The 144,179-nt window shown below is 44.5% G+C and overlaps 1 protein-coding gene across 3 annotated transcripts; it reads left to right on the top strand.

Moving 5' to 3' along the window:
* The first annotated feature begins 37,978 nt into the window (after positions 1-37,978).
* On the top strand, positions 37,979-126,852 carry LOC139409365 (E3 ubiquitin-protein ligase LNX-like). 3 transcript variants are annotated; one of them, XM_071154404.1, is made up of 11 exons: positions 37,979-38,019; positions 49,484-50,041; positions 77,313-77,566; positions 78,910-79,065; positions 110,118-110,323; positions 110,663-111,082; positions 112,990-113,124; positions 120,269-120,446; positions 121,799-122,057; positions 125,444-125,602; positions 125,832-126,852. In XM_071154404.1, the coding sequence occupies exons 2-11, from the start codon at positions 49,575-49,577 to the stop codon at positions 125,965-125,967; spliced, it is 2,370 nt and encodes a 789-aa protein (XP_071010505.1). In that variant the 5' UTR covers positions 37,979-38,019; positions 49,484-49,574; the 3' UTR covers positions 125,968-126,852. The 3 variants fall into 3 exon arrangements, with proteins under 3 accessions (XP_071010505.1, XP_071010504.1, XP_071010506.1); XM_071154403.1 differs by lacking the exon at positions 37,979-38,019 and adding an exon at positions 38,107-38,246; XM_071154405.1 differs by lacking the exon at positions 37,979-38,019 and adding an exon at positions 44,886-44,914.
* Positions 126,853-144,179: the final 17,327 nt, after the last annotated feature.

The following is a 144,179-nucleotide window of genomic DNA, read 5'->3' as shown; positions in this document are numbered from 1 at the left end:
CCCTAGCCTGCTATGGCTATATCCCCACTGAGTGTAAACGGTTGATGCATCAGGCACCCCTGGGCCTGAGCCGAGTGGGCATCAGCTGAGCAAAAGCCACAGTCACTGTACCCATGATGCCTTTGTGCCTCCAGCCTGGAGGAAGGTGATTGGCTCTGGGCTTCATAAACCTCACACCTGGCTCTCTCTGGCTCTTTCAAGCTGTTGCTTAAGTGTTCACAGAGGCCTGACAGTAATTGTGTTCAGTCATTAGTTGTATACATATATCTGGTAGTGAAGACATGGTGTCCTCTCCTCAGGGTTATTTAAGTGGAAGCGTACAGAAACCAGTCCAGAATGATACAATGGAAGGAAGGATGATGAGAGAGAGAGATGGATGGAGAGGCAGAAAAAGAAACAGAGAGATGGAGTGAGTGAAAGAAAAATGAAGGGATGAATGAGAAGATGGAAGAGAGGAGAGATGGATTGGATGGATGGGGAGGAAGGGATTGGGAAGTAGTGAAATAACAAACACAGGGAATGTTTCACTATCTCTCTTTCTGTGTATTACGTAAAGATCACATTCATAATGATATTAAAGTAGCTGTCCAATGTTTCCAGATTTTTATGAACAATGACCTACAAATGAATTACAATAGGAGTGAAATAATATTCCTTCCAAAAAAATTGTAATTAAGAATGTTAAAAAAACAGGTTTTCTATTTTGGATTTTTGTGGGCATTCCCCAACAGCAGAATCGTGTGGGAGTATACCGGTCATTAAAAATAGACATGCGAGTAGACCGCTGATTGGCCAGCTCAGTCATTGAGGAAAGATAACATAATTCGCTATGAGGAAATTGTAAACATTTTTGAAATTGTATTTTTTAGACACAAGTTTGAAGTGGGGTTTCTAAAGTGTTTTATCTCCAATTTATTCTTTGGCCACAGATACGATTATAGGACAGGTCATCAACATTATTTGGGTATGGGAGATTTTCACTGGACAGTTACTTTAACACATTACCATGTTATTTATGGTACTACCGCCTGCAGGAGAGCTCCTTGTGCTTTAGCTTACAAGCTAAACTAAATGTCACCATGATTGCACTATGATGGATCACTGGTGGAGCACAGCCAAGAGGAGAGCAGTGAGGGGGAGGGGTAATGATACACAACATGACCAAAAGTATATGGACACCTGCTCATCGAACATCTCATTCCAAAATCATAGGCATTAATATGGAGTTGGCCCCCACTTTGCTGCTAGAACAGCCTCCACTCTTCTGTGAAGGGTTTCCACTAGATGTTGGAACACTGTTGGGGGGACTTACATTCAACCACAGGACCATTAGTGAGGTTGGGCACTAATATTGGCCGATTAGGCCTGCCTCGCAGTCGGTGTTCCAATTCATCCCAAAGTTGAGGGGTTGAGGTCAGGGTTCTGTGCAGGCAAGTCAAGTTCTTCAACACAATCCCGACAAACCATTTCTGTAAGGACTTCACTTTGTGCACTTGGGCATTGTCTTGCTGAAACAGGAAAGGGCCTTCTCTAAAATGGTGCCACAAAGTTGGAAGCAAAGAATCATCTAGAATGTCAATGTATGCTGTAGAGTTAAGATTTCCCTTCACTGGAACTAAGGGGTCCAGTTCGAGCCATGAAAAACAGCCCCAGAGCATTATTCCTCCTCCACCAAACTTAACAGTTGGCACTATGCATTGGGGCAGGTAGCGTTCTCTTGTTATCTGCCAAACCCAGATTCGTCTGTCGGACTGCCAGATGGTGGAGCGTGTTTCATCACTCCAGAGAACGCATTTCCACTGCTCCAGAGTCCAATGTCGGTGAGCTTCACACCACTCCAAATAACGCTTGGCATTGTGCATGGTGATCTTATAGTCGTGTGCGGCTGCTCGGCCATGGAAACCCATTTCATGAAGCTCCCAACGAAAAAGTTATTGTGCTGATGTTGCTTCCTGAGGCATTTTGGAACTCGGTAGTGAGTGTCGCAACCGAGGACAAACGGGCAGAAATTTTAGCAGGGCAGAAATTTGATGAACTGACTTGTTGGAAACGTGGCATCCTGTGACTGTGCTACGTTGAAAGTTACTGAGCAATTCAGTAAGGCCATTCTACTGCCAATGTTTGTCTATGGAGATTGCATGGTTGTGTGCTCGATTTTATGCACCTGTCAGCAACTAGTGTGGCTGAAATAGTCGAATCCACTAATTTGAAGGGGTGTTCACATACTTTTGTATATATAGTGAATCACAAGAGGTTGGTGGCACCTTAATTGAGGAGGATGGGCTCGTGGTATTAACTGGAGCGGAATTGGTGGAATGGTATCAAATACACCAAACATATGGTTTCCATCTGTTTGATGCCATTCCATTTGCTCCGTTTCAGCCATTATGAGCCGTCCTCCCCTTACCAGCCTTCACTGTAGTGTATGTGCATGTCATATACATTTTGTAGTATATGTGGGTACTGTATGAGCTTTGCTCAACTTTTACTACCTCTATGTTCAAAGTGCTGCTATTTGCACAAAATAAATTGTATCCCAAAAGTCTACCTGGATGTTCCTAGAGATCAGTTATAGTTGATAGTTTAAGAATACACAGTACGAGCAACTGAGGTCAAAGTTCTGCCAATCCTCAGTGTTCCTATCCACCCCTAAGTTCCTAGAAAGCACATCTAATTGGACCCAAGTGATACGGCCCTGATCTGGCCCGAAGTCTTGTTTGTTGTGGACTTGACCTCTATGTCTGGATAAAAAACAGTTGTGTCCCAAATGTTCCCATCTCATCCTGGTTGGGAAGGAAGTTTACAACCCGAGAACAATCCAAAGTTCTGAGTTGTTTTTGTGTGTGTGTGCGTGTGTGCGTGTGCCTCTGTCTGTCAGTATGTAGGACTGAGCTATGAAAAGCCTTGTCAAACAGAGAGAGAAGTCCCACCAACAGGGTAAGCTTGCTCATTTGCTTAGAAATGAAATACCATACATTTACAATGCTGTCTGCAGATGTGTGTAGTATTTGTGCAAATGTGTGTAGTATTTGTGTAGATGTGGGTATTGTATTGCTTGTGGCAAATGTTTGATGTATATCTCTCATACATGAAAACGATGTGTTCTGTATCAGTGGGTCCATGTGTGTTTTTGTGAGTGCACACATGTAAAGGATATGTCGGGGAGCTCCATTGCTTCCTGCCTTTATTTTTTTCAGATGAGAAGTTGTTACCATGGTAGGCATGTCTGTCTTTATGTTGCACATGCAATTTAGCATTAGAGTCACAATGTATGACTGTGCCGATGTCTCACTCTTGATTACTACTCACGCTCCACCACGCTGTGAAATACCTTTTTAATACCCATAATTCCACAAGATTGCAGTCGATTCAGGACTGGAAAGGCCAGTGGCCACTCCAGGGTTGCCATTTTCAAAGCTGTTAGCGAAGCAATTTCATCTCACTTCCGTCCAAAAACCTCCAATGAATTTAAGTAGAGTGGCAGATTGAGCAAAAAGAGAGAGACGCGGGCTCTTAGTAACCATGACAAAACATAAATAGCAAGACATTTAACTTCAATTAAATGTATGGACAACTGACAGACCTACGTCAGACCAAAGAGACTGATGGCAACTCAGTGCAACTTTGAACTGGCAGAAATCTATTCCCTCACCTAATCTCTCTTGCTCTATCGCTCTGTCTCATTAAACATTAAGAATAGTTCAACTGCTTGTATATAGAGGCAGATCATTGTTCAATTAGCTGGGTACCTTTGTTGTACTTTTTCTTATACACACAGCAGTGAACGTGCTGTAAGAATAGATCAAGTGCTGTTAGAATAGTACACATGCTGTTAGAACAGTGCACGTGCTGTTAGAATAGTTCATGTGCTGTTAGAATAGTACACATGCTGTTAGAGTAGTGCATGTGCTGTTAGAACAGTGCATGTGCTGCTAGAATAGTGCATATGCTGTTAGTGCACAGTGTAATGAAGACAGAATCAATTTGTTTATGGTTTTACTATACGTAGTTGAGTAAGAACTGTTCAAAGTCCATTCATGTTAAAATTAAGTGTGTGTTTGAAATGTTTCAATTTGACCTCGTTATACTGCACGTGTTGGTACATTCTACCCTTTATAATCTGTGAACAATGAAACAGTCCATTCTTCTAGACTAGTGTTGGCTTAGGGTCAAGGGCAATGCCATGATCACAGTGTTCACACTCTTCTGTCACTGCACCATTTGGCACCTTTCTGTATTATTTAGAAGGACAAGTTTATGTGTAAGCATTTCACTGTAAGGTCTACTACACCTGTTGTATTCGGCACATGTGACAAATAACGTTTGATTTGATTTGATGTGTGAGTTCAGCACAGGAGGCTGGTGGCACATTTATAGGGGAGGACGGGTGCGTGGTAATGGCTGGAGCGAAAAAGGTGGAATGGTATCCAATAAATCAAACACATGGTTTCTAATGTGTTTGATGCCATTCCATTTGCTCCGTTCCAGCCTTTATTATGAGCCGTCCTCCCCACAGCAGCCTCCACTGGAATTCAGCCTTCGCTTTTTATGTAACTTTGTGACTTTTTGTGTCTGAATGTCAAAATCAGTGATATATTCAAACTTGGAAGAAGACAAGCGAAGCGCTGTAAGCAAAGTCTCAATTTTAAGACTGATTTCAAAGGTAAGAATGTGTGCTAATTTGGAGTTTGAGTATATTTACCTTGATTTTAGGCAACCTAGTAGTGTGTCTGCATGTGTATGCTTGCGTAGTTTTTCCACAAATAATTGAATTTCAAATGTCCATTAGTGCAGCTGAGGTATTTTAGTGCAGCTGAGGTATTTTAGTGCAGCTGAGGTATTTTAGTGCAGGTGATGGTATGTTACAGTATGTGACTTGAGGAGGCGTCCTTCAGTCTAACATGTGAAAGACAGACGTGTGATGAATGCTCTGTCATGCCCCTCTTTTCCCCCTCCCATCTCCTCTCATTTCTGTCACTTTGAGCTGTGTCCCTCGGCTCGCTGGCCTTCCAGGCTGACGAATCACAATCAGAGCTGACCTGCATGGCTGCTATCCATCACGACTTCCTTTTGTTGAGGTGCACGATGGGGTTCATAAATGCCGCTGCCGCACGCACTCTCTGACACTCAAGGGTTTTGACGCGCAAATTAGTTCCCAGAATTCATTTCATTTGGATAGGGGACTATTAGAATAATGATGATAAACATTACTAATCCCTGTGCTCGTTGTGGCGGGTATTATCATCTTTGCCCTTATCCATTGATCAGTTGTCCAGGGATTTATGAAGCGCACGCGGCAAAGTGGGGAGTTTATTTGTGGATCCACAGGCAGGCACAACATGGCTCTTGTTTCTTAGTTTTTTCTTTTGTTAGATTACTTATTTTTATTCCTCTACAATGTATCTCACCCTGACCCCTATATCCCCAGAAGTCTCTTTCCCATTTCAATAGTTATTACTAGGAATGAATGGTAGTATCCTTGATTTGTTTTTATTGGCATTTCATCTTTGCTTCCTTTTTTCTGTTTTGCACTGTTGCATGCGTCTTAGTTTGTTTTATTGTATATATGGTGCATGTCTGCATTTCTGCCTAGGGTGTACCATATGTAACCTGATTTGACTTATTGCATGGCTTTATGTAAATATTGAATTGGGCTAGCGTATGATGAGTTGTCCTGTTTCACATGTTGTGTGCAGTGCTCACATGCCTAGCCACCCCATGGCCTTCTAGTGGTATGTGCTGCCAGCCAAACATTAACATTAGTAACCTTGACAGGAATCTGTAGTCTTTAGCTGCTTCACTAATTATCTTAGCTTTCTCTGAGGGAGGGAGGGAGGGAGGGAGTAAATTGTTTGGCTGCATTTCATCCCAGTTAATTTAGCCCTCAACCCATGGGATTGTGGGTCTTCATTAGGAATGAGGCTCCTCATTGATGTCTCTCAAACTCAGAGGCTCATTAGAGAGAAACACTAAATCTCAGCACCCGCAGCAGCTCCTCTGGCAAGCACCAAGCAAGCAGCATCCTGATGACTCCAGCACTGGCTGGGCTAGCCATGATGATGACTGTGTAATGATGTGGACTGGTCTGCTCGACTCAGAGTTTATGTCCACTGTTACTGTCGTTTATAGGCCTGTTAGTGTTTGCTGGAGTGGAACATATGAAATACACTCAAACACATGTACAGTGTGTATGTCTACCTATTTGCACATTAACAGCTGCAGACATACAGCTTGGGTTAGGGTGCAGTGGCATCTTGAAAGACAGCAAAAATGCAACCTTGATCAAGGGGAAATTTACCTCCTCGTTGGCCTATGAAATAAACAAGGATGATTCAAGACTGATACAAGATGTTTTCAGGTAGTCTCCCAGCTAAACCCAATTCTGCCTATCTGCAATAGCATGCTGTTTGCTGGGCTGTGCTTTATGATTGGTGGCTTAATGAGAGTAGCCTCAAAGCTCTGGGGGTTCAATGCTACAGTACGTTGGGGCTGTGCAATCTCAGTTTGGGATGTTGAATGTTACACAACTGTGTGTGTGTGTGTGTGTGTGTGTGTGTGCGCGCGCACGCGAGCATGCATGCTCACAGTTTGTGTCTATTTTAGTTATTGCTCTCAGTTTAAGCTTCAAAGTGGACCACTGGAGGATATATGAAATGATACCTTCATTGAATCAGCCAGACTGCATCATTACACCAACAGTAGAGGAACTTTTTTTTACCTCATGCATAAAACATGTAGGGACACTGGAGACTTGAACAGAGCTGTGTTTACAACAGGGGGATGAGATCAATAGTAAAGGAAACAGAGTCTGTTTGGCTGTGTGGTCAGCGAAACGCTATTCCCTGCTTGCTCTAACTGTCTCTTATACATGTAACAGCCAAAATAAAGGAAACACCAACATACAGTGCCTTGCGAAAGTATTCGGCCCCCTTGAACTTTGCGACCTTTTGCCACATTTCAGGCTTCAAACATAAAGATATAAAACTGTATTTTTTTGTGAAGAATCAACAACAAGTGGGACACAATCATGAAGTGGAACAACATTTATTGGATATTTCAAACTTTTTTAACAAATCAAAAACTGAAAAATTGGGCGTGCAAAATTATTCAGCCCCCTTAAGTTAATACTTTGTAGCGCCACCTTTTGCTGCGATTACAGCTGTAAGTCGCTTGGGGTATGTCTCTATCAGTTTTGCACATCGAGAGACTGAAAGGTTTTCCCATTCCTCCTTGCAAAACAGCTCGAGCTCAGTGAGGTTGGATGGAGAGCATTTGTGAACAGCAGTTTTCAGTTCTTTCCACAGATTCTCGATTGGATTCAGGTCTGGACTTTGACTTGGCCATTCTAACACCTGGATATGTTTATTTTTGAACCATTCCATTGTAGATTTTGCTTTATGTTTTGGATCATTGTCTTGTTGGAAGACAAATCTCCGTCCCAGTCTCAGGTCTTTTGCTGACTGCATCAGGTTTTCTTCCAGAATGGTCCTGTATTTGGCTCCATCCATCTTCCCATCAATTTTAACCATCTTCCCTGTCCCTGCTGAAGAAAAGCAGGCCCAAACCATGATGCTGCCACCACCATGTTTGACAGTGGGGATGGTGTGTTCAGGGTGATGAGCTGTGTTGCTTTTACGCCAAACATAACGTTTTGCATTGTTGCCAAAAAGTTCAATTTTGGTTTCATCTGACCAGAGCACCTTCTTCCACATGTTTGGTGTGTCTCCCAGGTGGCTTGTGGCAAACTTTAAACAACACTTTTTATGGATATCTTTAAGAAATGCCTTTCTTCTTGCCACTCTTCCATAAAGGCCAGATTTGTGCAATATACGACTGATTGTTGTCCTATGGACAGAGTCTCCCACCTCAGCTGTAGATCTCTGCAGTTCATCCAGAGTGATCATGGGCCTCTTGGCTGCATCTCTGATCAGTCTTCTCCTTGTATGAGCTGAAAGTTTAGAGGGACGGCCAGGTCTTGGTAGATTTGCAGTGGTCTGATACTCCTTCCATTTCAATATTATCGCTTGCACAGTGCTCCTTGGGATGTTTAAAGCTTGGGAAATCTTTTTGTATCCAAATCCAGCTTTAAACTTCTTCACAACAGTATCTCGGACCTGCCTGGTGTGTTCCTTGTTCTTCATGATGCTCTCTGCGCTTTTAACGGACCTCTGAGACTATCACAGTGCAGGTGCATTTATACGGAGACTTGATTACACACGGGTGGATTGTATTTATCATCATTAGTCATTTAGGTCAACATTGGATCATTCAGAGATCCTCACTGAACTTCTGGAGAGAGTTTGCTGCACTGAAAGTAAAGGGGCTGAATAATTTTGCACGCCCAATTTTTCAGTTTTTGATTTGTTAAAAAAGTTTGAAATATCCAATAAATGTCATTCCACTTCATGATTGTGTCCCACTGGTTGTTGATTCTTCACAAAAAAATACTGTTTTATATGTTTGTGTTGTATCTTTATGTTTGAAGCCTGAAATGTGGCAAAAGGTCGCAAAGTTCAAGGGGGCCGAATACTTTCGCAAGGCACTGTAAAGTGTCTTAATAGGGTGTTGGGCCACCACGAGCCAGAACAGCTTCAATGCACCTTGGCATAGATTCTACAAGTGGAGGGATGGAGGGATGCGACACCATTCTTCCACAAGAAATCCTATAATTTGGTGTTCTGTTTATGTTGGTGGAATACTCTCTCTGGTGTTCAATTGGGTTGAGATTTGGTGACTGTGACAGCCATGGTATATGGTTTACATTGTTTTCATGCTCAGGAACCATTCAGTGACCATTCGTACCCTGTGAATGGAGGCATTGTCATACTATGGGGGCATAGCTAAGGTAGCCAAAATTATGGCCTGCCCAGTATTTTTATACATGACCCTAAGCATGATGGGATGTTAATTGTTTAACTAACTCAGGAGCCACACCTGTGTGGAATCACCTGCTTACAATATACTTTGTAAACCTGATTTACTCAACTGTTTCCATTATTTTGGCAGTTACCTTTATAATCCCTGTATTCTTCATCAAAATAACTGTCTCAAGATTTTCCTTCTTGTGAGGTGTTCTGTGGAGGTGCTCATGCTTTAAAGAGATGCAGCATATGCCTAATGACCAGAGTTTATTCATTCTGGTAGTTAAAATTACAAAAGAAAATGAATTCAATTTGGTTTGTAAATAATTTCCTGCTCCAGCAGTTCCATGCCCATGTTTTATTGTATTGTGGTTGTTAGATAGCACTTCTTTTCCATCTTTCAATGCAATACACAGCCCCCACATGACAAAAGGAGACATGCACTTTCACGCACACACAGCTCCCTGGGTAATTGTTGACATGTTTAAAGGATGGGTATACCACTGGTTGTCTCTCCTTCCATCAACTTATTGATACTCTCGGAATTATGTTATGATTTCAGTTTAAAAATAGACCCTCACCACAATCAATGGACTTTTTCCATTAGCATCATATACAGTCCATGCAGTCCATCCATCTATCCAGCCATTCCCCAAAATGAGCTAGTAGAGGTGGGATTAGGACCAGGCCAAGGACCCAGTGTCATTGATTCACTCATGCTCTCCCTCACCCACCCCATGTCACAGATGTTCAAAGGAGAGGACCAAGGTGCAGCGTTGTGAGCGTACATTTTCTTTATTTTAATCAAAATGACGCCATACAAAACACTATAAAAACAAACCGTGAAGCTCTAAACAGAGTCAACCTCCCACAAACACAGATGGGGAAAAAAAGGGCATCTAAGTATGGTTCCCAATCAGAGACAACGATAGACAGCTGTCCCTGATTGAGAACCATACCCGGCCAAACACAAAGTAATAGAAAACATAGAACACAAAGCATAGAATGCCCACCCCAACCAAACCAAAATAGAAACATAAAAAGGATCTAAGGTCAGGGCATGGTCTCTCTTAGGGCTTGTTCCAAATTAGACAGAATAACAAACAGACAGCCATCTTAGACGGGTACTTACTAGCTGCATGTTAACCTCTTGTAGTTATGCCCCTTTTACACTTTCCTCAATTGTTTTGCAGTCATAATATTGCGATGTGAAATGTTGAAGTTTGGTTCCAATTTGTTATCGCTAAGTGCCAGAGTTCTACAGATAAAAGTCAGTTTGTTACAACAAGAAAATTATCCTGCAGCAAAAACAGGAAATGTGAATTATTATGTGGATTATAATTAATTACATTTTGTAGGGGTTGATACATTTTTCATAAGGGAAAATCAAGTCTGAAATGTTTAACTGGCAATTACAAGCTTCGGAAGCCTTTTTGAACCTGTGGCAAAGAACGGGTCGAGTGATAAATGGCAGATATGTGAGAGCAGAACTAATAAACGGGCTCTGCCCGATCACTAAAATGGCCACCTCTGTCAGAACTACAGATCACAAAATGGCCGACCGCCCAAAACTACAAGTCCCAGAAGCAAGGGGAACCCTCAGAAGGTGGAGCCGACCCACAGATAAAGGGTCAAGAAAAACCAGGAAGAGGGAGAGAGAGTGCTGGAAGGATCTATGAACAATAGAGAAAGAGACAATAGAGATTGGCTGGATTTACCGTGTCTGAGCTGGATTGTTTTGGACTTATCTGTTGGCGTTTGGACCTGGACTTACCGAGAACCCGATTCGTGTACCAAACCCTGCTATCCTTGACCTCGCCTACGGCCTGGGTGGACCAGGACGGAGAAACAAACACACAGGTACTGTCCTGTTCGAAAGAACTCTCATTCTTGGGTGATTTGGTGACAGTTTACTACTATTACTATTACTATTACTAATTTGTGACAAACGCTCCTAACCTTGAAGAGGTTTGCCACACGTGGTGGAGAATGCGGGGACGGACTAACCATACCACTGGTTAGGTAGAAGAAAAATGTTTAAAAAATTCAGTTAGCACTCCAAAGAGGAGTCAGGTTTTTTTTGTGGCTTTGTTTGGTTAGGACAGTTTCTCAGGAAAATTAGTATGGAGGGAGCCATACAGGCCCTGTTACAAGCGGTGGCCGCCCAACAAGAGGCAACTAGAGCTCAACAAATAGCTCATCAGGATGCAATGCGAATGTATCAGGACACGTTACAGGTCCAGCACTGCACCAACCAGCTGCTCAGAGAAGAGCAAGAGAGAAACACCCGGGAGTTAAGAGAAGGCCTAAAGGGACTAGCGGACCAAATTGGGGCTCAATTACCAGCTGCAAATACCCAGAGGCGGGCCAATCATTTTCTTCAAAAAATGACAGCACAGGATGATGTGGAAGCATATCTTACCACCTTCGAAAGGACGGCAGAGAGGGAGAAGTGGCCGAAAGAAGAATGGGCAGGGATTCTGGCACCATACCTGGCAGGGGACGCTCAAAAAGCATATTTCGACCTGAAGTTGAAAGATGCACAGGATTACGATAAACTAAAGGGAGAGATCTTGACTAGACTGGGAGTGACCGATACCGTGAGGGCACACCGCTTCCACCAGTGGTCCTACCGACCGGGACACCCCCCCACGAACACAGATGTTCGACTTGATTCACCTGGCACGGAAATGGTTGCAACCAGAGACCCGGTCATCCGCCGAGATCGTCGAGACCATCGTACTCAACCAGTTTCAGCGAGGTCTACCCCAAGAAGTGAGACGATGGGTTGGCCAGAACGAGGTACTTTCCGCCGACCATCTCGTGGGCCTGGTTGAACGGTATTGTACGGCAGGAACAGCTGAGCAGGCACAGGAGGAAAGATTCCCGTTCCCCAGGCCTGGGCGAACCAGCGGACAGGGTAAGGCTGTCCCAACATATAGAGGGGGAAGAGAGCAGCGTGGGGCCATGAGGAAAGAATCAGAATCAGGCCGAGACACTAAGGAAAAAAACGGAAACCGGGACTGGGTGTCGAGGGGGTCTCCCCCCTGAACCCCTATTATCTGTTACAATTGTAATCAACCGGGACATATTGCAGCCTACTGCCCTATTAAAGAAGAGCCAATGCAATGTAACCTCGGTGAAAATGAAGATGATATACGGCGGTCCTGTTGTAACCACTGTACTTGAAAAATCAAGAAACAAACATATGTGTAGGGTGAAGGTTGAAGGGAAAGAGGTTGAAGCACTGCTGGATTCTGGCAGTATGCTAACCCTGGTCGTTGCAAGCCTAGTGCCGAATCATAAACTGGATACAAGACAGGATATCAGTGTTACATGCATTCATGGGGATACCCGTCTGTACCCCACGGCCTTAGTGAGCATACAAACTGAGTATGGTCTGCTGGATTATGAGGTCGGCGTGGTCCCAAAGATGCCATATGATGTAATATTGGGTAGAGACTTTCCTAACTTTGCGAAGTTACGCCACAAGAATGGCGTATTTGAGAAGCCAACAACCCTGACCAAGCAGGAAGAAGCATGGGGCCTTCAACCAAAGCCAAGAAAAGAGGTCTCCCAGGGGACAACATCACAGGTGCTAGTAGGGGAGGGGGAGGATGAAGTGGCAAACCTCGCTGATAACGAACAGCCCAGTACTAGTGGGGCTGGGGTCGATCTGAATCCAGAGGACGACGATCTAGAACCAGCAGACCTGGCAGGGTCCTTGACTAATTTCGGGACGGCCCAAAACCAGGATCCAACCCTGCAGCAAGCCAGAGCAGATGTGCAGGTCGTAGATGGTACTCCCATAAATGTTGGGATGATGCCTAATAGTTTTCCCCACTTCATCATGAAAAAGGGTTTGGTGTACAGAGTCTCAAAAATAGGGGTTGATGTGGTGGAACAATTGTTGGTTCCCACTCGGTACCGGAGGACAGTACTGGATCTAGCTCATGGGCACATTCTGGGTGGACACCTTGGTATCGATAAAAGCAGAGACCGGATTGTAAGGAGGTTTTACTGGCCAGGAATTCAAGCTGAAGTGGCTCGGCATTGTGGAGAGTGCCCGGAGTGCCAGTTAACAGCTCCCCGACCAAATCAAATCAAATCAAATCAAATTTTATTTGTCACATACACATGGTTAGCAGATGTTAATGCGAGTGTAGCGAAATGCTTGTGCTTCTAGTTCCGACAATGCAGTAATAACCAACAAGTAATCTAACTAACAATTCCAAAACTACTGTCTTGTACACAGTGTGAGGGGATAAAGAATATGTACATAAGGATATATGAATGAGTGATGGTACAGAGCAGCATAGGCAGATACAGTAGATTGTATCGAGTACAGTATATACATATGAGATGAGTATGTAAACAAAGTGGCATAGTTAAAGTGGCTAGTGATACATGTATTACATAAGGATACAGTCGATGATATAGAGTACAGTATATACGTATGCCTATGAGATGAATAATGTAGGGTAAGTGACATTATGTAAGGTAGCATTGTTTAAAGTGGCTAGTGATATATTTACATAATTTCCCATCAATTCCCATTATTAAAGTGGCTGGAGTTGAGTCAGTGTCAGTGTGTTGGCAGCAGCCACTCAATGTTAGTGGTGGCTGTTTAACAGTCTGATAGCCTTGAGATAGAAGCTGTTTTTCAGCCTCTCGGTCCCAGCTTTGATGCACCTGTACTGACCTCGCCTTCTGGATGATAGCGGGGTGAACAGGCAGTGGCTCGGGTGGTTGATGTCCTTGATGATCTTTATGGCCTTCCTGTGACATCGGGTGGTGTAGGTGTCCTGGAGGGCAGGTAGTTTGCCCCCGGTGATGCGTTGTGCAGACCTCACTACCCTCTGGAGAGCCTTACGGTTGAGGGCGGAGCAGTTGCCGTACCAGGCGGTGATACAGCCCGCCAGGATGCTCTCGATTGTGTATCTGTAGAAGTTTGTGAGTGCTTTTGGTGACAAGCCGAATTTCTTCAGCCTCCTGAGGTTGAAGAGGCGCTGCTGCGCCTTCTTCACAATGCTGTCTGTGTGAGTGGACCAATTCAGTTTGTCTGTGATGTGTATGCCGAGGAACTTAAAACTTGCTACCCTCTCCACTACTGTTCCATCGATGTGGATAGGGGGGTGTTCCCTCTGCTGTTTCCTGAAGTCCACAATCATCTCCTTAGTTTTGTTGACGTTGAGTGTGAGGTTATTTTCCTGACACCACACTCCGAGGGCCCTCACCTCCTCCCTGTAGGCCGTCTCGTCGTTGTTGGTAATCAAGCCTACCACTGTTGTGTCGTCCGCAAACTTGATGATTGAGTTGGAGGCGTGCGTGGCCACGCAGTCGTGGGTGAACAGGGAGTACAGGAGAGGGCTCAGAACGCACCCTTGTGGGGCCCCAGTGTTGAGGATCAGCGGGGAGGAGATGTTGTTGCCTACCCTCACCACCTGGGGTCGGCCCGTCAGGAAGTCCAGTACCCAGTTGCACAGGGCGGGGTCGAGACCCAGGGTCTCGAGCTTGATGACGAGCTTGGAGGGTACTATGGTGTTGAATGCCGAGCTGTAGTCAATGAACAGCATTCTCACATAGGTATTCCTCTTGTCCAGATGGGTTAGGGCAGTGTGCAGTGTGGTTGAGATTGCATCGTCTGTGGACCTATTTGGGCGGTAAGCAAATTGGAGTGGGTCTAGGGTGTCAGGTAGGGTGGAGGTGATATGGTCCTTGACTAGTCTCTCAAAGCACTTCATGATGACGGAAGTGAGTGCTACGGGGCGGTAGTCGTTTAGCTCAGTTACCTTAGCTTTCTTGGGAACAGGAACAATGGTGGCCCTCTTGAAGCATGTGGGAACAGCAGACTGGTATAGGGATTGATTGAATATGTCCGTAAACACACCGGCCAGCTGGTCTGCGCATGCTCTGAGGGCGCGGCTGGGGATGCCGTCTGGGCCTGCAGCCTTGCGAGGGTTAACACGTTTAAATGTCTTACTCACCTCGGCTGCAGTGAAGGAGAGACCGCAAGTTTTCATTGCAGGCCGTGTCAGTGGCACTGTATTGTCCTCAAAGCGGGCAAAAAAGTTATTTAGTCTGCCTGGGAGCAGGACATCCTGGTCCGTGACTGGGCTGGATTTCTTCCTGTAGTCCGTGATTGACTGTAGACCCTGCCACATGCCTCTTGTGTCTGAGCCGTTGAATTGAGATTCTACTTTGTCTCTGTACTGACGCTTAGCTTGTTTGATAGCCTTGCGGAGGGAATAGCTGCACTGTTTGTATTCGGTCATGTTACCAGACACCTTGCCCTGATTAAAAGCAGTGGTTCGCGCTTTCAGTTTCACACGAATGCTGCCATCAATCCACGGTTTCTGGTTAGGGAATGTTTTAATCGTTGCTATGGGAACGACATCTTCAACGCACGTTCTAATGAACTCGCACACCGAATCAGCGTATTCGTCAATGTTGTTGTCTGACGCAATACGAAACATGTCCCAGTCCACGTGATGGAAGCAGTCTTGGAGTGTGGAGTCAGCTTGGTCGGACCAGCGTTGGACAGACCTCAGCGTGGGAGCCTCTTGTTTTAGTTTCTGTCTGTAGGCAGGGATCAACAAAATGGAGTCGTGGTCAGCTTTTCCGAAAGGGGGGCGGGGCAGGGCCTTATATGCGTCGTGGAAGTTAGAGTAACAATGATCCAAGGTCTTTCCACCCCTGGTTGCGCAATCGATATGCTGATAAAATTTGGGGAGTCTTGTTTTCAGATTAGCCTTGTTAAAATCCCCAGCTACAATGAATGCAGCCTCCGGATAAATGGTTTCCAGTTTGCAAAGAGTCAAATAAAGTTCATTCAGAGCCAACGATGTGTCTGCTTTGGGGGGGATATATACCGCTGTGATTATAATCGAAGAGAATTCTCTTGGTAGATAATGCGGTCTACATTTGATTGTGAGGAATTCTAAATCAGGTGAACAGAAGGATTTGAGTTCCTGTATATTTCTTTCATCACACCATGTCACGTTAGTCATAAGGCATACGCCCCCGCCCCTCTTTTTACCAGAAAGATGTTTTTTCCTGTCTGCGCGATGCGTGGAGAAACCTGTTGGCTGCACCGCTTCGGATAGCGTCTCTCCAGTAAGCCACGTTTCCGTGAAGCAAAGAACGTTACAGTCTCTGATGTCCCTCTGGAATGCTACCCTTGCTCGGATTTCATCAACCTTGTTGTCAAGAGACTGGACATTGGCAAGAAGAATGCTAGGGAGTGGTGCACGATGTGCCCGTCTCCGGAGTCTGACCAGAAGACCGCCTCGTTTCCCTCTTTTTCGGAGTCGTTTTTTTGGGTCGCTGCATGGGATCCCCTCCGTTGTCCTGTTTGTAAGGCAGAGCACAGGATCCGCGTCGCGAAAAGCGTATTCTTGGTCGTACTGATGGTGAGTTGACGCTGATCTTATATTCAGTAGTTCTTCTCGACTGTATGTGATGAAACCTAAGATGACCTGGGGTACTAATGTAAGAAATAACACGTAAAAAAACAAAAAACTGCATAGTTTCCTAGGAACGCGAAGCGAGGCGGCCATCTCTGTCGGCGCCGGAAGTAGACGGCTGTTAGAAGCCCGTTAGTGCCACTCCCCATAATCGAAACGCCATTTGAGAGGATAGCGATGGATTTAGTGGGCCCATTACCCAAATCCGCCAGAGGGTACCAATACATTCTGGTCATTCTAGATTATGCCACTCGCTACCCAGAAGCCATTCCCCTTCGGACGATGGCTTCCAAAAATATTGCAAAGGAAAGGAAATGGGAAACGTGGATGGGTTATCCCGCATGCACGCATATTTTGCTGCGGTAGCCCGACCTAGAGGGTCGGATCTAGGGGGAGAGATGTGTGGCAAAGAAGGGGGTCGAGTGATAAATGGCAGATATGTGAGAGCAGAACTAATAAACGGGCTCTGCCCGATCACTAAAATGGCCACCCCTGTCAGAACTACAGATCACAAAATGGCCGACCGCCAAAACTACAAGTCCCAGAAGCAAGGGGAACCCTCAGAAGGTGGAGCCGACCCACAGATAAAGGGTCAAGAAAAACCAGGAAGAGGGAGAGAGAGTACTGGAAGGATCTATGAACAATAGAGAAAGAGACAATAGAGATTGGCTGGATTTACCGTGTCTGAGCTGGATTGTTTTGGACTTATCTGTTGGCGTTTGGACCTGGACTTACCGAGAACCCGATTCGTGTACCAAACCCTGCTATCCTTGACCTCGCCTACGGCCTGGGTGGACCAGGACGGAGAAACAAACACACAGGTACTGTCCTGTTCGAAAGAACTCTCATTCTTGGGTGATTTGGTGACAGTTTACTACTTAATTTGTGACAAACGCTCCTAACCTTGAGGTTTGCCACAAACCTTAAATACAATACAAGCTTTACATTTCCTGCATTTTCCCAGACTTGTGTATATTGGTTGAAGTTTCTATTTTTCTTTGGCTTTACTTTGTATATCTCCCTCACTCTCTTTGTGTCTGGTCTCTGTTTTGGCAGACTGTTGAATTTAAAATGTGATGTTCAGTATCTGCCTCTCGCTGTGTGTGTGTGTGTGTGTGTGTGCCTTACAGTGGATCCAGGATGCTGGTAGATAGAGCGTAAAGACACTTACATTTTTTATAATTAACTTTTATTTAACTAGGCAAGTCAGTTAAGAAAAAATATTATTTACAATGATGGCCTAGGAACAGTGGGTTAACTGCCTTGTTCAGAACAACAGATTTATTACCTTTTCAGCTCAAATCAAATTTATTTATAAAGCCCTTCTTACATCAGCTGATATCTCAAAGTGCTGTACAGAAACCCAGCCTAAAACCCCAAACAGCAAGCAATGCAGGTGTAGAAGCACGGTGGCTAGGAAAAACTCCCTAGAAAGGCCAGAACCTAGGAAGAAACCTAGAGGAACCAGGCTGTGAGGGGTGACCAGTCCTCTTCTGGCTGTGCCGGGTGGAGATTATAACAGAACATGGCCAAGATGTTCAAATGTTCATGCTCTCCCTCACCCACCCCATGTCAGATTTGATATAACCATGATGACCAGCAGGGTCAAATAATAATAATCACAGTGGTTGTCGAGGGTGCAAAAGGTAAGCACCTCAGGAGTAAATGTCAGTTGGCTTTTCATAGCTGATCATTAGGAGTATCTCTACCTCTCCTGCTGTCTCTAGAGAGTTGAAAACAGCAGGTCTGGGACAGGTTGCACGTCCGGTGAACAGGTCAGGGTTCCATAGCCGCAGGCAGAACAGTTGAAACTGGAGCAGCAGCACAGCCAGATGGACTGAGGACAGCAAGGAGTCATCAGGCCAGGTAGTCCTGAGGCATGGTCCTAGGGCTCAGGTCCTCCGAGAGAGAGAAAGAGATAAATAAAGAATTAGAGAGCATACTTAAATACACAGGACAACAGATAAGACAGGAGAAATACTCAAGATATAACAAACTGACCCTAGCCCCCTGACACAAACTACTGCAGCATAAATACTGGAGGCTGAGACAGGAGGGGCCGAGAGACCCCTCAACTCAGGGATTTGATCTGGAAACCTTTCAGTTACTGGCCCAATGCTCTAACAACTAGGATACCTGCCACCACAATGCCTTGCTGTTTCCAACTGTAGAATACCTCTACTGTAGAGCCAAGCTCAGGCTAGGGAGAGACAACAACCAGAACATGACATCATCTCTCTGAATCGTCAGCCAGACACACTGTCTCATCTATCGTTTTACACAGAAAACTGGATTATATCAAATCTGAAAAACTAGGTTTATATGATATTCTGAATTTCCATGACCATGATTTACCATAAAGTGGGGGGTTACGTTTCAGTATTTATATTCCTGTGACCTTTGTTTACATGCGTATTTTTGCATCTGTTTGTAGGTCTATCATTGTTTGTGTGTGCTGTGTATGTTTATGTATGACTGGTCTGTTTATGTTAGTGTCTGGCCTAAACCCCTTCTCCCCCATTCTCCCCGCTTTTAGTGATGTTAACCTCCACATCTGCTCAATGTCAGAGAGAGGTGGATTGAGGGAGGGAGGGAGGGGGGGGGGGGCAGAGCTCCATGTGTCACTCTTGGCCTCATTGGTCTCATTTTACACACATCCATTAATCCCAGGCTCAATTCTCCCCATCATCCCACAATCTCTCTACCTGCTTCTCATACCCCCTTATTCCTCTTCCTCTCCTCCCTGACCAAAGGAAGTTTTAAAGGCTCTACTTTCTGCACATTCTTTCCCTTCTCCCTATTTCTCACTTGTTCATTCCTTTTCTTCTCTGACTCACACAAACAGTTTCATATTGCTTTACCACAGTATCTTTCTCCCCTTCATTCCCTTCCTTATCCTGCCTCCTCTCATCTTTCTAATACTGACACTATTTATCTGGCTTGGCCTTGTTTTTATCCGTCACATACACAAGTACAGTGAAATGCAGGATCCCTGCGGGAAGGTTGAGCTAAGGTAGGCTAATGCGATTGGCATGAGGTTGTAAGTAACAAGAACATTTCCCAGGACATAGACATATCTGATATTGGCAGAAAGCATACATTCTAGTTAATCTAACTGCACTGTCCAATTTACAGTAGCTATTACAGTGAAAGAACACCATGCTATTGTTTGAGGAGATTGCACAGTTTTGAACATGAAAAGTTATTAACTAGGGTATGTGGGACGGTAGAGTCCCACCTGGCCAACATCCGGTGAAAGTGCAGAGCGCGAAATTCAAAAATACTCAATTCAAATATTTAACATTCTTGAAAATATGTGTTATACATCAAAACAAAGCTTACCTTCTTGTTAATCCAGCCGCTGTGTCAAATTTAAAAAAGGCTTCACGGCGAAAGCAAACCATGCGATTATCTGAGGCTAGCACCCTGCATACAAAAGCATGAAAATCATATTTCAACCAGGCTGGTGCGACACAAAAGTCAGAAATAGTGATATAAAAAATGCCGTTGTAAGAAGTGGAACAAGGTGCAGCGGGGTGAGCAAACATTTTCCTTTTTATTTTGGAATGACCCCAACAAAACAAGAAACAAAATGAACAACTGTGAAGCTGACAGGGCTTTAGTGCCACAAACAAAGTTAACAACCCACACTGAAGGAAGGAAAAAGGGCTACCTAAGTATGATTCCCAATCAGAGACAACGATCAACAGCTGTCCCACTGAGAACCATACCTGGCCAAAACATAGAAATAAAGAAACATAGAAAACAAAACATAGAATGCCCACCCCACATCACACCCTGACCTAACCAAATAGAGAAATAAAACGGCTCTCTAAGGTCAGGGCGTGACATTACCTTTGATGATCTTCTTCTGTTGGCACTCCAAAAGGTCCCAGTTACATCACAAATAGTCCTTTTGTTCGATAATGTCCTTCTTTATATCCATAAAAACTCAGTTTAGCTGGCACGCTTTAGTCAATAATCCACTCAGTTTCCCTCCATCAAAATGGGAGCCACCTAGAAAAACTACATTCTTTCCAAAAACCAGCCTGAAACTCTTTCTAAAGACTGTTGACATCTAGTGGAAGCCCTAGGAACTGCAATCTGGGAGGACTTGGCATTATTAATAAAATACTAGCCATTGAAAATAGTGGTAAGCTGATTTTTTTTGGGGGGGGGGGGGGTTGTCCTCGGGGTTTCGCCTGCCATATCAGTTCTGTTATACTCACATACATTATTTTAACAGTTTTCTATCCAAATCTACCAATTATATGCATATCCTAGCTTCTGGGCCTGAATCACAGGTAGTTTACTTTGGGCACGCTTTTCATCTGGATGTCAAAATACTGCCCCCTACCCCAGAGAGGTTAAGACGTTTTAACTTGCAAGCCCTACCCAACAGTGCAGTATTCAATAGCAAAATAGTTGGCCTCCCAAGTGGTGCAGTGGTTTAAGGAACAGCATCCCAGTGCTAGCTGTGCCACTAGAGATTCTGGGTTTGAGTCCAAGCTCTGTTGCAGCCAGCCGCGACCGGGAGACCCATGGGGCGGTGCACAGTTGGCCCAGCGTCGTCTGGGTAAGGGGAGGGTTTGGCCAGCAGCGATGTCCTTGTCCCATCGCACACTAGTGACTTCTGTGGTGAGCCGGGTGCAGAGCATGCTGACACGATTGCCAGGTGTGTGGTTTTTCCTCCAACACATTGGTGTGGATGGCTTCCGGGTTAAGTGGGCATTGTGTCAAGAAGCAGTGTGGTTGGGTTGTGTTTCGGAGGACGCACGCCTCTCCCGAGTCCGTACGGGAGTTGCAGCGATGAGACAAGACTGTAACTACCAATTGGGGAGAAAAAGGGGTACATTTAAAAATAATAATAATAATAAATAAATATTTTGGGTAGGCAGGGATTAGGAGAAAGTGACTGGTAACAGGATAAATAATAATAATATTGTCACGCCCTGACCTTAGAGCTTTTTATTTCTCTATTTTGGTTTGGTCAGGGTGTGATTTGGGTGGGCATTCTATGTTTTTTTTTCTATGTTTTTGTATTTCTTTGTTTTGGCCGGGTATGTTTCTCAATCAGGGACAGCTGTCTATCGTTGTCTCTGATTGGGAACCATACTTAGGTAGCTTTTTCCCACATGGTTTTTGTGGGTAGTTGTTTTCTGTTTAGTGTTTTGCACCTGACAAGACTGTTTCGGTTTCGTTTATTCACTGTGTCATTTTTGTTTCAGTGTTCTGTTTAATAAAAAGTCATGAACACTTACCACGCTGCGCTTTGGTCCGATTCCTCCTCTTCAGAAGACGACACCCGTTACAAATATTAATGGTAAACCGTTTTTGGTATTTTGTTATTTTATTAGGATCCCCATTAGCTGTTGCGAAAGCAGCAGTTTCTCTTCCTGGGGTGCACACAGATCATGAAACATGACATAATACAGAACATTAATAGACAAGAACAGCTCAAGGACAATCAATGAACAGCATTGTAGTGGTGGTAATAAATCTAGTCAAAAATCATTTTAGCAGCAGCATAGGTGTGAGAGGGAGCAGTAGTTGTTAGCCATTTGATTTGAATTGAACAGTGTTATGGTCAGGGGATAGAAGCTGTTTCGGAGTCTGTTGATCTGAGCCTTGACGGATGGGAGCATGGAGAACAGTCTATGCTCCCATTTGGAAATTTTTCTGGCCTTTCTCAGACACCGCCTGGCATGTACGTACTGGATGGCTGGAAGCTCAGCCCCAGTGATGCGCTGGTCCGTTCCAGCGATGCGCTGGTCCGTTCCAGCGATGCGCTAGGCCGTTTCAGCAATGCGCTGGACCATTCCAGCGACGCGCTGGACCATTCCAGCGACGCGCTGGACCATTCCAGCGACGCGCTGGACCATTCCAGCGACGCGCTGGACCATTCCAGCGACGCGCTGGACCATTCCAGCGATGCGCTAGGCCGTTCCAGCGATGCGCTAGGCCGTTCCAGTGATGCGCTGGATCGTTCCAGCGATGCGATGCGCTGGACCGTTCCAGCGATGCGCTGGGCCGTTCCAGCGATGCGCTGGGCCGTTCCAGTAATGCGGATTCTTCCAAATATTTCCCACATGATCGGACAGTGTTGCTTTGTTGTTTTATTTTATCTCAACACCTGGTGCAGTAATGGTACGTTCTGTGCTTGTGCTAGAGATATTAACAGTACTGCTCACAATATGGACCCCCCAGCATGACAAATATACATTGTCCAATAGTCCTGGGGAATAACCAAGACATCATGCACTGGCCGGGTAAGGCTTCTGCTTGTCATCTATTTCAGAGCTCCATAGCATCCTCCACGTGATTATATGTATAAAGTAGTACTTTTATTTTTACTCGTCAATAGCCATTTTAATACGTCCCTCTTCTGACTAATCTCTGGTACATATGATGTCATATGCTATTCATTCTTTTACATGCCTGTTTTCTGGGTCAATGTGCTGTGATGCTGTAAAGCCCCACATAACTGTAAGGTCAGATGGATCAGGAGGATATGTAACCTCAAGCAGAGTGACACTGGCATTAGTGCGGAACAGTTGTTCTAGAACCAAACTGGAGCATAAAGATGTCACAGTTGATGGAAACGCAAATAATAATAACATGGAAGACAGTAGTATTATGTCATTATAGATGGTAGCACTGATGGAACTATCAGAGTAATGTCACAATGGAAGTTAACATAGAACAAGCAGGGCTATGTCACAATATAAGGTCACAAAGAACAAGCAGTGATCTCACAATGGAAGTCAACACAGAACAAGCAGTGATGTCATGTCACAATGGAAGTTAAAATAGAACCAGCAGAGTGATGTCACAATGGAAGGTAACTTAGAACAAGCAGTGATGGCACAATGGAAGGTAACTTAGAACAAGCAGTGATGGCACAATGGAAGAGAACAGAACAAGCAGAGTGATGTCACAATGAAAGGTAACATAGCAAAGCAGTGTCCCCAGTTGATAGAGTGTGGTGCTTGCAATGCCAGGGTCGTGGGTTCAAACAAACTACAATATCTCAATACAGATTAAGATAATAAACCATTCAGTTGGAGCTAGTGCAAAGTTTGACTGTATTCTAGCCTCCCACTTCTCCACCCACACTAACCAGAGGCAGACATGCCCTAGTCTCTATGTGAATATCATACTGGAAGAAAATACTTATAAACATGTCAAAATTCCTTCCCAGTAAATATTACCCAGCGTCCCTGAGGAACTTAGCTCATGGAGAGATCTAAGGCTTTTTGAACAGGCGGCTAAGCGTTCACAGGAGGGTAGAGAGAGGAGGAGAGACTCATGAATATTTATAGCTCTTAATTCATCCAACGCTCGACAGACCTCCCCAAAATGATGCTCTCAGAAACACTAAACAGGAACACAGATCCCAGCTCTTGCTCCCGGGAGAATCTCAACTCTATGTAGCATATGTGTGTGTGTGTGTGTGTGTGGATACAAGTCAGTAATCAACATCCATCCATGTCTGAGGACGTTGGGAGATGATGTTGCAAGTTCTAATCCAACGATAGAAAGTTGTTTTTTAGAATTTTGTTTTAAGCCTGATGTTTGTAACAAAGTTGAAATGTGATGTTTGAGAAACATGGATGAACGTCTAATTCTGACACGAGACAGAGAGCTAGTTGGTGAGTGTGCAACTTGTCCCATTGTGTACAGACACATGGTACACGTTTTCCAGAGGAGGCCGGTGGGAGGGGCTATAGGAGGACGGGCTCAATGTAATGGCTAGAATGAATTAAATTGAATGGTATCAAACACATCAACTATATGGATAACCACATATTTGACCACAGTCCATTTGTTCCATTCCAGCCATTACTCCTATAACTGTGTGTGTGTGTGTGTGTGTGTGTGAGAGAGAGAGAGAGTTGCATGGCATTGTGTGCAATTATGTCTAACAACAGGATGAGAGGATTCAGTCTATGATGAATGAATCCGTCTGTTCACATACCGTAAGTCCTGCTCATCTGAGCTGTTGCATCATAAAGACCAATTGAATCACTTCTCCCCCATGCAGTTAACCCTCCCTCCCAAAGGATCTGAGGAGAGCAACGACCCACCACCATACTGCTCACAGACAGGGGCTCCATTCAAACATCTACAGTACAAATTTACATACACCTTATAACATCCCTAACAGACAGGTGTGAAGTTCCATCATCATGATGCTGTGCTGTGACAGTAGAAAGGAGAGGGGAGGGTTTCAACTCCTCAGAGGAGTGGCTGAGATGATGCATGGAGATTGGAGAGCCCTTCCTCCCATCTGTACTGCATGAACCTGATGCAAATGTTATATAGTATTATTTCCTCTCCTGGCTGTCTGTATGATCTCTGTCTCTCTGTCTGTGTGCTCAGTTCTCTTGAGTGGCATAAAGTGCTGCTGTGAGGGACAGTGATTGTTTAAGGCTGGGATTTGGGGAGATAGATGTCAGTAGTTTGAGTAGAGACCTCCCCCTGAGACACACTGGATTCTGGGATGTCTGTCTGTTCGGCTCATACAGAACTGCAGTGGAATGATATAAGCAGAGACACGCACACACGTACGTGCTTGCGTGCGTGTGTGTGTGTGTGTGTGTGTGTGTGTCTGCTTATATCATTACAGATTAGTAATAATGTCATTACATTAAGATATAGGGGGAAACATACTGTAGCTATATTGAATACAATTTACGAGTTGTTTTAAAACCTGTATAAACCTTTCTCATGGTTGATGGATTTGTCAAAAATCGTGTGACATAAAATATTACTTTCTGTCCTTCCATTTTTGGCAGTGTAAGTTATTATATCATATATTAAGCATTAATCAGTTAAATTAGACATTGAACTTGAACCCTGTAAGAGCTGTCGGACAGTTTTTAGTAAATGCAGTGTAACTATTTAAAAGTCTGCGTCTCTTTATATTACAGGGTGAAAACAGTTTTCATGGGCACACGAATCCCCCAAAATGTATGCAATTTCAAAATCAAATGCTTCTAACCGAAAGAGTAGCCTTACCTTGACACTTAACCTAAGTCAATACGACCTTTAACCTGGTTCAACAAATGACATAACCTAGTGGACTTCACACTATGATCTGGTAATGAAATATCATGACAAGTACATTTAGGTTCCATGTTAAACCTGCAATTTTAAACAATTCAAGGGGCTTGAAGTAGCCTACTTGAACTTGAATTTGACGCTCAGAAATTCAAATACTGGTGGTTGGTGGTTATTGTAGCCAATTTATAAGTTCTCCTGCTTCCGTACAATTATCAGTGATTTAATTTTGATCCGATTTTGTGAGAGATGTGGCAACTTTAGTATGTTTGCTTCAATTGAAGGATGTTGTGCTACTCTGTTGCAGTAAAACCACATGCAGTTATGATGATTAGACAACATCTAATGCTGGCTTCAACTCTGATCCAAGTTCTTCACTCGCTCCCTCAACCTAAATCGAGGTCCGTCGGGGGCAATGTTTGTGAATTGGACCTCCACTTAAGATGGCAATCAAACCGCATCCGGTTGCGACTGGGATTCCCCGAGGGAAAGTGCGAGGACTGAGGGGGTCAAATGAATGTATTTGGACTGCAGCCCAGCTCTCGAAGTCTTCTTGACTTGCTGTGTAGTCACGCGGGTCATGTGTCAGCCAGGCTAGGGCAGGCAGGGGTCAACAGTGGAGCATGACAATGAGACTGTCCCATACACTCATATGGCTCTTTAGACACCCTGTATGCACACACACAGACACACACACGGTGAGTCACATACTGCCAATTTTTTTAGGCAAGGAACATACATAGGAATCTCTTGGATAACTGAGTGCAATAGAACTGTGAGGCCCACATCTATCATTGTGTTAATATGTTCCAGGAGAACACCACCAGTAATTGAACTGTATTAATTGTTGGGTGCTACCATTGGACTGGTTTGAGTTAGAATTAGATTTAGTGAGATGTCAATACATAGGGGTAGAGTTTTGGCGGAGGCGATTAAGTGTATTCATCTTCATTTGGTGGCTGGCGTGAGCAGGAGCAGTGTTATCTGGTGGAACAGAAATGCTCTGGTAACTGTGAGACCCAGACCACCGGGACACCACTTACTGGAGCTGGAGCTGGGGATGGGGCTGCAGCTGGGGATGGGGTTGGAGCTGGGGATGGGAATGGGGCTGGGGATGGGGCTGGAGCTGGGGATGGGGTTGGAGCTGGAGCTGGGGATGGGCTGGAGCTGGGGATGGGGCTGCAGCTGGGGATGGGGTTGGAGCTGGGGATGGGAATGGGGCTGGGGATGGGGCTGGAGCTGGGTATGGGGCTGGAGCTGGAGCTGGGGATGGGGTTGGAGCTGGGGATGGGGTTGGAGCTGGGGATGGGGTTGGAGCTGGGCATGGGAATGGGGCTGGAGCTGGGGATGGGGCTGCAGCTGGGGATGGGGCTGCAGCTGGGGATGGGGTTGGAGCTGGGGATGGGGTTGGAGCTGGGGATGGGCTGGGGATGGGGCTGGTGCTGGGGATGGTTTGGAGCTGGGCATGGGGTTGGAGCTGGGGATGGGAATGGGGCTGGAGCTGGGGATGGGGCTGGAGATGGGGTTGGAGCCAGAGCTGGGGATGGGGTTGGAGCTGGGGATGGAGTTGGAGCCAAAGCTGGGGATGGGGTTGCAGCTGGGGATGGGCTGGGGCTGGAGCTGGGGATGGGCTGGAGCTGGGGCTGGGGTTGGAGCTGGGGATGGGAATGGGGCTGGAGCTGGGGATGGGGTTGCAGCTGGGGATGGGGTTGCAGCTGGGGATGGGGCTGCATCTGGGGATGGGGCTGCAGATGGGGTTGGAGCTGGGGCTGGAGCTGGGGATGGGCTGGAGCTGGGGATGGTGTTGGAGCTGGGGATGGGGCTGGAGCTGGGGATGGGGCTGGAGCTGGGGCTGGGAATGGGGCTGGAGCTGGGAATGGAGCTGGGGATGGGCGGGAGCTGAGGGTGGGGTTGGAGCTGGGGCTGGGGATGGGTTGGAGCTGGGGTTGGGTTGGAGCAGGGGATGAGCTGGAGCTGGGGGTGGGGTTGGAGCTGGGGATGGGGTTGGAGCTGGAGCTGGGGGTGGGGTTGGAGCTGGGGATGGGGTTGGAGCTGGGGCTGGGAATGGGGCTGGAGCTGGGACACCTCACTGTTGAGGCACACTCAATAGCTCTTTCTTTCTCTCCATCATTCTGTCTCCCTCCCTTTTTTTCTCTCTGATCATGTCCCTCTCATTCGACACACACGGTATGTCTTGTGCTCATGTTTTTCTCTCGCTCTGTTTGTCACTGTGACAGATAATACTATCAATCCCATATGTTTTAAAAGGCTGCTTTTGAAGCTATTGTTTACTGCTCATGCAAACGTCTGTTGTCAGGTCTGTGTGTAGCTGCATGGGCCAGAATCAGGAGCAAAACAGACACTGTGATCAGACTGACAGGATAATGGAACAACCCTTTAACATCAGACACACCATTATTTTCCCATATTAATTTGTCAGAGCAGAGAAAATCTAAATAGACTGTCCTCCTTTATCAATACTGGGTTGTTTTTTGAGCACATGACGCAATCAACAAGAAAGAGGAAGGGGGCACTTATGCCACCACAACTCAGACAGTGATGCCTGCTTCCAGGTACCTCATCACCTCCTGACCCACACTGACACTCACTGTATTGATGTAATGTTTTTTTGGCACCCAGATGGTATTACTGAGGTAAAGTACTTGGGCACCTGGAGCTGATAAGAGCTAGCCAGGGGACGTTGGCACGCGGCCAGGCCAGGGCAGGGACAGACAGATGTAATAGATGTGCTCCTCTCTGACTCAGGGTATTTGTGTGCTTAAATATGTGAAACTGTTTGTTCTTTAGTGCCTGTCTGGGCCAGAGTGATGGAGAAAAAGCACACTCCATTACTCTTGTAAGAGGAGAGTAGGGGAAACAAGATGAGATGGGAGCACCAGTGCATTGCAAATGCCACCTTGCATCAGTGATGTAGAACATACAATGGTAAGTGCATTTTTGCAGCACTGAAAAACTGTGTTTGACCAAAACTCAAACAAAGCAAAAAAAAACTCCTTTCAACTTTGTGTACGGTAGAAGGAAATAAGGGTTGAGAGAGAAAGTGCATTTGAATCCAGGACAGAGGAAAAGAGAGGAGGGTAGTGGTGTGGAGTAAAACCAAATGGACAGGAATAAGAGAATACTGAGATCAGAGTTGTTTATCATTTCTGCATGTGAGAGAGAGAGAGAGAGAGAGAGAGAGAGAGAGAGAGAGAGAGAGAGAGAGAGAGAGAGAGAGAGAGAGAGAGAGAGAGAGAGAGAGAGAGAGAGAGAGAGAGAGAGAGAGAGAGAGAGAGAGAGAGAGAGAGAGAGAGAGAGAGAGAGAGAGAGAGAGAGAGAGAGAGAGAGAGAGAGAGAGAGAGAGAGAGAGAGAGAGAGAGAGAGAGAGAGAGAGAGAGAGAGAGAGAGAGAGAGAGAGAGATGCACTTCCATAAATAATTACCCAGGTGACAAAACAGAGGCCAGGTCTAGAAGCGTTGCCTTAGTTTACCTATGAAAGCATAAAACAGCTTAACATGCTTGTCTAAAAACAGCACATACCGTATGACACACGACACATTACTCAGTCAGTGTCATTACAAACAACAGCACATACCGTAACGCACGACACATTACTTAGTCAGTGTCATTACAAACAACAGCACATACCGTAACGCACGACACATTACTCAGTCAGTGTCATTACAAACAACAGCACATACCGTATGACACACGACACATTACTCAGTCAGTGTCATTACAAACAACAGCACATACCGTAACGCACGACACATTACTCAGTGTCATTACAAACAACAGCACATACCGTAACGCACGACACATTACTCAGTCAGTGTCATTGCAAACAACAGCACATACCGTAACACACGACACATTACTCAGTCAGTGTCATTACAAACAACAGCACATACCGTAACACGCGGGACATTACTCAGTCAGTGTCATTACAAACAACAGCACATACCGTATGACACACGACACATTATTCAGTCAGTGTCATTACAAACAACAGCACATACCGTAACGCGCGACACATTATTCAGTCAGTGTCATTACAAACAACAGCGCATACCGTAACGCGCGACACATTATTCAGTCAGTGTCATTGCAAAAAACAGCACATACCGTAACGCGCAACACATTATTCAGTCAGTGTCATTACAAACAACAGCACACATGATCACAAAAAATAACTATTGTACGTACTGTATTACCTACACACTTACCAATGCACACCAACTATACCGAAATACACGTCAAACTACATGCTAATAGCTGTGTAAAGGCATGGGGATGGGGGTTAACGTTTGAGATGGGCTGAGGGTTAGTACAGCCAATGTAACTGGTTTCTCTTACAGACATATCCCATGTTCAGCCTCCTCCCTGTCATATATCAGGTCTTCATGCTTCTCTAATTGAGACGCCCTCCTCACCCTCACAACCACCCCTCCCTCTCTCTCTCTTCAGTAAATAATCACATTAGTTCTGCAAGACAGAGGTCCGTGGTATCTCCGTGGTGAGAGAGCGGGACCTAGTTCTTCTTGGTGACTGCAGTCTTCCTCTTTAATATTCATGCTAAGGGGCACATTAGCATTGTTACCATTAAAAATTGATGACGTATGGAGAGGAGCGAGCCTTTCCTAGTCACTAGAGAGAAGGGCAACAGGGATAGAGAGGGATCTTGGAAGAAGGTGAGAGGGATTAAAATGCATAGAAAAATGTATATTCTGCACTTGTTTTATTTAGTGTTTATATTTATACCTGGTTTTCGTTATGCAACCTGAATGTAATTAAATGCAGAGGCCAAGAGAAAATGAGAAGGGCAGGGAGAAATGAGACTGGGACGAGGGAGAGAGGACAAAGTTCAATTGAAAGAGAGGGAGAAAGAGACTGTCCTAGAAAAACGAGAGAGCGAGAGAGAGAGAGAGAGAGAGAGAGGGACAGAAAGAGACAGACAGAGAGAGAAGAAAGTGAAAGAGAAAGTGTCCTAGAGAGAGGGAGATTGGTTTCACCTGCATCCCAGTGTTTTTATAGACTCCTACAGGGCAGCAGGAGACTCAGCAGAAATGAAACAGAGGAGAGTTTTCACTCTATTTAATCCATCTGTAGGACGTTTAGCTGCACTACTCCCAGAGTTACAGACAGTGTGAAAGAGCCAGGTTAGTCCCACAGTAGTATTTTTGCATAGCCCAATACTTCCCTGAATAACATTAATCTTCGCGCCCATTCTGAACCTTCCCTGGACAGTCTGCATGGACAAAGATAGTGATGCTCTGTAGTGACTACAGTGTAATTGCTTCTGAGCCACAGAGAGGGGGAATATGGAGTGGGTGAGAGATAGTGTGTTAGAGCTAGAGAACGACAGGGAGAGAGCAGAGGGGTGACTCCTGTCTGGGTCCCAGCAGGTGTGTTGATGGGGGTGACAGTCGGGTGTGGGGGGGGGGGGGGGGGACAGTAGTAACTTCATCACTATGAAGTCTCATTTCACACCAGCAGATAGAAGACACTGCAAGGGCTCCGCGGAGCATCTGCAGTGACAGTAGCCACAGCTACACCTGAGATGGGGCTGATTAAGGTGGAATACCATTTACTGTATCACCAAGCCACGTTACGACAAATACTGAACAGAATCTTGCATGTATTGCACATTCTTTGGGGCTGCAAATGTAGAATCAAGCCTGGTAGGGACCTAATACTACAATAGCCGTTGTATTTTACCAAACCTGTTAACACATAATCAGTAAGCATCCCTGGCCTTGTAGAGGAGAGCAGAGGAGAGGAGGGGAGGAGGGTCTGGATGGACCGAGTGATAGATGACAGCAATAAAGGTCACTCAGCGAAACAGAGCTGTTAGTTCATCAACCCTCACTCACTCACAAAGACCCTCGTCAGCCTGATTGGCTGCTGGGCGGGCTCAAAAACCCAGCCGGAGATAGCACTGTGACATATACCGCACTTCCAATCACAGACTGATGAGAGGGGGAGAGCGATAAAGAGAGGGAGACAGAGAGAGGGGGGGTAGAGGGGAAGAGAGAGGGGTAGTTGTTGGGAGGATGTGGGGGGAGAGAGAGAGAGGGAAAGAGAGGGGATGTGAGTGCGACCGAGTTGGGTCCCACTTCAAAAACAAACTTATAAAAGCTTTATATAGCATACATAAAGGCTTCATAAGCAATGCATGACTGCTTCAGAAATCATCTATAAGAGTATGTCATACTCTATAAATTGTGTATCAACATTAAACATACATAGTGAGTTAGTGAGTCTCAAATTTGGCAATTACACCTTACAGTGAGAATTGTTATGTCAGGAAGTTTGTTCCACCATTGGGGTTCCAGGACAGAGAAGAGCTTTGCCTGGGCTGAGCAGGAGCTGCCCTCCCATAGGGGTGGGAGGGCGATGAGACCAGAGGTGGCAGAAGTGGGACCAAGAGTTGAGTGAATGCCGACTAAAAACAGACAAGTGGTAGAAAGTGAAAAAGCACAATCCAAGCATGTACATCATTGATGAAGAGGCAATCTAAAACCATGCAAAAAGCACATTTATCTCTGGTGTTGAACTTTATATTACCAGGTAGGAAGATTGGGAACACATTCCCAACCATTATGTGGTGAAGAGATGCTGTAACAAGTGCTGTGGGTTATTTAAGGACCTCTGAAAGTCAGGGTTTAGGTTTAACCTACCAGGGGTCACTTGGCTCCTGTTGACTATTAGAGCCCTACAACACCATTTCCACCGCAGCATCCGCTCCCCCATCCAGGTTGTAACGAGAGATCGGACCAATATGCAGCGTGGTACGTGTTCGTCATGTTTTAATGAACAAAATCACTGAACACGAAAATACAAAATAACAAATAGAAAGACAGAAAGGAAAAGTGAAACAGTTCCGTGTGGAACACACAGACACAGAAAACAATCACCCACCAAACACTGGTGGGAAAAGGCTACCTAAGTATGATTCTCAATCAGAGACAACTAACGACACCTGCCTCTGATTGAGAACCATACCAGGCCAAATGCAAAATACAGAATAGAAAAACAAACAGACTGCCCACCCCAACTCACGCCCTGACCATACTAAAACTAAGACAAAACAAAGGAACTAAGGTCAGAACGTGACACAGGTACTACTGACTAGGCCTACAACAACTTTGCTTCAGGGAAAAGACAACAGAAGGATGTAGGGTGAGAACTACCTCATCCCCATACTGTTATTTATTTGCTCCTTTGCACCCCAGTATCTCTACTTGCACACTCATCTTCTGCACATCTATCACTCCAGTGTTTAATTGCTATATTGTAATTATTTCGCCACTATGGCCTATTTATTGCCTTACCTCTGTTATCCTACCTAATTTGCACACATTGTATATAGACTTTTTCTATTGTATTATTGACTGTATGTTTGTTTATTCCATGTGTAACTCTGTGTTGTTGTATGTGTCGCACTGCTTTGCTTTATCTTGGCCAGGTCGCAGTTGTAAATGAGAACTTGTTCTCAACTAGCCTACCTGGTTAAATAAAGGTGAAATATATATATATATATATATATATATTATAGCGGACAAATGATCACATAGCGATCCATGCACAGATGGCAGCTCATTTACACACAGAGACCCTTACACAATCAAATGAGATGTAGAGATGCCATTCTCACATTCTGGAGAATTGGTATGGGTCATTAAACTCCACTGAATGGCTGGAGATGTTATGTAAAGGGACCTGACATCTTCATGAGCACTTAGAAAGGATTTGATTCTTTAGACAGATGGACTTGTGGAGTTTCTGCTGTGATTTTCCGAGGCGACAAGATTCATTTGAGGTTTGACAAAGGGTCACTAAAGGCTACGTGCCTTAAGGTCTTTGATTAGGTCTGTTGTTGGGGGAGGATTTTCAATGGAGGATTTAGCAATGCTACCATACATTCCATTGGGTTACTACTTCTGTCCTACTTATTTGCCACCATAGTACTTACTGGTGCTGTGTGGCAGGAGATCCCTACATGCACACAGAGATACACACATTACTGTCATTTTAAGCACAAAACATGTATACTTTTATTGAATCACCCACCCACTTCCATCCACTTAAGGGACTCCAGAGCGGGGAAGATGCCAAAGAAAACTGACTACAAATTGTCTGACTGAAGGATTAACTTTTGCCTGTCCAATGCCAGCTCGTTTCCAACTTCTGTAATAAAATAAAACATTGACTGGCATATACAGGAGTGTATGGGGTTTTATTTAACGCAGGACTAGCAGCTGAAATGCAATCAGCAGGCTCACATCTAGTTATAGTGATTCAATTATCAGATGTGTCATACTCTGATGATTAAGTTTATCATTAACTCTCAGTCTCTGTCTGTCTGCCTGTCTGTGTACGTGTGTCTGTCTGTCTCACTGAAACAGCTGTTGATGGCTCATGTTCTGGGTTTACAGAGAAAACTGTGATGTAGGCTATGCACAAACCACAACAAAAACGTAGGATAGCAGCTGTTTTGTACACATTGACACACATATATGTGGTCTTCGTGGGTTGTAAAAAGGAACTATTGTCAGAAAGCAGAAAAACCATAACAAAGACACAGGAATCTGTCCAAGCCCCTGGTTTTAATATCTGTGTTCATCTGTGTTGTACACACATCCTGGTATTGTTGTCTAAGCCTTAATGCTCTCTGTCTCTGGTTAGCGTAGCTGCCAAGTTGTAATTTGCTTTAGATTACGAAGTGTTGTTTTTCCTTGAGCAGGAACATGCTAGGACAAAGTCTGTCTCTGTAGTATATGACCATGTTTGTCCTAGAATAGGATTGTGTTCTGGTTGGTCTAGTGCAGGGATGGACAACTAACTGATAGCTTCAGATCAATTTCCAAAAATGGGTCCCCAACAAAAATAAATAAAGGAACTCCGTCTCAACTTTGAATCAAATCAAATTGTATTTGTCACATGCAACGAATACAACAGGTGTAGACCTTACAGTGAATTGCTTACTTACAAGCTCTTAACCAACAATGCCGTTTTAAGAAAATACCTAAAAAAAGGAAGAAATGAAAGTAACAAATAATTAAAGAGCAGCAGTAAAATAACAATAGTGAGGCTATATACAGGGGGTACCGGTACAGAGTCAATGTGCAGAGGCACCGGTTAGTCGAGGTAATATGTATATGTAGGTAGAGTTATTAAAGTGACTATGCATAGATAATAACAGAGAGTAGCAGCAATGCTTTGCTGCCTCAGGGCCTGGAGATGTCCCGTTGGTAGGATATATGTGCTTTTTGTTCGTCCCACTTATTTTCCAGAGATTGTATGTTGGCTAACAGTATGGATGGCAAAGGCAGATTAGCCACTCCTCGCCTGATCCTCACAAGGCACCCCAATCTACTTCCGAGAAATCTCTGTCAACTTGCTGTTGAGAGTTAGAATAGTAGAATACAAAAAGAGCAATTTCGAAATTTCGTTGTGCATCAGCAGTTTATTTTGTTGTGTCAGTCAATTAGCCCATGCCAGCTAACAATTTTTAGATTGGTAAATTAGTCTAGCCATCTATCTAAACTTGTATTAATCACGGCCGAATACCGACAGGGCACGCAGGGCACGTGCCCTGACCTCCTGGTGGCCCCCATTGATTTTGTTAGTCACTCTCACTCATATCAAATGAACATGGCAAAAAGCATGCGAAATGCACAGAATTGCAGGAAATTTGCTTTAAATTGCAAAAAATCCCCTGATGACAAAATGTATAAAATTGCAAGAAATTAGCTGCAAAACTGCTAAATGTTTCTCTCTGCATGATTAGTTGAATTGGATGAAATTTGTCATCAAATGTATATATGTTCTCTCTGCCCAATGGCGAAATGTGTAGAATTGAAGAAAACTTGCTTTAAAACGGCAACATTTTCTCGAATGGCAAAATACAGTGTCAAGAAAAAGTATGTGAACCCTTTGGAATTACCTGGACTTCTGCATCATCTGAACTGATCTTCATCTGAGTCACAACAATAGACAAACACAGTCTGCTCAAACTAATAACACACAAACAATGATACGTTTTCATGTCTTTATTGAACACACTGTGTAAACATTCACAGTGCAGGGTGGGAAAAGTAAGTGAACCCTTGGTTTTGATAACTGAATGACCCTCCTTTGGCAGCAATAACCTCAACCAAATGTTTCTGTAGTTGCGGATCAGACCTGCACAACGGTCAGGAGGAATTTTGGACCATTCCTCATTACAAAACTGTTTCAGTTCAGCATTATTCTTGGGATGTCTGGTGTGAACCGCTCTTGAGGTCATGCCACAGCATCTCAATCGGGTTGAGGTCAGGACTCTGACTGGGCCACTACAGAAGGCATATTTTTGTCTGTTGAAGCCATTCTGTTGTTGATTTACTTCTGTGTTTTGGGTCGTTGTCCTGTTGCATCACCCAACCTCTGTTGAGCTTCAGGTAGTCTTACATTCTCCTGCAAAATGTCTTGATAAACTTGGTAATTAATTTTTCTGTCGATGATAGCAAGCTCTCCAGGCCCTGAGGCAACATAGCAGCCCCAAACCATGATGCTCCCTCCACCATACTTTACAGTTGGGATGAGGTTTTGATGTTGGTGTGATGTACCTTTTTTTCTCCAAACATAGTGTTGTGTTCTCCTTCCAAACAACTCAAATGTAGTTTCATCTGTCCACAGAATATTTTGCCAGTAGCGCTGTGGAACATCCAGGTGCTCTTTTGCGAACTTCAGACATGCAGCAATGTTTTTTTTTTGGACAGCAGTGGCTTCTTCCGTGGAGTCCTCCCATGAACACCATTCTTGTTTAGTGTTTTAAGTATCGTAGACTCGTCAACAGAGATGTTTGCATGTTCCAGATATTTCTGTAAGTCTTTAGCTGACACTCTAGGATTCTTCTTAACCTCATTGAGCATTCTGCTCTGTGCTCTTGCAGTCATCTTTGCAGGACAGCCACTCCTAGAAAGAGTAGCAAGTGCTGAACTTTCTCCATTTATAGACAATGTGTCTTACCACGGACTGATGAACATCAAGGATTTTAGAGATACTAATTGCAAGTCAGCAATTCTTAATCTTGGGTCTTCTGAGATCTCTTTTGTTCGAGGCATGGTTTACAAGGCAATGCTTCTTGTGAATAGCAAACTCAAATTTTGTGAGTTTTTTATAGGGCAGGGCAGCTCTAACCAACATCTGCAATCTCGTCTCAATGTTTGTACTCCAGGTTAGCTGACTCCTGACTCCAATTAGCATTTGGAGAAGTCATTACCCTAGGGGTTCACATACTTTTTCCAACCTACACTGTGTACTGTCTGTTAGAATGATATATTCAATATAGAGAAGAAAAAAACAATAATTGATATGTTATTAGTTTGTACAGACTGTGTTTGTCTGTTGTTGTGACTTAGATACAGATCAGATAAAATTTTATGACCAATTTATGCAGAAATCCAGATAATTCCAAAGGGTTCACATACTTGTTCTTGCCACTGTATGTAGAATTGCAGGAGATTAACATTAAACTCTACCGCCAGGACGGGACCAGTAAAACAGTGTGCCCACAAGGTGTGGGGGTCCCTCAACCAAATGTCACATAGGGCCCCAAAAAGGCTAGAGCCAGCCCTGGTTAATGCTATAATGCATTTAAGAGAGTTAAGTAGTTTAACTGCAGAAATAGATTGATTGCACAAATAAGTTGACTTCATGCGTGGGTCTGGATGTGGTCATGCAGACCCGTCAGCCACTGTGGCCCTTCATGATGAGTTTAGATTTTTTTGTGGGCCCCACCCCCATCAAAGTTGCCCATCCCTGGTCTAGTGTGCGTGTGTATTTTAGTGTTGTGTGTAGGTGGTACACAGTCCTGCTGAGTCTACAGCTGGTATTAATCTGTAATATGGGAAACAGAAAGGAAAACGCTGCACACTGCTGCTCATGCCCCCAGGTGATATTTATTTACAACAGAGTTTCAACCCTTAGGTCTTCATCAGGCATCCATATCCCAGGTGTGTGTGTGTGTGTGGGGGGGGGGCAGTACTCAGTGACATCACTTCCTGAAACAGGAGGTAAAACATGTATAACATAGCTTCACAATATTAACTTTCAATGTATCAAAATATATGGTTATACACAGGGAACGTGTTCAATATTTACAGTAATATACATACACATACAATATTCAATCTGGAATATACCTCATTTTCTGACTATTAACAAAATATGTCTGGTTTGTTGTGTGTTGTTTAGTTTAGTTTCCTCCTTGCTCTCCCTCCCCCTCTCTTGCTCTCCCTCCCTCCAGCGCTATTTGTTTATCCCTGTATGGGAAACAGTCCAAGCCTCTCCCAGTCTCCCTCCCTCCCAGAGCAGGTTAAGCCACTTTTCTGTCTACCTTTGCTCTGGCCCCGCCCTTCTCTGCCACTTTCTGGTCACCTGGACCAGATTCCAGATGTTAGCAGCCGGCTCTGGGTCATCACAGCACATCCACAACTCTCTGACTCTGTTCTGTCCTGTTCTCTATCCCAGAATTCCCCCAAGACCGACAGCAACCTAACATTTCCTTACTGAACTCCACCAGCCAAACAACAGGTTCTGTGACCGGGATATTTCCTTACTGAACTCCACCAGCCAATCAACAGGTATTGTGTTCACCTGCAGTTCATACTTTCTCCCTCCCTCCATTCCCCCTCTCCCTCTATGGCTCTTTGACAGATCTAGAGTTACACCCTTTCCTAAGTATTACCTGACCAGGTGAAGCCGCTTTGCCTGAAGTGAACGTTGCTCTGTGAGTTCTGTGAGTACTACAACAAACTCTGTGATCATAATGTATGAAAGCTACCTATCTACATAGCTCTGAAGGCTAACAGTAAGTAGAATAAGTCTACTTGACAGTTTGTCTATTGTCTCATACTTCTGTTTGTGTATTTGCATCCATGAAAGTAATTTGAATGCTGTTTGCAGTGTGTGTGTGTGTGTGTGTGTGTGTGTGTGTGTGAGTGTGTGAGACATGTTCTCTTCCTTATATTTTTCCTGTCTCTGTAAGTGTCTGTACAGTAACTTATCCATATTATCTGTTTTGAGCCTCTGAGTGTAACTCTGTTCTGATCCAGACAGACTGAGCCATTAGAGCCACTCCATTCAGCTCATTGGCTGCCTGCTTCTCTCCTGTCCTCTGAGCTCTGCTGTTCCAGACAGTAGACTTAATGGACAGGGTGTACAGAGGGCATTGATTACCATAGTCTGTGTTTTAATCTTAAATCATGTTTGATAGATTTCTGGATCTGGGAAGCTTATTTGCTAATATCTAATTGTTTGTTTAAGTGTGGTATTAGAAGTCACGGTACACACAGTGCCCTCTAGGCTGCAGCTCCTTAGAGCTCAACCACCTAGCTGGATAATGATGAACTAATTACTTTCCTACAGTATGCATATTACATAACGAACACACATTATGTTAAATAGTCTAACCTTCATGAACTGACTTTAGGTCTCATATCACAAGTGTCAAATATCAATGACATACTTCTACAGGGATGAATGTTTAAGTTATGTCATGTAATTTGAATGCGGTGTGTACATGCACTTGATATTTGTGTGCTTACACTTCAGCCTGGTCTCATAGACTAGACATAGTAAACATAAACCCTGGACACTCAAATTAGTATGATATGTTATGTTTGGTATGGTAACACAAAGGTTGCATGTTCGAATCTCATCGAATCTCATCAAGGACAACTTTAGCATTTTAGCAACTTAGAAACTTTGCAACTACTTACTAATTTGCAGCTACTTAGCAGGTTAGCTAACCCTTCCCCTAACCCTAAACATGTAACCTAACTCCTAACCTTAACCCTTACCTTAACCCTAACCTTAACCCCGAACCCTAACCCCTAGCCTAGGTAACGCTAGCTGCCTAGCTAATGCTAGAATTAGCTACCTAGCCACCTTGCTAATGTTAGCCACAACGTATTGCAAATTCATAACATATTGTACAAATTGCAATTTGTAACATATCAAATGAATTGTAATTAGTAACAAAATATCCTAAAATGGATGATGGACATCCACAAATTAATACATACCATACGTAACATATCATACGAATGGAGAGAGACAAATGGTATGTTTACTATGTTATGTCTACCCCTTAGTCCAGGTTGATACACTTGATATGGGTACACACATCAATATTACACAAAAACTAAACCATGTGTGAAGGGTAGGGTTGCAAAAAAAAAACTTTGAATAAATTCCCTGTTTTTCCCAAAGAATTCCCGGAATCAGGAGGGAATGAGCAGGAAATCTGGGATCTTCCAACCAGGATTTCTGGAAAAACAGGGAATTTATTGAAAGTTCCAGGAATTATGCAACCCTAGTGAAGTATGTGGTTGTGTTGACAGAGGGTGTTGACAGGTTGTTGACAGAATGTGTTGACAGGAGGTGTTCACATGTATTGACTGGGTATGTTGACAGGCTGTTGACATAGTATGTTGAAAGAATGTGTTGACAGATGGTGTTGACAGGGTTGTGACAGAAATTGTTGTCAGGTTGTGTTGACAGGTTGTGTAGATAGGATTTGTCAGTGGTTCCCAAACTAGGGGTCGCAACCCCACGTTGGGTCGCCTGATATGAAAATTGAGGGAGATTTCCAAAACCCTGTTAAAACTAAATATATACAAAAGAATGTATATATTATAATATTGTCTTAGTAACTCAAAATCATTGTAATGTGGCTAACCTTAAAAATAGAAATGAAAATTATTAAAATCTAAAATATCAAATTCAACCAGAGAGCGCCCTTAGATCATGGGAAACGTTATTGTTGCACTTGAATCATTCCCACGGTGAATGGCTAGGCCTGCTGCGCTATGAAACCACACACTATTGCAGAGACTTTGATATTACTGGCCACAATTGATATAGTAAAAACAATGGCAGAGGCGCAGAAACCCACATCCAATATTTTTGTCAGATATTCATGCAATCAACAGGCAACTGACTGAACAACTCGAAAACTCCCCAGTTTATGATCTCCAATGGACGATAGCTGTGAGGGCCGAGATGCCCATGCATTGACTTTTGTTCGCTATAGATGTTGGACATGCTATTCAGGAGGACATATTGTTCTGTTTCTCGATTTCTGAGCTTGAAACAGCACAGGGGATGTTCAGTGTGCTGTGTGGCTATATTTACAAAAAACAGATTCCATGGGACTGAATGGTGTGCTTTTGAACAGATGAGGCTCCATCTATGGCTGTGCGGCAGGCAAGACTCTGTACTCTATTTATGAATGTGTCTCCCTCTGCCATATGGACGCATTGTAAGGTACACTGAGAGCAACTGGAGGCAAAAGATCTGAGCACAGATCTCAGACATATACTGCAGCAGGCAACTTCGATTGTAAGCTTCATCAAACCACATCCACTGCACACACGCCTGGTTGCAAAAGTATGTGGAGATATGTGATCAGAACATGACAATGTTCTATTTCACACCAAGGCTTGTTGGTTATCGAGGGGGAGAGTTGGAAAGATGTTTCGCACTGAGAGATGAGCTGTTGTCATTCACAATGGATGTAAAAAAAAAACTGGTTGTCTTTTTGTGTAATGAAAATAAAATGTGTTTTCGTGCTTATGTCATAGATTTATTTTGGAAAGTGAATGGACTGAATGCAAGCATACAAGGGAAATACAAAAACAATCTACAGATGAGTGACCGAATCAGTGGATTCAGATGAAATCATTCTTATTGGAGAGAGAGTCTTTCAAAAGCGAACTATGCCCCCATAGCTGTGCATGTTTCTAACAGACAATCAGAAATACTGTTAGAATGTTTTCATTTGTGACTGCCATCGCCCCAAATAACAAAGTCAACATTAGCTGTTAATTACATTTTTTTATACATGGTTGGGTTTGCGAGAAATTTCTGATATCAAAATGGTGTCCTGGGCTAAAAACATTTGGGAACCCCTTGAGTATGTTGACAGGGTGTGTTGACGGGGTGTGTGTTCATGTGTCCATGGTGTCTTGTTCTCAGTGTGAATATAATTGATATTGTCCTTGTATCTTATCTTATTCCCATTTTCTCTCTCTGTACAATTGCTTTGTTTGACCTACAGTCTCCTTGTGTGTCCCTTAACCTCAACATGTCATGATTATCTGCAGTGTGACACATTAATTATTAATTTGGCTGTTTATTAAAAATCAGCTTTATGATCACCGGATTTCATCATGGGGCACAAGTGGGTTTCTATGTTATTACCCACGGTGCCCCTCTCTGATATTGCTGCTCTGAGCATGTGTGTTTGGTGGAGGAACACATGGCTGTGGAATGCTCTGCCTGTGACGAACATGTCGGAACAGCCCTGCCTGCCTGGCTCAGACAACACACTGAACCTACCGGCCTGGGAACCTGCAGGGCCAGGCATAACATACCATACTCTGGCTATGTGAGCTGTTAACTCCTTGAAGAACCAGGCATAGGTTAGTAGAGAAGCAGTACAGTAAATGGGACCTTCATTATGTCCACTGTAGCATGCACATTGCACTCATGCTGTTCCATTCCACATGACATACACATGTCACAGGACACTCTGACCTCCATGTGCTGTATATGCCTACAGTTTGTTTCTGCGTGGGTGAGGGACAAGGTGTTTTTTATGGAACTGTAATTGGTGTGCTTTTGAAAGGTTTAGATTTGTCAGGTCAACGCAGGTTTTTGTGGATTAGTGTCACTGCCGTTTGTTGTGCTAGCAGGATGTGCATTAGCTGCATTAGTTTACATTATCATAGGAGTATGGGACACATTTACAGAGCTACACACTGGTATACTGCAGACATTAAAATGCTGACATTAAAATGCTGACAGTAACACACAACTTGTCAAAAGGTTGTTTTTCAACCAGAGCCATACGGAAAAGAGCTGAGTAAGCACTGGGTTGTATCATTACTAACTCATCAACTCACACTGTATCACACGGTCATTGGAGATACACACTGACCAATGTGTGTGTGAGACTTTGTGCATTGAATGATTGTCTGCGTAATGTGTACGGTATGTGAGCCGTTTGTATTCATTAGTCATTGGATTAAGTCTCGTATGAGTGGTTCTGGCCTCCGTCTACATTTAATGGTTTCCTTATGCCATCGTTCATCGTCTTTCCTCCCTGAATGTTGGGCAAAGGTTACCCTGGTTACACAAAGGACTTGTCTCTAGAAAATGGATGATTTAATTAAACGTGGTGTGAACAAAAGCCAATGAAGGAAGTCCAATCCAACTGATTACTTTAGAAAGGCTGAGGCTTAATTTCTCTTTCTTTTTAATCATGTAGGCCTGGTTATTGGATGGCTGGTGAGGTGGGCTTTAGCCTGGTCACGTTTCAGCCTGTCGTGGCCGTCAGCTGTGTGTCACTCTCCAGAGCAGGTTAGAGCAGAGTGGGTCGGAGCTCCCCGGGGGTGGTTCTGTGACGCCATGTTGTCACTCTGAGGATTAACACTGAGATAATGATCTCTGGGAGGTGTTCCCCGGGCACGGGTGTGTCTCCTCTGAGTGCTTTTCTGCGTGTGTGTGCCGGCATGCATGCGTATGTGTGTGTATGTGTTTGTGAATGTAAACCTCAAAGATTTTACTGTTTTATTACACAAAGGCATTGCTTTGGTTAATGAGTTCCAGATACTGCAGAGGACTCTGTGAATGATTGTTCTGCTGCCGTTGTCTGTATAGACTACACATATATTAAACATGTATACATTCTGTTCTCTCTATCCTCACATCTTACCTCTATATCATACTTCTTCTTAACCTGCGTCTTCCTGAGAGAGTGTCTGTCTGTCTGTCTGTCTGTCTGTCTGTCTGTCTGTCTGTCTGTCTGTCTGTCTGTCTGTCTGTCTGTCTGTCTGTCTGTCTGTCTGTCTGTCGTAGAGACATATAGAGGTAGAGACAGAGAGAGCTAAACACCAGCGTCAGGAGCTGAATGAGAAAAGTCCAAACTCTACCCTCTAATCTTAGTTTGACTGAATTCGGTGTACAGACATAAACCTTTAAAGCTGTACATCTCTCTCTCTCTCTCTCTCTTTAAAGCTGATGTACAGCGTTAAAGGTTTCCGTCTGTACACTGCTCCAGTCAAACTCAGATTAGAGGGTAGTTTGGACTTTTCTCATTCCTCAGACTCCTGGCGCTGATGTCTCTTTGTGTTTAGCTCTCCCTGTCTCTCCCTCTCTCTGTCTCTCCCTCTCTCTGTCTCTCCCTCTATCTGTCTCTCCCTCTCTCTCTCTCCCTCTCTCTGTCTCTCCCTCTCTCTCTCTTCCTCTCTCTGTCTCTCCCTCTCTCCGTCTCTCTCCGTCTCTCTCTGTCTCTCCCTGTCTCTCCCTCTCAATTCAATTCAAGGGGCTTTATTGGCATGGGAAACATGTGTTAACATTGCCAAAGCAAGTGAGGTAGGTAATATACAAAAGTGAAATAAAACAATAACATTAACAGTAAACATTACACATACAGAAGTTTCAAAACAATAAAGACATTACAAATGTCATATTATATATATATATATATATATATAAATATACAGTGTTGTAACAATGTACAAATAGTTAAAGTACACAAGGGAAAATAAATAAGCATAAATATGGGTTGTATTTACAATGGTGTTTGTTCTTCACTGGTTGCCCTTGTGGCAACAGGTCACAAATCTTGCTGCTGTGATGGCACACTGTGGAATTTCACCCAGTAGATATGGGAGTTTATCAAAATTGGATTTGTTTTCGAATTCTTTGTGGATCTGTGTAATCTGAGGGACATATGTATCTCTAATATGGTCATACGTTGGACAGGAGGTTAGGAAGTGCAGCTCAGTTTCCACCTCATTTTGTGGGCAGTGTGCACATAGCCTGTCTTCTCTTGAGAGCCAGGTCTGTCTACGGCGGCCTTTCTCAATAGCAAGGCTATGCTCACTAAGTCTGAACATACTCTCTCTCCCTCTCTCTGTCTCTACCTCTCTCTATCTCTCCCCCTCTCTGTCTCTCCCTCTCTCTGTCTCTCCCTCTCTCTGTCTCTCCCTCTATCTGTCTACCTCTCTCTCTCTTCATCTCTCTGTCTCTCCCTCTCTCCGTCTCTCTCTGTCTCTCCCTCTCTCTGTCTCTACCTCTTTCTGTCTCTCCCTCTCTCTCTCTCCCTCTCTCTGTCTCTCACTCTATCTGTCTCTACCTCTCTCTCTCTCTCTCTCTCTCTCTCTCTCTCTTTCTCTCTCTCACACTCTCTCTCTCTCTCTCTCTCTCTCACTCACTCACTCACTCACTCACTCACTCACTCACTCACTCACTCACTCACTCACTCACTCACTCACTCACTCACTCTGTCTCTCACTCTGTCTCTCACTCTCACTCTCACTCTGTCTCTCACTCTCACTCTCACTCTGTCTCTCACTCTCACTCTCACTCTGTCTCTGTCTCTCCCTCTCTCTGTGTGTTTTGAGGTGAAAGCTTCCCCTCCTGAGAGAGTGAAGAAGAGCAAGACATGGCTGGTCTTCTCCATACCAGGTACCAGAGAGTAGCAGGATAAAATAGTCACTTCATCACAGCGGCCCACCGGTCGCAGTTGTAAATGAGAACTTGTTCTCAACTAGCCTACATGGTTAAATAAAGGTGAAATAAATAAAATAAATAAAAAACGCGGGAGCTCCAGCTTTGTTATAGTCTGGTTCAGCTTGCTGTTATTACCACAGTCCTCCTCCCAGACACACACCGCAAACAGACAGAACTCACAACTCTGCCTGTTATTTAGGCTAAGGCCTGTGTGTGTGTTTACAACTAGCTGATGTGTACTCTGTCCATGTTTATGTGTGAGTGTGTATGTCTGGGTGTGTACAGTATAGGCACGTGTGGGCATGTCTATGTTTGTGGGCATACCTGTTATTTTATTTTTTATTTCACCTTTATTTAACCAGGTAGGCTGGTTGAGAACAAGTTTTCATTTGCAACTGCGACCTGGCCAAGATAAAGCAAAGTAGTTTGACACATACAACAACACATGGAATGAACAAAACATACAGTCAATAATACAGTAGAAAAAAGAAAACAAAGTCTATATACAGTGATTGCAAATTAGGTCATATAAGGGAGTTAAGGCAATAAATAGGCCATGGTGGCGAAGTAATTACAATACACCAATTAAACACTGGAATGGTAGATGTGCAAAATATGGATGTGCAAGTAGAGATAGTGTGGTGCAAAAGTAGCACAATAAATAAATACAGTATGGGGATGAGGTAGATAGATGGGCTGTATACAGATGGGCTATGAACAGGTGCAGTGATCTGTGAGCTGCTCTGACAGCTGGTTCTTGAAGCTAGTTAGTGTACAGTATGTGCACCATTTACAGTCATTGGTGTGGACGTGTGTATGTGCTTCAGCTCAGGTACTGAATGACCTCTATGACAGTCAGTTGGAATGCTATGGAGCGCGTCATGGAAACTGTCTCAGAACCTGCTGGGTTCTCACATGACCGCCAACCACACACACAGATGGAGAGGTGTACTATAGGTTATAGAGGACATCACACACTATAGAAAAGGTTCTCTCTTATATTACATACTTAGTTCTTGATTAGTCTATGTCCATTACAGTACCCTAAATTGATGCTCAGTGAATTGAAACCCAATAAGGTTAGTTGATGTCAGTCAATGTCCTGTCAGATTATCTATAACATCATCAGCCAAAGCGATAACCAGTCAGGAGTTGCTTCAGAAAAATGGGCCATAAGGGTGCCAAAAAGATGGCTGTTGCCAGGGTGACGTAGTCCTTGGATGCCAGTCATCTCTGCCCATCTGTTCAGGACGGTGTGCCAGGGGAAACCGCCTGTCTCAGAGTTGACGTAGTGATACTACAGTCCCAACCTACCTCTCATGAACAAGGCATACTGTTTAAATGTACACACAGTGTACTTGGAGAGATATTTGAAACGGTATATATTTCAGATGTAGGATCATGTCACGTTGTATAAATGATTGGAGACAGGCGCAGGAATATGTAATAGAGGGTTTTAATACAACATGCAAAGGCAGGGGGACGAAGCCCAAAACAAACATGTTTACAAAAACACAGGGATGTAACCCAAACAAAATAGCGAGGTAAAACCGCTAATAAATACAAGGGACGAGACCCGCAATACACTATACATGAGACGAGACCCGTAAGAACAATACATGAGACGAGACCCGTAAGAACAATACATGAGACGAGACCCGTAAGAACAATGCATGAGACGAGACCCGTAAGAACAATACATGAGACGAGACCCATAAGAACAAGTGCACAACAATAAATGGGACGAGACCCGTAAGAACAAGTGCACAACAATACATGAGACGAGACCCGTAAGAACAAGTGCACAACAATACATGGGAGGAGACCTGTAATAACGAGTACACAATACATGCAGCACGAAAGCCGAAACAGCAAAGCACAGGTACACACAAGACCAAAGGATATGGGAACAATAACCGACGAGACAATAGTGAACAGAGGGCACATACAGTGGGGAGAACAAGTATTTGATACACTGCTGATTTTGCAAGTTTTCCTACTTACATAGCATGTAGAGGTCTGTAATTTGTATCATAGGTACACTTCAACTGAGAGACGGAATCTAAAAAAAAAAAAAATCCAGAAAAACACATTGTATGATTTTTAAGTAATTAATTAGCATTTTATTGCATGACATAAGTATTTGATACATCAGAAAAGCAGAACTTAATATTTGGTACAGAAACCTTTGTTTGCAATTACAGAGATCATACGTTTCCTGTAGTTCTTGACCAGGTTTGCACACACTATAACAGGGATTTTGGCCCACTCTTCCATACAGACCTTCTCCAGATCCTTCAGGTTTCGGGGCTGTCGCTGTGCAATACGGACTTTCAGCTCCCTCCAAAGATTTTCTATTGGGTTCAGGTCTGGAGACTGGCTAGGCCACTCCAGGACCTTGAGATGCTTCTTACGGAGCTACTCTTTAGTTACCCTGGTTGTTGTCATGCTGGAAGACCCAGCCCCGACCCATTTTCAATGCTCTTACTGAGGGAAGGAGGTTGTTGGCCAAGATCTCACGATACATGGCCCCATCCATCCTCCCCTCAATACGGTGCAGTTGTCCTGTCATCTTTGCAGAAAAGCATCCCCAAAGAATGATGTTTCCACTTCCATGCTTCACGGTTGGGATGGTGTTCTTGGGGTTGTACTCATCCTTCTTCTTCCTCCAAACACGGCGAGTGGAGTTTAGACCAAAAAGCTCTATTTTTCTCTCATCAGACCACATGACCTTCTCCCATTCCTCCTCTGGATCATCCAGATGGTCATTGGCAAACTTCAGACGGGCCTGGACATGCCCTGGCTTGAGCAGGGGGACCTTGCGTGCGCTGCAGGATTTTAATCCATGACGGCGTTGTGTGTTACTAATGGTTTTCTTTGAGACTGTGGTCCCAGCTCTCTTCAGGTCATTGACCAGGTCCTGCCGTGTAGTTCTGGGCTGATCCCTCACCTTCCTCATGATCATTGATGCCCCACAAGGTTAGATCTTGCATGGAGCCCCAGACCGAGGGTGATTGGTCGTCATCTTGACCGTCATCTTGACCGTCATCTTAAATTTTCTAATAATTGCACCAACAGTTGTTGCCTTCTCACCAAGCTGCTTGCCTATTGTCCTGTAGCCCATCCCAGCTTTGTGCAGGTCTACACTTTTATCCCTGATGTCCTTACACAGCTCTCTGGTCTTGGCCATTGTGGAGAGGTTGGAGTCTGCTTGATTGAGTGTGTGGACAGGTGTCTTTTATACAGGTAACGAGTTCAAACAGGTACAGTTAATACAGGTAATGAGTGGAGAGCAGGAGGGCTTCTTAAAGAAAAACTAACAGGTCTGTGAGAGCCGGAATTCTTACTGGTTGGTAGGTGATCAAATACTTATGTCATGCAATAAAATGCTAATTAATTACTTAAAAATCATTACAATGTGATTTTCTGGATTTTTGTTTTAGATTCCGTCTCTCACAGTTGAAGTGTACCTATGATAAAAAATTACAGACCTCTTCTACATGCTTTGTAAGTTGGAAAACCTGCAAAATCGGCAGTGTTTCAAATACTTGTTCTCCCCACTGTAAATACAACTACTAATCAGGGGAATTGGAATCAGGTCTGCGTAATGAGACAGTTCAGTGATGCCTAGAGGCCGGTGTCGTAGACCTCTGGAACTGGTGCACGGAATGAGCAGCAGTACCGGGGGAATCCGTGAGAGATCTTAATTTAAGCCAGTTTGCTACAACAGGAAAATGATTCTGCAGCAATGGGAAATGTGGATTATTATGTGGATTATAATGAATGGAAATATTCTTCAGGGGTTGATACATTTTTAATGTTGGACATTTTAAAGTGGAAATCACAAACTTTAGAAGCCTTTTTATAGCTCAAATACACTACAAGTCTGCATTTCCTGCTGTGCAGGAATATTCTCAGCAAAGAGTGATCAAATTACAGTCCTGCGTCTGTATGTCCCACACGGTACACATGGATTGAATCTGAATAGCTGCAGACAGTAAAGTGTGTGCCATAGATTATATCTCTCTCTGTGTGTTTGGTGTTGGGATAAGGAGTATTGATGTTTCTGTAGCAAGAGAGAAAATGAGTTTCTCAGTAGTTGGATATCAGTCTTCTCTGCCAGAAGAGAAACATCTACATCAAAAGGAGTGAAATGAGAAAAGAGACATTAGTTCTGATGCTATTCTCACAGTGGCTGGTTTGCTGCTAGGTATTTCACTGCTTTGTGTGTGGGTGGGTGGGTCTGTGGGTGGGTGGGTGCCTGCCTGCCTGCCTGCCTGCCTGCCTGCCTGCCTGCCTGCCTGCCTGCCTGCCTGCCTGCCTGCCTGCCTGCCTGTCTGTCTGTCTGTCTGTCTGTCTGTCGAGGTCCATAGAGCTGGAGCTGTCCATGGAGCTGCTTGCCTTCCTTCCTTCCTTCCTTAATATGCAACACCAAGTTCTCTAGCTCATCTCACAGAATACTAAGATTATGAACAGTTTCCAGCTGGAAACAATATCAATGCCGCTCTCTGTCTCTCTATACAGCTCCATGGACCTCTACATTCAGTGAAATTCACCTGATCCCCCACAGCACCAAACCAAGCCTCCCTCGGCCAAACTTAGCCCTACCCTCTTCATGAGTAGCCAGGAGGAGGTGCCTGAGATTGCCATGGCAATGGTGATGGCATCATCACCCCCACCACAACCACCACCACCTGCCATGATTGGCTACGGCGGCCTGGAGTCACCTCCCCCTGACCTGTGCCAGACGTGCGGCCAGAGACACCTGATAGAGGAGAACCATGAGTACCTGTACCAAGACAAGGTGGACGATGACCTGATGTGTCATATCTGTCTGCAGCCACTCATCAGGCCGCTGGACACGCCCTGCGGACACACCTACTGCCAGGAGTGTCTGACCAGCTTCCTGCTGGAGAGTGACTTCTGCCCCGTGGACCGCACCCATCTCATGCTGCAGAACTGCCGCAAGTCCAGCCTGCTGGTGCACAAGCTACTGGACAAGCTGGCCGTGGCCTGCCCCTTCTCTGACCACTGCACCGATACACTGCCCCGAGGAGAGTTGGGGGCTCACATCAAGAATAGGTAGGTCCAGTACCCCAACACACCCTAACCCACTATGGACTGGAATAACATTTCTACTGTAATAACATATTACCCCAACACACCCTAACACAATATCTACTGTAATAACATATTACCCCAACACACCCTAACACAATATCTACTGTAATAATATATTACCCCAATACACCCTAACACAATATCTACTGTAATAATATATTACCCCAACACACCCTAACACAATATCTACTGTAATAACATATTACCCCAACACACCCTATGACAACTTCTACTGTAATAACATATTACCCCAACACACCTTAACCCACTGCACTGAAACCCTGCCTCAAGGAGAGATGGAGGCTCACATCAAGAACAGGTAGCAGAAACACTGAAAACCACAACATGCATTTACACACTTGAAGAGGAGGCTACCCCTACACACTTTTACCCACAATCTACTGTAAGAGCAGAGAGACTTCCTCACCCACTGTATACACAGAGTGACTATACTGTATGTTTTCCTAAATATGGTTAGATATTGCAGCCCCCATAATAACTGCTGCATGTGTGTTTTTGTGTTCTGGTCTCCTCATCTGCTCCTCTCTCTCAGGGCTCATAATGTTGTTGTGATAAAACTGTGTTGACCTCCAGTTAACATACACACCAAACACCCCTATTGTCTCCCTCCTCTCCAGTCCCAGGGGGAGAGAGTACACTTCCTCACACTGGCTCTTTCATCTGAACCAGCCGAGCTCCTCTATTTACATATCATTAAATAGCCAGAGGTTTGACTGCTCGTTGTTCAGTGTCTGGGCTCCTCTCTTCATTATAGCGCTCGTTAACACTCTGTTAGCCCAGAGGCCTGGGAGATAATTACAAGTGCATCTCCATAGCTATGCACTGCTACTGTACAACAATGTGTTTCCCATTGAACTGAATATTGATAGTGATTGCATAACCTCTATCTCCTGATACTGCAATCCCCTCAAAGTTTACCACCTTTCTCTTCCCTTCTCCTCCCCCATATTCATCCTCTGGTGTCCTGGGTCTCCCACTTACTTCTCCCTCCTCCCTTTTTCTCTCTCTATCTCTCCCTAGGCTCCCAGGTTTCCTCTCCGTTTCATTCATGGTGTGTGAGTGTTGTATTGCGGTGTGTGGAGGTGATGTGATGTGAGTGGGCCAGGGGTCTCTGGGGACCAGCTCCTTTCTTGGATAGTCAGGAGGAGTCAGGAGGCGTTATTTATCTGTGGAGGGGAGAGGCTACGTCCTAGGGGGAAGACAAGAGGCACTCTGGCTTGACTGGGGATGCCCATCCAGCCTGATTCACATAAGGTCATACTGGTAGTTGAACTTTGGTCCTGTCTGCTTGTGGTTGTGGTTGTGTGTTTTCGGTTCAGTGTTTGTGGTCTTGTGTTTGTGGTTATGTTTGCAATCCAGTAATTGTGGTTGTGTCCTTGTGGTCATGCAGAATTGCAAGTATGTGTTATGTTTATGATGCAGTGTTTAATGTTGTAAGTCATTAGGTATGTGTTTATGGGCAGGTGTTTATAGCCTGTGTTTTGCTTACAAATCATTTTACAGTGAGTTTTCCATGAAAGTTAATCAAGTGCCTTTCCCAGTGAAAATATGTGAACTATTTGTACTTTAGCATGTGTGTAGTTGCAATGACTGTGTTTAGATTCTGCTGCTATTCTCTTTTTATTATCTCTGCATAGTCACTTTAACTCTACCTCTAACTCTAATTACCTCAAGTAACCGGTGCCCCTGCACATTGACTCTGTATCAGTACCCCCTGTATATAGCCTCCACATTGACTCTGTTTCAGTACCCCCTGTATATAGCCTCCACATTGACTCTGTATCAGTACCCCCTGTATATAGCCTCCACATTGACTCTGTATCAGTACCCCCTGTATATAGCCTCCACATTGACTCTGTACCGGTACCCCCTGTATATAGCCTCCACATTGACTCTGTACCGGTACCCCCTGTATATAGCCTCCACATTGACTCTGTATCAGTACCCCCCTGTATATAGCCTCCACATTGACTCTGTACCGGTACCCCCTTTATATAGTCTCCACATTGACTCTGTATCAGTACCCCCCTGTATATAGCCTCCACATTGACTCTGTACCGGTACCCCCTGTATATAGTCTCCACATTGACTCTGTACCGGTACCCCCTGTATATAGCCTCCACATTGACTCTGTACCGGTACCCCCTGTATATAGCCTCCACATTGACTCTGTACCGGTACCCCCTGTATATAGTCTCCACATTGACTCTGTACTGGTACCCCCTGTATATAGCCTCCACATTGACTCTGTATCAGTACCCCCCTGTATATAGCCTCCACATTGACTCTGTATCAGTACCCCCCTGTATATAGCCTCCACATTGACTCTGTACCAGTACCCCCTGTATATAGCCTCCACATTGACTCTGTATCAGTACCCCCCTGTATATAGCCTCCACATTGACTCTGTTTCAGTACCCCCTGTATATAGCCTCCACATTGACTCTGTATCAGTACCCCCTGTATATAGCCTCCACATTGACTCTGTATCAGTACCCCCCTGTATATAGCCTCCACATTGACTCTGTATCAGTACCCCCCTGTATATAGCCTCCACATTGACTCTGTTTCAGTACCCCCTGTATATAGCCTCCACATTGACTCTGTATCAGTACCCCCCTGTATATAGCCTCCACATTGACTCTGTTTCAGTACCCCCTGTATATAGCCTCCACATTGACTCTGTTTCAGTACCCCCTGTATATAGCCTCCACATTGACTCTGTACCGGTACCCCCTGTATATAGCCTCCACATTGACTCTGTACCGGTACCCCCTGTATATAGCCTCGCTATAGTTATTTTACTGCTGCTCTTTAATTATTTGTTACTTTTATTTCATATTTTTTACTTATCTATTTTTTACTTACTTAACACATATTTTCTTAAAACTGCATTGTTGGTTAAGGGCTTGTAAGTAAGCATTTCACTGTTGTATTCGGCTCATGTGACAAATAACTTTTGACTTGATTTGATTATTGTATTTGTCCATTCATATTTTGGCCATTGGGTTGTTAGCTTGTCCAGGCAGGTGTGCATTGATTCCTCCCATGTTTGGTGGTGCTATGCCTGTAGCCTGGGTTGTCATGCCTCTCAGTATACGTACACGCTGTTTGGGGAGTGCTGCTGTCTACGTAATGTGGGATTGGAGAAGGATTTGTCTAAATTCAGATTACCCTGCAAAAGTCAAGTAAATAACTTTGTCAAAGCATGTAATAAACAGAAAGTTACAAATCCCTTTGCGTGCTGATGCATTTTGTGAGTTGAGTATTGGTGAGATTTAGGTCATTGTTTTGTGTTCATACATGGTGAGAATCCCAAAAAGTACCCAGTAGAGTCCACTATGGGCCCTGGTCAGAAGTAGTGCATTACAAAGGGAAAAGGGTGCAATTTGGGACACAATGGTGAACCTGTGGACATGAAAATAGATTTGATTTGAGTCTGTCAATATGGATATCCAATGCTAGAGGATGTGTGCTTGAATGCTTGGCTCTGTGTGCATGTGTATGTACTGAATGCTTACGTGCAGGCCTGTGTGTTTGTGTTGTGTATGTACTGAATGCTAACATGGAGACCTGTGTGTTTGTGTTGTGTACGTACTGAATGCTAACTTAAACTGACCGCGTGTTTGTGTTGTGTATGTACTGAATGCTAACATGCAGGCCTGTGTGTTTGTGTTGTGTATGTACTGGATGCTTACGTGCAGGCCTGTGTGTTTGTGTTGTGTATGTACTGAATGCTTACGTCTAGGCCTGTGTGTTTGTGTTGTGTATGTACTGAATGCTAACGTAAAAGCCTGTGTGTTTGTGTTGTGTATGTACTGAATACTTACGTGCAGGCCTGTGTCTTTGTGTTGTGTATGTACTGAACGCTAACGTGCAGGTCTGTGTGTTTGTGTTGTGTGTGTATACTGAATGCTAACGTGCAGGCCTTTGTGTTGTGTATGTACTGAACGCTAACGTGCAGGCCTGTGTGTTTGTGTTGTGTGTGTGTACTGAATGCTAACGTTAAAGCCTGTGTGTTTGTGTTGTGTATGTACTGAATGCTAACGTGCAGGCCTGTGTGTTTGTGTTGTGTATGTTCTGAACGCTAACGTGCAGGCCTGTGTGTTTGTTGTGTGTGTGTACTGAATGCTAACGTTAAAACCTGTGTGTTTGTGTTGTGTATGTACTGAATGCTAATGTGGCATGCCTGTGTGGTGGTGCTGTGTATGTACTGAATGCTAACATAAATGCCTGTGTGTTTGTGTTGTGCATGTACTGAATGCCTACGTGCAGGCCTGTGTGGTTGTGTTGTGTATGTACTGAATGCTTATGTGCAGGCCTGTGTGTTTGTGTTGTGTATGTACTCAATACTTACGTGCAGGCCTGTTTGTTTGTGTCGTGTATGTACTGAATGCTTACATGCAGGCCTGTGTGTTTGTGTTGTGCATGTACTGAATGCTTACGTGCAGGCCTGTGTGGTTGTGTTGTGTATGTACTGAATGCTTATGTGAAGGCATGTGTGTTTGTGTTGTGTATGTACTGAATGCTAACGTGCAGGCCTGTGTGTTTTTGTTGTGTGTGTACTGAATGCTAACGGGCAGGCCTGTGTGTTTGTGTTGTGCATGTACTGGATGCTAACGTGCAGGCCTGTATGTTTGTGTTGTGTATGTACTCAACGCTAACGTGCAGGCCTGTGTGTTTGTGTTGTGTGTGTGTACTGAATGCTAACGTTAAAGCCTGTGTGTTTGTGTTGTGTATGTACTGAATGCTATTGTGCATGCCTGTGTGGTGGTGTTGTTTATGTACTGAATGCTTACGTGCAGGCCTGTGTGTTTGTGTTGTGCATGTACTGAATTCTTATGTGCAGGCCTGTTTGTTTGTGTTGTGTATGTACTGAATGCTAATGTAAATGCCTGTGTGATTGTGTTGTGTATGTTCTGATTGCTAACGTGCAGGCCTGTGTGGTTATGTTGTGTATGTACTGAATGCTAATGTAAATGCCTGTGTGATTGTGTTGTGTATGCTCTGATTGCTAACGTGCAGGCCTGTGTGGTTATGTTGTGTATGTACTGAATGCTAACGTGCAGGCCTGTGTGGTTATGTTGTGTATGTACTGAATGCTTACGTGCAGGCCTGTGTGTTTGTGTTGTGTATGTACTGAATGCTAACGTGCATGCCTTTGTGTTTGTGTTGTTTATGTACTGAATACTTACGTGCAGGCCTGTGTGTTTGTGTTGTGTATGTACTGAATGCTTACGTGCAGGCCTGTGTGTTTGTGTTGTGTATGTGTGAGTATAAGGTAAGTCCACCTGGCTATAAGCCAGATGGCTGTTCTCCGCTCTCTGAACTCTACAGTGACAGGTGGCCGTCCTGTCCCTGACCCTACCGACCTTGCTGGCCCTGTCACTTCCTTATGTCACATCGTGTTGTCCTGACGATGGCCTGTCATAGGCTCTCATACATTCTGCTCATACATTTCCTGCCAGCCTGTGGCCTTGTATGGTACACACTGCTTACACACCGCAGCCAAGCACATACAACTAAACACACACACACCAGGTCACACAACTCTACCCCTAAACACACAGCACCCACACATCTCTCTCATATTTACCCCTCAAATATTCACTGGGATGGGCTATTTACACCAGTTAAGTGCCTTACACTGTTCCAGACAAGACAGCACTACACTGAGACTTACTCATCCTTCAGGTTCCCTAACCACTACTAACCACTACTAACCACTACTAACCATTACCACAGAGAGGAGAGGAGAGGAGCTGTTAGATAGGCCTGCTGTAGAGAGATGGGGACAAGAGAGAGAAAACAAAGATGAACAGAAGAGAGCAAGAGAGGATAGAGGGTAGCTTTAAAGGAGAGAATCAATGTGGGACAGAGTGGTAATGAAATATAGTGGGAGAGGAATTGAGAGGAGGGAGAGATGGAGAGATAGAAAGGAGATAAATGAGGGAAGCTGCAAGCTTGAAGTGTTACTTGATAACATGAGTGGAGATCTAAGTTCTCTAACCACCATCGGTCAGTCACTCAGTCCCTCAGGCGCTCTATTTACAGCTGAAGAGAGGGATGACAGAGAAGAGGGATATGAGAGGAGAGAGCGGGGCAGAGAAAGAGGAGAGATGAGAGAGATGAAAAGAGAGGACAAGATGAAAAGAGAGATCTATCTATCTAGCCCTGTAAACACTCAAAACAAAAACAGTCTGCTTCATTTGCATGTCTTCTGTCTGCTAGCTCTGTGACCAGCCCTTATGCAACCTTAAGGTGCCCAACGTTATTAATCAATACAGTCCCCCCCCCCCCCCTCCCCATGACCACCTGCAGGTTAGCGTTTCCCGTCATGAATCTTGTTCTGGAGGCAGCTCTGCAGAGTTGTCACCTAACCCTAACCTTAACCCTAACCTTACCACACTGCTAACCATAACGCCTAACCCTATCCTTCAATTTAGGTAACTTTTACAATATAGCCAATTTTTACAATACACCACATGGCCAAAAGTATTTGAGAAACACACTAAAGGTTATTAGGTACACTATATTTACAAAAGTATGTGGACACCCTTTCAAATTAGTGGATTCTGCTATTTCAGCCACACTGCTGACAGGTGTATAAAATCGAGCACACAGCCATGCAATCATATTGCAACCATTGGCAGTAGAATGGCCTTACTGAAGAGCTCAGTGACTTTCAACGTGGCACTGTTATAGAACTCCACCTATCCAACAAGTCAGTTCGCCAAATTTCTGCCCTGCTAGAGCTGCCCAGGTCAACTGTAAGTGCTGTTATTGTGAAGAGGAAATGTCTAGGAGCAACAACGACTCAGCCGCGAAGTGGTAGCCCACACAAGCTCACAGAATGGACCGCCAGGGGCAGAAGTGCGTAGAGTTAAAAAATGGTCTGTCCTCAGTTGCAACACTCACTACCGAGTTCCAAACTGCCTCTGGAAGCAACGTCAGCACAATAAATGTTTGTCGGGAGCTTCATGAAATGGGTTTCATGAAGCTCACAAGACTAAGATCTCCATGCGCAATGCCAAGCCTCGGCTGGAGTGGTGTAAAGCTCTCTGTCATTGGACTCTGGAGTAGTGGAGTGATGTATCACGCTTCACCATCTGGCAGTCAGATGGACAAATTTGGGTTTGGCGGATGCCAGGAGAACGCTACCTGCCCGAATGAATAGTGGCAACTTTAAAGTTTGGTGGAGGAGGAATAATGGTCTGGGGCTGTTTTTCATGGTTCGGGCTTGGCCCCTTAGTTCCAGTGAAGGTAAATCTCAATGTCACGTTCAGAGTCAGGTTGGAGACCTGAGCCCACTCCTCGTGCTTACTGGAAGAAGCACCGTAATGGTCAGGCACCGTGTTATGCGGTCAAGCGCACGATGTCACCAATATGCACTCTTAGCCCGGTGGGCTATAGGCCAGCCCCCCGCAAGTGCCATGCGAGAGTGGGCGTCCAGCAAGGGCGTGTTGTGCTGGCCCAGTGTGTTTGGTCTCCAGTACGCCGTTTCGGCCCAGGGTATCCTGCGCCGGCTCTGCGTGCTGTGTCGCCGAGGCACTGGGAGGGTGCAGTGCGTCCTATGCCTGCGCTCCGCCCGTGCCGGGCAAATGTGGGTATTGAGCCTAAGGGAGAGGTGCGAGTGGTATGCACTCTGCTGCCAGAGCCACCTGTCTGTCAGGAGCTGCCAGAGCCGCCGGTCAGTCAGGAGCTGCCAGAGCCACCACCGCGGACAGACGGCCACCTTAGAACCTCCCCTATCGGTTCAGGTTTTGCGGCCAGAGTCCGCACCTTTGGGGGGGGTTACTGTCATGTTCTGACCTTAGTTCTTTTGTTATGTCTTTGTTTTAGGTTGGTCAGGGCGTGAGTTGGGGTGGGTAGTCTATGTTCTTTTTTCTATGTGTTTGGCCTAGTATTGTTCTCAATCAGAGGCAGGTGTCGTTCGTTGTCTCTGATTGAGAATCATACTTAGGTAGCCTGTTTTCCCCATTTTGGTTTTGGGTGTTTAATTTTCTGTTTAGTGTTTTCTGCACCTTGCAGGACTGTTTAGTTTTTTTTCGTTTATTCACGTTGTTGTTTTTTGTATTTCAGTGTTCAGCTAAATAAATCATGAACACGTACCATGCTGCGCTTTGGTCCACACCTTCTTCCATCTACGAAACCCGTTACACTTAACTCTACAGCATACAATGACATTACAAGGCCCTTTCCTGTTTCAGCATGACAATACTCCCATGCACAAATCAAATCAAATCAAATTTGAGTTGGCAGCAGCCACTCAATGTTAGTGATGACTGTTTTACAGTCTGATAGCCTTGAGATAGAAGCTGTTTTTCAGTCTCTCGGTCCCAGCTTTGATGCACCTGTACTGACCTCGCCTTCTGGATGATAGCGGGGTGAACAGGCAGTGGCTCGGGTGGTTGTTGTCCTTAATGATAATTTTGGCCTTCCTGTGACATCGGGTGTTGTAGGTGTCCTGGAGGGCAGGTAGTTTGCCCCCGGTAATGCGTTGTGCAGACCTCACTACCCTCTGGAGAGCCTTACGGTTGTGGGCGGAGCAGTTGCCGTACCAGGCGGTGATACAGCCCGACAGGATGCTCTCGATTGTGCATCAGTAAAAGTTTGTGAGTGTTTTTTGGTGACAAACTAAAGGTTGAAGAGGCACTGTTCTTCACCACGCTGTCTGTGTGGGTAGACAATTTCAGTTTGTCCATGATGTGTACGCAGAAGAACTTAAAACTTTCCACCTTCTCCACTACTGTCCTGTCGATGTGTATAGGGGGGTGCTCCCTCTGCTGTTTCCTGATGTCCACGATCATCTCCTTTGTTTTGTTGATGTTGAGTGTGAGGTTGTTTTCCTGACACAACACTTCGAGGGCCCTCACCTCCTCCCTGTAGGACGTCTCGTCGTTGTTGGTAATCAAACCTACCACTGTAGTGTCATCTGCAAACTTGATGATTGAGTTGGAGGCGTGCATGGACACACAGTCATGGGTGAACAGGGAGTACAGGAGAGGGCTGAGAACGCACCATTGTGGGGCCCCAGTGTTGAGGATCAGCAGGGTGGAGATGTTGTTTCCTACCCTCACCACCCGGGGGCGGCCCGTCAGAAAGTCCAGGACCCAGTTACACAGGGCGGGGTCGAGACCCAGGGTCTTAATGTTGAGGAACAGCATTCCTACATAGGTATTCCTCTAGTCCAAATGGATTAGGGCAGTGTGCAGTGTGATTACAAGGTCCATACAGAAATGGTTTGTTGAGGTCGGTGTTGAAGAACTAGACTGGCCTGCACAGAGCCCTGACCTCAACCACATCGAACACTTTTGGGATGAATTGGAACGCCGATTGCGAGCCAAACCTAATTGCCCAACATCAGTGCCCGACCTCACTAATGCTCTTGTATCTGAATGGAAGCAAGTCCCTGCAGCAATGTTCCAACATCTAGTGGAAAACCTCCCCAGAAGAGTGGCAAAGGGGGGACCAACTCCTTATTAATATTAGGCCATGATTTTGTAATGAGATATTCGACGAGCAGATATTCGACTTTTGGCCATGTAGTGTAAATGTCAACCTGATGACCTTCTTACCCATACCCAGCCCAATGTCAGTCACTGTGTACTGTAAATCAGCCCCTAAACCCTGCTTAGTTAATCAGGTGTAGATGATGATTTGGGGGAGTTGTTTTTGTTTTGTTATTGCCTAAAGGTATTAGCATGCTTCAGTTTGGCTGGCGCCTAGCCGAAGTGGTCTAGCCGAATGATACTACCTTAAAAGACGCTTGAAAAATTTGAAAAAAAGCTGCAATAGTACGGTTGTAACGGCTGTTGGAAGGAGAGGACCAAGGTGCAGAGTGGTATGTGTCCATATTTATTTAATGAACACTGAAATTACAAAAATAACAAAGCGAACGACCGAAACAGTTCTGGCTGGTGCAGACACACAACAGAAAACAACAACCCGCAACTCAAGGGTGAAACCACGCTGCCTAAGTATGGTTGTCAATCAGAGACAATGATTGACAGCTGAATCGGATTGGAAACCTTACCAGGCCAAACACAAAGAAATACAATCATAGAACAAAACATAAAATGCCCACCCCAACTCACGCCCTGACCAACCTAAAATAGAGACATAAAAAAATGAACTAAGGTACGGACGTGACAGTACACCCCAAAGGTGCGGACTCCGGCCGCAAAACCTGGGCATCTGTCCGCGGTGGTGGCTCTGGCACGGGACGTGGACCCCACTCCACTTCTGGCAGCGCCGGAGTGAAAGGCGACTATGGCAGCGCCGGAGTGAAGGGCGACTCTGGCAGCGCCGGAGTGAAGGGCGACTCTGGCAGCGCCGGAGTGAAGGGCGGCTCTGGCAGCGCCGGAGTGAAGGGCGGCTCTGGCAGCGCCGGAGTGAAGGGCGGCTCTGGCAGCGCCGGAGTGAAGGGCGGCTCTGGCAGCGCCGGAGTGAAGGGCGGCTCTGGCAGCTCCTGACTGACGGGCGGGCTTAGGCAGCTCCTGACGGGCGGCTCTGGCGGCTCCGGACAGGAGGGAGGCTCTGGAAGCACTGGACAGGAAGGAGCACCTGGAGGGAGGAGACGGAGAGACAGCCTGGTGCGTGGGGCTGCCACAGGAGGCCTGGTGCATGAAGGAGGCACCAGATGGACTGGGCCGTGGATGCGCACTGGAGGTCTCGAGCACCGAGCCTGCACAACCTGTCCTGGCTGGATACGTCAGTCAGATTCCACCATAATTTGCAAATAAATTCATTAAAAATCCTACAATGTGATTTTCTGGATTTTTTCCCCTCATTTTGTCTGTCATAGTTGAAGTGTACCTATGATGGAAATTACAGGCCTCTCTCATATTTTTAAGTGGGAGAACTTGCACAATTGGTGGCTGACTAAATACTTTTTTGCCCCACTGTATGCACAAACTTTTCAAAGCTGTTTCGGCTGGGAAGCGTGCGGATGCCTTAAGATTGCAGGTTTATCAAACATGGTCTAGCCTCTGTCACATGGTCTAGCCCCCCCCCTTCCCCTGTTCCAATTCACACCCCCCCACAACACTTTCCCTGAATATATCGCTGGGCATTTGGCCGCTGGTTTGGTTCAGTCAAGAATTATTGTAACAGTTAACTCTCCTTTCCTGTTCTCTCTATCAGTCTGTTTCACTCCATTCAGAAAAAACAGGCTTCTATCTTTGTAATGAATATTGTGTGCAGTGTGTTCTCTCCCCTGCTCATTGTCAATTATTTTTCATGTGCGGGCAGGGGGAGGTTAATGCAGTGTGTGTGTGTGTGTGTGTGTGTGTGCGTGTGTGTGAGAGAGAGAGAGAGAGGGAGGGGGATTGCGACCAATCAGAGAAGCCCCAGGTAACCCCCCCCCCCCCCCCCATTTGTTTGGTCTGCTCCATCTCTCCCTCTCAGTGGTTCCTGCTGCAGTATAAGTCACAGGCTGCGCTGTTCCCTCTGACACACATACACACACACTCGTACGAGCGCAAATCCTCTTACACCTCACTAGTGCCCAGAGCAGATTATAGCCTGCACATTTCAAATCGTATTCCAAATGTGCCACTTTCCCCTGGGTCTCCTCCCTCCTCTTCCTCCTCCTCCTCCTCCTCTACATCATCTACCTCCACGGGACTTCTTCTCTGCACCTGCTTCTACTGCTGCTGCTTCTTCTTCTTCTTCATCCTCCACTCTGTCTTCAACCTCTGGCAGCTGGCCTGCTCGCCTCTGCAGCTGAGATGACCAGGCAGCCTCTCTAAGGGAGAGAGAGTGAGACAGGAGGAGACAGAAAAGAGAGAACGGGAGAAGGAGGAAAAGAAAAAAGAAAGGGAGTAATTTAGACCTGAGAGCTACTCCGAAGAAAGAAGGGAAGAAGTCAGCACGATCAGGCTCGGAGAGGAGGAGGTGGAGGAAGGGAAGGAGGAGGAGAGAGCTCCAGTGCAGAAGGAGAGGGAAGAGAAAAGAGAGAAAGAGAGCAAGAGAGAGCTGACTGTGTATTGACCATGAAGGCTCTGCTGCTGCTGGTTCTACCCTGGCTCAGCCCAGCCAACTACACTGACAATGTGGGCAACCTGCACATCCTCTACTCTGAGCTGTGAGTACTGTACCACTGTCCCACTCAGCATAGACCTGCTGCATCCATTCACCCCCATCACTCTCCTCCAACAGCAGCAGCCCATGCAGCCCTGCAGTATGTGTGTGTGTATGTGTGAGAATGCACACCCAATTGTGAATGCGATAGTGTATGTTTGTGTATGTGCACTTTTGTGCGTGTGTGTGTGTGTTTGTGTTTTAATCTGGCAGTAAAGAGAGTTATTGACTTGGGTAATGGTTTCCGTAGCAGTGGCCATGGCAGCGGGATGCGGTTGCCTTGGCAGCGGGATGCGGTTGCTGTGGCAAGTAGAGGGTTTTGTGCAGACAAGGTCTGTTTGGATGCTCCAGAGCAGCACTGCAGCATGGGAGCACTCTCATCAGGACTGTGGGATGTTTCTGTGTGTGTGTTTCCTGTTTTGTGTGTGTGCGTGCAGTCTATTTATTTGTACCAAAATGTGAACCTGTGTACGGCTATTGCTAAACGCTTTGATGGTCTCTGTATGTGTGCACATTGAGTTATTCATAAGTTATTTAGGTGTGGAGGACATACATGGCCATACCTGTGCGAGTGTGTCTGTTTGATTCAACAATAACAACCATAACATATCCACCACACACACACAGCTTATTCACATCTTTGCCCTGACCCCCCACGCACACACACACACACACACACACACACACACACACACACACACACACACACACACACACACACACACACACACTTCAGGAGCCCATTCAGTCATAGTTAATGTGAAACACACTCTTACTGAGGCACTTTGACACCATGGCAACAACCCTCTCATCCAGCCAGCTGAATTCATCATACTGAGGAGTGGATGATACTTTCACTTCCTACTGTATTTCATTCCACTGGCTCAGGTTCTCATGTTTTAAAATAGACACCGTCCTCCATAAAATAAGCCTAAACAAGTACTGCATACTGTTGATTTTCATTATAGGTTTGCAAGTGTGGAGAATTGCGCTGTGTATGTGGATGTTTGGGCTGTGCAGCTGAATCGTATTTGTGAATATAGGTTTGGGTCTGTGTGTGTGTTTCTAAGTGTGTCTATATCAGTATAGTCTTTATACGGTTTGACCATGTGGGCATTCCTTCTCTTTGTATGCATATAGACTGAGTCTTTCCGGGAATGGTCTATATTGGCCCTCAGTGCATTCTTTCTGTCTCTCTCAGTGATATTGGTATATTCAGCAGACGCGTGAAACCTGGGGCTCACAGATCTCTAAGCTGTCCTCGCCAGTCCCCAGTCTGACGGAAATGTCCCATTATGCTGCATGAATACAGGGAACAATGCAACGCTTTAAAAAGTCTCCCATTCCATTGTGAGGATCCTCTATTGAGTGAAGCTTTAGCTCCTGCAGACACTCAGATTCCCTGTTGGACAGCCATGAATCCCAGAGAGATGGGGAGAGGAGAGGGGGAGAGGGAGAGAGGATAGAATAGGATAGGAGAGGAGACCAGGAAAAGAGATGGAAAGAACAGAAAGGGAAGAAATGGAGAGAACAGGTGGGGGAGGAGAGGTAACAAAAGGGGAGAGGAGGTGAGGGGAAAAGGGGAGAGGAGGTGAGGGGAAAAGGAGAAAGAGGGGAGGGAGAGGATGTTAAAGGAGGAGAGAAGAGGTGCAATGAGAATAGATTAGAAATAGAAAGAAGGGTATAGAGGAGGAAAGAGGAGAGAGAGAAGGGGAGATGAGAGGAGACAGGAGAGGATAAGGTCACTTCCTGGCCCTGCATCCCATCTGTCCATGCATACGGCTGCCATAGCAATGGGACCGTGAGGGGACCGTTGGGAGCACGTTCAGCATGTGGGTCTTTCCAATTAGGGATTGTTTGTAAATACCATGAGTGTGTATCTGTGTGTGTTTCCATGTGTCTGTGCGCTTCGCTGTCTCTGTGACAGGGGACATTTGTTGACTATGACACGATAGATAGGGGAGCAGACAAATGCAGATATAGTGTTTTTCTGGATGGCTGGATAACTGGCTGGAAAGCTGGCTGGAAAGCTGTCTGGAGAGCTGTCTGGAGAGCTAGCTGGAAAGCTAGCTGGAAAGCAGGCTGGAAAGCTGGCTGGAAAGCTGGCTGGAAAGCTGTCTGGGGAGCTGGCTGGAAAGCTGTCTGGAAAGCTAGCTGGAGAGCTGTCTGGAAAAGCTAGCTGGAGAGCTGTCTGGAAAGCTGTCTGGAAAGCTGTCTGGAAAGCTGGCTGGAGACCTGGCTGGAAATCTAGCTGGAAAGCAGGCTGGAGAGCCGGCTGGAGATTCATGGCACACCGTTAATCTTTATCCACTGCCCTGACAGCCAGGAGCAGTCTTCCAGCATTTAATAGCTCTCTCCTTCTCTCACTATGCTTTTCTCTGCCTCTCTCTCAGTTGTCTGCCCTGTATTTCTCTGTTTACCAATAAAGTGATTTTATTCTGAGAGAAATTATGAGAGAGAGAGAGAGATTTGAAATCTTTAATAAAGTTACCACCATTGCCCTCTGTCAGCACCAATTGAAACGCAGCACTGGCACACACACAAGAGCACCTACTGTATATGACGTTTCTCTCCATGTGTCCCTGTACATACTATACACACACACCTGCACAAATGCTCACAAACACAACAAAATCACACAAAAGACATGAACGCTGCGTCCACTTACCACCCCTTTTGCAAACATATACATAATCCACTCTATTTTTCCATAACACACACATGCACTGCCACACACACGTCTCACCCCTCCCCCAGCACACATGCCCTCTACTCCCCTGATAATCACATTGCAGTGCTATAGAGCGTTAATTATGAATCCGTCTTCATTTCTGTGGCCTGGGCTGGCTTGCCTTAAACACTATGATTGGTTTAGCTTCCGTCCTTTCAACCTGAATCTCCAAGGTGTTTGATCTCCCCTAAAGCTTGACGTGGAGTGAGCTGCGGCGTACTCCCAGTACTCCCAGAGCCTTCCGCACGGACACATCCTAACAGGATTAGCCCGCCTCCCGGCCACAGAGCAGGAGATCTCAACGATAAGAGGCGTTTGTTTATTCCAGGTCCATCCCATCCCCAGTGAAAGACATACCGTACCCTGACTACCATCCAGGCCCATCTCAGCCTCGCGGCTAGGTGGAGGGCTGGCTTCACTAATTAAACTTTTGTTTGTATTGAGTATGAATCCTTTTTCTGCGGTCAGTCGGCTCTCCCTGTCTCAGCGCATCTGTCAGGCTGGAGTCAGAGGGGCGGAGCAGAGGAGGGTATAGAGGTTATGATTAAATCAGGACAACAGACAAAAATCTTGTCCAACTGGACACGCAAATTACTTTCTCATTGGAGACCATTCTGACCAGTGATTGCAAACATATACAAAATCCAAATTTCTTCGATAACACACACACACGCACTGCCACACACACACACGTCTCACCTCTCCCCCAGCACACATGCCCTCTACTCCTCTGATAATCACATTGCAGTGCTATAGAGCGTTAATTAAGAATCTGTCTTCATTTCTGGGTCCTGGGCTGGCTTGCCTTAAACATTATGATTGGTTTAGGACACACTTAGAGAGAGAGAAAGAGACTGCAGTGGAGCACAGCTATCTCAGAGACAGAGAGAGAAAGGGAGAGAGAGTGAGACAGAGGCGAGAGGGAGGAGAGGAGATGAGAGGAAAGCAGAAGCTAATCTAATCTAGTCTAATCTGTCATGTCAGTGATGTGATTCCCTGGCTGCCTTGTGCCACGCCCCTGGCCACGCCCCTGGCCACGCCCCAGGCTACACGTCATCCAGAGACTGTGGCACATAGTGGGAACAAACGGGGCCCAGCGGAACTATGGTAAGGCGCTGCAGGGATAGTTTCCGTGGTGACCTTGTTTCCACGGGGGCTGGATAGACTGGTGGAGGCTCGTGTCCCACGGCAACAAGGCCCACCCGCCCGCTCCCTGACCATGTGACCATGTGAGAAATGAGACCATAGAGAGCAGAGGAATGCAGAGCGGCACCTCCAGAACTGTGAGATACTAGCAGAAAGGGATGCTTTGACAGGGGGTGATATTGGGGTGTTGTTCTATACCCATGATACAAACACATACACACAAAATATTGCACATTCTGACAGAATGCCAGATAAGTTAAATGTGTTGCACTCTAGGCTACTCTGGCACTATATTAGTAGCATGTTAGGGAAAAGTAAGCTAACCACTTGAATGAAATGCAATACAAGTCTAAGTTAATAGGATACACGCAGGCCTCTAAAGGCCTCTAAAGGCACAGTGAATAGAAGATACTGTATCATCCACACACAGGCCTCTAAAGGCACAGTGAATAGAATATACTGTATTATCCACACACAGGCCTCTAAAGGCACAGTGAATAGAATATACTGTATCATCCACACACAGGCCTCTAAAGGCACAGTGAATAGAAGATACTGTATCATCCACACACAGGCCTCTAAAGGCACAGTGAATAGAATATACTGTATTATCCACACACAGGCCTCTAAAGGCACAGTGAATAGAAGATACTGTATCATCCACACACAGGCCTCTAAAGGCACAGTGAATAGAATATACTGTATCATCCACACACAGGCCTCTAAAGGCACAGTGAATAGAAGATACTGTATTATCCACACACAGGCCTCTAAAGGCACAGTGAATAGAAGATACTGTATTATTCACACACAGGCCTCTAAAGGCACAGTGAATAGAAGATACTGTATTATTCACACACAGATCCTCTGGAGGCTGTCCTTGATTGCCTTTTAACATGAAAGGTTATCACGCTCACACACGTGCACACACATGCACACTTACAAAAACCTCCACATACTGTACCTAATAACCCTTAGTGTGTCTCTCAAACACATAAAATACTCTCACAGTCCTGGAAAGAATGATATAAGCACAATTCCCACTGCAGTCATTCTTAGCTGCCATGGTTTGGGCCTTATAGACTTACATTGAAGCACTGACAATTTCCAGAGTTTGCATGAAAGATACCATTAGATACCGTATGCACTATTGTGCTGTGCTCCTACAGCAAAGTCTTTATGTATGGAGAAATCACTGTTATTGTAGCGAGCTCAGAGCCAGCTACTCTCCCAAGCCGAGGAGAGAATAAATCAGCTCTGTACTCGCTGTGCTGTTCTCCTCTGACAGAAAGAGAGTTACAAGTTGGAGGGAGAGAGAGAGGAGGGGAGAGCAGAATGGATGGATGGAGAGAGTACAAAAGATAGCACAGGATGGAGGAAAAGGAGATGAGGGACAGAGGAGTACAGAGAGGTAAACTGTTGTTTGAAATGCCACACTAATAAAATGACTAGTGCATATATGGCGTTCCTGGCTGGTCATGTGAGGTCATGGATTTGGCTGATGATGGGATATTGATTGGGAAAAAATCCTGATTAAAAGCTGAGGCTGATGACCTCATTGACTCAGGGTTGGGCCGTGTCCCTGATGGGGTGTTTTATTTTAGACTGTTACATTTACCTCTTTTAGTGGATGCTCTTATCCAGAGCAATTAGGGTTAAGTGCCTTGCTCACGTCAACAGATTTTTCTAATAGTTGGCTTGAGGATTCGAACCAGTGACTTTTTGGTTTCTGGCCCAACGCTTTTAACCGCTAGGCTACCTGCCACCCAGAGGGTTGGTAAACCAACCCTGCCAAATGAGATCAGCCATACTTACGGTTGCCAGCACAGCGAAGCCACCTGTTTTTGTGTTTGTGGGTGTCTATGATATGGGCCCTGCACGTGTTCGTCTCGGGCCTGACAGGTTTTGTTGTTAAGTCACACCCTATAGCTGAGATTCAACCCTATTCAGTCATTGAGGATTTCAGCTGACGCTTCATCATCCAGCTGACATTTCTTCTGAGCAAAAGCAGTAGAATCCAATCAACACACCAGCACGCCTACTGATGAATGTTCTTTCAGTTCATCATTAATTCTCTCTCCCTTTCTTCCCTCCCTCCCTCCATCCCTCCCACTCTGTCTTTCCCTCCATCCCTCTCTCCCTCCCTGCATCCCTCCCACTCTGTCTTTCCCTCCATCCCTCTCTCCCTCCCTGTCTCCCTCCCACTCTGTCTTTCCCTCCATCCCTCTCTCCCTCCTTGTCTCCCTCCCTCCATCCCTCCCACTCTGTCTTTCCCTCCCTCTCTCTCTCCCTCCCTCCATCCCTCCCACTCTGTCTTTCCCTCCCTCTCTCCCTCCCTCCCTCCCTCCCTCACTCCCACTCTGTCTTTGCCTCCCTCCCTCTCCCCCCCCCTCTCTCTCTCTGCCTCTCTCTCTCTCCCTCTCTCTGCCTCTCTCTCTCTGCCTCTCTCTGCCTCTCTCTCTCTCTGCCTCTCTCTCTCTCTGCCTCTCTCTCTCTCTCTCTCTCTGCCTCTCTCTCTCTGCCTCTCTCTCTCTCTCTCTCTCTGCCTCTCTCTCTCTGCCTCTCTCTCTCTGCCTCTCTCTCTCAATTGAATTCAATTCAAGGGGCTTTATTGACATGAGAAACATATGTTAACATTGCCAAAGCAAGTAAAGTAGATAATAAACAAAAGTGAAATAAAAAATAAAACTGAAAAGTAAACATTACACTCCAAAATAATAAAGACATTACAAATGTCATATTATGTATATATACAGTGTTGTAACGATGTGCAAATGGTTAAATAAATAAACATGAATATGGGTTGTATTTACAAAGGTTTTTGTTCTCCACTGGTTTCCCTTTTCTTGTGGCAACAGGTCACAAATATTGTTACTGTGATGGCACACTGTGGTATTTCACCCAGTAGATATGGGAGTTTATCAAAATGGGGTTTGTTTTTTCAAATTCTATGTGGATCTGTGTAATCTGAGGGAATTATGTGTCTCTAATATGGTCATATATTTGGCAGGAGGTTAGGAAGTGCATCTCAGTTTCCACCTCATTTTGTGGGCAGTGTACAATTAGCCTGTCTTCTCTTGAGAGCCAGATCTGCCATCTCTCTGTAGGTGAAGGCTTTGTTATGGAAGGTTTGGGAATCGCTTCATTTTATGTGGTTGTAGAATTTAACAGCTCTTTTCTGGAATTTGATAATTAGTTGGGTATCAGCCTAATTCTGCTCTGCATGCATTATTTGGTGTTTACATTGGATATTTTTGCAGAATTCTGTATGCAGTCTCAATTTGATGTTTGTCCCATTTTGTGAATTCTTGGTTGGTGAGCGGACCCCAGACCTCACAACCATAAAGGGCAATGGGTTCTATAACTGATTCAAGTATTTTTAGCCAGATCCTAATTGGTATGTCGAATTTTATGTTCCTTTTAATGGCATAGAATGCCCTTCTTGCCTTGACTCTCAGATTGTTCACAGCTTTGTGGAAGTTACCTGTGGCGCTGATGTTTAGGCCAAGGTATGTATCGTTTTTTGTGTGCTCTAAGGCAACGGTGTCTAGATAGAATTTGTATTTGTGATCCTGGCGACTGGACCTTTTTTGGAACACCATTATTTTGGTCTTACTGAGATTTACTGTTAGGGCCCAGGTCTGGCAGAAGATCTAAGTGATGCTGTAGGCCCTCCTTGGTTGGTGACAGAAGCACCAGATCATCAGCAAACATTTGACTTCAGATTCTGGTGAAGCCAAGTGCTGCAGACCATTCTAGTGCCCTCGTTGATATACTGTATATATGTTAAAGAGGGTGGGGCTTAAGCTGCATCCATGTCTCACCCCACAGCCCTGTGGAAATAAATGTATGTGTTTTTTGTCAATTTTAACTGCAGACTTGTTGTTTGTGTACATGGATTATATGTTGTTGTATGTTTTTCCCCCAACACTACTGTCCAGCAGTTTGTATAGCAGACCCTCATGCCAAATTGAGTCAAAGGCTTTTTTGATATCATCAAAGCATGAGAATACTTTGCCTTTGTTTTTTTGTGTGTTCTTTTTTGTCAATTAGGCTGTGCAGGGTGAATATGCAGTCTGTCGTATGATAATTTGGTAAAAAGCCAATTTGACAGTTCATTGTTTTCGCTGAGGAAATGTATAAGTCTGCTGTTAATGATAATTCTGAGGATTTTCCCAAGGTTTCTGTTGACGCATATCCCACAGTAGTTATTGGGGTCAAATTATTCTCCACTTTTGTGGATTGGGGTGATCAGTCCTTGGTTCCAAATTTTGGGGAAAATGCCAGAGCTAAGGATGATGTTAAAGAGTTTAAGAATAGCCAATTGTAATTTTTGGTCTGTATTTTATCATTTTAATTTAGGATACCATCAACACCACAGGCCTTTTTTGGGTTGGATGGTTTGTTTTTGGGTTTGGATGGTTTTTGCATTCTTCAACAAACCATTTTTCATTGTTGTTAATTTTCTTCGGTTTTCTGTTTGACATTTTTAGATGAGATAGGGAAGCTGAGAGGTCAAATATACTGTTAAGATTTTCTACTGCCAAGTTTACACCTTCACTATTACAGTGGAACGTTTTGTTCAGGAAGTTGTCTAAAAGGGATTGAATTGAATTTGTTGTTGCCTAATAGTTTTTTGGTTGGTTTCCACACTAGATTCCTTCCATCTATAGCATTTCTTAATATTACTCAGTTCCTTTGGCTTTGATGCCTCATGATTGAGTATTGCTCTGTTCAAGTAGACTGTGATTTGATAGGGGTGTCAGTGGGCTGACTGTGAACGCTCTGAGAGACTCTGGGTTGAGGTCAGTGGTAAAGTAGTCTGCAGTACTACTGCCAAGAGATGATCTATACGTGTACCTACCATAGGAGTCCCCTCGAAGCCTACCATTGACTATGTACATACCCAGCGTGTGACAGAGCTGCAGGAGTTGTGGAACATATGTTTACATTGCCAAAGAAAGTGAAAAAAAGAATAGACTATTTTAAAAAATGTACAATAAACATTACTCTCACAAAAGTTTCAAAAGAATAAAGACATTTCAATTATCTCCCTGTATATTGTATATGGTCTACTCTAAAGAAAGAAAGCTACTAGTAATTGATTAACTGATCTAATTAAGAAGCCAGTGAACACAGATGTTCTCTCCTTTTCTCCAGGCCTTTGTCACTATGGGTTTAATTAATGAACAATCTCCCTCCCCATGTTGCGTGTGTGTGTGTGTGTGTGTGTGTGTGTGTGTGTGTGAGTGTGTGTGTGTGTGCCGCAAGGTGTTTACTGGGTTTATTTTACATGAATTAGTATGTTTTGAGTTTAACATGTAGTTGTTTGCTCTCTTCAAAAGTAAAAGATAATTTTCAAGCTTAAATTCAGAAATATTTGAGTGAGTGAGTGAGTGAGTGAGTGAATGTCCATGCCCCAGGTGCTCCCCAGGTGCTCCCCTGTGCTCCTGTGTTCTCTCATCCTATAGGAGAGGAACTAGGGCCTAGGTGCTCCTTTCACACAGATTCCTGAGGGAAAGAATGGAACGGCTGTGTTTTTTTTCTTCAAACTGTTTGAAGTGAGTGTTCCTGTGTGATGTGTTCAAGCCAAAAGCTCTCCCAGACAGGCAGACAGTTTCCTGTCAAGAGTTTAATCCTTGGGACAGTGAATTACTTTTGGAGCAGACGCCCAGAGGAATTTCGTCATTCTCAGACACAGAGAGGGAGAGGGAGAAGGAGAAGAGTTTTTTTCCCCTCTTCTATTCTCACGATTAGTGAGATTTTGAGTTTCTTAATCCACAGGCTATGTTGCTTGGCAATGAGCTCCAGTTTGATCTTGTGATAAAGCAGAGATAGAGATTAGAAAGAGGATACCCCTCAGTTCAGAAGATAAGAAGGTTGATTAACAGAAACGCTCAGGAATGATGGGATACCACCAACATAGGCCTCCTGGGCAAAGCAATTGTCGGTCCCAAATGACATTCTCTTTCACATAAAAATTCCCCCTCTTTCACAGTGGCATAGATACATTTATTTTCTCTCAGCCACTCTTATGTCAGGAGTTATATTCCAATGTGTTTTAAGAACTGAGCTGTCATGTAGTGAGCTGGGAGAGGATTGCACTTCAGTACTCCTATAGTCTGGATTAACACTGCTGGATTCTCTACTGCCAGAAGGGGGGAAAGGCCGGCGGGGGACTGGGTTGGTTCCTGTAGGACGCTCAGTAACTCAGTAGCCATCTCTCAGTGGATACACCCATCAGGGATCAGGTCACAACACTGCACCATCCTTGACTGACGGGAATGAGGCCACACTCTGGGTAGTCAAGGCCATTCATGGGAGCCCTGTGTCCGTACCTGACTGACTGATCTAGTTTATATTTTAATAGTGGCCTGGTTATTTGTGCTGGCTGTGTATTCTGTGAAGATATGTTTCTGTGCTGCGCTCAGTCAGGGATAGGAGAACGTAGCGTATTTGGGTTAGGGAGGATAATCCACTCACCCCTAAAGAGGATTGGAGAATCTCACAGGCTTTGATAAGTTGTGAGCTGGTGTTTATTTCACATCATATGAGCAGGACTGTTTGTGTCACTGCCAGCAAGGGCGCTCCTCCTCTCTCCCTTCCGCCACCGTCATCGCCACCGCCGCCTCTCCCACGGCATGATGGGTAATTATTTTTGTGCTAGAGGGGGAGGGGGTAGGAGGGCAGGTTGAAAAGAAGGAGAGGAAGGGAGGATTGGTGAGAATGTTTTAGTGATAAGGAATGGGTTAGAGTTGCTGTTCCTTAGCTATCTCTCTCCAGATCACAGGGTTGAGGGAGATTATGTGATAGTTGAAGTGTCTTTCTGTGTCTGAAACTGTGGACAACTAAGCCTGGTGTACTGCTGCTGAGGCGGGCTGTACAAGCACAAAGTTTTCCATGATCCCCAGAAATCACTCACTGACACACACAGGGGAGAGGAGGGGGCAGAAAAACACAACTTCCACTACAGGAGGAGGCTGAGTATTAGATAGGAGGGCAGACAAAAAGATAGAGCAGTTGGTTCTGAAGAAAATTATGTGAGATTTGTCTTTTTGTAAGCTTGTATACTCATAGGACACTTTGTAGGCTCATTGGATCCTCTCTCTGGGGTCCTGTCTGTCCCACTGTGACTTCGGGACGGTTGTTTGGGTTCCCTGTTCCTGGCCTCAGACTGGAGAGATTGTGGCCTTAATTCCTCCAGACAGCCATTAAAGCTCTTAGCAGCAGTGGAGATATGCCTAAGTGGCTACGGCAGAACTGTGCCTTTGATGCCCAGAAGGAAGGGGATTTGATTTAAGGGTAGCCAAAGCCCTTAATGACGAGGCACACACGAGACAATGACTAGCATGTCATCTCTGAGGGGAAGACTATATTGTGCTGTGAGTTTCCGCTCGAATAGATAATGCCTTCTAGTTATTTTCAAACCACCTGGGTGATGCACTGGTCACACACCTTGTGTGAGCTTATTACTTGGATCATATTTGGATATACAATCAATTTGATGGTACAGACGCTACAGCTTATTTCATACCCACCAAGTTCGTCTGGTGACTTGCAGGATGAAGACAGGAAGACAGACAGGTACACCCACAGATGGACAGACAGGGAGATGAACAGACACACAGAAGAACAGACAGGGAGACGAACAGACAAACAGTCGGACAGACGGACAGACAAACAGACGGGGAGATGGACGGACAGACAGACAGATGTTGAAACAAACAGAGGGGGAGAAGGACAGGGAGATGGACAGACAGGGAGATGGAGCAGGAGACAGACTCAGAGACGGAAAGATGAACAGACGGTGAGACAAACAGACGGGGAGAAGGACAGGGAGATGGAAAGAAAAACAGTTGGACAGACAGGGAGTCAGACGGACAGACACATCGACGGGGAGACGGACAGGGAGACGGACAGACAGGGAGATGGACCGGGAGACAGACTCTGAGATGGACAGACAAACAGACAGGGAGACCGGGAGACAGACAGGGAGACGAACAGACAGACGGACAGACAAACAGACAGGGAGACGGACAGGGAGACAAACAGACAGGGAGACGGACAGGGAGACAAACAGACAGGGAGACGGACAGGGAGACGAAAAGACAAACAGATGGACAGACAGGGAGACGGACCGGGAGACGGACCGGGAGACAGACGGGGAGATGGACAGACAAACAGATGGGAGACGGACAGGGAGACGGACCAGGAGACAGACGGGGAGACAGACAGATAAAGAGACGGGGAGACAAGGACACCGGTAGACATAAGAAGTAGCCTTTGACAGACCTGAACAAATGGTATGTATGTTTTTATTAATGGTTATTCAAATATGGCACCAGGATTAGAAGGAAATTGCTGGTTGGGTGGCCTCTGAGATTTACATACCTGAATGGAACTTCTTCATCTCTCTCTGAACAGTTATGTTTACTGTGGTTTTCCACTGCTGAAGTTGAAATAATATTAAGGAAATGTTGTCTAAGGATTTAGTTGCTTACTGTCAGCTTGGCCCAATGTACTGTACTACAGGCTTTGCCATCTGTAGGTGTATCGCAGTGTCTGTATGTGTGTGCGCATACGCGTGTGCACGGAACATGCTGGTGTAACAGCAGTATTTTGTGTCTGATGTGCATGTAGCTTTAATTACACTAATGGATGTTGAGTGACATGTGAAAGGCTGCTGCTCCTCTCTACTGGTGTAGGGCTCAATGTTGTTGACTGAAATAGTGTTCTTCTATCCAAACACTTCCCTTGCTTAAGTGGTATATTACTGACTCGACAGGCTTGATGCGATTCAATATAGTAACTCTGAATTAAGGTGAGTTTCCAGCAGAGAGAGAGAGACACACACACGCATGCTTGGACACACACACACAGACACGCCTCCCTCCATCTGACAGCCTGGTGGAACACAGGTGGAGGAGGGGGAGTTAGTAACCACAAGTATCCCTGCATAGCAGACCTCTGACTGAGCCACAAATCATGATCAATGGGCCTCTGCTTGGCTCCACTGTCTGAAACTTCATCCTCTTCTTTGAATGCCAGTCACCACACCCAAACTGAATGGACTGCTCCCCAAACTCTCTGTGTGTCTGTCAGCCTAGTGTTAGAGCTGACTGGCGAGAGTCAAGCCCAATGGCTGGAAAAGTAAGATATAGAGGCCAGTTCAGGATTAAATGTCTCTGTCTGTGATGTATGGACACAGAGCATGACCTGCTCAGACAGACCTCTGATTGAGACAAAACGCTGGAGCCTCCAGAGAGCCAATGGCCTCTCTCCCTCAGACACACACAGCCTGTTTCTGAGCTTCCATTACTCAGCGCCATTTAATGCTATTTCCTCTATTTGTATCCTCCCAAATGGAGCATGAGGCTGACTGCCACCATTTTAGCTATTGCTTTATGTCCTCCATTTTGCCTTAATTGCATCCTGTCCTCCATGTGCAGTAATAATACCTGCTGCTGTAATGAGGATGTATATAGAAATGGATCCAGTTTGCTGTGTATGTCTGTGTGTGAGTAGAAGCTCTAACTGGGTCTGATCCAGCCCATAAAAACACAGTAAAAGTTTGTTCTTATGGCTCCACAGCGATGCAGAGACAGGACAATGTTATTTCAGATTCCGTTCTTGGAGCTTCAACCAAAAACCTTTACTATGGGAGAGAAAGACACAGAGACAGTTATTTGCTGTCTATATGCAAACACATTCCCAACATTATCCGTTTGTGAAGATTTCAATTGCAGGGATTTGTGTGTGTGTGTGTGTGTGTGTGTGTGTGTGTGTGTGTGTGTGTGTGTGTGTGTGTGTGTGTGTGTGTGTGTGTGTGTGTGTGTGTGTGTGTGTGTGTGTGTGTGTGTGTGTGTGTGTGTGTGTGTGTGTGTGTGTGTGTGTGTGTGTGTGTGTGTGTGTGTGTGCGTGCGTGCGTGCGTGCGTGCGTGCGTGCGTGCGTGCGTGCGTGCGTGCGTGCGTGCGTGCGTGCGTGCGTGCGTGCGTGCGTGCGTGCGTGCGTGCGTGCGTGCGTGCGTGCGTGCGTGCGTGCGTGCGTGCGTGCGTGCGTGCGTGCGTGCGTGCGTGCGTGCGTGCGTGCGTGCGTGCGTGCGTGCGTGCGTGCGTGCGTGCGTGCGTGCGTGCGTGCGTGCGTGCGTGCGTGCGTGCGTGCGTGCGTGCGTGCGTGCGTGCGTGCGTGCGTGCGTGCGTGCGTGCGTTCCTGTGTATGTGCATGTGCACGTGGGTGTTTGTGTGTTTGTGCCTTTCGAGTGTTCTGTTTGTGTTGCATGTCGAGTGTAGCTACGGGAAAGAAGAATAGTTTGAGAATGCGATTAGTTTCATGAGGGAGAATATGACTTAAAGACCTGCGTGGTGTTTTGTATTCCTGATGTCTCTTCTGTTACCTGTTCTATACGTTTGTTTGCTCACATCATTATTCAATCTGTTAGCTGGTCTCATCCACAGCGACTCACAGATCAGCATAATGCATGTCATTATACACCGAATGAATCAAATAAAGAAGCCAGGAAGGATGACAAGAAGCAGAGACTCAGCGGCTCAGTATGACATTATCAAACCACTTTTTATTACAGATGAACAGCCATTAAATACAAATACAATGATCAGGGACGTATGAAAGACAATATGCAATTATACACTAGCAGGTTGCGTATTGGGTGTGTGATGTTGTTGCCTGAGGAGGAATCACTTATCAAGATGATGACCTCAGTCGTGAGGTCAGATAGATGTCGCATCAGGGCAGCTTGGATCAGGAAGTGGAAGTGAGGAGATGGACACAGCCAGAGGGTGATGGGTTGGAGGTCACAACACTTTAACTACTGCTCCTGAGATGGTGGTGACCTTTAACCTTTATCCCTCTGGTTTAATCCCTGTCCATATTGTCTCTAACTGGACTGTGTTGTTAACAGTTGTCACTACTGATCCACCGAGGGTACAGGAGGATTCAGACAGTGTTGACATGTTGTCAGCCATTGTTGACCGATGGCTATCTCCATTCTGCTCCGTGATTCAGTGGCTGTTGTGTGTTCAGCGCATCATAATTCATGACACATGGTAATTGGTGATGAGTCACTGAGAGCAGAATAATGGTTCTATCCATCACAGGTTCCAAACACCTCACTGTCCTAGTATCCCATATTTTCTTGCTTGGATGTTGTTGTTGATGCATCACCTCATCCAGCTGGGCCTATGGTGCGTCCCCCTGACTGATCGTCCTTCTCTCCCTGTGTGCATTTGCAGGTGTAAAGGTGCGTCTCACTATGGCCTGTCTGCAGACAGGAAGCGGCGTTCCCAGGAGGGTGACTGCACTGACAGCACGTCAGAACTCACCGTTGCCACCCTGCCCGGCGATGGCCCCACCTCTGCTGCTGTTGCCCTCCTATCAGACGATCCCGGCCTTGTCAACCCCGCCTTTGACCCCAGTATGGAGGACAACAGCCAATCAGGCAGCACCACCAGCCTGGCAGCCCGCAGCAGTACCAAAAAGAGTGATTGTGAGTGTGCGTACGTACGGATGTGTTTGTGATTGTGTAGTTCTGCACCAAGTAACCTTTCTCTGATCTATAAAGCAGTGTGTGTGTGTGTGTATGCGTGTGTGCTTAAATGTGTGCGTGCTTGTGCGTATCGAACTGTTTGTCAGTGTGACTGATTGAAAAGCAATATAAAGCAGGGAGCCAGCAGAGGCTTTCTAGTCACAGTTTCATAGTCCCTCACTCACATAGATACCACCAGTAAACACTATTCAAACATACATTTTACATCATACCCACACACAGGTAAACATCCCAGAGCCCATGCTCACTGAAACACAGTATCTGTACTACTTCAAGACTTTTGACAGAAATCCTATTCTTAAATTAGCATTGCTTCTTCACTAATATTTTATCACAGACAGACAGACAGACAGACAGACAGACAGACAGACAGACAGACAGACAGACAGACAGAGGAATGAGAATTTCACACAGCCCAGTTCCATTACACACAGACAGACAGACAGACAGACAGACAGACAGACAGACAGAGGAATGAGAATTTCACACAGCCCAGTTCCATTACACACAGACAGACAGACAGACAGGCCCTCACCCTCCACTAATCCCACCTGTGAACCCTGGAGCCACTCACAACTGTTGTACTCACTCACATCCCCTTCTCAATGTGAATGCGCTGCCGGTGGGGACACCAAATAACGCTGCAACAGCACTTTTGGCCCGGGCCGCCGAGCAGAGCACCCACCGCCATGCAGAACCACTGCTGCTGAACAAGCTGTCATCTCCAGATGAGCTGGATGCTTTAAAATAATAATGTGGCTTTCAGGAGGCCTTTGCATCTCTCTAGGCCCGCAGAACAAGGGGAGTTGCAGAGAATCACTGCCCCGCTTTCAGGGGAGCCAGGCTGGGGCTCACACTCCACTGCAGCCTGCTCCGCTCTGGTAGAGCCACACTCCCTGTCAGAATCTCAGTAGACTATAGTAGGGTCAGACTGCTGTATTTATACTGCACCAAGTTTTATCTGTTGATTACATGAAACATGACTGCTGCAGTCTATGAAGCTCATCACCCCTGCAGAGTTTATAGGCCCCCTCCATCCTGTTCATCAGCTTTGACATAATGACAAACAAATGACTGTTTGGGGAATTCATGAAGGATTTTGATTGGATTCTCTAAAACAGATGTGTTCAAGCTGTTGTTATGGCTTTTTTAGAGGCAGAGAGAACGAGAGATCTCAGGCATCTGATTGGCTGTGATGAGGCAGGCTCAGAGACTTGTCCAGGCATGTTCAATCACAACAGAGCTGCTCTATAAAGTGTGCCCCTGTCTCTCTGTGCCCTCAGTCCGAAACTATGACCGCACCTCGGTCAGGAGCCGCTCCTTCAGGCGGTTGAACCGTGCATTCAGTGTCCTGCGGAGGACCAAGAGCGGCACATCCGTGTCGAATGAGACCGCAGAGGAACGAGACAATGCCAGGAACGCCAGTGTGCCGCAGGAAGGTATGCGTGTGTTTGTTTGAGTGAATGATTGTGTGGTTAATTTTTCTAAACCATATGACATTTCTGTATGCTGTGTTTTATCATTGGAGGTTGTGTTTAGTTCAGGATGACGTCAGCAGGGGTTGTGTTTAATTCAGTTTGAAGTCAGTGGGGATGTGTTTAGTTCAGTATGAAGTCAGTGGGGATGTGTTTAGTTCAGGATGACGTCAGTGGGGATGTGTTTAGTTCAGTATGATGTCAGTGGGGATGTGTTTAGTTCAGTATGACGTCTGTGGGGATGTGTTTAGTTCAGTATGAAGTCAGTGGGGATGTGTTTAGTTCAGTATGAAGTCAGTGGGGATGTGTATAGTTCAGGATGACGTCAGTGGGGATGTGTTTAGTTCAGTATGATGTCAGTGGGGATGTGTTTAGTTCAGTATGATGTCAGTGGGGATGTGTTTAGTTCAGTATGATGTCAGTGGGGGTTGTGTTTAGTTCAGTATGACGTCAGTGAGGGTTGTGTTTTGTTCAGTATGATGTCAGTGGGGGTTGTGTTAAGTTCAGCATGAAGTCAGTGAGGGTTCTGTTTAGTTCAGCATGAAGTCAGTGGGGGTTGTGTTTAGTTCAGTATGACGTCAGTGGGGGTTGTGTTCAGTTCAGTACATTGTCAGTTGGGGTTGTGTTTAGTTCAGTATGATGTCAGTGGGGGTTGTGTTGTGTTCAGTAAATAATCAGTTAGGGTTGAGTATAGTTCAGTATGACTTCAGTGGGGTTGTGCTTAGTCAAGTATGAAGTCAGTGGGGGTTGTGCTTAGTCAAGTATGAAGTCAGTGGGGGTTGTGCTTAGTCAAGTATGAAGTCAATGGGGGTTGTGTATTGTTCAGTTTGACGTCACTGGGGGTTGTATTTTGTTCGGTATGATGCCAGTGGGGGTTGTGTTTAGCTCAGTATGATGTCAGTGGGTGTTGTGGTCAGATCAGTATGAAGTCAGTGGGGGTTGTGTTTAGTTCAGTATGAAGTCAGTGGGGGCTGTGTTTAGATCAGTGTGAAGTTAGTGGGGGTTGTGAATAGTTCAGTATGATGTCAGTGGGGGTTGTGAATAGTTCAGTATGATGTCAGTGGGGTGTGTGGTTAGTTCAGTATGGAGTCAGTGGGGGTTGTGAATTGTTCAGTATGACGTCTGCAGGAATTGTGTTTAGTTCACTATGATGTCAGTGGGGGTTGTGTTTAGTTCAGTATGATGTCAGTGGGGGTTGTGAATTGTTCAGTATGATGTCAGTGGGGGTTGTGAATTGTTCAGTATGACGTCTGCAGGAATTGTGTTTAGTTCACTATGATGTCAGCGGGCGTTGTATTTAGTTCTGTTTGACATCAGTGGTTGATGTGTTTAGTTTAGTATGATGTCAGTGGGGGCTGTGTTTAGTTCACTACGAAGTCAGGGGGTTGTGTTTAGTTTAGTATTACGTCAGCGGGGGTTGTGTTTAGTTTAGTATTACGTCAGCGGGGGTTGTGTTTAGTTCAGTATAATGTCAGTGGGGGTTGTGTTTAGTTTAGTATTACGTCAGCGGGGGTTGTGTTTAGTTAATTATTACATCAGTGGGGGTTGTGTTTAGTTTAGTATTACGTCAGCGGGGGTGTGTTTAGTTCAGTATGAAGTCAGTGGGGATGTGTATAGTTCAGTATGAAGTCAGTGGGGATGTGTTTAGTTCAGTATGAAGTCAGTGGGGATGTGTATAGTTCAGGATGACGTCAGCGGGGATGTGTTTAGTTCAGTATGAAGTCAGTGGGGATGTGTTTAGTTCAGTATGAAGTCAGTGGGGATGTGTTTAGTTCAGTATGAAGTCAGTGGGGATGTGTTTAGTTCAGTATGATGTCAGTGGGGATGTGTTTAGTTCAGTATGATGTCAGTGGGGGTTGTGTTTAGTTCAGTATGACGTCAGTGAGGGTTGTGTTTAGTTCAGTATGACGTCAGTGAGGGTTGTGTTTTGTTCAGTATGATGTCAGTGGGGGTTGTGTTAAGTTCAGCATGAAGTCAGTGAGGGTTCTGTTTAGTTCAGTACATTGTCAGTTGGGGTTGTGTTTAGTTCAGTATGATGTCAGTGGGGGTTGTGTTGAGTTCAGTAAATAATCAGTTAGGGTTGAGTATAGTTCAGTATGACTTCAGTGGGGTTGTGCTTAGTCAAGTATGAAGTCAGTGGGGGTTGTGCTTAGTCAAGTATGAAGTCAGTGGGGGTTTTGCTTAGTCAAGTATGAAGTCAATGGGGGTTGTGTATTGTTCAGTTTGACGTCACTGGGGGTTGTATTTTGTTCGGTATGATGCCAGTGGGGGTTGTGTTTAGCTCAGTATGACGTCAGTGGGTGTTGTGGTTAGTTCAGTATGACGTCAGTGGGGGTTGTGAATAGTTCAGTATGATGCCAGTGGGGGTTGTGTTTAGCTCAGTATGATGTCAGTGGGTGTTGTGGTCAGATCAGTATGAAGTCAGTGGGGGTTGTGTTTAGTTCAGTATGAAGTCAGTGGGGGCTGTGTTTAGATCAGTGTGAAGTTAGTGGGGGTTGTGTTTAGTTCAGTATGACGTCAGTGGGGGTTGTGTTTAATTCAGTTTGAAGTCAGTGAGGGTTGTGTTAAGTTCAGCATGAAGTCAGTGGGGGTTGTGTTTAGTTCAGTATGATGTCAGTGGGGTTTGTGGTTAGTTCAGTATGATGTCAGTGGGGGTTGTGAATAGTTCAGTATGATGTCAGTGGGGTGTGTGGTTAGTTCAGTATGGAGTCAGTGGGGGTTGTGAATTGTTCAGTATGATGTCAGTGGGGGTTGTGAATTGTTCAGTATGACGTCTGCAGGAATTGTGTTTAGTTCACTATGATGTCAGCGGGCGTTGTATTTAGTTCTGTTTGACATCAGTGGTTGATGTGTTTAGTTTAGTATGATGTCAGTGGGGGCTGTGTTTAGTTCACTACGAAGTCAGGGGGTTGTGTTTAGTTTAGTATTACGTCAGCGGGGGTTGTGTTTAGTTTAGTATTACGTCAGCGGGGGTTGTGTTTAGTTCAGTATAATGTCAGTGGGGGTTGTGTTTAGTTTAGTATTACGTCAGCGGGGGTTGTGTTTAGTTAATTATTACATCAGTGGGGGTTGTGGTTAGTTCAATATGACGTCGGTGGGGGTTGTGTTTAGTTTAGTATTACGTCAGCGGGGGTTGTGTTTAGTTCAGTATAATGTCAGTGGGGGTTGTGTTTAGTTTAGTATTACGTCAGCGGGGGTTGTGTTTAGTTTAGTATTACGTCAGCGGGGGTTGTGTTTAGTTTAGTATTACGTCAGCGGGGGTTGTGTTTAGTTTAGTATTACGTCAGCGGGGGTTGTGTTTAGTTTAGTATTACGTCAGCGGGGGTTGTGTTTAGTTAATTATTACGTCAGCGGGGGTTGTGTTTAGTTCAATATGACGTCGGTGGGGGATTTGTTTAGTTCAGTATGAAGTAGGTGGGGTTGTGATTTTTTTCAGTAAGATGTCAGTGTGGTTTGTGAATAGTTCAGTATGACTTCAGTGGGGGTTGTGTTTAGTTTAGTATGACATCCGTGCGGGTTGTGTTTAGTTTAGTATGACTTCAGTGTTTGTTGTGAATAGTTCAGAATGATGTCAGTGGGGTTGTGTTTAGTTCAGTATGAAGTCAGTGGGTGTTGTGTTTTGTTCAGTATGATGTCAGTGGGGGTTGTGTTTAGGTTAGTATGATGTCAGTTGGGGTTCTGTTTAGTTCAATATGAAGTTAGTGGGGGTTCTGTTTAGTTCAATATGAAGTTAGTGGGGGTTCTGTTCAGTTCAATATGAAGTTAGTGGGGGTTCTGTTTAGTTCAATATGAAGTTAGTGGGGGTTGTGTTTAGTTCAGAATGTCATCAGTGGGTGTTGAATTTAGTTCAGTATGTTGTCAGTGGTCATTGTGATAAGTTCAGTTTGACGTAAGTGGGGGTTGTGTTTAGTTCCGTATGAAGTCAGTGGGGGTTGTGTTTAGTTCAGTATGAAGTCAGCTGGGATTGTGTTTAGTTCAGTATGAAGTCAGCTGGGATTGTGTTTAGTTCACTATGAAGTCAGTGAGGGTTAAATTTAGTTCAGTATGACGTCACTTGGGGTTGTGTTTAGCTCTGTCAGCGGGAATTGTGTTTAGTTCAGTAGTATATCAGTGGGGGTTGTATTTAGTTCAGTATAATGTCAGTGGGGGTTGTGAATTGTTCAGTATGACGTCTGCAGGAATTGTGTTTAGTTCACTATGATGTCAGCGGGCGTTGTATTTAGTTCTGTTTGACATCAGTGGTTGATGTGTTTAGTTTAGTATGATGTCAGTGGGTGTTGTGGTCAGATCAGTATGAAGTCAGTGGGGGTTGTGTTTAGTTCAGTATGAAGTCAGTGGGGGCTGTGTTTAGATCAGTGTGAAGTTAGTGGGGGTTGTGAATAGTTCAGTATGATGTCAGTGGGGGTTGTGAATAGTTCAGTATGATGTCAGTGGGGTGTGTGGTTAGTTCAGTATGGAGTCAGTGGGGGTTGTGAATTGTTCAGTATGACGTCTGCAGGAATTGTGTTTAGTTCACTATGATGTCAGTGGGGGTTGTGTTTAGTTCAGTATGATGTCAGTGGGGGTTGTGAATTGTTCAGTATGATGTCAGTGGGGGTTGTGAATTGTTCAGTATGACGTCTGCAGGAATTGTGTTTAGTTCACTATGATGTCAGCGGGCGTTGTATTTAGTTCTGTTTGACATCAGTGGTTGATGTGTTTAGTTTAGTATGATGTCAGTGGGGGCTGTGTTTAGTTCACTACGAAGTCAGGGGGTTGTGTTTAGTTTAGTATTACGTCAGCGGGGGTTGTGTTTAGTTTAGTATTACGTCAGCGGGGGTTGTGTTTAGTTCAGTATAATGTCAGTGGGGGTTGTGTTTAGTTTAGTATTACGTCAGCGGGGGTTGTGTTTAGTTAATTATTACATCAGTGGGGGTTGTGTTTAGTTTAGTATTACGTCAGCGGGGGTGTGTTTAGTTCAGTATGAAGTCAGTGGGGATGTGTTTAGTTCAGTATGAAGTCAGTGGGGATGTGTATAGTTCAGGATGACGTCAGTGGGGATGTGTTTAGTTCAGTATGAAGTCAGTGGGGATGTGTTTAGTTCAGTATGATGTCAGTGGGGATGTGTTTAGTTCAGTATGATGTCAGTGGGGGTTGTGTTTAGTTCAGTATGACGTCAGTGAGGGTTGTGTTTAGTTCAGTATGACGTCAGCGGGGGTTGTGTTTAGTTTAGTATTACGTCAGCGGGGGTTGTGTTTAGTTTAGTATTACGTCAGCGGGGTTGTGTTTAGTTTAGTATTACGTCAGCGGGGGTTGTGTTTAGTTTAGTATTACGTCAGCGGGGGTTGTGTTTAGTTAATTATTACGTCAGCGGGGGTTGTGTTTAGTTCAATATGACGTCGGTGGGGGATTTGTTTAGTTCAGTATGAAGTAGGTGGGGTTGTGATTTTTTTCAGTAAGATGTCAGTGTGGTTTGTGAATAGTTCAGTATGACTTCAGTGGGGGTTGTGTTTAGTTTAGTATGACATCCGTGCGGGTTGTGTTTAGTTTAGTATGACTTCAGTGTTTGTTGTGAATAGTTCAGAATGATGTCAGTGGGGTTGTGTTTAGTTCAGTATGAAGTCAGTGGGTGTTGTGTTTTGTTCAGTATGATGTCAGTGGGGGTTGTGTTTAGGTTAGTATGATGTCAGTTGGGGTTCTGTTTAGTTCAATATGAAGTTAGTGGGGGTTGTGTTTAGTTCAGAATGTCATCAGTGGGTGTTGAATTTAGTTCAGTATGTTGTCAGTGGTCATTGTGATAAGTTCAGTTTGACGTAAGTGGGGGTTGTGTTTAGTTCCGTATGAAGTCAGTGGGGGTTGTGTTTAGTTCAGTATGAAGTCAGCTGGGATTGTGTTTAGTTCAGTATGAAGTCAGCTGGGATTGTGTTTAGTTCACTATGAAGTCAGTGAGGGTTAAATTTAGTTCAGTATGACGTCACTTGGGGTTGTGTTTAGCTCTGTCAGCGGGAATTGTGTTTAGTTCAGTAGTATATCAGTGGGGGTTGTATTTAGTTCAGTATAATGTCAGTGGGGGTTGTGAATTGTTCAGTATGACGTCTGCAGGAATTGTGTTTAGTTCACTATGATGTCAGCGGGCGTTGTATTTAGTTCTGTTTGACATCAGTGGTTGATGTGTTTAGTTTAGTATGATGTCAGTGGGTGTTGTGGTCAGATCAGTATGAAGTCAGTGGGGGTTGTGTTTAGTTCAGTATGAAGTCAGTGGGGGCTGTGTTTAGATCAGTGTGAAGTTAGTGGGGGTTGTGAATAGTTCAGTATGATGTCAGTGGGGGTTGTGAATAGTTCAGTATGATGTCAGTGGGGTGTGTGGTTAGTTCAGTATGGAGTCAGTGGGGGTTGTGAATTGTTCAGTATGACGTCTGCAGGAATTGTGTTTAGTTCACTATGATGTCAGTGGGGGTTGTGTTTAGTTCAGTATGATGTCAGTGGGGGTTGTGAATTGTTCAGTATGATGTCAGTGGGGGTTGTGAATTGTTCAGTATGACGTCTGCAGGAATTGTGTTTAGTTCACTATGATGTCAGCGGGCGTTGTATTTAGTTCTGTTTGACATCAGTGGTTGATGTGTTTAGTTTAGTATGATGTCAGTGGGGGCTGTGTTTAGTTCACTACGAAGTCAGGGGGTTGTGTTTAGTTTAGTATTACGTCAGCGGGGGTTGTGTTTAGTTTAGTATTACGTCAGCGGGGGTTGTGTTTAGTTCAGTATAATGTCAGTGGGGGTTGTGTTTAGTTTAGTATTACGTCAGCGGGGGTTGTGTTTAGTTAATTATTACATCAGTGGGGGTTGTGTTTAGTTTAGTATTACGTCAGCGGGGGTGTGTTTAGTTCAGTATGAAGTCAGTGGGGATGTGTTTAGTTCAGTATGAAGTCAGTGGGGATGTGTATAGTTCAGGATGACGTCAGTGGGGATGTGTTTAGTTCAGTATGAAGTCAGTGGGGATGTGTTTAGTTCAGTATGAAGTCAGTGGGGATGTGTTTAGTTCAGTATGAAGTCAGTGGGGATGTGTTTAGTTCAGTATGATGTCAGTGGGGATGTGTTTAGTTCAGTATGATGTCAGTGGGGGTTGTGTTTAGTTCAGTATGACGTCAGTGAGGGTTGTGTTTAGTTCAGTATGACGTCAGTGAGGGTTGTGTTTTGTTCAGGATGATGTCAGTGGGGGTTGTGTTGAGTTCAGTAAATAATCAGTTAGGGTTGAGTATAGTTCAGTATGACTTCAGTGGGGTTGTGCTTAGTCAAGTATGAAGTCAGTGGGGGTTGTGCTTAGTCAAGTATGAAGTCAGTGGGGGTTTTGCTTAGTCAAGTATGAAGTCAATGGGGGTTGTGTATTGTTCAGTTTGACGTCACTGGGGGTTGTATTTTGTTCGGTATGATGCCAGTGGGGGTTGTGTTTAGCTCAGTATGATGTCAGTGGGTGTTGTGGTCAGATCAGTATGAAGTCAGTGGGGGTTGTGTTTAGTTCAGTATGAAGTCAGTGGGGGCTGTGTTTAGATCAGTGTGAAGTTAGTGGGGGTTGTGTTTAGTTCAGTATGACGTCAGTGGGGGTTGTGTTTAATTCAGTTTGAAGTCAGTGAGGGTTGTGTTAAGTTCAGCATGAAGTCAGTGGGGTTTGTGGTTAGTTCAGTATGATGTCAGTGGGGGTTGTGAATAGTTCAGTATGATGTCAGTGGGGTGTGTGGTTAGTTCAGTATGGAGTCAGTGGGGGTTGTGAATTGTTCAGTATGATGTCAGTGGGGGTTGTGAATTGTTCAGTATGACGTCTGCAGGAATTGTGTTTAGTTCACTATGATGTCAGCGGGCGTTGTATTTAGTTCTGTTTGACATCAGTGGTTGATGTGTTTAGTTTAGTATGATGTCAGTGGGGGCTGTGTTTAGTTCACTACGAAGTCAGGGGGTTGTGTTTAGTTTTAGTATTACGTCAGCGGGGGTTGTGTTTAGTTTAGTATTACGTCAGCGGGGGTTGTGTTTAGTTCAGTATAATGTCAGTGGGGGTTGTGTTTAGTTTAGTATTACGTCAGCGGGGGTTGTGTTTAGTTAATTATTACATCAGTGGGGGTTGTGGTTAGTTCAATATGACGTCGGTGGGGGTTGTGTTTAGTTTAGTATTACGTCAGCGGGGGTTGTGTTTAGTTCAGTATAATGTCAGTGGGGGTTGTGTTTAGTTTAGTATTACGTCAGCGGGGGTTGTGTTTAGTTTAGTATTACGTCAGCGGGGGTTGTGTTTAGTTTAGTATTACTTCAACGGGGGTTGTGTTTAGTTTAGTATTACGTCAGCGGGGGTTGTGTTTAGTTTAGTATTACGTCAGCGGGGGTTGTGTTTAGTTAATCATTACATCAGTGGGGGTTGTGTTTAGTTCAATATGACGTCGGTGGGGGATTTGTTTAGTTCAGTATGAAGTAGGTGGGGTTGTGATTTTTTTCAGTAAGATGTCAGTGTGGTTTGTGAATAGTTCAGTATGACTTCAGTGGGGGTTGTGTTTAGTTTAGTATGACATCCGTGCGGGTTGTGTTTAGTTTAGTATGACTTCAGTGTTTGTTGTGAATAGTTCAGAATGATGTCAGTGGGGTTGTGTTTAGTTCAGTATGAGTCAGTGGGTGTTGTGTTTTGTTCAGTATGATGTCAGTGGGGGTTGTGTTTAGGTTAGTATGATGTCAGTTGGGGTTCTGTTTAGTTCAATATGAAGTTAGTGGGGGTTCTTTTTAGTTCAATATGAAGTTAGTGGGGGTTCTGTTTAGTTCAATATGAAGTTAGTGGGGGTTCTGTTTAGTTCAATATGAAGTTAGTGGGGGTTGTGTTTAGTTCAGAATGTCATCAGTGGGTGTTGAATTTAGTTCAGTATGCTGTCAGTGGTCATTGTGATAAGTTCAGTTTGACGTAAGTGGGGGTTGTGTTTAGTTCCGTATGAAGTCAGTGGGGGTTGTGTTTAGTTCAGTATGAAGTCAGCTGGGATTGTGTTTAGTTCAGTATGAAGTCAGCTGGGATTGTGTTTAGTTCAGTATGAAGTCAGTGAGGGTTAAATTTAGTTCAGTATGACGTCACTTGGGGTTGTGTTTAGCTCTGTCAGCGGGAATTGTGTTTAGTTCAGTAGTATATCAGTGGGGGTTGTATTTAGTTCAGTATGATGTCAGTGGGGGTTGTGAATAGTTCAGTATGACGTCAGTGGGTGTTGTGTTCAGTTCAGTATGACGTCAGTGGGTGTTGTGTTCAGTTCAGTATGACTTCAGTGGGGGTTGTGCTCAGTTCAGTATGATGTCAGCGATGGTTGTTTAGTTCAATTTGACATCAGTGGGGGTTGTGAATAGTTCAGTATGATGTCAGTGGGGGTTGTGAATAGTTCAGTATGATGTCAGTGGGTGTTGTGGTCAGATCAGTATGAAGTCAGTGGGGGTTGTGTTTAGTTCAGTATGAAGTCAGTGGTGGCTGTGTTTAGATCAGTGTGAAGTTAGTGGGGGTTGTGTTTAGTTCAGTATGACGTCAGTGGGGGTTGTGTTTAATTCAGTTTGAAGTCAGTGAGGGTTGTGTTAAGTTCAGCATGAAGTCAGTGGGGGTTGTGTTTAGTTCAGTATGATGTCAGTGGGGTTTGTGGTTAGTTCAGTATGAAGTTAGTGGGGGTTGTGAATTGTTCAGTATGAAGTCAGTGGGGGTTGTGAATAGTTCAGTATGATGTCAGTGGGGGTTGTGAATAGTTCAGTATGATGTCAGTGGGGTGTGTGGTTAGTTCAGTATGAAGTCAGTGGGGGTTGTGAATAGTTCAGTATGACGTCTGCAGGAATTGTGTTTAGTTCACTATGATGTCAGTGGGGGTTGTGTTTAGTTCAGTATGATGTCAGTGGGGGTTGTGAATTGTTCAGTATGATGTCAGTGGGGGTTGTGAATTGTTCAGTATGACGTCTGCAGGAATTGTGTTTAGTTCACTATGATGTCAGCGGGCGTTGTATTTAGTTCTGTTTGACATCAGTGGTTGATGTGTTTAGTTTAGTATGATGTCAGTGGGGGCTGTGTTTAGTTCACTACGAAGTCAGGGGGTTGTGTTTAGTTTAGTATTACGTCAGCGGGGGTTGTGTTTAGTTTAGTATTACGTCAGCGGGGGTTGTGTTTAGTTCAGTATAATGTCAGTGGGGGTTGTGTTTAGTTTAGTATTACGTCAGCGGGGGTTGTGTTTAGTTAATTATTACATCAGTGGGGGTTGTGGTTAGTTCAATATGACGTCGGTGGGGGTTGTGTTTAGTTTAGTATTACGTCAGCGGGGGTTGTGTTTAGTTCAGTATAATGTCAGTGGGGGTTGTGTTTAGTTTAGTATTACGTCAGCGGGGGTTGTGTTTAGTTTAGTATTACGTCAGCGGGGGTTGTGTTTAGTTTAGTATTACGTCAGCGGGGGTTGTGTTTAGTTTAGTATTACGTCAGCGGGGGTTGTGTTTAGTTAATTATTACATCAGTGGGGGTTGTGTTTAGTTCAATATGACGTCGGTGGGGGATTTGTTTAGTTCAGTATGAAGTAGGTGGGGTTGTGATTTTTTTCAGTAAGATGTCAGTGTGGTTTGTGAATAGTTCAGTATTACGTCAGCGGGGGTTGTGTTTAGTTTAGTATGACATCCGTGCGGGTTGTGTTTAGTTTAGTATGACTTCAGTGTGGGTTGTGAATAGTTCAGTATGACTTCAGTGGGGGTTGTGTTTAGTTCAGAATGATGTCAGTGGGGTTGTGTTTAGTTCAGTATGAAGTCAGTGGGTGTTGTGTTTTGTTCAGTATGATGTCAGTGGGGGTTGTGTTTAGGTTAGTATGATGTCAGTTGGGGTTCTGTTTAGTTCAATATGAAGTTAGTGGGGGTTGTGTTTAGTTCAATATGAAGTTAGTGGGGGTACTGTTTAGTTCAATATGAAGTTAGTGGGGGTTGTGTTTAGTTCAGAATGTCATCAGTGGGTGTTGAATTTAGTTCAGTATGTTGTCAGTGGTCATTGTGATAAGTTCAGTTTGACGTAAGTGGGGGTTGTGTTTAGTTCCGTATGAAGTCAGTGGGGGTTGTGTTTAGTTAAGTATTACATCAGTGGGGGTTGTGGTTAGTTCAGTATGACATTAGTATGGGTTGTGTTTAGTTCAGTATGATGTTGGTGGGGGTTGTGTTTAGTTCAGTATGAAGTCAGCTGGGATTGTGTTTAGTTCAGTATGAAGTCAGCTGGGATTGTGTTTAGTTCAGTATGAAGTCAGTGAGGGTTAAATTTAGTTCAGTATGACGTCACTTGGGGTTGTGTTTAGCTCTGTCAGCGGGAATTGTGTTTAGTTCAGTAGTATATCAGTGGGGGTTGTGAATAGTTCAGTATGACGTCAGTGGGTGTTGTGTTCAGTTCAGTATGACGTCAGTGGGTGTTGTGTTCAGTTCAGTATGACTTCAGTGGGGGTTGTGCTCAGTTCAGTATGATGTCAGCGATGGTTGTTTAGTTCAATTTGACGTCAGTGGGGGTTGTGAATAGTTCAGTATGATGTCAGTGGGGGTTGTGAATAGTTCAGTATGATGTCAGTGGGGTGTGTGGTTAGTTCAGTATGAAGTCAGTGGGGGTTGTGAATTGTTCAGTATGATGTCAGTGGGGGTTGTGAATAGTTCAGTATGATGTCAGTGGGGTGTGTGGTTAGTTCAGTATGAAGTCAGTGGGGGTTGTGAATTGTTCAGTATGATGTCAGTGGGGGTTGTGAATTGTTCAGTATGATGTCAGTGGGGGTTGTGTTTAGTTCAGTATGATGTCAGTGGGGGTTGCGAATTGTTCAGTATGACGTCTGCAGGAATTGTGTTTAGTTCACTATGATGTCAGCTGCCGTTATATTTAGTTCTGTTTGACATCAGTGGTTGATGTGTTTAGTTTAGTATGATGTCAGTGGGGGTTGTGTTTAGTTCAGTATTATGTCAGCGGGGGTTGTGTTTAGTTCAGTATTACGTCAGCGGGGGTTGTGTTTAGTTTAGTATGATGTCAGTGGGGGCTGTGTTTAGTATTACGTAAGTGGGGGTTGTGTTTAGTATTACGTCAGCGGGGGTTGTGTTTAGTTCAGTATTACGTCAGCGGGGGTTGTGTTTAGTATTACTTCAGCGGGGGGTTGTGTTTAGTTTAGTATTACGTCAGCGGGGGTTGTGTTTAGTTCAGTATTACGTCAGCGGGGGTTGTGTTTAGTTCAGTATTACGTCAGCGGGGGTTGTGTTTAGTTTAGTATTACGTCAGTGGGGGTTGTGTTTAGTTCAGTATTACGTCAGCGGGGGTTGTGTTTAGTTCAGTATTATGTCAGCGGGGGTTGTGTTTAGTTCAGTATTACGTAAGTGGGGGTTGTGTTTAGTTCAGTATTACGTCAGCGGGGGTTGTGTTTAGTTTATATTACGTCAGCGGGGGTTGTGTTTAGTTCAGTATTACGTAAGCGGGGGTTGTGTTTTAGTTTATATTACGTCAGCGGGGGTTGTGTTTAGTTTATATTACGTCAGCGGGGGTTGTGTTTAGTTTAGTATTACGTCAGCGGGGGTTGTGTTTAGTTCAGTATAATGTCAGTGGCGGTCGTGTTTAGTTCAGTATTACGTCAGCGGGGGTTGTGTTTAGTTCAGTATAATGTCAGTGGCGGTTGTGTTTAGTTCAGTATAATGTCAGTGGCGGTTGTGTTTAGTTCAGTATTACGTCAGCGGGGGTTGTGTTTAGTTCAGTATTACGTCAGCGGGGGTTGTGTTTAGTTCAGTATTACGTCAGCGGGGGTTGTGTTTATTTCAGTATAATGTCAGTGGCGGTTGTGTTCAGTTCACTATGACGTCAGTAGGGGTTGTGTTTAGTATGACGTCAGTGGGGGTTGTGAATAGTTCAGTATGACGTCAGTGGGTGTTGTGTTCAGTTCAGTATGACGTCAGTGGGTGTTGTGTTCAGTTCAGTATGACTTCAGTGGGGGTTGTGCTCAGTTCAGTATGATGTCAGCGATGGTTGTTTAGTTCAATTTGACGTCAGTGGGGGTTGTGAATAGTTCAGTATGATGTCAGTGGGGGTTGTGAATAGTTCAGTATGATGTCAGTGGGGTGTGTGGTTAGTTCAGTATGAAGTCAGTGGGGGTTGTGAATTGTTCAGTATGATGTCAGTGGGGGTTGTGAATAGTTCAGTATGATGTCAGTGGGGTGTGTGGTTAGTTCAGTATGAAGTCAGTGGGGGTTGTGAATTGTTCAGTATGATGTCAGTGGGGGTTGTGAATTGTTCAGTATGATGTCAGTGGGGGTTGTGTTTAGTTCAGTATGATGTCAGTGGGGGTTGCGAATTGTTCAGTATGACGTCTGCAGGAATTGTGTTTAGTTCACTATGATGTCAGCGGGCGTTGTATTTAGTTCTGTTTGACATCCGTGGTTGATGTGTTTAGTTTAGTATGATGTCAGTGGGGGTTGTGTTTAGTTCAGTATTATGTCAGCGGGGGTTGTGTTTAGTTCAGTATTACGTCAGCGGGGGTTGTGTTTAGTTTAGTATGATGTCAGTGGGGGCTGTGTTTAGTATTACGTAAGTGGGGGTTGTGTTTAGTATTACGTCAGCGGGGGTTGTGTTTAGTTCAGTATTACGTCAGCGGGGGTTGTGTTTAGTATTACTTCAGCGGGGGTTGTGTTTAGTTTAGTATTACGTCAGCGGGGGTTGTGTTTAGTTCAGTATTACGTCAGCGGGGGTTGTGTTTAGTTCAGTATTACGTCAGCGGGGGTTGTGTTTAGTTTAGTATTACGTCAGTGGGGGTTGTGTTTAGTTCAGTATTACGTCAGCGGGGGTTGTGTTTAGTTCAGTATTATGTCAGCGGGGGTTGTGTTTAGTTCAGTATTACGTAAGTGGGGGTTGTGTTTAGTTCAGTATTACGTCAGCGGGGGTTGTGTTTAGTTTATTATACGTCAGCGGGGGTTGTGTTTAGTTCAGTATTACGTAAGCGGGGGTTGTGTTTTAGTTTATATTACGTCAGCGGGGGTTGTGTTTAGTTTATATTACGTCAGCGGGAGTTGTGTTTAGTTTAGTATTACGTCAGCGGGGGTTGTGTTTAGTTCAGTATAATGTCAGTGGCGGTTGTGTTTAGTTCAGTATTACGTCAGCGGGGGTTGTGTTTAGTTCAGTATAATGTCAGTGGCGGTTGTGTTTAGTTCAGTATAATGTCAGTGGCGGTTGTGTTTAGTTCAGTATTACGTCAGCGGGGGTTGTGTTTAGTTCAGTATTACGTCAGCGGGGGTTGTGTTTAGTTCAGTATTACGTCAGCGGGGGTTGTGTTTATTTCAGTATAATGTCAGTGGCGGTTGTGTTCAGTTCACTATGACGTCAGTAGGGGTTGTGTTTAGTATGACGTCAGTGGGGGTTATGTTTAGTTCAGTATGAAGTCAGTGGGGTTTGTGGTTAGTTCAGTAAGACAGCCAGTTGTGTTTAGTTCAGTGTGAAGTCAGAAGGGGTTGTGTTAAGTTCAGTATGATGTCAGTGGGGGTTGTGTTTAGTTCAGTGTGACGTCAGTAGGGGTTGTGTTAAGTTCAGTATCATGTCATTGGGGGTTGTGTTTTGTTCAGTACGAAGTCAGTTGGTTTGTGTTTAGTTCAGTGTGATGTCAGTGGGGGTTGTGTTTAGTTCAGTACGAAGTCAGTTGGTTTGTTTTTATTTCAGTGTGATGTCAGCGGGGGTTGTGTTGAGTTCACTATGATGTCAGTGGGGGTTGTTTTCAGTTCAGTATTACGTCAGTGGGGGTTGTGTTTCGTTCAGTATGAAGTAAGTGGGGGTTGTGTTTAGTTTAGTATGACATTAGTGCGGGTTGTGTTTAGTTCAGTATGATGTCAATGGAGGTTGTTTGTAGTTCAGTATGAAGTCAATGGGGTTGTGTTAATAGCAGTAGGATATCATTGGGGGTTGTGTTTAGTTCAGTATGACGTCAGTGTGGAGTTGTGTTTAGGTCAGTATGAAGTCAATGGGGTTGTGTTAATAGCAGTAGGATATCATTGGGGGTTGTGTTTAGTTCAGTATTACGTAAGTGGGGGTTGTGTTTAGTTCAGTATTACGTCAGCGGGGGTTGTGTTTAGTTTATATTACGTAAGTGGGGGTTGTGTTTAGTTTAGTATTACGTCAGCGGGGGTTGTGTTTAGTTTATACTACGTCAGCGGGGGTTGTGTTTAGTTCAGTATAATGTCAGTGGCGGTTGTGTTTAGTTCAGTATTACGTCAGCGGGGTTTGTGTTTAGTTCAGTATAATGTCAGTGGCGGTTGTGTTTAGTTCAGTATTACGTCAGCGGGGGTTGTGTTTAGTTCAGTATTACGTCAGCGGGGGTTGTGTTTATTTCAGTATAATGTCAGTGGCGGTTGTGTTCAGTTCACTATGACGTCAGTAGGGGTTGTGTTTAGTATGACGTCAGTGGGGGTTATGTTTAGTTCAGTATGAAGTCAGTGGGGTTTGTGGTTAGTTCAGTAAGACAGCCAGTTGTGTTTAGTTCAGTGTGAAGTCAGAAGGGGTTGTGTTAAGTTCAGTATGATGTCAGTGGGGGTTGTGTTTAGTTCAGTGTGACGTCAGTAGGGGTTGTGTTAAGTTCAGTATCATGTCATTGGGGGTTGTGTTTTGTTCAGTACGAAGTCAGTGGGGTTTGTGGTTAGTTCAGTAAGACAGCCAGTTGTGTTTATTTCAGTGTGAAGTCAGAAGGGGTTGTGTTAAGTTCAGTATGATGTCAGTGGGGGTTGTGTTTAGTTCAGTAAGACAGCCAGTTGTGTTTAGTTCAGTGTGAAGTCAGAAGGGGTTGTGTTAAGTTCAGTATGATGTCAGTAGGGGTTGTGTTAAGTTCAGTATGATGTCAGTGGGGGTTGTGTTAAGTTCAGTATGAAGTCAGTGGGGTTTGTGGTTAGTTCAGTAAGACAGCCAGTTGTGTTTAGTTCAGTGTGAAGTCAGAAGGGGTTGTGTTAAGTTCAGTATGATGTCAGTGGGGGTTGTGTTTAGTTCAGTGTGACGTCAGTAGGGGTTGTGTTAAGTTCAGTATCATGTCATTGGGGGTTGTGTTTTGTTCAGTACAAAGTCAGTTGGTTTGTGTTTAGTTCAGTGTGATGTCAGTGGGGGTTGTGTTTAGTTCAGTACGAAGTCAGTTGGTTTGTTTTTATTTCAGTGTGATGTCAGCGGGGGTTGTGTTGAGTTTACTATGATGTCAGTGGGGGTTGTTTTCAGTTCAGTATTACGTCAGTGGGGGTTGTGTTTCGTTCAGTATGAAGTAAGTGGGGGTTGTGTTTAGTTTAGTATGACATTAGTGCGGGTTGTGTTTAGTTCAGTATGATGTCAATGGGGGTTGTTTGTAGTTCAGTATGAAGTCAATGGGGTTGTGTTAATAGCAGTAGGATATCATTGGGGGTTGTGTTTAGTTCAGTATGACGTCAGTGTGGAGTTGTGTTTAGGTCAGTATGAAGTCAATGGGGTTGTGTTAATAGCAGTAGGATATCATTGGGGGTTGTGTTTAGTTCAGTATTACGTAAGTGGGGGTTGTGTTTAGTTCAGTATTACGTCAGCGGGGGTTGTGTTTAGTTTATATTACGTAAGTGGGGGTTGTGTTTAGTTTAGTATTACGTCAGCGGGGGTTGTGTTTAGTTTATACTACGTCAGCGGCGGTTGTGTTTAGTTCAGTATTACGTCAGCGGGGGTTGTGTTTAGTTCAGTATTACGTCAGCGGGGGTTGTGTTTATTTCAGTATAATGTCAGTGGCGGTTGTGTTCAGTTCACTATGACGTCAGTAGGGGTTGTGTTTAGTATGACGTCAGTGGGGGTTATGTTTAGTTCAGTATGAAGTCAGTGGGGTTTGTGGTTAGTTCAGTAAGACAGCCGTGGGGTGTTGTGTTTAGTTCAGTGTGACGTCAGTAGGGGTTGTGTTAAGTTCAGTATCATGTCATTGGGGGTTGTGTTTAGTTCAGTACGAAGTCAGTTGGTTTGTGTTTAGTTCAGTGTGATGTCAGCGGGGGTTGTGTTGAGTTCACTATGATGTCAGTGGGGGTTGTTTTCAGTTCAGTATTACGTCAGTGGGGGTTGTGTTTCGTTCAGTATGAAGTAAGTGGGGGTTGTGTTTAGTTTAGTATGACATTAGTGCGGGTTGTGTTTAGTTCAGTATGATGTCAATGGGGGTTGTTTGTAGTTCAGTATGAAGTCAATGGGGTTGTGTTAATAGCAGTAGGATATCATTGGGGGTTGTGTTTAGTTCAGTATGACGTCAGTGTGGAGTTGTGTTTAGGTCAGTATGAAGTCAATGGGGTTGTGTTAATAGCAGTAGGATATCATTGGGGGTTGTGTTTAGTTCAGTATGACGTCAGTGTGGAGTTGTGTTTAGGTCAGTATGAAGTCAATGGGGTTGTGTTAATAGCAGTAGGATATCATTGGGGGTTGTGTTTAGTTCAGTATGACGTCAGTGTGGAGTTGTGTTTAGGTCAGTATGAAGTCAATGGGGTTGTGTTAATAGCAGTAGGATATCATTGGGGGTTGTGTTTAGTTCAGTATGACGTCAGTGTGGAGTTGTGTTTAGTTCAGTATAATGTCAGTGGGGGTTGTGTTTAGTTTAGTATTACGTCAGCGGGGGTTGTGTTTAGTTAATTATTACATCAGTGGGAGTTGTGGTTAGTTCAATATGACGTCGGTGGGGGTTGTGTTTAGTTTAGTATTACGTCAGCGGGGGTTGTGTTTAGTTCAGTATAATGTCAGTGGGGGTTGTGTTTAGTTTAGTATTACGTCAGCGGGGGTTGTGTTTAGTTTAGTATTACGTCAGCGGGGGTTGTGTTTAGTTCAGTATAATGTCAGTGGGGGTTGTGTTTAGTTTAGTATTACGTCAGCGGGGGTTGTGTTTAGTTAATTATTACATCAGTGGGGTTTGTGGTTAGTTCAATATGACGTCGGTGGGGGTTGTGTTTAGTTTAGTATTACGTCAGCGGGGGTTGTGTTTAGTTCAGTATAATGTCAGTGGGGGTTGTGTTTAGTTTAGTATTACGTCAGCGGGCGTTGTGTTTAGTTTAGTATTACGTCAGCGGGGGGTTGTGTTTAGTTTAGTATTACGTCAGCGGGGGTTGTGTTTAGTTTAGTATTACGTCAGCGGGGGTTGTGTTTAGTTTAGTATTACGTCAGCGGGGGTTGTGTTTAGTTAATTATTACATCAGTGGGGGTTGTGTTTAGTTCAATATGACGTTGGTTGGGGGATTTGTTTAGTTCAGTATGAAGTAGGTGGGGTTGTGATTTTTTTCAGTAAGATGTCAGTGTGGTTTGTGAATAGTTCAGTATTACGTCAGCGGGGGTTGTGTTTAGTTTAGTATGACATCCGTGCGGGTTGTGTTTAGTTTAGTATGACTTCAGTGTGGGTTGTGAATAGTTCAGTATGACTTCAGTGGGGGTTGTGTTTAGTTCAGAATGATGTCAGTGGGGTTGTGTTTAGTTCAGTATGAAGTCAGTGGGTGTTGTGTTTTGTTCAGTATGATGTCAGTGGGGGTTGTGTTTAGGTTAGTATGATGTCAGTTGGGGTTCTGTTTAGTTCAATATGAAGTTAGTGGGGGTTGTGTTTAGTTCAATATGAAGTTAGTGGGGGTTCTGTTTAGTTCAATATGAAGTTAGTGGGGGTTCTGTTTAGTTCAATATGAAGTTAGTGGGGGTTGTGTTTAGTTCAGAATGTCATCAGTGGGTGTTGAATTTAGTTCAGTATGTTGTCAGTGGTCATTGTGATAAGTTCAGTTTGACGTAAGTGGGGGTTGTGTTTAGTTCCGTATGAAGTCAGTGGGGGTTGTGTTTAGTTAAGTATTACATCAGTGGGGGTTGTGGTTAGTTCAGTATGACATTAGTATGGGTTGTGTTTAGTTCAGTATGATGTTGGTGGGGGTTGTGTTTAGTTCAGTATGAAGTCAGCTGGGATTGTGTTTAGTTCAGTATGAAGTCAGCTGGGATTGTGCTTAGTTCAGTATGAAGTCAGTGAGGGTTAAATTTAGTTCAGTATGACGTCACTTGGGGTTGTGTTTAGCTCTGTCAGCGGGAATTGTGTTTAGTTCAGTAGTATATCAGTGGGGGTTGTATTTAGTTCAGTATGATGTCAGTGGGGGTTGTGAATAGTTCAGTATGACGTCAGTGAGTGTTGTGTTCAGTTCAGTATGACGTCAGTGGGTGTTGTGTTCAGTTCAGTATGACTTCAGTGGGGGTTGTGCTCAGTTCAGTATGATGTCAGCGATGGTTGTTTAGTTCAATTTGACGTCAGTGGGGGTTGTGAATAGTTCAGTATGATGTCAGTGGGGGTTGTGAATAGTTCAGTATGATGTCAGTGGGGTGTGTGGTTAGTTCAGTATGAAGTCAGTGGGGGTTGTGAATTGTTCAGTATGATGTCAGTGGGGGTTGTGAATAGTTCAGTATGATGTCAGTGGGGTGTGTGGTTAGTTCAGTATGAAGTCAGTGGGGGTTGTGAATTGTTCAGTATGATGTCAGTGGGGGTTGTGAATTGTTCAGTATGATGTCAGTGGGGGTTGTGTTTAGTTCAGTATGATGTCAGTGGGGGTTGCGAATTGTTCAGTATGACGTCTGCAGGAATTGTGTTTAGTTCACTATGATGTCAGCGGGCGTTGTATTTAGTTCTGTTTGACATCAGTGGTTGATGTGTTTAGTTTAGTATGATGTCAGTGGGGGTTGTGTTTAGTTCAGTATTATGTCAGCGGGGGTTGTGTTAAGTTCAAATCAAATCAAATCAAATCAAATTTATTTGTCACATACACATGGTTAGCAGATGTTAATGCGAGTGTAGCGAAATGCTTGTGCTTCTAGTTCCGACAATGCAGTAATAACCAACAAGTAATCTAACTAACAATTCCAAAACTACTGTCTTGTACACAGTGTGAGGGGATAAAGAATATGTACATAAGGATATATGAATGAGTGATGGTACAGAGCAGCATAGGCAGATACAGTAGATTGTATCGAGTACAGTATATACATATGAGATGAGTATGTAAACAAAGTGGCATAGTTAAAGTGGCTAGTGATACATGTATTACATAAGGATACAGTCGATGATATAGAGTACAGTAAATACGTATGCCTATGAGATGAATAATGTAGGGTAAGTAACATTATATAAGGTAGCATTGTTTAAAGTGGCTAGTGATATATTTACATCATTTCCCATCAATTCCCATTATTAAAGTGGCTGGAGTTGAGTCAGTGTCAGTGTGTTGGCAGCAGCCACTCAATGTTAGTGGTGGCTGTTTAACAGTCTGATAGCCTTGAGATAGAAGCTGTTTTTCAGTCTCTCGGTCCCAGCTTTGATGCACCTGTACTGACCTCGCCTTCTGGATGATAGCGGGGTGAACAGGCAGTGGCTCGGGTGGTTGATGTCCTTGATGATCTTTATGGCCTTCCTGTGACATCGGGTGGTGTAGGTGTCCTGGAGGGCAGGTAGTTTGCCCCCGGTGATGCGTTGTGCAGACCTCACTACCCTCTGGAGAGCCTTACGGTTGAGGGCGGAGCAGTTGCCGTACCAGGCGGTGATACAGCCCGCCAGGATGCTCTCGATTGTGCATCTGTAGAAGTTTGTGAGTGCTTTTGGTGACAAGCCGAATTTCTTCAGCCTCCTGAGGTTGAAGAGGCGCTGCTGCGCCTTCTTCACAATGCTGTCTGTGTGAGTGGACCAATTCAGTTTGTCTGTGATGTGTATGCCGAGGAACTTAAAACTTGCTACCCTCTCCACTACTGTTCCATCGATGTGGATGGTGTTCCCTCTGCTGTTTCCTGAAGTCCACAATCATCTCCTTAGTTTTGTTGACGTTGAGTGTGAGGTTATTTTCCTGACACCACACTCCGAGGGCCCTCACCTCCTCCCTGTAGGCCGTCTCGTCGTTGTTGGTAATCAAGCCTACCACTGTTGTGTCGTCCGCAAACTTGATGATTGAGTTGGAGGCGTGCGTGGCCACGCAGTCGTGGGTGAACAGGGAGTACAGGAGAGGGCTCAGAACGCACCCTTGTGGGGCCCCAGTGTTGAGGATCAGCGGGGAGGAGATGTTGTTGCCTACCCTCACCACCTGGGGGCGGCCCGTCAGGAAGTCCAGTACCCAGTTGCACAGGGCGGGGTCGAGACCCAGGGTCTCGAGCTTGATGACGAGCTTGGAGGGTACTATGGTGTTGAATGCCGAGCTGTAGTCAATGAACAGCATTCTCACATAGGTATTCCTCTTGTCCAGATGGGTTAGGGCAGTGTGCAGTGTGGTTGAGATTGCATCGACTGTGGACCTATTTGGGCGGTAAGCAAATTGGAGTGGGTCTAGGGTGTCAGGTAGGGTGGAGGTGATATGGTCCTTGACTAGTCTCTCAAAGCACTTCATGATGACGGAAGTGAGTGCTACGGGGCGGTAGTCGTTTAGCTCAGTTACCTTATCTTTCTTGGGAACAGGAACAATGGTGGCCCTCTTGAAGCATGTGGGAACAGCAGACTGGTATAGGGATTGATTGAATATGTCCGTAAACACACCGGCCAGCTGGTCTGCGCATGCTCTGAGGGCGCGGCTGGGGATGCCGTCTGGGCCTGCAGCCTTGCGAGGGTTAACACGTTTAAATGTCTTACTCACCTCGGCTGCAGTGAAGGAGAGACCGCAAGTTTTCGTTGCAGGCCGTGTCAGTGGCACTGTATTGTCCTCAAAGCGGGCAAAAAAGTTATTTAGTCTGCCTGGGAGCAGGACATCCTGGTCCGTGACTGGGCTGGATTTCTTCCTGTAGTCCGTGATTGACTGTAGACCCTGCCACATGCCTCTTGTGTCTGAGCCGTTGAATTGAGATTCTACTTTGTCTCTGTACTGACGCTTAGCTTGTTTGATAGCCTTGCGGAGGGAATAGCTGCACTGTTTGTATTCGGTCATGTTACCAGACACCTTGCCCTGATTAAAAGCAGTGGTTCGCGCTTAGTTCAGTATTACGTCAGCGGGGGTTGTGTTTAGTTTAGTATGATGTCAGTGGGGGCTGTGTTTAGTATTACGTAAGTGGGGGTTGTGTTTAGTATTACGTCAGCGGGGGTTGTGCTTAGTTCAGTATTACGTCAGCGGGGGTTGTGTTTAGTATTACTTCAGCGGGGGTTGTGTTTAGTTTAGTATTACGTCAGCGGGGGTTGTGTTTAGTTCAGTATTACGTCAGCGGGGGTTGTGTTTGGTTTAGTATTACGTCAGTGGGGGTTGTGTTTAGTATTACGTCAGCGGGGGTTGTGTTTAGTTCAGTATTACGTCAGCGGGGGTTGTGTTTAGTTTAGTATTACGTCAGTGGGGGTTGTGTTTAGTTCAGTATTACGTCAGCGGGGGTTGTGTTTAGTTCAGTATTATGTCAGCGGGGGTTGTGTTTAGTTCAGTATTACGTAAGTGGGGGTTGTGTTTAGTTCAGTATTACGTCAGCGGGGGTTGTGTTTAGTTTATATTACGTCAGCGGGGGTTGTGTTTAGTTCAGTATTACGTCAGCGGGGGTTGTGTTTTAGTTTATATTACGTCAGCGGGGGTTGTGTTTAGTTTATATTACGTCAGCGGGGGTTGTGTTTAGTATAATGTCAGTGGCGGTTGTGTTTAGTTCAGTATTACGTCAGCGGGGGTTGTGTTTAGTTCAGTATAATGTCAGTGGCGGTTGTGTTTAGTTTATATTACGTCAGCGGGGGTTGTGTTTAGTTTATATTACGTCAGCGGGGGTTGTGTTTAGTTTAGTATTACGTCAGCGGGGGTTGTGTTTAGTTCAGTATAATGTCAGTGGCGGTTGTGTTTAGTTCAGTATTACGTCAGCGGGGGTTGTGTTTAGTTAATTATTACGTCAGCGGGGGTTGTGTTTAGTTCAGTATTACGTCAGCGGGGGTTGTGTTTAGTTCAGTATTACGTCAGCGGGGGTTGTGTTTAGTTCAGTATTACGTCAGCGGGGGTTGTGTTTATTTCAGTATAATGTCAGTGGCGGTTGTGTTCAGTTCACTATGACGTCAGTAGGGGTTGTGTTTAGTATGACGTCAGTGGGGGTTATGTTTAGTTCAGTATGAAGTCAGTGGGGTTTGTGGTTAGTTCAGTAAGACAGCCGTGGGGTGTTGTGTTTAGTTCAGTGTGAAGTCAGAAGGGGTTGTGTTAAGTTCAGTATGATGTCAGTGGGGGTTGTGTTTAGTTCAGTGTGACGTCAGTAGGGGTTGTGTTAAGTTCAGTATCATGTCATTGGGGGTTGTGTTTTGTTCAGTACGAAGTCAGTTGGTTTGTGTTTAGTTCAGTGTGATGTCAGTGGGGGTTGTGTTTAGTTCAGTACGAAGTCAGTTGGTTTGTTTTTATTTCAGTGTGATGTCAGCGGGGGTTGTGTTGAGTTCACTATGATGTCAGTGGGGGTTGTTTTCAGTTCAGTATTACGTCAGTGGGGGTTGTGTTTCGTTCAGTATGAAGTAAGTGGGGGTTGTGTTTAGTTTAGTATGACATTAGTGCGGGTTGTGTTTAGTTCAGTATGATGTCAATGGGGGTTGTTTGTAGTTCAGTATGAAGTCAATGGGGTTGTGTTAATAGCAGTAGGATATCATTGGGGGTTGTGTTTAGTTCAGTATGCCGTCAGTGTGGAGTTGTGTTTAGGTCAGTATGAAGTCAATGGGGTTGTGTTAATAGCAGTAGGATATCATTGGGGGTTGTGTTTAGTTCAGTATTACGTAAGTGGGGGTTGTGTTTAGTTCAGTATTACGTCAGCGGGGGTTGTGTTTAGTTTATATTACGTAAGTGGGGGTGTGTGGTTAGTTCAGTATGAAGTCAGTGGGGGTTGTGAATTGTTCAGTATGATGTCAGTGGGGGTTGTGAATAGTTCAGTATGATGTCAGTGGGGTGTGTGGTTAGTTCAGTATGAAGTCAGTGGGGGTTGTGAATTGTTCAGTGTAATGTCAGTGGGGATTGTGAATTGTTCAGTATGATGTCAGTGGGGGTTGTGTTTAGTTCAGTATGATGTCAGTGGGGGTTGCGAATTGTTCAGTATGACGTCTGCAGGAATTGTGTTTAGTTCACTATGATGTCAGCGGGCGTTGTATTTAGTTCTGTTTGACATCAGTGGTTGATGTGTTTAGTTTAGTATGAAGTAAGTGGGGGTTGTGTTTAGTTTAGTATGACATTAGTGCGGGTTGTGTTTAGTTCAGTATGATGTCAATGGGGGTTGTTTGTAGTTCAGTATGAAGTCAATGGGGTTGTGTTAATAGCAGTAGGATATCATTGGGGGTTGTGTTTAGTTCAGTATGACGTCAGTGTGGAGTTGTGTTTAGGTCAGTATGAAGTCAATGGGGTTGTGTTAATAGCAGTAGGATATCATTGGGGGTTGTGTTTAGTTCAGTATGACGTCAGTGTGGAGTTGTGTTTAGGTCAGTATGAAGTCAATGGGGTTGTGTTAATAGCAGTAGGATATCATTGGGGGTTGTGTTTAGTTCAGTATTACGTAAGTGGGGGTTGTGTTTAGTTCAGTATTACGTCAGCGGGGGTTGTGTTTAGTTTATATTACGTAAGTGGGGGTTGTGTTTAGTTTAGTATTACGTCAGCGGGGGTTGTGTTTAGTTTATACTACGTCAGCGGGGGTTGTGTTTAGTTCAGTATAATGTCAGTGGGGGTTGTGTTTAGTTCAGTATTACGTCAGCGGGGGTTGTGTTTAGTTCAGTATAATGTCAGTGGCGGTTGTGTTTAGTTCAGTATTACGTCAGTCGGGGGTTATGTTTAGTTCAGTATGAAGTCAGTGGGGTTTGTGGTTAGTTCAGTAAGACAGCCGTGGGGTGTTGTGTTTAGTTCAGTGTGACGTCAGTAGGGGTTGTGTTAAGTTCAGTATGATGTCAGTGGGGTTTGTGGTTAGTTCAGTAAGACAGCCAGTTGTGTTTAGTTCAGTGTGACGTCAGTAGGGGTTGTGTTAAGTTCAGTATCATGTCATTGGGGGTTGTGTTTAGTTCAGTGTGACGTCAGTAGGGGTTGTGTTAAGTTCAGTATCATGTCATTGGGGGTTGTGTTTAGTTCAGTACGAAGTCAGTTGGTTTGTGTTTAGTTCAGTGTGATGTCAGTGGGGGTTGTGTTTAGTTCAGTACGAAGTCAGTTGGTTTGTTTTTATTTCAGTGTGATGTCAGCGGGGGTTGTGTTGAGTTCACTATGATGTCAGTGGGGGTTGTTTTCAGTTCAGTATTACGTCAGTGGGGGTTGTGTTTCGTTCAGTATGAAGTAAGTGGGGGTTGTGTTTAGTTTAGTATGACATTAGTGCGGGTTGTGTTTAGTTCAGTATGATGTCAATGGGGGTTGTTTGTAGTTCAGTATGAAGTCAATGGGGTTGTGTTAATAGCAGTAGGATATCATTGGGGGTTGTGTTTAGTTCAGTATGACGTCAGTGTGGAGTTGTGTTTAGGTCAGTATGAAGTCAATGGGGTTGTGTTAATAGCAGTAGGATATCATTGGGGGTTGTGTTTAGTTCAGTATGACGTCAGTGTGGAGTTGTGTTTAGGTCAGTGTGATGTCAGTGGGGGTTGTGTTTAGTTCAGTATTATGTCAGTGCTCTTTATGCTGTGTCTGCAGTTTTTGTGATTCCCTGTAGAGGTTTTAGGTGTGCGTGTGTGTGTTTGAGCTCAGTGCATTTTTGTGTCTATGTGCATGCCTGTGCTTGCATTGATTTGTGTTTATGTAAATGTCTGCCTGTGTTAGTTTTTTTTGTGCATGTATTTGTGAGCAGATCCTTTGGCTCTGTGCTGAGGTAACACTGCTGATATCCCCCAGCGTAACTTCACCAACATATGTTCCTTTAATTATTCAACTGCACATTGCATAAGAGTCCACTGATCCCTCAGAACAAAACAGAACAGAAGAGAGTGATCAGATGGGAGATTGGCTGCCTGTGGACTAGGTTGGAGGAGAGAGAGGGACCTCCAGGGGACAGGGACAGAGAGCTGCTGGTCCCTCTTCTACCTCCTCACCTGCTATTAGCCCATGGGTCTAATAGCAGGCCTGTGATGAAATACATGATTTGTAGAGGGTTACTGTGTTTATTGCAGAGGGATACATATTCTATTGCAGAGGGATACAGAATCTATTTCAGACACATACATAATCTATTTCAGAGGCATACAGGATCTATTTCAGAGGGATGCAGTATACAGGACGACCATGGAGAATGAGAGGGATGGAAGGAGTCATGAAGAGTAGGATGAGTAGTGGAGGATGAGCCGTAATGGTTGAGAGAGAGAGAGAGAGAGAGAGAGAGAGAGAGAGAGAGAGAGAGAGAGAGAGAGAGAGAGAGAGAGAGAGAGAGAGAGAGAGAGAGAGAGAGAGAGAGAGAGAGAGAGAGAGAGAGAGAGAGAGAGAGAGAGAGAGAGAGAGAGAGAGAGAGAGAGAGAGAGAGAGAGAGAGAGAGAGAGTGTAACAACAACAGGTCTGTGATCTTCTCCCTGGAAGCAATGAAGAGAAAATATTGACTTTGGAAGGGAGAAACTGCAGCGCGATTAGAACTAGGGACTGGGGCTATGGAACAAGAGAGATAGGGGGAGAGAGTTGGCCAGAGAGAAAGAAAGAGAGAATGAGCAGGGAGGGAGAGATACAGTGCCTTCAGAAAGTGTTCATACCCCTTGACTTATTCCACATTTTGTTGTGTTACAACCTGGTTCCAATTTGATTAAATATTTGTGTTTATCTCAACTATCTGCCCACAATACCCCATAATGACAATGTGAAAACATGTTTTTAGAAATGTTTGTCAATGTATTGAAAATGAAATACAGAAATATCTAATTTACATAGGTATTCGCACCCCTGAGTCAATAGTTTGTGGGAGCACATTTGGCAGCAATTAAAGCTGTGAGTTTTTCTCTGTCAACTTCGTTGTTTCTCATTGCTAGACAACCAGTTTACAGTTTTGATTTAAGTCAAAACTGTAACTCGGCCATTCGGGAACATTTACTGTCCTCTTGTTAAGCAACTCCAGTGTAGATGTGGTCGTCTGTTTAAGGTTATTCTCCTGCTGAACGGTGAATTCATCTTCCAGTGTCTGGTGGATAACTGACTGAACCAAGTTTTTCTCTAGAATTTTTCCTGTGCTTAGCTACATTACGCTTTTTTTTATCTTGAAAAACTCCCAAGTCCTTCATTTCAAGCGCAGCGTTCCGCTAGGGGAACCCCTCGACAACATTCTGTTGAAAAGGCAGTGCGCGAAATTCAAAAATATTTTTTAGAAATATGTAACTTTCACACATTAACAAGTCCAATACAGCAAATGAAAGATAAACATCTTGTCGATTTCAGTTCCATAAAGTCCATCATTTATGGCCAAACAGCAACTTGTTGTTAGCGTGTTCAGCCCACTAATTAAACTCAAAAAGTTCCGTTACAGGTCGTAGAAACAAGTTAAACGATGTATGGAATCAATCGTTAGGATGTTTTTAACATAAAACATCAATAATGTTCCAACCAGAGAATTCCTATGTCTGAAGAAAAGCACCGGAACGAGAGGTAACTCTGTCGGGAGCGCGCATCACGAGCCTGAGACACTCTGCCAGACCACTGACTCAAATAGGTCTCATGAGCCCCTCCTTTATAGTAGAATCCTCATTCAAGTTTTTAACGACGGTTGACATCTAGTGGAAGCCGTAGGAAGTGCAACTTTATCCATATCCCACTGTGTATTCAGTAGGCCAAGCTTTGAAAAACTACAAATGTCAGATGTCCCACTTCCTGGTTGGATTTTTCTCAGGTTTTCGCCTGCCATATGAGTTCTGTTATACTCACAGACATCATTCAAACAGTTTTAGAAACTTCAGAGTGTTTTCTATCCAATACTACTAGTAATATGCATATATTAGCATCTGGGACAGAGTAGGAGGCAGTTCACTCTGGGCATGCTATTCATCCAAAAGTGAAAATGCTGCCCCCTATCCCAAAATTAGTATACCCATAACATGATGCAGCCACCACTATGCTTGAAAATATGGAGAGTGGTACTCAGTGATGTGTTGTTTGATTTGCCCCAAACACAACACTTTGTATTCAGGACAAAAACTTTTCCACATTTTTTGCAATATTACTTTAGTGCCTTGTTGCAAACAGGATGCATGTTTAAGAATATTTGTATTCTGTACAGGCTTCCTTCTTTTCACTCTGTCAATTGGGTTAGTATTGTGGAGTAACTACAATGTTGTTGATCCACCCTCAATTTTCTCCTATCACAGCCATTAAACTCTGTAACTGTTTGGCTTTATGGTGAAATCCCTGAGCGGTTTCCTTCCTCTCCAGCAACTGAGTTAGGAAGGACACCTGTATCTTTGTAGTGACTGGGTGTATTGATACACATTCCAAATTGTAATTAATAACTTCACCGTGCTCAAAGGGATATTCAATGCTTGCTTTTTTTACCCACCTACCAATAGGTGCCCTTCTTTTCAAGGCATTGGAAAACCTCCTTGGTCTTTGTGGTTGAATCTGTGTTTGAAATTACCTGCTGGACTAAGGGACCTCACAGATAATTTTATGTGTAGGGTACAGAGATGAAGCAGTCATTCAAAAATCATGTTAAACATTACTATTTCACACAGTGTGAGTCCATGCAATTTATTATGTGACTTGTTTAACAATTTTTTTCTCTTATTTGGGCATGCCATAACAAAGGGGTTGAATACTTATTGACTTGAATTTGTAAAAAAAATGTGAAAAACATAATTCCACTTTGACATTATGGGGTATTGTGTGTAAGCCAGTGACATTTCTGAAGGCACTGTAGAACGGCTGATAGATGTAGAGCACAAGGCAGTTCACAGAATCGTCCAGTTAAAGACATTTTGCCCATTTTACATTACTAATGTAGCTAACATTAGATGTAGCTAACCTTGCCTCGATTCGGCAGTCTTATCCAGATCATCATGACATTTGTAGTTCTTTATGACAGCCACATTAGCAGCTAATTAAAATGTCATTTTGTGGGGGTAAATACAGGCAAATATAACAATAAAAGTAATCTTGTCCTTGAGAGATTTACACGGTTCTGAAAACGTCACGCCAGGGTAAGCTTTCTTCTAATGCATGTGTCAAACTTATTCCACGGAGGGAAGTTTTCTGTGTCTGCGAGTTTTCGCTTCTCCGCTGTACTCAATTGATTAATTAAGGTCACCTGGTTGTCTAGGTCTTAATTTAAAGGAAAAAAATAAAACCAGCAGACACTAGGCCCTCCATGGAATGTGTTTGACAACCCTGTTTTAATGCCTCTTAAAGGGAAAGTAAGTGAAAGTTTGTGCGATTATTAAAAAATAGCACAAAGAAGAAGATATAAGGATAATTTACACTGAACAAAAATATGAACGCAACATGTAAAGTGTTGGTCCCATGTTTCATGAGCTGAAATAAAAAAATCCCATAAATGTCCCGTACACTGTCAGATTTTGTGCACAAATTTGTTTACGCCCCTGTTAGTGAGCATTTCTACTTAGGCAAGAAAATCCATCCACCTGACAGGTGTGGTATATCAATAAGCTGATTAAACTGCATGATCATTACACAGGTGCACCTGATAGTTGAGGTGCAAAGAAAAAACTATATCTCAGACTGGCCAATAAAAAGAAAAGATTAAGATGGGCAAAAGAACACAGACACTGGACAGAGAAGCTCTGCCTAGAAGGCCAGCATCCCGGAGTCGCCTCTTCACTGTTGACGTTGAGACTGATGTTCTGCGGGTACTATTTAGAACTTGTGATGCGCCTGTTTCTCAAACTAGACACTCTAATGTACTTGTCCTCTTGCTCAGTTGTGCATCGGGGCCTACCACTCCTCTTTCTATTCTGGTTAGAGCCAGTTTGCACTGTTCTGTGAAGGGAGTAGTACACAGCGTTGTATGAGATCTTCAGTTTCTTTGCAATTTGTCGCATGGAATAGCGACACACAACTTCTCTCCCTCCCTCCCAGTTTTATGGCTTCTTTAATCAGGACAACAGTTTTCAGCTGTGCTAACATAATTGCGAAAGGGTTTTCTACTGATCAATTAGCCTTTTAAAATTATAAACTTGGATTAGCTTACACAACGTGCCATTGGAAGACAGGAGTGCCGGTTGCTGATAATGGGTCTCTGTACGCCTATGTAGATATTATTTTAAAAATCAGCCATTTCCAGCTACAATAGTCATTTACAACATTAACAATGTCTACACTGTATTTCTGATCAATTTGATGTTATTTTAATGGACAGAAAATGTGCTTTTCTTTCAAAAACAAGGACATTTCTAGGTAACCCCAATTTTTTGAACGGTAGTGTGTACAGTATGAGGCTGTGGTTGTGTATTTGTTGGAACTTTATATCTCAGTTCTCTGTCAGTACAGTCAGTGTGTATCTGTGTAAACATGTGTATGATTTTATCTCCACCCAAGCAATAACCTTGTGGAAAAGTCAATGTCAGGTTTTTCCCAAGCATACTTGGTACGTATAGATATATGTGACTAATGATACAAACATATGGAAAGATGATCAGCCAAGTGGATTTTCCCCTTAGGCTTGTACAAGCTTGTTTTGCTAACCTGGGGGAGTAGAGACAGCTGCTTCAACGCTAAACCTCTCTACGCGGCCTCTCTGGCTTCCTCCCTCTGTCTATTTCTGGCTCTCTCTCTCTGTTTCTTTTGCTTTCTCCTTGGCCTTGCATTCTGCCTCTGTGAGAGTTCCTTTTCATCATAGAAATCAGAGTAACACACAACTTCTCTCCCTCCCTCATTCTCTCACTCTCTATTTCTCTCTACTCTCTCTCACACTCCCTCTCTCCCTCATTATCTCTCCCTCTCTCTCTCTCTCTCTCTCTCTCTCTCTCTCTCTCTATATATATATATATATATATATATATATATATATATATATATATATATATACAGTACTAGACAAAGCTGCCATTAAGGCAAAGAATCTCAAATTTAAAAAATATATTTTTATTTGTTTAACCTTTTTTGGGTTACTACATGATTCCATATGTGTTATTTCATAGATTTGATAAACATAAAAATAAAGAAAAACCCTGGAATGAGTGGATGTATATTTCCCTCCTTCACTCTCAGTGCTGGCTCTACCCCAGCTCCATCACCTGATCCCTGATGGTGAGGTCACCAGTATTAAGATCAACCGTGAGCCCTCGGAGCCCCTGGCCATAAGCATTGTGGGGGGCAACGAGACCCCCCTGGTGCGTATCCTCATCCAGGACATCTACAGGGAGGGGGTAATCGCCCGGGACGGACGCTTGCTGCCCGGAGACATGATCCTCAAGGTCAGTTTTTGTTCAAAGTAAGGTGGAGTACTATTCGCCATGTATGTGACTGAGGGGCGGCAGGTGGTGAAGAATGTTGGGCCAGAAACTGTAAGGTTGCTGGTTCAAATCCACGAGCTGGCAAGGTGGGAAAATGTGCCGTTCTGCTCGCTCCCCGGGCGCCTCCGCAGCTTTTTGATTCAGAGGGGTTGGGTTAAATGTGGAAGACATATTTTGGTCAAATGCATTCAGTTGTGCAACTGACTAGGCATCCCCTTTCCCTGTATGTGTTGTGTATTTGGATTTCTCATCACAGCATATAATCTGAGACTTAACTCCACCTCTCCCTCTCATCTTCAGGTGAATGGCATAGACATCAGCAATGTGCCCCACTGCTACGCCCTGGCCACACTCAAACAGCCTTGCCAGCTGCTGCGACTCACAGTGCTGAGAGAACAGCGCCACCGTTACCGCTCACACTCGGGGCACCACGGGCACCCCCACGACGCAGCCGGGGGCTACCCGCCTCATGGCCTCCCCCATGGCCAGCCCTTGAGGGACGACAGCATCCACGTGGTCCTGGCTAAGAGCACCCCAGAGGAGCAGCTGGGCATCAAGCTGGTGAGACGACCAGAGGAACATGGAGTCTTTATCTTCCACCTGCTGGAGGGCGGACTGGCGGCACACGATGGGCAGCTCAGCGTCAACGACCGCATCCTCGCCATCAACGGACACGACCTGCACTACGGAGCGCCAGAACACGCCACTTTACTCATCCAGGTAAGTCTGCAGGGGCTAGAGGTTAGGGAGCATTGGTTGGTTGTGGTTTACAATGGTTGGTAATGGTATGTATTTCTTGTCTCTGGGTCCTGTGATATTATGGCTAATGGTGGTGTGTAGTTCTGGTTAATTGCACTCTGTTGGCTGGCTTTGTCCCTGTCCATTGAGGTTAATTGTGGTTAATTGTTGTGTGTCTGTGGTCGACTGGGCGCTGCTCTACTGCTTGGCTGAGGCTCTGCTTCCTGGTGGATGCTGGGTAATTGCGGTGGTGTGTTTCTGGTTGACTGTGGGATGTAGCTGTAGCTGTGCTCTCTGGGTTTTTGTCTGAGGAGACTGGTTTGCAATTGGGGTTCTCTGAGGACCCAACATGGCACACAGCAGACTGTTGTTGTCAGAGATTAAGAACTGGCTGGAAACCGATTAAATTAGTCAAATTAAGGCGCTAACGAGCTGGACTGGGTAATTTAGGAGGTAGCTCTGCGGCACAGAGAGCACAGGCACTCTCAAATGAGCAACACGGGAGGGCGAGCTGTGTGTGTGTACTCACGAATGTGTGTGCATGTGCTTGTGAGTGTGTGTGTGTGTGTGAGAGTGTGCATGTTCATCCGAGTGAATGAGGGAGTGAGTCGCTGTGTGAGTGGGTGGACATACAGCCTGAAAAAGAGACAAAAGAGAGAAATAAAGAGCATGAAAAAGAAAGTTAGAGGAAAGGTTGTAGAGAGGTGAGAAATACAGACTGTTAGAAAAATAAGTTTAAAGGTGAGTTTTTGAGTTGAAATTGAATAAGTCATAGTGAGAAGGTGAGGGCAGCAGAAAGACTGCAGTATTATGAGAGAGAAGAGAAAATGTGGGTGAGAGTGACACTAAACAGGCTGCTTCCTGATGCAAGTAAAAGGGTGCAATTGAAATGTGTGTGTGAGTGAGAGTGTTTTGTACACCACACATGTTTATTATTTCTCTCAGGGGTAATAAATGTTTAACATATTTTACTGCCTGGCCAAGCTCTGTGTGGGTGATTTCTTCCCCCTTGAGCTGTCTTAGGGGGTTGGTAGGAGGAGGTAGAAAATGTCCACAGGTTTACCTCAGGGCATTTCTATGTATGAGCACCAACATGTGAAGCTCATAGGATTATATCAAATTGGGTGTCAAGTGAAAGCTAAGGGAGAAATTAAAGCATCGATACATACAATTCCAACTGTCAAAATATGCATAAGTAAAGGCTTGGATTTCTGAATAGACAGATGGAAACGGGGTCTTAGAAAACATCTACTAGAAATGGATGCAATTCATGATGTAATTCCATAACCGGGTGTAAACCCACTATTTTTTTTTCAAACTCAAGGTGCCATGTCATACAGTAGCTTACAACACATTATTTCTGCAGATGTGGTCACATAAAAACCTAAAGGGAGATTTTACCATAAATCTGTTACCAAAATTTGCTTCTACACAGTTCTTCCACAAAATAAATGTTTGTAAATGTTAGTCTAAACTGTTAAAAATTAGTCCTTGTGCATGGAGTTGTATGGTTTGTTAAACTTTGAAATCAATGCTTTTTGGCATTGATTTTAAAGTGAAAGAAAGTAGTCAAAGCGTTCCATTATCATGGAATTGCCGCTAATACTCTACCGTCAATTCAGCATCTGGGATGTGCAAGATGGGCCTGTTTGAGCTGGTATAGTTTCTGTGTCTGAGTCTAGTTATGTGGCAGTGAAGTTATTTTTATTAAGTGCTTGTTTGGATATCTGGATCAACTTCAGTGAAGCTGTATTCAATGTTTATTTATGGGGCTCAACCATGATATTCTTCTACAAAGTGACTGTTTTTAGTTTGTCATTCTTTTTTAATTGCTATGTGTGTCTGTCTGGTTCTGAGCTTGGTTGTGTTTGTGTGTTTGTCTCCTGTAGGCGAGTGAGGAGCAGGTCCACTTCATAGTGTCTCGTCAGATCTGTTTACCCACGCCTGACATTCTGCAGGAGGCTCCATGGGGCATGGACGGCCCCCCTCCATACTCCCCAGTGGACATGGAGCATACGCTACTGGTTAGCAATGCATAAAATGCATGACGCACGCACAAGCATAGGCACACACTATCATTAACTGAAGACTGATAGTTTTTATCAAAGATTCTCTGTAATTAGTTATTACGCGATCAACTGATTAATCACGTAACTAATTAACTAGGATGTCGGGGCACCAAGGAAAAATATTCAGGTTACAAAGTTATCATTTCCTAAAATAACTTTTCAGATATTTTATCTGATCAATTAGTCTTCGAATTAATTAATTATTTACTTTACCTCACGTTAGTCTCATTCCAAATGTCGTAAATTGTTGGTTATCTGCACGAACCCAGTCTTCACTATGAGTCATCCATACATCAAGTGTCTTAAATCATTTATTTATTACTAACTAAGTAATTCACAGAAATTCATAAACAAACAAACAAACAAGGTAAATGTGGTTACATGAAATGATAGGAGACAAAAGGGGAAGTGGGGGCCGACTAAGAAGTCACTGCAGAGTGATAATTATAACAATTAAAATGCTAATTCTTTGCACATGAACGCTCACTCATTCGGGAACAATTGCAATCAATATATATATTTACGCTCAGTGTGTCGTCTTGATCGCTGGTGAAAAGTTAATTTATTTTGTAGAACTGTCCGTCTCTCTCCCTCTCTCTCTCGGTTGTGGTTAGAGGGGATTGTTCAGAGTGACATTCGTTATAGGATGGATGTTTCGGCGGTTGTCGTTCTTCGTGTTCAATGATGCCGAATTCCTAGCTGCAGACTAGTAATTAAAATCAAAGACTTGTTCTTATTCTGTCGGTATCGATAGTCTAAGAATTTAACCACGTGGTATGGTTAAAAGATTCAGCAATGGTCTACAACCTTTGTCCTCCTAATGGAGAAAAACATGGTCTGCAACCTTTAACAATCTCGTAATTGAGGTAAGCTCGGTCTGCTGATCGAAAACTCGAGAGGGGGTTTTATTCGGAATGGCAGAAAAGGGCGGTCCCAGGATGTCTGACCCTAACTGGGCTCAGGGGCGGTCCTCTGATTTAGTTCAAATCCAATTCCCTTTTTTAGTTTTCCTTTATTAAACAGTACAACATCACATTGTAAAATTGTGTAAACAGTATCATACTCACTCATTCATCTTATACAACAATTAGATGTAAACCTCATATCTGGGGCTATTATATAAACAGCATTATGGTAATGTGGCCACACCGTCTCCCATGAGCTTCCCTAAGTTGTGACAAACGGACCGATCTTTCATACTTTCTCCGGAACATGAAATTTGTTCGTACCTCAAGTTCTGTGAGGTGGAAGGATTTCCTTTGTTCTCCATGAAATTCTACTCTCTCTATACTGTGTGTCCATTAGGAGATTCTCAGGAATTTACGGCGTCTCTCTGACCACAGCAACCTAGTTGAAGGAGGAAAGGGGGAGGCAGGGAGAGGGGGATGGGCTTGCTATACCCAACGAGGTCACCGTCATGACAAGGTTATACACACACTAAAACCCCAGACTTAGAGCTCTATTCAATCCGTGTTGCGGAAGTTCAGCAGTATAGCGTGATTGAAATGGAAAGGCAATGTTCCTGCATTAGCGGAGACAGCATTTACGGGAAACGCTGCATATGTCGGCTCAATCGGAAATTACCTTAACATTTATATTGCGCAATCTGTAATGCTTTAGCGATACAGACTGAAAGAGCTCTTTGTATTCCTGCCTCTTCTTCTCATGTTAAATATTCCCTTTTATGTGAAAATGATCCTGAGCCGTACTATTCTTCCATCAAAGAGGAGCGTGTCATTCCTGACTGTGCCAAAGTGTTCCGCTCCTCTCAGAGTGCCATGTGTGTTTGCCCAGAGCAGCTGCCTCTCTCTCTCTGAGCCTATTATCCATGAAGAAAACACAGTCAGGATTTACACACCTCCACGCTTAAACAGGATTTTCTCCAGCTCATTATTGGAGCTGACGAATTCCGTTGTTCTGATAATGATCAACTTCACAGCTCTCGTCTCGCTTTCTCTATTTGAGGTGTTAATTCTCTCAGACACATTGTTAAAACTGGAGAATGTGTGACACCAGAGTGGAGTGGTACTGTATTCTTCAGGTACAGTCCTTGGAATCAAAGCTAGTTGAGAGAGAATGAGGCTGTAATAGAAAGAACCCTGCAGAGATAGCAGGTAGCAACAATAACAACGTATTATCGTTCTGAGATAAGCTAAGCCACCTTCAGCAGGACTATCATATTTAGACTAAATCTAACCAGACCTTTATATTGTGTTGTAATATTGGTCTTAAAGCCCCCATGCAGTCTTTGTAATTTTATTTTAAATCATCACTGTATGTCTAATAAATCACTGTCTGTGTTTATTTAATGGAAGAAAAAAAACATTAGGAACATCTGATCTTTCCATGACATAGACTGACCAGGTGGATCCAGGTAAAAGCTATGATCCCTTATGGATGTTACCTGTTAAATCCACTTCAATCACTGTAGATAAAGGGGAGGAGACAGGTTAAATCATTATTTTTAAGCATTGAGACTATTGACACATGGATTGTGTATGTGTGCCATTCAGAGAGTAAATGGCCAATATAAAATATGTAAGTGCCTTTGAACGGGGTATGGTAGTAGTCACCAGTTTGAGTGTGTCAAGAACATGCTCAACAGTTCCCTGTCTGTATCAAGAATGGCCCACCACCCAAAGGAAATCCAGCCAACTTGACACAACTGTGGGAAACATTGGAGTCAACATGGAACGCTTTCAATACCTTGTAGAGTCCATGCCCTGGTGAATTGAGGCTTTTCTGAGGGAAAACGGGGAGCAACTCAATATTAGGAAGGTGTTCCTAATGTTTTATACACTCAGTAGTTATTGTTCTTCTTTGGCCCTTGAAATGCTCAGACTGATAGAATGGTCTAGAACCCACCCCCTTACCCAGATGAACAGTCAGTCAATGGTTGTCACGTCCTGACCATAGAAAGCCTTTATTTCTATGGTGGGGTAGGTCAGGGTGTGATTGGGGGGTGTTCTAGTTTATTATTTCTATGTGTAGTCTAGTTTTTGTATTTCTATGTTGGCCTGGTATGGTTCCCAATCAGAAGCAGCTGTCTATCGTTGTCTCTGATTGGGGATCATATGGAGGTAGCCTTTTCCCACCTGTTGTTTGTGGGATCTTGTTTTTGTATTGTTGCTTTTGAGCCCTACAAGGCTGTTCGTTCGTTTGTTTGTTTGGCTTTATTGTTTTTGTTGCTGGTTCACATTCAAATAAATGATGATGAACCCAAATCACGCTGCGCCTTGGTCTACCCAATACGACGAGCGTTAGAATGGTCTATTATAATCAGATCACATTGTGACATGATGTTGGACAAAAGTTCCATCCCACCTGAACAGGCTGAAATTCCATAAAAAAATGTTTTTGTTCAAACAGAGGTGCATTCGACAAGACTTCTGTTTGTGAACGCTCACGGCGAACTATGTTTGTTTTCAACAGATTCTTTCTGGTAAAACAATGGATAGAACACGTAAAATGTTGATTTTAGCTGCAGCTTCTGCAATAATCGATGACTCTTTAGACCCTGGTCCTGATGTCACGTACTGGCTACTTATTTTAGTGTGTATTGACAAGAAAAAGTGAGCATCCGATTGGAAGAGTTAAGGGTTCTGTGGAGGAAGTCATCTCTCGATACAACGACTTTGTCTTTCCATCTCATTTTATGATGTTCCAAGAAACCTTGCAGTTAATTTGCATGTGTTGATGATCTCTTTGTTTTGATTAAACCAGCCTAAATAAAGTTGTGTCACAAAAATCCCCAATGATGTAGCTAGCTAACGTTATCTATAAGCACGAATGCATCCCAGACTCTTAGTTAATTGGCCAACCAGACAGCTGTGTGGGTGGGGTGTACAGTCAACCAACCAGGCTGTACATTAAGCATATTATTTATATGGCCCATTATCTATCGACAGTTGCACAAAGGGGAAATAATTAAAAAAATTACAAATTAAGTACAATGTAACCTATAATGAATAATACATCATTGTATCATTGCTATTTGCCTCTGTCTTACACACAGAACAAAGGCAGGACAAAACTCTAAGATGACAAAATCCAATTTGGCTGTTTTTCAGATATTGTGTGAGGAACTCATCCCTCTGGTTCCATACAGAGGAGAACGACTGGAGGATTGTATGTTAGCCTCTCTGTGGCTGTTGGCCAACTGCTCCAAATAGTAGATGGCCAGAACCAGCTGATGCCCACCTACTTCAAGTGGCCAACACCCACTCAGTTTTCAGTTCTGGAGGCTGGGTTCCAGGGGATCAGAGGGTTCCCTGGTGTGATTGGGTGCAGAGATGGCACCCACATTACCATCAGGGGGCCCTCCGAACATCGGGATGCCTACACTAACTGAAAAGGCCAGCCCAGCTTCCAGCTGCAAGCTGTTTGAGACAGCCAACTTTGCGGGGAAACGCTTGTTCTGTGCATGATGCAGGGTGTACAGGACCAGCGACGTCACCTAGTTGCCCACCCTCTTATCCCCTAAGCCTGGATCTTATTGTCCCATTCTGGGATAATGGTCACCCAGTGGACGACCACAAGCGATTCAATGCAATCCATAGCTCCGCCCGAGTCCAAATCGAGAGATCCAGTGGCCTCTTAAAGTGCATTTGGAGGAGGCTCCAACATCTTGACATGCTGCTGCTGGAGAAGATTCCAGATGTCCTCGCCAGTGCCTGTGCCCTCCACAAAATGGCCCTCATCCATGAGGGCATCACAGAGGACTTGGATGAGGACTATGTCGTGGCACAGGCGCGTAACATCGAGCCAGCCCCTAATCCTGCAGACAACAGAGTGGCCCTACGTAACCAGGCTGCCCAGAAGAGGGACAACAAAATGGGCTCTAAACAATAAAATAATTGTTGTTGCACAATGGAGAAAATTGTTCTGGTGTCCATTTTTTTAAGAAATAGCACTTTTAATGGTTTAGATGAAATAAATAAAAATGTAATAGACTAACTTTATTCCAGAATGAACTTGCATAGAGAACAAAAAAAGAACTGACAGAGAAAATGTTATACTTTTTTAATGATATTGTATTCATGAATAACACGAATATACAATTTTGAAACATAAAAAAAAATGGATTTGCTACTCACTGCTTATTCCAAAACTAATTTGCTTCAATAACAATCACTGCTCATTGAAAAAAACATTTACTTCAATTAAAAATCACTGCTCACTCAAACTGTTTTTACTGCTCATTCAACAAAAACTGTTTACTTCAATTTTCACAACCACTGCTCAGCGAGACGCTGCAAAGCATGAGTAAACTTTTCCAAGCGAGAGTTCCTGTCTTGCTGAATCTGGGTGCTATGTCTGCAGGCTGAGCATTTCCTTCAATGGTTGCGGTCACACTTTTCTTGGTTGACCTTTTAGGTTATCATTGCTGTGTGTGGATGTCAGTGTGAGGAATGTGAAGGTTGGGTGCTGTATGTGCTCGTGGCTGTGTGTGGGTGGAGTTTTTGGGGTGTGTGTCAGTATGAGGAGAGTAAGAGTTGGGTGTGCAGTTTTTGTGGATGTAAGTAGGAATTTTGTGGTCTGCAGGTGTATGTAGGCGGAGGTGTTGGGATGTGTGTCAGTGAACAAAGAAACAAGACCTCCTCCTTGGCCGGTTTTCGTATGCCTGTCGAGGATAGCCTTATACCTGAGTAAAAACACACGCAAGATGCGAGACCGAGTTACATCTTAGATGCACAAGCATAGTACAAACTATGCAGTGGTCTGTGTTGGACAGAGAGACTGGTCTGAGAGCTACGTGCATGGACAGGTTCAAACCTGAGAAGAACCAAGCCTCCCCTAACCACTGATACAGGATCAGATTTATTTCACCTCTTAATTGTTAACTTTAGGATTGTGTGAATGTAGTTACATGTCCCCCCCCCCCCCCCCCCCTATGGGGCCTCAAGGTGATCAAGTTAGCTAATACATAGCTACTGTATTAAATCCAAATATAGATAACTAGTCTTCATAACTTGACAACAATATTGTGTAACACCTAACCACAGATGAAAGGGGAAACTATTACGCTAGCTAGGTAACATAATGTATCTAATGTTAATCCTCACCTAGGCTTTTCTCCATCATCGATATCCAATTCTTGATCAACAAGAAAATGAACATTTGGGTATCTAGTTAAGTAATGACACACTTGCTATAATGATTTTGTGATAGTAGCTAGGCTACTGTACAAGTTGGCGTAGCTGGCTAACTACCTTTCAAACCAGTAGTCCGACAATCTTGTTGTGCATCTCCTTGCCTTGCCGAGGGTCAAATAAGATGGAAAAACTAAACCAATGTGAAAAACAAATAGAAGCAATGAAGAAAAAACATACATGATTCATATAATGTCTATTACGTGTAGTTATTCAATACATACAGTATGTAAATAATATACATTTACTTAAACCCTGTCAATTTTCTGTTCACCGCGCACTACCTCTTCGGGCTGTTAGCTTATGTGTGCGAACGTTTGCCACAAACTGTATTTAAAAAAAAATGATGTTCACAAGCTTAAGCTAACATTAGCAAACTTTCGCAAACTATTCCCCTTGTTGAACGTGCCTCAGCTTTTACACAAAAAGGCATTATCATTGTTTTCACAATTTCAGAGTGTTATTTCGACCTCAAAATGTGGAAATATCATTAAAAAAACTGGAAATCATATGTTTAACTACACTGCCCCCTTAATGAAGTTGGCTTCATATTGTGTTTTAATATTGGTCTTAATGAAGTTGGCTTCATATCGTGTTTTAATATTGGTCTTAATGAAGTTGGCTTCTATGGCTGTGTTTGTGTCTGTTGGAGGGAAACCAAGCCAAGCCTAGGAAGGAATTCCATGGCCGTCAGCAATCCTTGTTTTACTGGAAGAAAAACAGGACCATACTGTACAATTCTTTAATTTGAACACACAGAGATACAATTACAGACACAAAAATACACACACTCACACACACACATTCTCACACAAAACACAAGAAAACACACTGGATGCAAGCAAACAACACCGATAAACACTCTATTGTAAACACACATCTATTACAGTTTAACCCGTAACATTTCTCACATTGCAGCCCTCCCCTCTGTCTTGTCCCCTCTGCAGGACTCATGTGAGAAGCCGGCATGTTATGAGAAGACGGTGACGCTGGCCAAGGAGCCCCATGACTCCCTGGGGATGACAGTGGCAGGGGGCATGTCCTCCCGCGGCTGGGATCTCCCTGTCTACGTCACTAACGTAGACCCCAACGGAGTGGTGGGACAGGAGGGATCCATCCGCAAAGGTACCAGGCCTGGTGATAAACCTTAAACATCACAGTCTCACACACACTCATACAATTATACACACTCAGGCACAGTCTCTCTCTCTCTTTCACTCTCACTCAGTCATACAATAAATCAAATCCAATGTCCTGGCAGGGAATTTAGCTAATATTTACCTGAATTGCTCCAATATTGACTTTGATAGTTACTCTGTTCCATGCAGTCCCTGCTGGTCTTCATGATGCCAGAGCTGGTACTGCAGACAGGTGTCATGTGTGTGTGACATGTCCCTTGTGTAGAACAGACAGGGTGATTGAGAAGAAACACTCAAATTCCTGTTTCATTACCAAGCTTATTTATTCAACAGGAAACGCAGAGATGGTTACTGTTCAGGGCTCGCCAAATTAAGTATAACACACACACACACAACCACTGACACACACACACACACACCACACTCAGATTTTGTTAAGAAGGTTCCAGAGGAAATGACAGGCTGCATTTTATCAGCTCATTATACAAAATGAGTCAACTCTGAAATAGACCAAACACAAACAGACTCCCAAAATGATTGGACACATTTGTGGCAGGCCTGTTACGGCTATATACTGCAGTGTGTGAGAGTATAGGTGTGTGTGTGTGTGTTTGGGTGTCTGGGTGTGGGATGTCAGAACATCTGAGGAAGCTCTCTGTGCCGGGCCAGACATCAAAGGGCAGTGGAGGCATTTAAACCCAGAACTACTCATCCTAGGGATCCGCCTCAGATAACCACAGTACAGAGAGACCAGACCTGTCTGTTATTCTGAATACACAATACTCTACATCTGTGTGTGTGTGTGTGTGTGTGTGTGTGTGTGAGAGAGAGAAAGAGAGAGAGGAGAGTGAGGATGTGTGTATGATATTTAGTGTTATTCCCCTAGCCTTTATCAAAAGCATAATTCTGAGTGTGTATTCCTGTAACATTCCTGTGTGTATCAGTAACATGCATATGTTTGTGTATACAGCTGTCTACATAATAATTAACCAGATTGTACCCTAGCGTGTGTGTGAATTTGCATAGTGCATCCTAATCAAAGGGGGTGGATGTTGTCCTTTGAGCGAGCCTCCACTCCAGATAGCAGCTGGCTGTGCAGTGTGCTGCGGTGCAGTGCTATGTGTCCAGCACTGTCTAAGCCCACTTTGATTATCTGGAAGTTATTTGGTCCCACTGCTTTGTGTGCCTGTGAGAGAAGATTGAATATTCAATAGGGAGACGAGACGAGTCCTTGTCCCTGGGAACCTTTGCTTTTGAAAGGCATCAGAATCAGACAGTGGTCAGGGCAACAACACTGTGCTGAGTGGTGCTGTGTTCTGTCCTCCCCTCTGCCTGCAGGTGACATCCTGCTGAACGTTAACGGGCTGGACCTGACGGGGGTGACGCGGGGCGAGGCTGTGGCCAACCTGAAGAACACCACCTCCCCCGTGGTGCTCAAGGTCCTGGAGATGAGGCCTCCGGAGGAGAGCCAGCCAGAGTTCCCCTCGCCACCCTGCCTCTCACACTCGCCCACCGACAGCACCAAGCAGAACCTTGCAAAGCTGCCACACACCGATGACTACTCCCCACTGTGGGTGTCATGGTTGCAGCTGCCCAGGTGAGTAGCAGTACCCCTCAGCTAGCCTTCTTATTCTATATCTCAGAAACCTTGCGCTTATCTTGTTCTACCAGCACCATCTTTGCTGATAACTTCTATATTGAGGGCAAATGTACTATGACTGTGATATGTGGTCTCACCTAGCTATCTTAAGATGAATCTACTAACTGTAAGTCGCTCTGGATAAGAGCGTCTGCTAAATGACTAAAATGTTATATACACAAATGTTCTCTTCTCCAATCTCAGTCTCTTCTTCCCTGACCAGCTCAGTGTTTGACAGGGCCAGATGGGAGAGGAGGAATGATAATTATATACACTGCACTCACAATGTTTAGGATGCAGTCTTAACCATACTGTTGCCCAGACACCAATAGCCTCTGTTTGGCATATTTTTAAGCCCCCTTTGGCAGAACAATGTACTTAATGAGTTGATGAACATAGTTAGGTGTTGGCTTGCTACTTGAGTGAAGGCCCTTAATGAAAAGCACTAGCCAACATATATGGGAGGGTACAAAGAGACCTAAAGAGGTAACAGGGTACATTACAAGGCCGATATGGGACAGAGGGAAGGGGAGAAGGAGGGTGATGACAGGATTAAGCAATAAGGCACGAGGGGGTGTGGTATATAGCCAATATTAGCCTTTATATACCACGGCTAAGGGATGTTCTTACGCACGATGCAACGTGGAGTGCCTGGATACAGCCCTTAGCCGTGGTATATTGGCCATATACGACAAACCCCCGAGGTGCCTTATTGCTATTATAAACTGGTTACCAATGTAATTAGAGCAATAAAAATACATGTTTTTTCATACCCTTGGTATACGGTCTGATATACCACGGCTGTCAGCCAATCATCATTCAGAGCTCGTACCACCCAGTTTATGATGATGAATAGACACTAGTGTATACAGCGTCTGGCCTTCTCGCCATGGCCATCAGTCTCTTGCTCATCCTCTTCCTCACATCCCAGTCTCAGAAAGTGGTCACTCTGACACTCTCCATCCCATGTGGTCACACTGACACTCTCCATCCCATGTGGTCACACTGACACTCTCCATCCCATGTGGTCACTCTGACACTCTCCATCCCATGTGGACACACTGACACTCTCCATCATTCTCTTTTAAACAGCTCACCTTGCCATCTTTAAAGTTGATTTGCTCATCAGACAAGTCTTCCCATCTCCTGGGGTGTGATGTGTGGCAGAGTTGTTGGATTGAGGGATTAAACCCCTTCTATGTCTCTTGTTTGGATAGAGTTCAGATTCTGGCAGAGTGAGGGCTATGCCCAGGGATGCAAACTGGTGAGTGCCCAAAAAGGTGATACTTTTTTTTGCACAGAAACATGCAAAAAATCCTTGCTAGGGAGAAATGCAGGTTTTAACTAATTAAACAACAAAGAAAATGATCTACATGATCAGTCTCTGTGTGTAAAATAAAAAGTGGTTAATGTGAACCTAACTCACAGCTAAAGAATGTAAGGAAAGCAATCCAATGTTATTTGTTGCCTAGACTTTACTGCAAATGACACTCAAGTCTTGAGAAAAAAACAATACACTTATATTGCAGTCAGCCATGACAGCCTTTATAATAGAACGCCTGTGACCACACACACATCTAAATATTGCACTTGGGAAAAAAAGTAGAAATAGAATGAAACAAACAGGCATTCTATTTTTGCTCTTTTATAGTGGCCACTATAGACATTTATCAAGTGCACAAGGCTACATGTGTGCAAAGATCACGTTCACTGAGTAAAACATGTAATAATCCTCCCTCACTCACATGTGTTACTGTCAAGTACAACACAACAAAAGCAATATCTTTGGACAACACTGCACGTTATTACATTGTTTACTTTCTGCCTGTGGACATCTGTTCTACAACATGCCAGCAGAGCATGATACCTTTTTTTTGGCATAATTGATCTCTTTCAGGCAGAGAGTACCACTGGCATACCCCTTTTGATCCACTGTATTAAAAGAGGGAAAGTGTGTGGTGTTTCTTTCACCTCTATTGGCATCCCAGCTCCAGCTACACTTTATCACTTAATCCACTTGTTTAACAAGCAACACCTAATTTTCACCAAATTCTGTCATTCTGAAAATGAACCACATACTGTAGAGGGAAAACATTAGTTCACAGATAGTAGTTCGTTCGTTCGCTAGTGAACTAGTTAACCTTTCACACAGATTGCCAGGGTCCAGTAAGCAACTAACGCGATATAACTTTAGGAGCGTCAAGGAGTCGTATACCAGTTAATACTATAGCGTATTGGTTAGGTTACTAACGTTAGCTCATCTGATGTTGTAACGTTAGCTAGCTAGCTGTCTGACTTTATTAGCCAGCAAATTTTCAAACAATAAACTAAATGATTTGATCAGCTAAGTTGGCTAATGTTGCTCAACATTTCTCTGGCTAGCTAACAGAGAATTTGATCCAGCTACTATAGCAAGATACTTAACAATGGTAACAATAATTGTTCCACCACACTTTCTCCCTCACCTTAAACTTTTAAAATGCCAGTGGTTTTTCGGTTACAGCTCATGAAGCACACTTCATCACCTTCTCATCTGTCTCCGTGGTCAGGCTTCTCACCTACCTCTTCGTTATGGTTCAGGGATGCACTGCTGTAACTGGCAAACTGCCTTTGCACCCTACTGCTGTCTTTCCAGAGCGTATGCAGATTCTGTAACTAGCAAATTGGTTGTCACTTCTTTCTTCAGTCGCGTGCTGCATTCTGTTGTTAAGTGAACGATTGGCTGAGCCTTGGATACAGCCAGTATTGCTCCAAACGCACATCACTCGTTCAACCAAACATGCATCATTCGTTTGCTTACAAACGCGCATCACTCGTTTACAGCCAGTAGTGATCCAAAGTCCCCCCCCCCCACCTCCAAACTTGTATTCTTAGTTTGCATCTCTGGGTATGTCCATTTCTCTACAGATCTGCCACTGCTGGTATAAAAACCTGCCCTTACTGTAGTTATTTATTTTTTAACTACTGGAGTAAAATAGAAACTCAATTTCTCCCCAACCGGCAAAATTGATTAGAAAAGTGAAAACCAACTAGTGATTCACCATGGGAATTCAGTCCAAATGGGCAACAGTTCCAACAGGATTTGAATGTAATTTTCACTCACCCCCGGGCACTGTATTTTCACAGCTCTGCCTCACCTGGGAGGGAAAGCCATGTCTCCATTCTCATTGAATGACAGCCAAGCCGTTGTTTTTTTACGACAGACTGCCACGGGACTCTGCAATCTCACTGCTGAACATATGCAATCTCACTGCTGCATATGTGCACACAGTACAGGATGGGCACACATTTGAATGCTGGCAGCAGTCTAGAGATTCCCTAATCCCCCTTTTTGTCCCTTGCAGGCACCTGTACTGCTGCAAAGACATTGTGCTGCGCCGGAGCACCTCAGGCAGCCTGGGCTTCAGCATCGTGGGGGGGCAGGAGGAGGTCAACTGCAATCAGTCCTTCTTCATCCGTTCCATCGTGGAGGGCACACCAGCCTACAACGACGGCAGGATACGGTACAGACTACTAAACCTATATCTCACACACTGGCCAGAGGACCTATACACTGCATGTTTGCTGAATCTTCTATTTTTCTGTGACAAATTATGTCCAGTATTTACCTTATCGTTACAGTAGTCTTGTATTTACACAATGCTAGCATTGCTATATGGGCCTCCTTTACTATACTGAGTCCATCTCTATGGTTGTTAATCCCTGCATCAACCCCCCCATTTCTGTGTGTAGATGTGGGGACATTCTGCTGGAGGTGAATGGCAAGAGTACATGGGGGATGACCCACACAGCCCTGGTGCGTCTGCTGAAGGAGCTGCGGGGCAGAATCACCCTGACCATCGTGTCCTGGCCTGGAAGCCTGCTGTAGCCCCGCTGCAGCCACAGGGAGGGGCCAACACTGACCCAGGAATGTGGGCAGAGCTTTTAACTGGATTACAACACTGAGCCCTACCGTATGGGATGGGCTTTCACTAGTGATGTAGCTATGGAAGGCGGACCTTAAGAACCCTGACTCCTGATGGACAGCTGAGACTTTGCTGGGAGTTCAGAGGAGGCCAACCATCCATGTGACTGGAATTTGACCAAACTCCCCAGAGACACTGAGCTGGGAGGAGCTGGATCTGTGGCCCTACCCCTGGGATGTTCGGAGCAATCTGATTGGAGGAGAGGCTTGTTCGATGACAACGCATCCAATGAGGGGGGTGGGTGGTTGGGAGGGAACACAAGTTGCCAATTCCATTGGTTCTATGTTAGAGTATGCATTTCATTGGACTCACATTTCTTTATTGTAAATGTTGGCTATCTAAAAAAATACTGACTCAAGCAATTGTACTATGTTTCTCTTTCTTTCAATGATTGTTTGATGGCCTTTCAATATAGGCTTTATTACGTTTGTATTAACAGTGGTCATCATCTTCATCTGTTGGACTGAAGACACATTGCCACATAGCCGTTTGTGTTGAGATGTTTTCAGAAGCTGTTGCTAAATTATCAAAACACTGGCAAAAGTATAGTAAAAAAAAATAAGTAAAATTGTGTTCATAATCTGTTAAAAGTAATATTAAGGTGACATCGTGGAGGCCTTACTGATTTTCCTACTTTTGAAAAGAAAAAAAAAACCTGACTTGGTTTCTGTGTGTTTCCGTGGATGTGTCTGGTCTAGGGCCATTTAACGCAGTTCTATCACATGCTTCGGCCTGCGTAGTATATCTGATGGTACCTTTTGGTAACATAATCAATAAAGTCATTGGAAAAGGACACGTCTGAGAGCTTTGGCAAGGGTTGTGGTTTGGGTTCATGTTAAATGACCTGGGATAAGATATTATTTAGCACAGCTCACTGAAATTCTAACTCTTCAGCTGAGGGCCAGTCAGCTCCTTTATCCAAACCTATCCCTTAAATGCAACAAAACAAACACCTCTCTCAGGTGAGACAAAATATACAGGTTGTATTCAATGTAAACATAAAACAATTATTTGGTTTTTCACCTTCAAAGTAAACTAAAACATATTAATATCAAGAGAAGCCGTCCAGTCTCTGACAGGTTAAACAGAATGCATGAGGGTCACACCGGGGCCTCCGATTGGCTGGTGAGAGTCACTGTGGGCTCAGATAGGTTGGCTGTCCCCCTCCTTACTCTCATGTCTTCTCCTGCTGCTACTGTTAACAGACACAGACAATCACTGGTTGCTTACACTGTCTACCTAAACAATGTGTGTAGGAGTGTGTGTGTTGTACCTGCATGAGACTGCATGTCTCCCCTCTTTGTCTCTGTCTCTCTTCTCTCAGTGTCTCATCTCCCCGTAGTCCCTGTACCGGTGCCACTTCTCCTCACTGCAACAACAACTCACTGGTCAATAACCACAAACACTGCTTCCCTACTGGACACCACTGAAACAGTCTTCTTGTTGGACAATGGAAACTAGAGAGTGGCAGAAGTAGTGCGATAAGCCAGGTAACATTCTATTGTCCCATTTTCTCTGCTCATTTCTGTAGAAATGCTGGGCCCAGGGGACCAGATGATAGCAGCACCTTTACCCACAAGGCTCTCTGTTTGGCTTTAGTTTAATAGCATCCTGTGGTGAACACAAAGCCCACCTCTGTCCTCCTGTGACCTTTAGATGAAAGCAGCCCCCCCCCCCCCTCTCGGCTCAACAAACAGCTCCATTATTTACTGGAGGACTCCTGGTCCCACAGGGCCACACTCTTTCACACCATCATTCACTAATCCCCCCCCCCCCCAGCACTCTCTTTGTCACACATGTAAGTACGCGCATACACACAATGGAGGGGTATTTTATGCTGGACATAGTGACAGAAACTGAAACAGACGTGCACCTCCAGTCTCTTAAAGTGTCAGTTTCTCTAAGTAGAGAGAATACACATGTGCATTAACTTTACAAATAGACACATATGGTGCTCAAAAGCCATCTGACATAGACAGCTCATCCAATTGGAACGTGAAAAACACCCTTGCCAAAGCATAGAGAGAGAAAAGAGAAGAGAGAGCAGTGGTTTTTTTTTTTTTTTTTTTTTTTTTTTTTACCTTTATTTAGCCAGGCAAGTCAGTTAAGAACAAATTCTTATTTTCAATGACGGCCTGGGAACAGTGGGTTAACTGCCTGTTCAGGGGCAGAACGACAGATTTGTACCTTGTCAGCTCGGGGGTTTGAACTCGCAACCTTCCGGTTACTAGTCCAATGCTTCCGGTTACTAGTCCAATGCTCTAACCACTAGGCTACCCTGCCGCCTCATTAAATATTTGGGCACTGGGAGTTCTCTTAGCAGCGGGAGTGCAGACCTGAGGGCCTGTTTGCAGTCTTCCACAGTTGTTAGCACTAACAAACTTATACCCACTTCACACAGAGTCACTGTCACTGAATGAAGAAGTGTTCGTTTCCTAGTGCAGGTTTCATACAGGAAAACATTGTAAGTGTATGCGAGAGAATGAGCTATGTGTTCCTCTAAGCCTGGGGATCAAGAATGTGTTTCCAAATTCAGTCTCTATTAACACGATTAACACAGAAAGAGAACGTTTGTGTCACTTACATATTGGTTACCGTTAATAACACCCAGAACACTAATACAATCCCTGTGCGTGTGTGTGTGTGTGAGTGATGCCCTGCCAGCTGGAGAGATGACAAGCCCCTCCATACTGAGCTACAGGGATGAGATGAGATCACATTCAGAGGACAAGTGTTCACCAAATGGCCAGCCAGCTGCCCGGGCTGCCTGCACCGACTAGAAGAGACAGAGAGGGATGTGTCAGTGAGTCTGAATGTGTGAGGGTGTCTTTGGGAGGGTTGAGTGGGACTGTTCTGTGTTGCATTAGCCAGAGTGTAAGCCTAGGTGCTAACTCCCAAACACCAGAGGCTGGTGCCCAGAGAGGGCTGTTCCAGTCAGGATGGAACTCAGAGGGTATCAGTGGTGCTAAGCAGAGCCCTTTAAAGAGCAGTATGTAACCAGAACACATGCCACTGACACCTCTACATACGCCAGAAGGGATAAGCCTCTACTCTGCTAGCAACATACACACAGAAAATGTAATTCACTACTAAAATGTTCATACTGAAAATAGATAGAATGAAGGGCGTGCACATTATGGTTGAATGGCGGGAGCCAGATTTCCCGAGATTTACTGCCTAAAACCACTCCCTTTACCCGGGATAAATAACTGAGAGAAACCAGCTAATTATAATAAAGTATTTATATAAACAGCATGGCATGAAATGGAACTAAATTATGTGCAATGGCTAAAGCTGGCTTCTCTAGGGCCTCTGCATGATGAATCAACTCAGGGTGGGGACAGACAGCCCATCTCAGTATGGAGTGTAGTTCACAATGCATGTAGAACGATCATCTCATCGTGGTAACTTTTCTCTTGTGACAGGTAGGTCTACATTTGCTAATATAAAGACAGAATGCGCATATAATTTACCCATCTCCATCTGGCTTTCGGGGGTCACCTTGTTTTGTTATTTTAAAGATTCAGTTTTTTTATTGCAGCTGCAGAGTTTTAAAACAGCCTATCACTGGAATATATCGTTGCTTTATCGTGCATGCACAAACACTCTCTCAGTCTTTCTCTCGCTCCATCAACTGAAATATATAGCCTTATATATAGATGTCCTATCTCTTTCAGGTAATACATTCAATGCATTAGCCTTATATTTAGCTAATTAATGATGGGTTATGCATAATAAGTTTCTAACTTATACAGTGCCTTGCAAAAGTATTCGGCCCCCTTGAACTTTGCGACCTTTTGCCACATTTCAGGCTTCAAACATAAATATATAAAACTGTATTTTTTTGTGAAGAATCAACAACAAGTGGGACACAATCATGAAGTGGAACGACATTTATTGGATATTTCAAACTTTTTTAACAAATCAAAAACTGAAAAATTGGGCGTGCAAAATTATTCAGCCCCTTTACTTTCAGTGCAGCAAACTCTCTCCAGAAGTTCAGTGAGGATCTCTGAATGATCCAATGTTGACCTAAATGACTAATGATGATAAATACAATCCACCTGTGTGTAATCAAGTCTCCGTATAAATGCACCTGCACTGTGATAGTCTCAGAGGTCCGTTAAAAGCGCAGAGAGCATCATGAAGAACAAGGAACACACCAGGCAGGTCCGAGATACTGTTGTGAAGAAGTTTAAAGCCGGATTTGTATACAAAAAGATTTCCCAAGCTTTAAACATCCCAAGGAGCACTGTGCAAGCGATAATATTGAAATGGAAGGAGTATCAGACCACTGCAAATCTACCAAGACCTGGCCGTCCCTCTAAACTTTCAGCTCATACAAGGAGAAGACTGATCAGAGATGCAGCCAAGAGGCCCATGATCACTCTGGATGAACTGCAGAGATCTACAGCTGAGGTGGGAGACTGTCCATAGTACAACAATCAGTCGTATATTGCACAAATCTGGCCTTTATGGAAGAGTGGCAAGAAGAAAGCCATTTCTTAAAGATATCCATAAAAAGTGTCGGTTAAAGTTTGCCACAAGCCACCTGGGAGACACACCAAACATGTGGAAGAAGGTGCTCTGGTCAGATGAAACCAAAATTGAACTTTTTGGCAACAATGCAAAACGTTATGTTTGGCGTAAAAGCAACACAGCTCATCACCCTGAACACACCATCCCCACTGTCAAACATGGTGGTGGCAGCATCATGGTTTGGGCCTGCTTTTCTTCAGCAGGGACAGGGAAGATGGTTAAAATTGATGGGAAGATGGATGGAGCCAAATACAGGACCATTCTGGAAGAAAACCTGATGGAGTATGCAAAAGACCTGAGACTGGGACGGAGATTTGTCTTCCAACAAGACAATGATCCAAAACATAAAGCAAAATCTACAATGGAATGGTTCAAAAATAAACATATCCAGGTGTTAGAATGGCCAAGTCAAAGTCCAGACCTGAATCCAATCGAGAATCTGTGGAAAGAACTGAAAACTGCTGTTCACAAATGCTCTCCATCCAACCTCACTGAGCTCAAGCTGTTTTGCAAGGAGGAATGGGAAAAAAATTCAGTCTCTCGATGTGCAAAACTGATAGAGACATACCCCAAGCGACTTACAGCTGTAATCGCAGCAAAAGGTGGCGCTACAAAGTATTAACTTAAGGGGCCTGAATAATTTTGCATGCCCAATTTTTCTGTTTTTGATTTGTTAAAAAAGTTTGAAATATGCAATAAATGTCGTTCCACTTCATGATTGTGTCCCACTTGTTGTTGATTCTTCACAAAAAAATACAGTTTTATATCTTTATGTTTGAAACCTGAAATGTGGCAAAAGGTCGCAAAGTTCAAGGGGGCCGAATACTTTCGCAAGGCACTGTAGCTTCTGTCTCTTGCGCAATACACACATACCTGTGCTTTGCTGGCCTCTCTCCTTAAAAAGTGCTCCTTAGCTCTTGGAGTCCCATGCAGGAAAAGCTGGACTAGAATATTGGTATTGGTATTTCTTATACCAATAGACTATTCGAAGAGGGACGCAAGCTCTTTTCTGCTGAATGTTAAATACAGCCGCCAATAGAACTCACCGGTAGTTTGAAAGAAGAGTGAACACGCACAACGGCAGTAGGCTAAAGCAGTTATTTATTCAGACCCATAACCATTCAATCATCGTGAAGAGAAGTGAAAGCCTTCTGCATCTAATTTTAGCCTAATATTATTCAAGGATGTCATCAGAATGACAACAAAATGCATTTCATTTAACTGTTGAAAGCGAGGAATGAATGAAGCAACAATAGAGAGAGAAAGAGGAGGTAGGCTAATAACATTAAGGGAAATATTATGAAATATCAGCCTACTAATTATACAAATAGGGCCTTTTATATTTCAAAATTAAAATCAAATCGTGATGCACTAGAAACGCATGTTGTCTTCTGCTCTATCATGATGTTATTCCAGTCAATATAAAACAACACAGTACAGTAATACAGTTCACACTAAAAAAACAAAGCTAACTGGAGCTAGTATAATTTATTTACCCAAGAGATCATATATCTAGCTACATCTATGGGGTTTTAAGTTTTTATGATGTGCATAATGTGCAGTAGCCTATATCATATATGTATTGGATAACGACACAATCATTTGAGCTATTTGGGGCTTGGGCTCATTAAATGTTGTTAATGTAGGGCTCCTAAAATGTACTTAATATATGGCTCATTAGGCTCAGGTAGCATCAGGTCTGAATGTTCATGCTGATCAAAGCCCTAATCAAATCCAGACATATGTATATGCTTTTGAATGACACACCAAATTACCTGGGAGAAAAGTGATATAATCTCAGGCTGGAACATTTGTAAAATACTTGGAAAATATTCAACCCTAGTGTGCACACACCCCAACTCCCTGGAGGTCTTAACATCCTGGGAGAGAGACAGGTAAACCAGAGCTCTCCATGGGGACCAGAACAGAACCCCAGTGCCAGATCTGTCTGTCTGTCCCAGTGGGCCTGTCACACACATGGCTGTCCCTCCCTCCCTGACTTCCTCCTCTCCTCCTGTGGTTACATCACAGCTTCCCAGCTGCCCATATGTCCCACTTCCCTCATATAACCTGGAACACAGCTGTCCCCAATAAGATCCTCAGCACGACCCACTGCAGCAAAGAGTTGAGATAGCGAGACACTAGATTAAGAAGAACATAGTCATAGCATGTGTAGGAGGGAGAGTGTGAATGTGTAGGTTGATAAGCTGCATGATATTGTGGGCATGAGGAGGAGTGTGAGTAAGAGGCAAGAGGCCGTATGTGTGTCATACTTGGCATTTGTCCGAGTTTATATGAATTAATGACACATCTAGCTACTGGTCAACCTGAGTGTGCTGTGGAAATGTAGGGTGTGAGTGTGTGCGTTAGGGCCGGGACGATACCAGTATCGCAAAACGTGTTAGTATCATGGCAAGGAAACAAAATATGACGCAGATTTAACTTGTTTAGGAAAACAGCCCTAATGTTGGAAACATACATCATTATTTTGTCCTCCAGAGTCAAATTGTTGTATTTTTTAAAGCTATAGCACACAATAGTTTACATACAGCATTAAAGAAAAAAAGAGTTTAGTCTGCTGTCACGCCCTGATCTGTTTCACCTGTTCCTGTGATTGTCTCCACCCCCTCCAGGTGTCGCTTATTTTCCCCAGTGTATTTATCCCTGTGTTTCCTGTCTCTCTGTGCCAGTTCGTCTTGCATGTTTAGTCAAGTCAACCAGCGTGTTTTTCCCATACTCCTTTCCTATTCTCTTTTTATAGTCCTTCCGGTTCTGACCCCTGCCTGGCTCTGGACTGCTTTTGTGCCTGCCCGATCATCCTGCCTGCCCTGACCTTGATTCTGCCTGCCCTTCGGTACCCATTGGTATTTGCCTGTCCACGACCATTCTCTTGCCTACTCCTTTGGATTAATAAACATTGTAATACTCCAACCATCTGCCTCCTGTGTCTGCATCTGTGCCATGATATCTGCTTTGTGTTTTCATTTTTGCCATGGAAGAAATAATGCGATATTGGTATCATCCCAGCCCTACTGTGTGTGTACGGTGTGTGTGAGCCCTACTGTGTGTGTACTGTACGGTGTGTGTGAGCCCTAATCAAATCAAATTTACTTCTATAGCCCTTCTTACATCAGCTGATATCTCAAAGTGCTGTACAGAAACCCAGCCCATAACTCCAAACAGCAAGCAATGCAGGTGTAGAAGCATGGGGGCTAGGAAAAACTCCCTAGAAAGGCAAAAACCAGGCTATCAGGGGTGGCCAGTCCTCTTCGGGCTGTGCTGGGCGGAGATTATAGGACATGGCCAAAATCTTCAAATGTTCATAAATTACCAGCATGGTCAAATAATAATAATCACAGTAGTTGTCGAGGGTGCAGCAAGTCAGCACCTCAGGAGTAAATGTCAGTTGGCTTTTCATAGCTGATCATTAGGAGTATCTCTACCGCTCCTGCTGTCTCTAGAGAGTTGAAAACAGCAGGTCTGGGACAGGTAGCACGTCCGGTGAACAGGTCAGGGTTCCATAGACGCAGGCAGAACAGTTGAAACTGGAGCAGCAGCACAGCCAGGAGGACTGGGGACAGCAAGGAGTCGTCATGCCAGGTAGTCCTGAGGCATGGTCCTAGGGCTCATGTCCTCCGAGAGAAAGAGAGAATTAGAGAGAGCATACTTAAATTCACACAGGACACCGGATAAAACAGGAGAAGTACTCCAGATATAACAAACTGACCCTAGCCCCCTGACACATAAACTACTGCAGCATAAATACTGGAGGCTGAGACAGGAAGGGTCAGGAGACACTGTGGCCCCATCTGATGATACCCCCAGATAGGGCCAAACAGGAAGGATATAACCCCACACACTTTTCCAAAGCACAGCCCCCACACCACTAGAGGGATAGCTTCAACCACCAACTTACCATCCTGAGACAAGGCTGAGTATAGCCCACAAAGATCTCCGCCACGGCACAACCCAAGGGGGGGCGCCAACCCAGACAGGAAGATCACGTCAGTGACTCAACCCACTCAAGTGTGTACGATGTGTGTGAGCCCTAATGTGTGTGTACTGAACGGTGTGTGTTTGTGCATGGCACATGTGCTTGTATCACATGGGTGCTTGTCACCAGCTGGTCATCAGCAGAGAGCTCCAGTACAGAGAAGACAGATGGGGCTCATCTATAAGAGAGCAGCAGAGACCCTGCACAGATCTACTGGACTGGAAAACACTGGGACATTTGGTTGAAATAATATAACTTTCTCTATATTGCTCTCTGCAGCTCCTTCACTTACTGAATGTGTTGTGATCTCTCCATCTCTACCCATTCCTCTTGCTGGCCCCTCAACACCAGACAGCCTGTGTTTGTTATAGTTCCTTCTCTTTCCCGGCTCTATTCTGCCCCCAGTGGCGGCAGCAGCTCTAGAGCAGACAACCAGGGGTTCCACCCACTACCCAACTCCTACCGCAGTGTCAGAGCCAGTACAACACCCCTGCATCTCCCCTCCACTTCCCCAACACTAGCACCTGACAACCCTCTAGTCTGGAGGACTGCAGACAGTGTTCCTCTCCTGTCTATTCTGTCCTCTTTCCTTCTCCTCTTTGATTTCCCTTCTCTCGCTCCCTCCTCTGCTGTCGCTTTCGCTCTGCCTGCTGTACATGTGTGAGGGAATGCCAGGCCAGACTGGTAAAATGGACCAGCACATACAGTACTTCAGCACCCAGCAGCCTACAGTAATACAGCTGGCAGGACTGGATCAGCTCAGACCTGTCTGCACTCTGCACTGCCCCACAGTGGAGTCAATGGAGTGTGTGGTGAGAGGATGAGAGAGAGGGGCCCGTAGGAAGGACAGAGAGAGAGTGAAGAAGTAAGTGTTTACTAAGGAGAAAACATGAGATAGAGAGGGGAAAAAGAGTAAAGTGTAGAGAGAGGAGGAGGATACACACCTGAGGAGGGGCAAAAGGGCGAGCCAGTCAGCTGATTCTATTATTCACCTACACATGAGTGTTCAGCTTCCAATAAAAATTTGAAAAACAAATGACTTAAACTTATCTTGCAGTGAGGACAGCTTTATGAGCCATTTTAACTTTAACTTAACAATGAAAGCTCAATAAATTAACAATGTAACTTCAGAGGGTAGTGCTTCATCATAACAAATTTTCATCAACATCTTTCAAACAGCATATTTAGGACACACAGCAGAGGCACAAACACCCCAATCTAACTCAAACAGCATATTTAGAACAGGTAGCTGAGCCCACTGTAGGAGGGAAAGGGAACAAATCAAAGTTGTGTTCAAATTATTTAGGAGACTTCTGAGTATTTTTTCAAAATGGAATTTCAGACCCTTCCCTTACACCTAAAACACAGCTCAAGATGTTTTGGCCAATTTTCTTATGAAAGAAATATCCTAATTTTCCAAGTCTCATGAAAGATGGGAAAAATGTCAGAGAAAGCAGGAAATAGTGTGAATGACTGAGTGTGGGTTATTCCACTGAAGTAACCTCCTAATGTCTCATTATAACACATAGCGCCAGAGGCATCACTGGCAACACATTGACCTTTACATCATTGCCATTAGTGTTGTTGAGGTTGTGAAAATATCTGTATTACACAGAACTGTTGAGTTAAAGGTCAATATCATTTGATGAAATATCATTTGTAATAGTTCCTTCTCTTTCCCAACTCTATTTTATTTTTTAAAATATATATATTTCACCTTTATTTAACCAGGTAAGCCAGTTGAGAAGAAGTTCTCATTTACAACTGCGACCTGGCCAAGATAAAGCAAAGCAGTGCGACACAAACAACAACACAGAGTTACACATGGAATAAACAAGCGTACAGTCAATAACACAACAGAAAAAAAAGTCTATATACAGTGTGTGCAAATGGCGTGAGGAGGTAAGGCAATACATTTACCATAGTAGTGAAGTAATTACAATTTAGCAAATGTGTCACGTTCTGACCTTTATTTCCTTTGTTTTGTATTCATTATTTAGTATGGTCAGGGCGTGAGTTGGGGTGGGCAGTCTATGTTTGATTTTCTATGATTTGGGGATTTCTATGTTTCAGCCTAGTATGGTTCTCAATCAGAGGCAGGTGTCATTAGTTGTCTCTGATTGAGAATCATACTTAGGTAGCCTGGGTTGCACTGTTTGTTTGTGGGTGATTGTCTATGTTAGTGGCTGACAACCCAGCATCACAGGACTCCTTGACATTGGGAGGAGATATTGAACAGAGAGGGACCCTGGGCACAGGCTGGGGAATATCACCGCCCCAAAGCAGAGATGGAGGCAGCGAAAGCTGAGCGAAGGCGATATGAGGAGGCAGCACGGCAGCGTGACAGGTACGAGAGGCAGCCCCCCCAAAACATTTTGGGGGGGCAGACGAGGTGTGGGGCTAAGCCAGGTAGCAGACCTGAGCTCACTCCTCGTGCTTATTATAAGCAGCGCGTTACTGGTCAGGCACCGTGTTATGCGGTTAAGCGCACGGTGTCGCCAGTATGTGCCCATAGCCCAGTGCACTATAGGGCAGCCCCCCGAGAGTGTCATGTGAGTGTGGGCATCCAGCCAGGGCGTATGGTGCCTGCTCAGCGTGTCTGGTCGCCGGTACGCCGTTTCGGGCCAGGGTATCCTGCGCCGGCTCTGCGTGCTGTGTCTCCGGGGCGCTGGGAAGGTGCAGTGCGTCCTATGCCTGCGCTCCGCTCGTGCCGGGCAAATGTGGGAGTGGAGCCTAAGGGAGAGGTGCGTGTAGTAGGCACTAGCTCTCCCGTGCTTACCCACAGCCCGGTTCAACCTGTGCCTGCACTCTGGAGGGTCTGGGCTAGAGTAGTGATCCAGCCTGGGGGAGTGGTGCCAAGGCTGAGCTCCAGTGCTCCCCCACAGCCCGGTCCTTCAGGTGCCTCCTGCACCGCCGCAGAGCCGGCGCAGGATACCCTGGATACCCCACCAGGTCTCCCCAGCAGGCTGTCTCTCTGTCTCCTCCCTACAGGTGGTCCGGCGCTGCCGGAGTATCCCGCCTGTCCGGCGCTGCCGGAGTCTGAGGCGCCAGAGCCCCTCAGCCCAGAGGCGCCAGAGCTTCCGCCCCTCTGTCCCGAGCTGCCCCTCTGTCCAGTAGGGTCATTTAGACGGGTTGCCATGGTTAGGAAGCCACGGAGGCGGACAATGAGGCGGACTAAGACAATGGTGAAGTGGGGTCCGAGTCCCGCGCCAGAGCCGCCACCGCGGACAGACGCCCACCCAGACCCCCCCCTAGAGGTTAAGGTTTGCGGCCGGAGTCCGCTCCTTTGGGCGGGGGGGGGGGGGGTACTGTCACGTTCTGACCTTTATTTCCTTTGTTTTGTATTCATTATTTAGTATGGTCAGGGCGTGGGTTGGGTTGGGCAGTCTATGTTTGATTTTCTATGATTTGGGGATTTCTATGTTTCAGCCTAGTATGGTTCTCAATCAGAGGCAGGTGTCATTAGTTGTCTCTGATTGGGAATCATACTTAGGTAGCCTGGGTTGCACTGTTTGTTTGTGGGTGATTGTCTATGTTAGTGGCTTGTGTCAGCACAGGTCTCATTTGTAGCTTCACGGTCGTTATTTCGTTTATTGTTTTTGTATGCAGTGTTCAGTACTTTCTTTAATTAAATATTCACTATGAACATATACCACGCCGCATTTTGGTCCTCTGATCCTTCTCACCTCTCCTCTTCAGATGAAGAGGAGGAAGACCGTGACAAAATGTCCCCCTGCTTAAGCCAGTACATGTCCAGGCCCGTCTGAAGTTTGCTAGAGAGCATTTGGATGATTCAGAAGAAGATGGGGACAATGTCATATGGTCAGATGAAACCAAAATATAACTTTTTGGTAAAAACTTAACTCGTCGTGTTTGGAGGACAAAGAATGCCGAGTTGCATCCAAAGAACACCATACCTACTGTGAAGCATGGGGGTGGAAACATCATGCTTCGGGACTGTTTTTCTGCAAAGGGACCAGGACGACTAATCAGTGTAAAGGAAAGAATGAATGGGGCCATGTATTGTGAGATTTTGAGTGAAAACCTCCTGCCATCAGCAAGGGCATTGAAGATGAAACGTGGCTGGGTCTTTCAGCATGACAATGATCCCAAACTCACCGCCCGGGCAAGAAGGAGTGGCTTCGTAAGAAGCATTTCAAGGTCCTGGAGTGGCCTAGCCAGTCTCCAGATCTCAACCCCATAGAAAATCTTTGGAGGGAGTTGAAAGTCCGTGTTGCCCAGCAACAGCCCCAAAACATCACTGCTCTATAGGAGATCTGCATGGAGGAATGGGCCAAAATACCAGAAACAGTGTGTGAAAATCTTGTGAAGACTTATAGAAAACGTTTACCTCTGTCATTGCCAACAAAGGGTATATAACAAAGTATTGAGATAAACTTTTGTTATTGACCAAATACTTATTTTCCACCATAATTTGAAAATAAATTCATAAAAAATCCTACAATGTGATTTTCTGGATTTTTTCCCCTCATTTTGTCTGTCATAGTTGAAGTGTACCTTTGATGAAAATTACAGGCCTCATCTTTTTAAGTGGGAGAACTTGCACAATTGGTGGCTGACTAAATACTTTTTTTGCCCCACTGTATATCTGTGAGTGTAGTTTTTAGTCAGAATTAGAGTATAACAATATATCTGTCACGGCTGTTGAAAGGAGAGGACCAAGGTGCAGCGTGGTGAGCGTACATCTTCTTTTATTAATCAAAATGACGGCGAACAAAACAATAAACACTACAAAAACCAACCGTGAAGCTCAAAAGCTTTGTGCCCTAAACAAAGTCAACTTCCCACAAAGAGAGGAGGGGAAAAAGGGCTACCTAAGTATAGTTCCCAATCAGAGACAACAATAGACAGATGTCCCTGATTGAGAACCATACCTGGCCAAAACATAGAAACACCAAATCATAGAAAACAAAACATAGAATGCCCACCCCAAATCACACCCTGACCAAACCAAATAGAGACATTAAAAGGCTCTCTAGGGTCAGGGCGTGACAATATCTGTATGATATGTCTATTATAGTATCTTAAAAACAGACTGTCTGGGCAAGATTCGGTGCCAACCTTGGCTGGGGGCCACTGAGAGTACTTCCCAGGGTCTTCCTATCTTGAGGGAGGACGGGGAGTGCTTCTCACGGGCTCCTCCCTAATCTTTGTCAGCTGGGTAGCTGGACAGTGTGTGTGGGAACAGTGTGTGCGTAAGAAGCCAGGATAAAATGAATGGTTTTGCACAACAGACCTGCGCTCTCGTGAATAAACCTTATTGACTATTTTAGCTGGGCCTCCGTCTGTTTTATTTCAATCAGTATCTTACAAATCCTGATTAGCAGACTGAGTAGTTTAATTGAAATGGTTTATGAACATCGAGAACATAATTCTTGTATCAACTACAGGATGCAAATTTCTGTTTGAAAAAGCTAGCCTTTGCTTTACTGACTGACTGCGTGTATTGGTTCCTGACTTCCCTGAAAAGTTGCATATCGCAGGGACTATTTGATGCTAGTGCAGTCCGCCACAGGATGTTTTTGTGCTGGTTGAGGGCAATCAGGTCTGGAGTGAACCAAGGGCTATATCTGTTCTTAGTTCTACATTTTTTAGAAAGGGGCATGCTTATTTAAGATGGTGAGGAAATTACTTTTAAAGAACGACCAGGCATCCTCTACCGACGTGAAGAGGTCAAAATCCTTCCAGGATACCCGGGCCAGGTCGATTAGAAAGGCCTGCTCGCAGAAGTGTTTTATGGAGAGTTTGACAGTAATGAGGGGTGGCCGTTTGACCGCGGATCCATAGCGGATGCAGGCAATGAGGCAGTGATCGCTGAGATCCTGATTGAAACCAGCAGAGGTGTATTTGGAGGGCAAGTTGGTCAGGAAATATCTATGAGGGTGCCCATGTTTACGGATTTAGGGTTGTACCTGGTGGTTTCCTTGATAATTTGTGTGAGATTGAGGGCATCTAGCTTAGATTGCAGGACTACTGGGGTGTTAAGCATATCCCAGTTAGGTCACCTAACAGAACGAACTCTGAAGATAGATGGGGGGCAATCAATTCACATATGGTGTCCAGGGCACAGTTGGCATCTGAGGGGGGTCTATAACAGGCGGCAACAGTGAGAGACTTATTTCTGGAGAGATTCGTTTTTAAAATTAGAAGCTCAAACTGTTTGGACATAGACCTGGAAAGTATGACAGAACTTTGCAGGCTATCTCTGCAGTAGATTGAAACTCCCCCTCTTTTGGCAGTTCTATCTTGATGGAAAATGTTGTAGTTGGGTATGGAAATCTCAGAATTTTTGGTGGCCTTCCTAAGCCAGGATTCACACTGCTAGATGTGAATGTGAAATCCTCTATAATTTCCACTCTCTGTACTCTAGGAGAGGCTACCTGAAGGGAAGGTGGGGTACGGTGGAGCTAAGCGACCATCATAGCCTCCAGAGCATCCACTGGTAGGGAGAAGGTCACATATCATAATCACACACACACATCTACACACAAACAACCACACAAACCAGAGCACGCAACACCCAGTCCACTCTAGGAGGAACACATTTATATTAATGTGCCTCTGATTAGACTTTTCATCTTCATCTTTTGATAATTCAGTACGGTATCTATTTTACACCTGGATGGACATAACAGCAGAATAACTGCTACAGTATACAATTGAACGTTCCATGGGAAATTAAAAACAGGATTGTGGTGGTCCTTGATAGCTGGAGTTGGTCTAGGATTTTGTTGTCTAATGGTCTAATAGGCCACGTAGACGTTATGTTCAGTTCACCCCTCAAACCTCTGGTTGACACCACATGTGGCCGAATAGTGGCTCACTCACACATTCTACAACACATATGGAAAACTTGAGGCAAACATTCACTTCATAGATAAATTTAGAACAAATAGAGTCTAACAATTGGACTGAGAGTAGCCAGTCAGCCGTTGGCAGTCAGAACACACAACGCAGGAAGTCATTCATTTTAATGTGCGATACAAGAAAGGAGAATAAACTCAAGGAGTTCCATTTCCCTCCTGTTTGATGTGACTGGCTCGTTGTCAAGGCGCAGCACATGCCTGCCAACCAGGGATGAGGAGGCGGGAGTGTATTACTGATATTGGCAGGGTTCTCTGCCCATCCACACCGCCACGGCCTGGCGCCATGCCCGCTTAGTTCCAACTAAAAACTTCAGTACAGGCTGAAGGTGAAGTGGGTGTTTGAGGCCTGTCCAAGAGGACTGCTTCCCACCAGGTGTGTGTCCAAACACACAGATCTATAAATACTCTGGCAGAGATGGTGCCCAACCTCCCGCCTGTTCCCTCTTTCAGGCCTGGCCAGCTTCTCTCTGTGGAACGACTTGTAAATGAGGACCAGTAGTAGAAGGCTGATGGATGGGTCTATTTGTGAATGGATATATGCAGGATGAGTTGGCTGTGGCCCTTACAGCTGGGGATCATTACTGTGGACAGTTTTTAATGGTTAATCAGTGCTTAGGACTGCCACACACCACTCTGCCTTTGGCCCCAGCATATAATCACCATAAAACATTAATTCATTCAAACTCAATCTACAGTATGCAGGAACTGTAGTGCCTTTAGAGGCGGACTGTCATAGAGGAGTACAAAACAGAGTGCAGTACAGAAACACGGAGTGGGGAGGCACATTCCTCTGTGGCTGATGAGTCCGAAGGAGGAGGAATGGAACAGAGAGGACCAATTGGGGTTCCATGGCCATTAGAGAAGAGAGAGAAGTAGGGCTCAGTATGTGGGATCAACATCGTCAGCGTTACAGTCTCGGGAAACCATAGATTTATTGTGCCTTGAGGGGTTAGGTCTTAGCGCAGCATCTGCTGTGGCTGTGAAGTCCATTCTGTGCGAGGCAGACTCGGCCACAGTTGCCACATTTGTAGGCCGGCCCGGATGTTGTAGATGTTGTGGTGGTGACCTGATGTTCTTTTGTCTTTGCTTCTCGGTGTTGAGCCAGCTTGTCAGCAGCCCGTTGCGAAGTGCCTGCTGCCAGTGGAGACGGTCCTGGGGGGCATCTTCCCAGATATCAATGTTGATGAAAAAGGACTTGAGGTCTTGCTTGCAGACATCTATATGGCGCAGCTGTGAGCAGCCCGTTGGTCTCCTTCCAGAAGTCAATTCTGCATAGGGAATGTCCTTCGGAATTTGTCCGATGTCCATCCGATCGTCGTCTGCAAAAAGAATGTCATTTTTGTTTTAGCTTTGTTTGTTGTTTTAGCTTTTAAGCGAGCAAGATGGAATAGTTTCCTGTCCATTCTTGTATGTAGGTAAACTCCCTCAGTACATGTTCCAAAGGCGTGCCAGAGGATGAGGGAAAATAATATCCTGAAACAAGGTGGGTGCCAGCACACATCCCATGCTTAACTCCGCCACAGATTTTGAAGGGGTCTGAAGTGGACCCGTCAAACTGGATGGTGCCTTGCATGTTGGTGTGGAAGTACTGAAGAATGCTGAGGAGTTTTGAGGGAATCCCATCCTCTGAGAGGAGAGAAGTGTGGTCTGATCCTCTCCCTGGGCCTCAAAGTCACTGGCTGAAGGAGCAAAGCTCAGGACCATGCCAGAACTACCTGCTGTTCCTAATATTCCACACAATATTAAAGTCAGGAGTGAGTATACTGTATATATACAGTGGGGCAAAAAAGTATTTAGTCAGCCACCAATTGTGCAAGTTCACCCACTTAAAAAGATGAGAAAGGCCTGTAATTTTCATCATAGGTAAACTTCAACTATGACAGACAAAATGAGAAAAAAATTTCTCCAGAAAATCACATTGTAGGATTTTTAATGAATTTATTTGCAAATTATGGTGGAAAATAAGTATTTGGTCACCTACAAACAAGCACGATTTCTGGCTCTCACAGACCTGTAACTTCTTCTTTAAGAAGCTCCTCTGTCCTCCACTCGTTACCTGTATTAATGGCACCTGTTTGAACTTGTTATCAGTATAAAAGACACCTGTCCACAACCTCAAACAGTCACACTCCAAACTCCACTATGGCCAAGACCAAAGAGCTGTCAAAGGACACCAGAAACAAAGACCTGCACCAGGCTGGGAAGACTGAATCTGCAATAGGTAAGCAGCTTAGTTTGAAGAAATCAACTGTGGGAGCAATTATTAGGAAATGGAAGACATACAAGACCACTGATAATCTCCCTCGATCTGGGGCTCCACGCAAGATCTCACCCCGTGGGGTCAAAATGATCCAGAAGAAGATTGGGAGAATGTCATATGGTCAGATGAAATCAAAATATAACTTTTTGGTAAAAACTCAACTCGTCGTGCTCGGAGGACAAAGAATGCTGAGTTGCATCCAAAGAACACCATACCTACTGTGAAGCATGGGGGTGGAAACATCATGCTTTGGGGCTGTTTCTCTACAAAGGGACCAGGACGACTGATCCATGTAAAGGAAAGAATGAATGGGGCCATGTATCGTGAGATTTTGAGTGAAAACCTCCTTCCATCAGCAAGGGCATTGAAGATGAAACGTGGCTGGGTCTTTCAGCATGACAATGATCCCAAACACACCGCCCGGGCAACGAAAGA

The sequence above is a fragment of the Oncorhynchus clarkii genome, chromosome 5 (assembly GCF_045791955.1).
Source record: "Oncorhynchus clarkii lewisi isolate Uvic-CL-2024 chromosome 5, UVic_Ocla_1.0, whole genome shotgun sequence".
Classification (NCBI taxonomy): domain Eukaryota; kingdom Metazoa; phylum Chordata; class Actinopteri; order Salmoniformes; family Salmonidae; genus Oncorhynchus; species Oncorhynchus clarkii.
The sequence above is the reverse complement of the archived record's forward strand: the minus strand, read 5'-3'. Positions and strand labels throughout refer to the sequence as shown.

Coding starts and splice junctions, on each gene's coding strand:
- LOC139409365 (XM_071154404.1), top strand. CDS start 49,575: ATGAGTAGCCAGGAGGAGGTGCCTGAGATTGCCATGGCAATGGTGATG. Junction 79,066..110,117: donor CGCCAGTGTGCCGCAGGAAG/GTATGCGTGTGT, acceptor CTTCACTCTCAG/TGCTGGCTCTACCCCAGCTC. Junction 125,603..125,831: donor TACAACGACGGCAGGATACG/GTACAGACTACT, acceptor TTCTGTGTGTAG/ATGTGGGGACATTCTGCTGG.